Below are 144,179 nucleotides of genomic sequence, written 5' to 3'. Positions count from 1 at the left end.
AATTTTGAAGAAATTGCTCTGGTCGGCTGGAGACAGAGGGCTGGGCTGGCTGGAGGCTGCCCTTTTCATGGCTACGTTGGGTTTATGACAGTGCTCAGCACTTGAGAGAGAGGGAGGTAGAACACTTGGAATGTGTAACACTCTGGTAACACAGGACCGACTGAGGAAATCACTGAAGATCAAAGTACGTGTTTATTCAAGACAGCTGACCTGTCTGTAGGAGATTTTTGCTCCTCCAGTACCCTGAAGACAACAGCAAGTGTGAAACAAAATGGCATGGAAAAAGCGGTACCTGGAGCTCCACCTTGCTGCTTGAGACAGCTCTTTGCTGCTAATCAACAACTGAGATTTTTCTGCTCTGCTTAAAAGTAACATCCCAGTGCAGTGAGAACAGTCTTCAGGAGGTGGTGCAACCCTACACAAATCCTTGCAGGAGGGTTCAGAAAGATGGGTACAAAAAAGGAGCAAGTGCCACTGAATAACAACACAGCCCCATCTGATCACCCTCAGACTTCATCTTTCCACTGAGCTGGATATAACCATTGTTCATTTTATGCAGTTATATCACATAACAGTTTCTACATTTCCAGTGCATTTTCTTATACACAATGTCATTCTCTTAAAATGTGGATTGTGTGGGTTTATTGTTGTTACTGAAGCTGCTGCTGGTGGTTTTTTTTCTGGATAGTCCACCAGTCTGATCCAATGGCAGGGAATTCTGGCCAGTCTCTTGCAGTCTTAGTTTCAGAGTCGCCCCTTCACAAGGTTAAAAACTCTGAGGTTGTTTCTAGCGCTAGATCCACAAAGCAGGTGGTTGATAAGATTATTGGCTCAAGAAAATAGAAAATTTGTGGCTGGGCCCGCTATAAAAGGAAATTCTTTTCAATGATTTACAAATAAATGAACTTCACTGCAGGCATGATCAGACCCCAGTATATGAAGAGTCTTTTTACTGTATATGGAGACACTAGAGAGATCTTTTTTAAACAAGAAATAACTTGAAATAGAACGAGAAATTGAGAGAAAGAGGGGGAAAAAGGCGAATTAACCCTTTTTTGACTTCTGGCACTTAACCTCAAGTAGCTTTTTAGTACAACCCTGGGGGAGTTTGTCTGTAAAATGCTACAATTTACAAGTGGATTTAACTACAAGATGTTGCTTTTCAACCACAGAGAGACAGGAAAAGATCCAATTGACACCTGCTTCAGACAACAAATGGGACACAAAAGATGAAACTCATTTCAAAGGGTCTATTTGTTTGTCTCTTGTCATGGATTAAACCAGGGGGCCACTAATTCAGGATGGATTCTGCTCCCATTCCAGTCAATGGAAAAAAAGTCTATTTGTGTGAATAATGAAGAACTGGCCCTTGGTGAGGAAACAAGTTGGTTGTCGCTGAAGTTTTACTGACAATTCTGCAGTAAGTGAGGATATAGTTCTTCTGAAATGCTTGATTTGCAAGCCAGATGTTTGAAATATGAATATTCACACTTGCAGAACTTTAAACAGACCGATGAAAGTTTACTGAAAAACAATTGGGAATACAAGAATTTTTTTAAGAATGCAAAGTACCACAGTACTTTTTAAAAATAGGTTTTCATTTATTTGATTCAAGTCTAACTCAATTTAGAAAATTCTTCCTGTCTAAAACAATTTCTGTGTGTGTGTGTAAGAACAGAGAAAAATTGCTGAAATTATGCTTTTCAGAAATTCAAACCAAACGAAAAAAAATTCCTACCTCATTGCCAGTAGTTTCATTAAAGGACATAATGAGATGTTGAAGCCAACACTCCAAATCATCGATATGCTTAAACAACCCCCCTGCATACAAACTGTGACAGGGCTCCCCAAAACATGTGCATGCCTAATAAACTCTTTCTGTTTTCTGTTTTGGGGCCCAGCAGCCGTGCTCCCTGGGTGCGGGTGAGGCCGTGAGCAGCTCGGCTGCAACCCAGCTTTGCCTGCCCAAAGGACAAGGGAAAAAAAAAAGAAAAAAAAAAGCCCGACACGAACATTTTGGCAGCTCTTTGTTTCCAAGAGAACAGAACTTTGTCTACTGCTTGCCGTCCTTTGATTTTTCATGGATGTGGTGGAGGATGGGGTTTCCAAATCCCTTTTCCTGCCAAACAGCAAGCCAGATTTTGTCCTCAGATACCTGCCTCTAATTCCCCGGAGCTGCACTGAGTTTGGTCCACACAAAAGCTTGTGTATTTAATCCCTGGGGCTGGGGTGTGACAGTTAGAGCCTGGACTGATATCCACTCTTCTGCTCTCATGATTAACCTCACAGTCTTTTTTTTTTATTTTCTTCTTAAAGCCTTCAGACTTCAAGCTACAGAGCACATTAAATTAGTGGGATTTTTTTTAAAACTCGCATTTCTAACGCTGACAAATATAAAGGAAATAATGAAGCCAAAGAGGCTCCAAAGCAGAAGACAAACCCCAGTACCCCAGTAGCTGCAGACGTGAACTCCCAGCTCCTTAGCTCGGGGCACTTGCAGCCAGCAGTGCTGGTGAGTCTGCCTTGAAGAGGCCAAAAACCTCCACTGGAGAGTCTTACCCACGCTGGGGTTTGTGGCTGCAGAGAGGCCATACCATGGAGGCCACTATCGCCAGATGAGGCTGCAGAAACCAGGCTGTGTAGACAACCAAGGAGCAGGCAAAGCTCCCAAGGTGCTGCGTGTTACAGAGCACCAGTTCCATCGCACACGAGCACGAAAGGTGATGGTGCACAGAGGACTGCTAACTCTGAATATTCTGCCTTTTGTAACGAGGACCTCTACCAATGTTAAAATTTCATTAACAACTAATTTTGTGCTAGTTAACAAATAATTTAAATGCTAGTTTTTAGCATGCATTTACTGAAATGCTTTAAATCTGATTTCTGCCCTTTTAAGTCCCGATGGTTCCTCGAGGCTAAAGGACACAGGGTTTGTGTATCAGCTTAACTCTTCTAATATGAAACTGGGATACTTAAATGCAGTGGTACAACTGCCCACTCTCTGCAGGTAGAGATGATGCAAACATAAAGTGCATTCCAATCTGCAGGAATAAGCTATACCAGTATAAAGCAATTTTTGCTGTTAATCTTACCTTCATTGGGGCTTTCACTAATTTAACAGACTCAATTAAAAAAAATCATACCCCTAAGTGAAACAGATAGACAAATCTATGTGTAAAACAGGTATAGACATAAAAGGGCTGGAAGGTGTGGTTATTCCTAGCTAATAATACAATTTGAGGTATTAGATTTTAAATAGATCCATTGGATGCGTGTGGAACTAAAAGCTGCTGGTTGTTGGTGCATTAGATGACAGGAAAGTTAGCAGTGGTTAAGCCTGAACCCCTCCAGGAATCCCAAACTTATATTATTGCCTGATAAACTAATTTAAACTGGACAAGATATAGCATCTTGGGGGAAAACGAATGTGTAAATGTTTAAATTGCTCTGTTTTGTCTCCCTCTTGTGATCATCAAGGCTGCAAAATCTTTTCAAATGAGTTAAGTGTGGCAGCTATGACTCTATCTTTTTAAATGAGTTAAGTGTGGTAGCTTTAATTCTGTCTCTAGAAAACACATGGCAATTCTCTTGGAAGCAGTTAGACTACAAACAGTTCTGGTTCATGTAGCACAGTGGTTTTATCTATAATGGCATCTACTTACTATAGACATCAGTACCAAGTAAAATAGTCGATAAGATCATTAAAGAAATAGAGGACTTGCAAGCATAACATGAAAAGGTACTTCTCCAGTCCACTAGCATTCTTTGACTGCTTCAGCAAAATAACAGACAAAGCTTACTTGGCCTCACAGAAAGACTCCTGCTAGAGATTATTAAATGAACCGAACAATCATGGTTGAAAGGGCAAAATTCTACCACTAACTGAAAATTATTTAAATAGTGAAAATAAAATAAAATAAAAATTACACACACATATGTGTGTGCGTAGATATTAATATAATGTAATGTAATATATAATATTAATTAGTCTTCAGTTTGGAGCAAGGCTCTGGATAGCCATACCTATTTACAAATTGGGGAAGAAACTGAGAAATGATGTGCTAACTTGACAGATAACACAAAACTGATAAATCTAAACAAAGCTGAAGGAAAATAGAAACAAACTCCAAACAAATTCCAAATAGACTATGGAACAATGAAGAAATTCAGTGTAGAAAAATGCAGCAGAAATTATGTTGCAAAAATACTCCCATGCATTGCTTGATGCCCAGAGAACCCTAATAACCTGGGTACCAAAGTGAATGATTGACAGTTGCTTGGGGAGAAGTGCTCAGAAGAAAAAGCTGTGAAGGATGGGGAGAAAATAATGCTGAAAATATTCTCTCACTGTCATTTCAGTCAGTGTTTAAGTGATAACTCTATATCAAAACTAGAAACCAGTAGATGAAAAGTTCCATGTGAGAACCAAGGCCAAGGGAACTTTCCCATGTGAGAAGTGACCTAGAAGGACCTATAAGGAAGGAAGGGAGCAGACAGACCAGTGGACAGAATAATGTCTAGTTAAAATAGCAACTAGCTTATACAAAGGGAAACAACCTCTTCCGTGCTACTGGACAGAGAGAATGCAACATCATTAAATGGCGTGACTTCTGAAAGCAAAAAGGAATATGGTTTTTAATAAATAATGTCTAGCACTGTAGAAGTGAGTAGTGGGATTCAGCAGAAAAGCATTGAAATCAGAACAAAGAACTTCTCCACAAATCTAAGCATTTTTATGAGACCAAAATTCCTTCCACAGATAGCATAACAATAGCAAAATCACTGGTCTTCCATCTAGTTTTTCATGTGGACTGCTGCATTTTTTTCAGTAGACATATGGATCTCTGTGCAGTTCCTGAGCTGACTGACCATACATTTCCTTTTCTTAGCTGCTTGTTGCTGCCTCACAGATTCATAAGCTACAGGCTGAAAATCTCTTTTCTAAAGGATTTCAACCCTTGGAGCTCAGGACACAGTCATCTCAAGACCAATTAAAAAAACCAACTAGTGATGGGAATGGAAAGATTGTCCATTGGACTTAATTATCTAGGGCAAGGAGAAAACATCCCTTTCATCCAGGGATTGCATAATTGTCTATTATGGGCTACAGTCTTGGCTTTAAAATGAGTGACAAAACTCATACTGAATTAAACGGAAGAAGGATTTGACCCATGAGGGTTCAGACATTTTGAAGCATCTGACCTGCCACTCACTGACAAAAAGAACCTGGGACAAATAGTTCAGTACTCAGACTATATACTTGCAATGTCTGATAAGCTTCTCTCTCTCAAAAAAACCCCACCCCAAACCACACCAGAAACCTGGGCTGATTCTGCCTGTCTCCACAGTGTATAAATACATTTATGAGAGAAAGGAAGTTTGCCTCTTGCCCATGTGGAAGTCCAGGCCATACAGAGGAAACAAATTTTGTATGTAATTTGGGGGCTTCCTTAGGGTCAGAAATGTGTGTGTGTGTATATATATATATATGTATTATTAAATAAAAGTAGAGTACAGGGAATCCAGAAATAATCAGCACTCAAAAGACTAGTCAAGGCTATCACTACAAATAAAGAAACCAGGCTAAGAAACCAGTTATAGTCTTTGTTAGGCTGGCAAACTGGATTTTAAATTAAGTTTTAGCTGGAATGAGTTTCTAAAGTTATTTTTAGCCTCAACCATGTGAGAAGCACATGGCTCCATAAATACATTCCCCACAAGAATAAGTTAATGAGGGTGGGGTACGTGGAAGGAAACAACCTAAATGATTCATTTAAAGTTAATAATTGAGTTACAAATTTTATAGCTTTGTTTTTGAAACATTTGTCATTAAAGCATGATTCACTTTTGCAGTAACATGCATGCATATACCAACAGCACACGGGACAGTAAACTGATAGATTCAAATGAGCTTCTATTAGCCTATAGCATCCCTGCATCCCCCCGGTGCCAAGTGAGAGGGGAATTGTTCACAAGAGCATTTTGGTGCAGCTGTGGTAGGATCTGTCTCTGAAACACCCCACAAAGGAACCTGCCTCTGGGCTTTGGGAGAGCCAGCCTGTGCAAAACCCTCCACGAATCATTCCGGACAGCTGTGCACAAGAAAAAAAGTAAAGAAAAGAACAGTCATGCAATAATGCTCATACATTTTCACCACATATAAGGGGAGGGACCCACTAAATGCACTGAACATGTTTGGTCTTCTGGTGGAAGAGGGACCTTAGAAAGGGCTTGTGCAGCAGACATTTTGTCTGTTTTTCCAGCAACATCAGCAGATCTTACAAAAAGACAATACTTCTCCTACAGACCTCCTCTCTGCTCCGGGTAGAGATAAAGATGACAAAGGGCTTGTGCAATTAAACAGTATCATTATGTCTCAGTCTGCAAGCATTTTGTTAGGAGATGCTCCTTAGCTTTAGGGAAAAAGAAAAAAAAAAGGAGATAAATGGGGCTACGGGGCTTGTTTATTCTGGTTCACTCCCTGACCCAAGAGGTCACAGTCCAGTCGCTTGGGTGCTACAGCTCCCTAGGTCTGCAGGTTGATGAGCAAATTCAATCCTGGTAGGAGAGCAGACACACAGGACTTTGCTGCTTCTGCAAGACAGAAGCATTTTGGTCATTTTGTTAAGTAAACAAAGGCTCCAAGTTGCTGTTGCAATGGTGAATTTGGCTCCCAGTGGGAATGGGGCACTCTGAGGGATCTCCAGGACCATCCATGGCCAACAGGGCCATGGAGCAAGGACAGATGAACCTCCAATGCTGATAAAGAGCCTGGAGGACTTAGCTGGCCCTTGTAGTTTGGGAGCATTATTATTTATTTTTATTATGCTGGATGGGACGTGTAAAGATTTTTCCCTCATTTTACACAACTGCTTTGTTACATTGGATTTCCTCTAGTAAATGATCCACATAAAGGTTAAAACAAATGCAGTCACTTTGAAATCCAGAAAAGGGACTTCATTAGCTGAAATGGCAATGAACTGTATTTTTTGGCATGCTGGAGTCTGGGTTTCACCTCCCCACTGTATATGTCCATGTGTGTATCTCTGACTATGGACTTGATTTTTTTAAACTCTACAGAGAAGTTTATCTTTGGTTACTTCTACTGCGGACTACTGGCTTTGCCTCTTTTCAACCTACAGATCAAAGCCATTATGTAAAAACAGTGCAATTATGACTAAAATAAACACTTTAAAATCTGTTACTGTGATTTCATCCAGATTTTTTTTCTAGGTTTGCATTAACACTCATGTGACTCAATCGGCATTGGTAGCAATAAAATACACGTGATAATCCCCTGCTGATCCATCATTTGTACCCAGAAGACTTAAGTGGTGCAGCTTGTATTTTATTTCCTATTTCTAGCCTCTGTCAAAAGTACATGCCCTTATGAAATGCACACGTGATACTTAGAAATCAAAAGAACAGCTAATTAATTACATCCCACCTCCTCATATGGAAAAGGGATCTAAACTAGCATCTAAAACACAATGTGTTTGCTTTAAATAGCCAAACGCGGAGGGACCAGAGAGATCTGTGGGGAATTTTTGGCACCATATGAAGATTCTTTCAGCCCTCGAATCCCCCACCCTTGAATTCTGTGGTGGGTTAGTAGGGAAAGGATATAAAATTGTGGAATTTTTTTTAAAGGCTTTTCTCTTTGTTTTCTATTCTCCTTGGCTGCGCTCTTATATTTTAATACCGTATAATAGTAAGGAACAAGGAGGGTCATTCAAAAATATTTTTTAATCTTTATTAAAACCAGAACTGCCTTTTGCTGCTGCCGGACCACATTTACCTACAAAGTTCTAAAATGGCTGAAAGGACTGCAACCATAGCTTCTACTTAGGGGTTTTGAGGGGTGCCCACACAAGTCTGAAAGACTGCTGGCAGCGGAGAATACCAGTCTCTCGCTAAGTTTTTACGTGGTGCTGACCACTTCAGTATCAAGGCATTTCCCAGGGGTCCAAAATTAGATACCAGCATTGCTCTTTTGCTTCTGAACAAAAAAGATGCTTTGCTTAGGCCTTTTTCCACTTAGCCCCCCTTTCATTAAGGCATATTTAACTTCAATTCACCATGATGGGACAGTAGGATGAATGTAAGGGTTTTGGAGAATGAGGAGGGGATTGCTCATGTATTAATAGCTATGAAGTGCCACAACAGCAAGAGACAGAGTGAATGCTTGTCTCGGCTGTGATCCCATTTAGTTCTTTTGCTTTCAAGGGTACATTTACATTTGAGCTTTTTATATGGCCATATATATACTTGCACTTTTGGACTTAATTTTACTGTCTACACCAGAAAAAGGAACTCCAAGGGCCTGAAGGAGGTTTCTGGAAGGAATAAGAAGGGTATAGGGAATATACCTTCTGTTTAGAACAGAAGGTTTAGTAATTCAGCAGTACTAAGGCTGGTTCACCTTATTCCAGTATGGAAAATGAAGTGCCTATATTTGCTTTTCCTTCCTTCTGCATACTGTACAATCCCAACAGCTATTGCCATTTGTACAGATCAGCAATAAAGCCTCAAATCACCGGAATGAATGGATTTCTTCCACCTGCGGGGATTTCTAGTTCTTGCCCAGTTTGTAAAGGATAGCATGGTCCCCCCAGCCTCCATGCAATGGGCAAGACCTCAAACTTCTACCTAAAGGAAGCAAAACTCACTGCTAATACTTACAGAGACTAATCAGATAATCCAAGTGCCTTGCCTAATCACACAGGCACAGCTACTGGGAACTGGGGAACTGAATTGCTGACATGATCTCAAATAGTACATGGAATGTAACACTTCCTAATAGTTAGGAATTAGGAGTCATACTTAAAAACAAGTAAACAAGACTTAAACAAACATAAGTGTTAGAAACAGGTGATTTTAAAAGGAGAATTTACGTTTGTTTACACACAAAAAGAAGAGCAATGTAAGAAGAATGGCAATTTGGCTTGTATAATGCATGAACACATCTTCTCTATTATTACCTTTGATCTTGGAAATAAAAAAGTCTCAGAAGATTAGAGAAAACAATCATTATAAAGAGTAAAATGCCATGTTAAAAATCACATGAATCATCCTCACTAGAGCGTGCACACCCTACCTCACACTCTTCCATGTAGTTACAACGGAATATTTTTTTTTTCTCAGAAAGAATGGGGGAAATACAACTTCAGTAAATCCTGTGTAAGCCACCAAAATAAATGGACTAACAGCATCTCATCCTGAATTATCTTGGTAAAAGCATCCAGCAGAAATTACAACAACATCACAGATATGCAGACCAAATATCTTAGACCAGTCAAAGTATCTATTATTGCTTGTTTTTATCTTTCTCTAAAGGGAAGCTATGTTTGACCTCTAAGGAAGGTCAACAACTTAATTATTGTACTCAAGACAAAGCTACTCTGTGCACAGGAAATGAAAGCTAAAGAGAAGCACTTTGAAAAGAAAGACGTTTCACTCTCTTAAATAAATGAGACCTGCAAAATTCAGTATTGTTTTCATCCCGATCAAGTCTTCTGGCTGGATGCTAAGCGATGTTCATCAGGTAAAGACAGGAAGCCCAGGAGCCTTCCTGCCTTTGCAACACAAGAGTTGTAGCAGGGCAAAGCAGATCGGGAGACAGTAAAAGAAAAAAAGTCTCTACAGGGAGGGCTTTCACAGCCATACTTTGTTAGAAAGCCAAATCCATTTGCTTGAGAAAACCAGCACCTTGAGACATTTTTATTAAAAAAACCCAATTGCTTCGTATGCTAGGACACTGGTAAGAAGAGGATGCCTCAGATCTTCTAGAAAGTTGCAATTTGAAGAGCAAGTAAGAGACAAGTGCAGCTAGGCTCTATGGCATGCCACCTTCTGAGACAACAGCTAACATTACAGTTTGTCTAAAATGTCCAAATCAGAACAAAGAAAAAAGCTTCTTTGCCAGCTTGTACCCCAGGTTTTACTTTACTGCCATACATAGGATCTATGAGAGGTTTAATTTCAGTAAAAATGCTGTTATTTGGGTTTGAGCTAACTGGTGCTAATCAGCAGGAAGGACACTTCTGTTGCTCACATTAAACAAGGAAGGCTACAGCAGGAATGTGAAGCATTGCAGTTATAGAGGGAATCCAGCTTCACCAAAAAGTGCAGAAAAGGGATGCTATTCACCAGTGTTGGAAAGGCATGAAACTTTAACTGGGGTGGTCTGGCAAAGGGTGTAAATTACCAGCCACAGGCCTTTTCCAGAGAGGAAAAAAAGCCACTTCCAGTGAATATGCAAAGGCTGCAGCCCTGTTCTGAGGGGTGTGTGTGAACACTTTACCATCAATCAGATGAATGGCCAGATGACATGAGCTTGGAGTGTTCCCAGTCAGATGAACACTGGCAAGTGTGTATGTGTGTGCTACCTCTTTCTAGAGCTTAACAATACATTTTTCCAGTATTTGTACCAAAGTTTGTGCCCATAGGTCACACGTTAGCACCCCTATAGAAATGGCCTGACTGTTTCCAGTGCAGGGTGTTGCAGCTTCTCCTACATTTAACAAGAACTGTCAGCAAAGGGCTCTGTAAGAGCCAGGCTGCTTTTGCTGAGATCTCTGCTTATGGACTGAAAACCAAACTTCCTGCTATCCATCATCATAGAGTAGCCAAGAAGCTCTGCTCACCATCACCGCTAGTCCTCTCTTTCCCCACTCCATCCTACTCACACTTTGCAATACCTCCCTGGTGTTATACGGAGGAGGGTGGGAAGCCCAAGACCCATTTTTGGCAGCTTACCTGCTCAATGATGACTCAATGGGATGATGTTTTCCAAGAGCACTGCAGTGATTTACAGTTCGTGTTACGTTTTCAGAAGTCAGACAGAGCTCAGGAGCCTGTATTAAAAATAATGCAAATGGCAAATCAATAATGTAGGGGACCTGTGGAAAAATCAATAGCAATCACACAATGAGAAGCTAATTTAATCCCTACCCACAAGGAAAATTACTTTGGTTTGCACAGGTAACCTTAATCCTGGCATTTCTTACCATCTGAATATCTGACAAATTCTTTCTTACGTAAAATGAAAAACAATCTGAAATGCTAAATCTTGATCTATTCATTAGCTCCAAGAACGCAGAGTGATCTTTCCAATCCAACATCACCATCTATCCAACAGATCTTTAGTGATATTTTGAGCTCTCTGATTTCCACAGGGCCTTGTGTTTTCACTTACAATTGGCAGAGCTGCCCTAAAACTAGACTCCTCTTCAGGTAATTGGTGTGATAACTGGAAATGTTCATAATTGCAGATATTCATAGCAGATGATAAGGCACTTCAGAAGGAGAAGAATCAACTAAGTTTCAAGTTCCTAATCAGGGAAAAATTGTCCCAACCATGCAGGCTTTCACCAAAGTCTGCACAGTGGCTGAGAACTGAATGGTGTGGCTAACAAGAATGACCGATTACGTAGATTTAACACAAATACATTTTAGAATGGTTGAGCTTGCGTTTAATCTGTCTGCATACATGTATTAAACAAAGCTCACAGCCTGTATCTGGGCCAAGGCTTTCACAGTCACTGCTTCCAGGACGCAGACTGTCATCTGTAGTCTTTGTTCTCAAATGTATGACCTTGCATTTTTCTGTTTTTAAACACATGTTCAGAGGAGTCTGCTTTACCAAGTGTTGCAGTTTGCCTTGCAGACTTGACCCGTCTTGTTTATTTACCACTATGGCATATCTGCAACTTTTCCAGCAGCTAATTCATTTATTTTTTCTTCCCAATCCTTGATAACAATAATGAATAGCCTGGGGGCAAGAACAAATCATTGCAGAACCTCAATAAAAATACCCTTCTGATACCCTTCAGTCCTGATCTATCAGTTTACTCATTTAATATTGCTACATTTTCGGTAGTAATGTTTTAATATTACAATGTACAGTCATTTTTCTTACCAAAACTATACTGAGTGGTGTCATTTATGTCACCGTCTCTTTAAGTAGATGTTGACTATTTTGCACATCTGATTTTCTTGCAGTTGTCTCAGAACTGACATCAGGTTAACTGGCCTATATTTACTTGGGGAGGCTGGGAGAAGGGGATCACCTCCTTCACACTTCTAAAATAATGAAACATTTGTTCACTTCTAGCTCTCTGGAATTCCCCTAGAGCCTTATGAAGTAAGGGGGTCCACAAGAGATGTTGATATAAAGTACAGACTGCTATAAGCAGGAGAAAAAAATATCGGCCTTGAGGCTTGGAAACAACTTTGTAACTCTTGGTTTCAACCAAATCAGTGTGGAAATAGATAGAATTTGTTTCTGTGGATTTGATTCTGATGTATTCAGCTCCCTTAGAAGTACACTCAGCTTCTGCAATTTACATCCACCTAAAATCTCCAATGTCAAATTACTGAACTGCACTGACTCCAGCAGGAGCGTGACGTGGCATTACCAAGCGCTGCCTAGTTCCCACCTGTTAAATTTCCTGCATTTGCACAGAACTGTGCCCTGGTTTACAAATAACAGCACAACTGGCCTCAGTGCAGGATGTTATTAAACCTCCTGAAGTAGGCAGTTTTACCTGGTTTTGAGTTTTACTAGGAAATCTTTGCTCCAGCTTCAACCATGTTTAAGGGTAACAGGGCATCACCACACCTGTTAAAAATGGAGACAACTATTCATCCTTCGGGACAACATCACTACACGAAGACATCACTAGGAGACTGTCTTTGAGAGCAGACATCTTTTAGTAATTTTTTTCTCAACCTAATTTAAAAGGCTTTTCCCTACCACAGTAAACGAATTATCTCCTCCTTCACACACCCGTATTTTAAGGCTGTGCACGCACATGGCCATTTTAATGAGACAGCAGAGTTGCACTGAAGTCACAGAGCGCTCTCTGAAGGCCTGACAGATAAACAGATGGCAAAGAAATGGAATTCGTGGACACCAAGGAGCAGCAGTCAGTAGATACAGCTCTGAGGAACAGCATGAAGTATGCCCTGACGTACACACAGCTAGGTCCAGTTGACATTTCTCCTATATGCACTGCAGAAGAATTTATTCTACTGAAAATTCTGCCTGTCTTTGACACTAAACCTACCTGGAGTCAGATCCTTAACTCTGGAGGAGAAAGGATACTTAAATATTGATATTGAATTAGGAGAAATTCAGCTAATGAGACCTCTTTGGTTAATGATCTGTCTTTAAGAGACTCCCCATAGATTTCCAGAAAACATATAGTAGATTCAGCTGTTTTCCCTCATTCTTGGGGTGGGGGATCGGGGGAGGAGGGGAAAGATACAACTAGAGTTAGAGATTCCTCTTGTCTTTTTTGTTAGGATACATCATATCTGTTTGCTTAGGACATTATTTTCCTTTCATCAAGAAGTATGGTTTTCACAGACACACTGTTTACATGGGCACAGGGTCAATCTTTCCATTTTCTTCCACCCCCTACTCACAACAGAAAGAAAAGAAAATTGCATAATAACAGAATAGCTTTCACCACTACTTTTAGGGCTGATCCAATATCAGCATTTCTCTTTCAAGAATAACTCCCACTCTCAACACCACAGAGGTAGAACTGGTCTTTATTCTTCATTAAACATCCAGAGGGCCAGATACCCTGCTGGAGTACATTAGGGTAGTGGCCACTGAGCTCAGATAGAAAGAAACCATTCTGCACCATGGTTTCTTTCGGTTCTTGTGGAGTCTTAAGGTTGGTTTCCCCAGATGAAGCTTCAAATGCACCTGCAGAGAGAGGTTCCTAAGTTTGAGAGGCAGTCCTGGCTCCATATCCTTCATTTTCACACCTACTACTTTAAGCATTTATTCAGAAGGTCAAAATCTTAAATTACTTGATGCCTTTCTGTAAATCAAGAGCACTCCTGTTCGGTGACTATTCCATGGCAATACAAAATTGAACAAAAGATTTGTTCAGCAAGAGTATGTCAGGAGTCCCAGTGGTTTAAGGAGGGATGCAGAGCTCCAGCTGTAGACTTTGTGCCTTAAGGTTTGCTATATTTATGCCCTGTGAAGTTCCTTCTACTCCTTATATGATGTTTCAGGACATGTCCTATATCCACTTAAGCTTTTTCATTGATGTTTTCGTGATGTTTTTCATTCTTCTTCCTCAAATTTGTAATGGAAAGACTGTGCTGAACAAAGACACAATAGTTCAACCAGATATTTCTGCAAAGACAACACAAATTTGGGAGCACTAGCTGTGACACACAGTGAGTATGATCCACCAGTGGCCAGTGGCTGGCAGGGACAGCCAGCCTCTCTTTCCAAAATGACAGCGGTGGAGTCCCAACTGCGCTTTCCCTCAGGTGTGTTATTCAGATCAGGAGGAGGAACCACCTGTAATAACTGCCTGGTTCAGCCAGTTTTACTGTAGTCACATCCCACATCTTCTCTGACCTAACTGGGTGCAAGCTGTCAGCAAAAATATATTGGGTCCCTCTTGTGGCATTAATTCTGCAAGCCTTACAGCTAGTATTTCCAAAAAAATGGAAACCTGTTAAAAAGAACACCTATTTTGTCTCCATCAATAACCAAGAGTGGAATTCAATGTTATCCTGATGCATTCGTTGCCAGAAGAGTCTCCTCCTGAAGTATAAAAAGCGACTGAAAATCAATGTGGTTTATTGATACAGCACTGATACTAGAGAACTTCAAAAGCCTTTGTTGTGCTGCTTCTTCTGTGGAGAAGGTGGCTAACTGTCTGCACACACACAGGCAAATGCATCAATTTCTGTCCATAGCTGTGTCTTGGGCTGCAGCAAACAAGCACTGCAATTTATACCAGACACTGGAGAATATGAATATTTTCTTTACTACTCAGCTCCAGGAAAGGATAATTACTATAAGCAAAACCAGATGAAAATCTGAGAATATTTTATGATCCACTTTCATTAAAAAAAATCTCTATTAGCCTTAGAACAATGGGGCCAAATTCACACTTGGGGTAACATCACTGACATCAGTAGAATAGTACAATTAATTTGGCCCATGGGATCTACTTGAAAATATAACATACTGTCACAAGGATGACAGCCAAATTCTGTGTAGAAAATCTCTCTATACCGACTAATTTGGCTTTAAAAAGACAGCACAGCTGTACAAGCAGTAATCCAATGGACTGGATCTTCAAGTGCAACATCTGTACAATAAAGCTCAGTAATAACTACCTGAGAATCTGGCAAAATGCCTTTTCCAGACCAAATGGGAAATCACAGCATAAATATTATTCAACATCAGAAACAATGCTTATGTGCCGTTCAGAAAAACAAAGAGAAAGATACGGGGAGATAGAATTTAAGAGCAACCAGGTAGCCAAAGATCTAAATGAAACACTGCTATCCGTTGTTAATCCTTTCTTATCCTGTCTCCTCTCTCTCCCACCAAGCAGTCTCCTGAACCATATTAAGCTGCAGGGAGAATCAACAAGAAAAGCAGAAGGCTCTTTGGCTGTTTCTGTCGTCATTTATTTATTTTCAAACAGAAAATTCTTGTCCATTTCAGTGATGACGTTTTAATGAATCCATCAATCACTGCAAACTCCAAACTAGAATCCTACATAAAAGAGACCTATTTGTAATACGTGACCTAAGCCCATACCTAACAAAATTAGTTCTCAGGGAGACAATGCAGGTCTTTCATTGCTGTCTCCATGGAATCGTAGATGATTAAGCTGGACAGGGTCTTGTGGGTCCTCAAATCCAATCCCCTACACCTAGCATCACTTTATCCCTGCGTTCTTCCCTTGACTGCGTTATCTAATCCTTTGCTGACTGATTGCGTCCCACCTTACAACTTCTTTTCCACGGGCAAGTTTTCATTGTGTGTTGCCTAAGCAAGCTTTTGATCACTCATATAGATCTTCAGTTCCCCTGTATCAATGATTTTTAGGGGGTTTGGATCCATGCTGTTTCCTTAACTATTTTAAGTCTTTCCAACATTGCCTTTTACTTTTCTTGATTCCTCCCTCATTTTCTCTGTACATCTCAGTGCTGCAGGTTCTATTTCAAGGGCAGCCCAGCCAATGCTGCATCACACCTCTGCCACCATGTTGGGGTCCTCCAGGCACATTCATAACCAAATCTTTGAGGTTTTTTGCCACTGACACATGCAGTAAATTCCCAAACTTCACTACATCATGGCTCAATTCTTTGCTTCTGTTTTTACGTCTAACAGACCTACTATGATTTGCTTTCATTCCCTTTGCACCATTTGTCTCAGGTTGACATTTCAGTTTCTCTGCTTCCTCACCACTGCATTGCTTTTCTTTGCCACTTTCCCTGTACCTAGAGGATCTGAGCTTATTTCTTATACTCAGATTGAGAAGATTACTTAACCAGTTGCATCAAGAGCTTTCTCCATACCATCTCATCTTCTCCAGGACTCCCCCCACTGAGATGCAAATCCCTAAAATGATTTCTAAAATCAGATTTGACTTAGAGAAGATCCTGACTCCGCATTCAAAACTTCCAAGCTCTCCACTCTTCCCTGACTGTTAGTTTGGCTGATGGTGATTTAAACTTATGTAGATGACTTAAATGCAATCAGTATGCTACATCCATGGATGATTCCATGGACAAACATCCCTGCTGGCTTCAGAAGTATCAAAGAAAGCAGCTGCTGCTCTCTCGTGGTCATCAGCATCATGCCTGTTGTGAAAGCTACCATCATCTAAGTTTTTCTTCTATTTATGATCTTCTATCTACTGTCTGTCTATAGAGCTGCTTTTATCTATGTCCTTGGTTAAGGTAAAGCAAATCAAGGTAATGAAGATTACTATTGTAATGGCTTAACTCAAACCATGTCTGCAGCCTCACGTGGTGACTCGACGAGAGTCAGGCCGGGAGACTGTTGCAAACAGCTCTTTCTAAAGCAACTGGGAAATCCTGAACTCAATGATTACTCTCCATCCTTTTCCACTTTCTTTTTTACAACTTGGTAAAGTGTTTTCGCTGAATACATCCCCTGTCAGTACTGTCTGGCACGACTACGAAGCCATTTTAAAACTTAGGTGGCCCCTTGATTTTCAAAGAACAGAAAGAGACCAGAACACTTATACTGTATACAATACAGAAATCAAAGCTTAGATGTTATCACACAGCTGACCTCCTTCTGTGCTCACCATGGATGGCATCGCACAGTAACTCTGCAATTATAAAGTGAATGGCAATTTCAATACCTTTTAGAAAAACATTTTCTTCTTATATAGGGACAAGCACAGAACGCTTTGCTGTTAGTGTGATTTTATTCTTTTGAGGTCCATTGTCCCTTACTATATTTGCTACAAAGGTATTTCTTTACCCGTCTGTTAAAACCCAGCATGAAAATCAGACAGGGCTCTTGTGCCCATTTCTCCCTGCTTTATACTTGAAAGCTGGCTTTACTCACAATTGCCAATTTTAGTCCTGGAAGGCCAGTATCGCAAGTGGCCAAATGGAGACCACCCTCAGAGAAGAATCTGCTTTAGCTGTTTGTCTCTCAGTGATCAAACACGCCCAAATTTCCTTCACAGAGCTAGGTCTGAGGAAATACATAACTTTTTATTACCTTATCATTTTCCATTTGGACTGGAAGAGTTCTGTGGAAAAATTACTGGAGCAGCTGTATCTTAAAGCATTGTTTAGAATTGTTCTTGACCTGTTTCCACAGTATCATTTGCCCTCAACAGAAAACAATCATTGTTTCCATCAGTTTTCCTTATTTTCTTTTCCACTGGTTCACATCTAACATTCCTAGTTATGGAAGAACAAAGCTTCTCTCTGCTTTTTGGCTCAACATTACTCCTCTTTTGTTCCAAACAATCAAAGGACCTATCTGCTGTCATAGACACCCATGTCATACTGGTGTGGTGGGATCTTCTCTTCTCTTCTCTTCTGCTTGTCTGAAAATCAGTCTGTCTCTTCTTTCCCCCTCATTCTCCCCTGTGGAGTCTCAATCCTGGCTGTCTCCACTGTCTTGTCATTTTGTCTTTGGGGGGTAGTTTCCCTTCCTTTCTTCTTTGCCTCCGAATTGTTTTCCTTTTCCAGTTGAACAAATTTGTCGTTCAGCTTCATCTCTACTGTGCTAGCTAATTTCATCCTCTGTCTTGCACTTGGGTAGGGTTCTCCCATGGATATCCCTTCCCACCTTTCCGTTCTCCAGGCCTTCCTCAGAAGGTGTTGTGCTCCAGTGTTGCTTCTGCTGTCTCCTCAGGATATTCCCCAATCACATTTTTAAATTCCTGTCTGAATTTTGAGTTACCTCCACTTGCCCCTTCAGTGCTTGCATTGTTTCCTCCATGACCATGATCAAATTACGTTTCGTGTTTATGTACCTTCCATCACGTGCCACACCACACTGATTTGCAACTGGGAGCTTCTGCAACCATCCATCATTGTGAACCCTCTGCTCTTTTGTCAATTTCAAACTGTGCTTCAGAAGAGCTTCACAGAGTTAGGTACCAAAATTCCACTGATACTTAGTAGGCGTTAGGTGCATTGGTTTAGAATACATGTTAGAGAAACAGGAGACTATCACAAGCTGTTAAGCAATAAAAATCCCTGCAACATGATCTGTTGTGGTTGGATATTTTATTGAAATCCTGGATAGTCATTTGCAAAAAAGCTGACATGCAGGGTTTGGATTTAATCTTCACATTTCCACTCAAACTGTGGCATTGTTTGAACACAACTGCTTTGGGATCCTGGCAAAAGAGTAAAACTGTCCGAGCTGTTCCACTCTGTTTTGAATTATCTCTCTTTTTATTTATTTATTTTTAGCTTTGAAGTCTGTGTACTTTAAAAATCAATGAACATCATATTAACAAGCAGACAGTAATTACATTTTAACAAACTGAAAAGTCTTGGCTAAAAATCTTTGAAAAGATAAATTCACATTTTAAAAAGCTTCCTAATCCAACTGGCATCGTTGTAGTAAGACACTGACAAAGCTTGCACAGAATGAAAATGTTAAAAGAATCTGTTTTCCAGAATTTTTGTCTATGATTTATAATTAGTCTTCATAATTGTACTCTCATACACTACGTCTGGTAAACAGAGTACTCATGGCTTTTACAGGATTAATGGAGAAGTTCTGAGATGTAGAAATTAAAAGATCACTGAGATAATAAGAACACTTAGCTCTTTTGTAGCTCTTCTCATCAACTTAGTGTTTTACAAATAAATCAGGATCACTACCACAGTTTTACAGAGGAATAAAAATGAGGTGAGGAACAGTAACGCGTCTCATCTGCAATTATTTAGCAGAGCAGAGACAGACCAGAACTGGGTCTCTTGCATCCAGCTTAGACTTCGGGTCCACAGGGTAGAGTGGTTTGCTGAGCAAACCACTGAGAAAATACGGGTATTGGGGTGTGCAGTGGGAGTCAGAGAGTTTGTATCAGGATGTTCTGCCCACTGGGAAATGCCAAAAGTGCAATAGATGGTCCAGGAACTATGAAAAATATCATGCCTTTTCTGACCACTCTGGCTGAGAGTAGCTGCATCCTTGGTGCTGGGGTTTTTTGAAAAGCAGCTCCCACATGAAAGTAGGATCCCCAGGAACGTGCAAAACAGTTTCTGTACAGTGCAGAGAGCCAAGTCATCACGAGGTTTGTGTGGTAACAACAAGGGGAGAGTAGGACACACAGAGGATACTTGTGTCAGAACAAGCTCCAGGAAACACACGGGGGAAGCTATGATTTTGAAATGTCCCCACCGATTTCATCACTTCTGTGCTATTCCAGAACAGCTGCTGGAGAGGTCAACAGATGAGGAACCCGCTTCAAACAAGAGGCTATCTGCAGCACAGCAAAACCCAGCTTGTGCCATGAAATCTTTACCCACTGCAGTGCCATGGACCATATAGGGTGGTACTGGGCCCCAAAAAGCTTAGCTGTCCACTTTATTCTGTGCTCTGAACTGGTAAGACAGACCTGCTGCTTACTGTGCTGGGAGCGGAAATGGAGATGCCAAAGATAATGGCAAGAAACATGACGGTATTTCACACTCATGAGAGATCAGTTCTGTGCTCCAGGAACTGGATGACACATTGGCCCTATACCTTCACAGGATACTAGAGTCAGCTCACGTTCATAGCAAATTCTTTGAGACAATTTCAATGGGGGTGATAGAAAAACAAGTTTCACCCACCACATCTGGCACCATTGCTTCACATTACACATATCAAAATTTCTCTGTTACTGCAAGTACTTGACTTACTTGTGAGAACTGCTTTTCTAGACTTCCTACAGTGTCCTAGTTTCATGGCTACATCTTCTGGTTGAGCTGACTTCCCAGAAACTCATCTGCTGGAGTGATCTACAGGCCATGTCCTTCTGTATCTGCAAAGAAGAGGACAGACCTGTCATGCCTGTCCTGGAGCCACAACAGTTACACCTGGCAGAGCCAGCACAGGCAGTTGTCACCGAATCACAGCCACTCCCAGTAGTGACATCCCAGCAGTGATGCCCAGTGAGGGTACCACAATCATCAGTGATGCCGTGCATAGCTGTCACTAGAATGATCTCTGAACAATTTTCAGTACCAGCACCACTCGCTATAGATGGTGTCTATGACTGCATTTGCATTACTGCAAACCTAGTTAGCCCTGCAGTACAAGCTGTGAACTTGGGTATATTGATAACAATTAACACTTGTGGGCCTTGGCACAGCATCTGGCAGAAGTGACTCTCCAAAAAGGATCTAGGAAATGTAAAGTATCGGGGACATCTTCTCTGGCACCCTATCTACCCTGCCTTCACCTCATAAACAAACTGGAGTAACGCACGGGGCACAGTATCTCTCTTTGCTTGCTTCACAGTCACTATTTTCACATTAAAGACCAAGTTTTTCACCAAGCTGGTTAAAAAGATCTAACAACTCCTGGAACACTTGCACTAAAAAATTTCTTTGTATACTACTGGATCTAGTCTATGTCTACAGACCCACCAATTCTCTCCAGATCCTGTGTCTCTACATTACCCTTTGCATTTGATTAGCATATGATATAAAGATATTTATCACTGCTCACTTATGTCACTTGTCAGTGACATACTACGTATGTGGAAAGAAACACATTCACCTCTTAGGTAACTCTTAGGTAACTGCTGAACAACCAGTCTTATTTGGACCCCAGAATCCTGTTCTGATGGTGCTGAATTATTATGTGGTCACTTAGGTGGTGGTTTTGGGACCATCCTGACAAGTCTAAACTCTGTCTTGCTAATGGATGAAGTGAGATTTTCATTATTCTGTGACTGGTTTGTAGTAAGCACAAATGCTACTGGATGTGTGAGTAAATAAGGGAAACACCTAGATACTTTTTTTGAAGGCACCTGGAGGCTCTAATGTTCAGCAGTCAATATTGGAATGACATCTGCCATTTCTCAGCTGGTGGTGTGGTTTCTTTCAAATTTAGTCCTGATCTGTGTTTTAATTTGAAGAACAATTAAACTTTACGCATAAATAAAATGCAGACCATATATTAGAGAATCTCTATTGGATTTCTAAGAAGGCTAGAAAGTATATAAACACCTTTCCTGTAGATCGCTTTTCTTACATCACTATTTTGTTCCCTGTCTCAGCAGAACAGGGAAATATGTGATGCACCTTCAACCACATTTTGGAAAAAAAAAAAAAGAAAAAAGAAAGAGACAATTGAAATCCTACCTTAAACAAATGCGCTCCCATACCTTGGTCCACTGTGAAGTGCAGAGGCTGTGGAATAGTCCAGGGACACCAGCATTCAGACCCCTCTGAAATAAATGCAGGCAGCTCACCTCACACTGACAGGTTGCTCTCATAGTTGCACTAGTTTTAAACCAACAGTATTGACTTCAAAGCAAGATTTAACCTGATCTACACTTGCATGAGTGATAGATCAACCCCATTCTTGGTTCAACAGCTTGGGCAGTTCAGCTTCAGTTGAGCTTCAAAATTTAGCACCATCAGTAGGAAATTTTATTTGAAAAGGAAAGATTAAAGTCTGCAGGAGCTGATGAGGATACCAGGAAAAGCAGGCAGTGAGGCAATGTCTAAAAAGCCAACTGTTACATGTCAAGTCCTCTGCAGCTGCCAGTGTGCTTTTCCCTAGACCCGGAGGACAGAAACCACGCAGAACAGAGAGAACAATGTAACGAGGCAGGAGAAGTGGGTGGAGGAACCACCTTGACAAGTTAGATAAGCTCAGGAAATGAAGGCTTTCTAAAAGATGAGGTGGGATAAAGGTACAGGAAAGGGCAAACAATTCAGATACTCTGTCAAACAGACAGCTCTTGAGTCTTCCCATAGCATGAGGGTCAATCAAGATCTTACACAAGATAACAAGATGCTAGAATTGCAGCTTGCCACCAAAAAGTTAGTGTATTCATACTTACATTTCCATTGGATTAAAATAAGACAACTTGAGCGATTTTTATTTATTGAAGGCAGTTCTTCTTCAAAACCTTCTAAAACAATTACAGAAAACTGTATCTCCCGAGAAAATGCATGCCTGAAGATGGAGTATATTCTAGGAAATACGTGATCCTTATGCTAGATGTGCTAATTCCCTAATAAGTCCTCCATCAGCTTTTTTCTTAAGCTAGCTGAAATAGAGTCTCCAAGTGCTGATCAACTCTAAATCTATTAAAATTGATGTAAATCTGGAAAAACTCCACTGAAATTGTGCTGAAGGAAAAGCCAATGCCAGACCATAACTATGCCTCATGGGGAAAATCTGAAAGTCTGAAGTTCCTGGGAGTTTTATTATTGCACCAGAGGGGCAGGGATTTCTCCCTAAATGTTCCCCAAGCCCAGGGATAGTCAGCCTGTACTTTCTCTAATGTGTAAGGGATGGAAGAAATCAGAAAAGAGCATATAATAAATCAACTGCCAGTCTCTGAAAAATAGCTGTCCTGTCTCCTTAATATGAGAGAGAGTAATGTTCTGAGGGCAGGAGGAATTCAGCTTCAGACAGAAAACATTCCCCTATAGGGGGACAAAAAGTGATCATTCTGTAGCTTAATCAATCTCAGGCCTCTCTTTGAGGGAAATAGTGTGTTGCCTGCAACAGCACATGTAATAATGTTTGCTGAAATATAAACTAGGGCCGTATACCCCAAGATGGAAGGTCAGAAGTCAACTGAGGATCTGGCCGCAGATGTTCGGCAATCGAGATCAAAACGCAATATATCAAATTCAGTACTTTTCCTCGAGGAACAGGTTGCAGAAATTTCTCAGCCCATCTCCTTCGCAGTAAATGTGCTCACCCTGCACGTAGCAAAGCTGTACACCACAAAGTGCCAGGTTACTCAAAGGCAAAGTTTGCATTTCCTAATTTCTCTGTCCTGTGCTCGAGTATTTTAATATTTATACAGTGAATTTGCTCTTATCCACAAACATAGCTTCCTTGAACCTCTGCAGTGTTTTTCAAGTCCGTCTACTACTGAAGTGAAGAATCATATGACACCACTTAGTCCTCCCCCAGCCCTTGATATACGTTTCCTCGAGCTGACATTTGATATTATGGAATGTGTTGTAATCAATTCTTAAAGTTATAGCACCACTGGATTTTTATTAACTTGCACAACAACAACAACAAAAATCCAACAAAAAATGGGCCCTCATAACCAATCAGCCTTGTTATATCCTGAAAGCTGCTTTAACAAGCAGGGAGTAATATAGTGTAATTGGTACTCCGCAATTTAATTGTTCTGTTCTTAAATCTAATATTGCAGCTGTGGGTTAAGTTTACACCACAGCTTTCAAGAGAACATGAAAGTGTGGTACATCTGTGCAACAGAAAGCTAAACATCTCTCATCTGATGTGTTTACAATGACATTTGATAGCGTGGAATGGTTTGGAGTTCATTCTTAAAGCTGCAGAACCACTTTTCAACGCTGCAAAAAAGGGAAAAAGCCTCCAGTCTCCGTCAAACAACTCAGCCCACATAAGCCTGACAATAATGCTGCTACAGGCATCACAGGGAAACTGCTGGTTGTAACAATTCTTTCAAGTATCTTTGAGCATTTGTCACTCGAGCAGTGGAAAAGGGGACAAGGGCGTCATCCCCCTCAGATGACCTAATCAATTATTTGAAAAACAAACTGTTCAAAAAAGTCTGCAACTAGACAAGTAAAACAACCCCTGACATGCATAAACCAGACAAGAATACTTCAAGAAGTGCTATTAAGTGGATGACTTTAGACATGGCGGAGTTTTCAATTTAACAGGTGGCAGAACTGCTTATGGTATCTTGAACTTCACATTCTGTATAACTAACAGCTTCAGCATTATGTACTTGTTAGTGAATTTATTAAGCCCATAAGTAGTTCAAGAAACTTAGGAATGGGCCTATAAATGTCATCTGCAGTTTGTGAACTGCAAGTATCTGACTGTTTTGATCAAGGTTTTTACGGGAAAGTTAAATGGTTATTAAAATTATTTACTACTGCTACATGAAAAGGGAGCAAGTCTGCTGAAGAACTTACATTGTGATAAGATGTGAAAGGCTGTAGGTCAAATGCGTTAGCAGAAAAGCATTTCTGTTTATGTCTAAGCCCAAATTTTTGTACATTATGAAGCTTATAGTGTACTTAAGTGGCTGACAAAGGATCTGTGGAGACGAGGAGGCATTTTCCCTTTCCCATAATCTGCTGTCAGAAATATATGATCCGACCAGGCTACTTTTCTTGTTCTCAGCATTAAGCGCCTTCTAACATTTTCTGTCCCTGGAGAAATGCACGATAGGGCAACTTAAAGAGGTTACTTTCTGTTCATTCCTCTGTAGCAGTCCATACCAATGCTCTTTAACAGATAAAAGTCAATCTTACTGATGAAGCTGAGCTATGTTACCATACTACAATGGAATACATTCAGTTTTTAAACTTTATTAATTCAGTCATAATTAAGACTATCTGATGCCTCTTCATAAAAAGGGGCCATAACAAAAGCTGTACATTAGCAACTTGATCAATGGATGCATTCATTCTGCACCAAAAATACCGTAAGAAGGACATATCTCCTGGGGAGGCAAATCTGTATCAATATTTCAGTCTCTTGAATACAGAAATTTGATACAACAAAATGCAACACCCGAACTTCCCCTCCTTTCAATTAACTGAGAAACAAAAATTGTCCTTAGAAGGGAAGAAATGCATTCTTATTTTTTAGTTTTCGGGTTTTCCCCCCTTTCATAGCATTATAATGTTCTCTTCATGTGTGGAAAACTTAGTCTTCAAGGTCAAGCCTAGTTTCTTCATACAGTTCAGGATGAGATGACTTGGAATACCGGGAATATTTCAGATGTAGAAAATCACCCAGTTCATCCAGAGCATTCAAAACCTGTAAGACCATTATACTGTGTCAATTTTCTTGGAAAAGAAATAAAATTGAATTAACCTCTACTTCACAGCAGAACAAGAAGATCACAAAAGCATCAATTAAAGAAAGTTCAAAGAGCAAATGGGCAAATTTTGCTTTCACTCTCCTGTAGTGAACGTCAATGCAGTTGTAGATGCATCTACAAGAATGGAATTGACTCCTTCAGTAGGTTATGGTTTATTAGTAAGTACATTAATTGAGCACAGATTAAAAAAAATGATCTTTGTCTAAAAGCACAGGGAGATAATAATCTAGATAAAAAGTTATCTTTGCTTGTGCAAAAGGGATGTGTAAGGCAATATTTCAATATTTCCCTATAGATCCCAAGGACTGGAGTTGCCATTGCATTTTTTTTAGATGGGACTCAGCCCACTGCGCTGACCAGAGTTGTCATACACAATCTGAACAATTGAAGATTTTTGCTGCATTCCATTATCGTCTTGTATTAATATCACAGGCATAACTAATAATGCATTAATATAGTGATGCGATTTACTGAGCTGTGTCCTCAGCTCTTGGTAGATGCAAAAAGTAGCCAGGGAACTCTATACTGTAGAAAAGCAGCTCAGTGTTTTGCAGCATCTGATCCACATTCAAAAGCAGCCAACCTTTTGGCATCAAAGAAGAAAGCAGCAATTTTCATTTTGAGCCTGTTTCTGTTAAGCCACTAAAATGAGCTCAAGAACAGAAAGGAGTAATTTAGTAATGGTTTATGCAGAGAGATAGCTTCAAGGTCATTAAGGAAGTTATTCTTGGGAGCTTGCCCCTTCATGGATCTTTCCTCTTTTTAGTTCCAGGCTGAGATTCAAAACAAATTTTGCCAAAGGGAGAAGTTTTCATTGTGCTTGTTACCTGTTGTTACCCTGGTTTTAGGCGTATTCACAAAGTGTTTGTCCTAAAAACTTTCCATCTGCAAGTAATTAAACTCAGGGCTTTTCCAATCCCTCATATTGTAAGGACATTTAAAGAATGCTGCAAGTACTACAGCAATGATCCCACTTTCAAAGGCAAAGATACAGCATGTTCCAGAATGATGACTGGGGAGCATTTCAGAGCCACACTTGTACAAGGAAGCACCAACATGCAAGCAGCAGAAAGTGAACATGCAACAATGGCCCAAAAATGTAATGGGCCTGACATCTGGGGATAGGGGGAGAAGAAGAAAATCAAAGCAGAAACTTCAAGGGATTAATCTTCAGATCAACTTCATCACCTATTACTAGTTACGTTGGCCAAAATCTATACAAACATCAAGCTGACAATGACCAACACAAGCACGTAGCTATGACCTGTTCTATGCAAAATTCTCTTTATGGTATTATGCCTTGTTAATAACTACTGCACCTTTAACAGCAGCAGGAATTTTAGGCTGCACACATGCAAGACAGATTTTTCAATCTCGTTTGAGAGGGGTCTACACTGGTGCGGGAGCTGGTTAGCCGTGCAGGGCTCCAGCCTCAAGCTCCACACGAATCTCAGGATGCAAATAGAGAGCAGGTGCGTGAAGGAGGGGCATCTTTAACTCAAATGCCCTCCATTTTTTTGCTTTGACCATCATACTTGTGCAAAGAGAAGAAAAAGAAAGCCTGATTTTTTCTTTTAAGCCTCCTTTAAGTCATCTTGTTCTGAGAATGAAGAACGTTTATTAAGCCAGACCAAAAACACCTTTGGCAAGAAAGGGAGATGGAAAATTTCAAAGAGTTTATTTTAAACACATTTCTGACTGCGTTGGAACGGATGTTTACGATGGAAATCTCAACATACTCTTAACAGTATTGCTGATATCATTGAAAGATACAGAACTGAAACAGGCCAGACAGCACCGATTAAACTTCATTAGGTTCAAACAGTTCCAAATACTGTTTGCAATTTTCACCTGTACCCCCAAGGCTGTCCCATATACTTCTGCAATTCAAGAAACACGTGGAAATATGGTATGAAAATAAGGCTAGGGAAAACTTGATTTTCAATTATTTCCATATCATTTCAGGTTTCCTACTCCGATAGTTGTGACCTAACTTTTAACTTCTGTCTTGCTGTGCTCCTCATGTAGATCTTTATTAGTGATGACAGATTTGGTCACTATTAGAAATAGAAGAACATAACAAGTTAACTCTCCCATAACTTATTTTAAAAAAATAAAATATATAAGGCTAAAATGCCTTTAAAGATCAAGTGACGAGGCCAGAAAAACAAATGTAAAAATGAATTATTGAGATTCAAAGTAACTGACACATAGCTTCTCCCAACCTCCTTTGCATCTGAAGTTAATTTCAGCAGGACATCTGCTGTGCTTACCGTGTCTAACATCTCCCGTGTATGTGCAGCTGACACACAAAACCGAGCCCTGGATTCTGTGATTGGAGTAGCTGGAAATCCAACCACAACGACCCCAATATTTTTTTCTAACATGCGTCTTGCAAAAGCCCTAAGGAGAGAAGAAGAAAAAAAACAAAAGTAAATTATCTCCAAATAAACTGACCACAGAGAGAAAACATTCAAGTATAATAAAACAATGGGTAAAACCCTGTCTTCAATTGAAGTGGATGGTAATACTCCCATTGAATTCAATAAGAGCCAGAATTTTACCAGTAGGACTGAGATTCTTTGCTGCTTAACAGCTCATGAAGCCAACTGGGTGTCAAATACTAGACGTGTGATGGCAGAGAGATCACTGTAGAATGGACATGATTTGTTTTTGTCAATGAAAGGCTTTTGAGTGCAAAACAAAATGTGTGGGCATTCACAGTCCCTAAGCATGGAAGAATTTGGGCTTCTGGAGGGTATGAGAGCTGGGTTACTGCACATCAACAGGAATAAAACAAGCAACGTGATGGTTTCTTTGCTCTCACAATTGCTCTGCCAGTTTAGGAACCTTTTGTGTGGTATGTACTAGACACCTGGAGCACACAGCCACCCTAAGCCACTTGCAAACACTCCCTACAGCTCAACACTTATATTATGCTACTACTGACTTCTGGTCTGCGTGTCCAAGTCAGTGCACAAGTTCTGCTTGATAGGTACTGAGTGGTAAAACATGCAAAGACCATTCAAAAATCAGATGGGGAAAAAAGAACATGCATCCAAAACAATTCATGCATCAAAGGCAATGTATGTCTTTTTATGATTACAAATAAAAAGACCCACATCCAAATTCAAAATGCTATCAAAAGTATTATTCCAGAGCAAATTAAAAAAGGATAAGAGAAATCTAAAAAAATCTGAATACTGGAACAGCTCAAAATTAAGTCTAGGGCCAAATTTAAAATAGAATATAACTAAATAATGAATTCGCCTAACAGTGTGTGTTTCTCTTGTGAAGCACCTACCAGACATAATTACATTTTTCACAGCATATAGTGAATAATCTATGAGTCTGAATAGCATTTGTTTTGCCAACAGGTTGTTTTGGGTTTTTTTCAGTACTTACCCTATCTTACCAGGCATATAAAGGAGTAAGGGGACAACAGGAGAATCATCATTGCCATAAATGATGAAGCCCATTTCATGCAGTCTTCGTCTGAAGTATCTTGTGTTTTTCCCCAGCTGGCGCACTCTTTGGAGCCCTGAAATGAGTCAGGAAAACAGTCAGTGCAAAGATAGTAACTGGAGTCTAGTAACAGGTAAGAAACAGGGCTGCGGGTAACAGTTCAAAAAAGTTTGGCTGAAATGTATATGTTGCTATTTGACTCAGAAGAAAAACATGGAATGAGCTAAATGCAACTACATTGATTATTATGGCATTGCAGGACAGATGGTTGATGTTCCTGTCTGTGCCTTCCCACCAGCAGAAACTGCAGGTCTTCTGAGCACAGATAGGTGAACAATTCCCTTTACTGTATTGTGCTGAATAAAGCCTACTGAATGACACACACCTACAGAGAGGTAGTTAAATCTCTCTGTGGGTACAGGACATGTAAATAGAGCACGTTCTTTCTCAAGATAATTCACTATAAAGGGAAATAACCAATGTCTACAGATGTTGATATACATGTCAGCATATGCATGTTTTTTATCATTAACAATATCCCACAGGGGTCCTCTTATATCTTAGCTAGTTCTGTGCATACATGTTTGTAGGGGTTTTTTATTCTGTAACTGTAATAAAGCTTAAAGTAGAAAATACTGCATTTTGAGTCAATTAAAACTGATACTTTCTTTTGCAACTTTTTAGACAGGAAAAGCATGCGATAAAGTTTGTTATTACACAAGTTTGTTACCAGCATTCAGCATAACTCCAGTTACTCTAATATGCATCTACACTAGTAATCCCTTGCTGAGTTCTGCTCCGTTTCTCTGTCCGCTTATCTTGCTGTTATAACCTCAGGATCATCATCTGACAGCAGATTTTAGTCATCCAAAACTTTTAGACACAAGTTTTGTTCTCACATTGTCCCTGGCCTCATTCAGTCATGAATCCACTGATGTGTCCCCCAGCAAAACTGACAGGAGAGTTGAAAACAATTATTTTTAATGAAGAAAAAAGACAAACAACACCAGAGAAAATATGTGCTTGAAAAGTCATCCTAGCCTTTTCTTCTGCAGTGTCACTAAGGAGGTGGTTTCTGACAAGTGCAGTTGCTTCCCCACCCATTGCATACAAAAAGGAAGAGCCACACTCAACATTACTGCAGGTAGGAGATGTAGTATGTCCTTTCCCAATCCACCTGCATTAAATTTCATCAGCAAGCTGATAGATGCACCTCTCTTCCAATGCTACAAGGTGCTGACAGGGATGATGCCACCTACCCTGTACCCACACATTGCTCTTTCCCACTGCCTACTCAGTACCAGTCCCGGGTTCACACAGCCACATGATGAATCAAGCCAGGTCCATCATCTGCCTGACCTCGCCAGAAAGAAAACCGCCAAATCAATGTCAAACAGATCGATTCTCTAAACCTAATTGCTGTGCAGCTGCTGTGCCTGCCCAGCTGAGGTGGTGGGAACATGTGGTAAGACTGGGAGTGAGCAGGACATATCTCAGCTACACTCTTAACTTTCATTTTCCTGCCATTCATCAGCCCATACTTTCAATATCACTTACATTATGTCACCAGACATGAACACTGAAGCCTTCAGTACAACTCATTTCCTCTTTTTCCCTTCGCTTTTAAGGTGCCTCTGCACAGATGTATTACGTTTTCATTCTCCATTTACTTTTTCATTTTATTTTACTTTACTTTTCGTTTGCTTCATTCTTCACCTACTACTTTCTGCTGTCGCCCTTCTCTGACTGGATGCCTGTTTCCTAATCTCCTATCTTCCTCCTTTTAACCACAGCGGCCAGTTAGGCATTTGTAGCTGCTACATACCATCTTCGGCAGATTGTCCTCAAACCACATTCTGCCCCACCTGCTATAGCTTTTCTTCCTATTCCCTCTTGGCTGAAGTGGGGATCACCACGCCTACATAAACCCCTTTTCCATTAATAACTTCTGAGCACACATAGGTTTGAACAAGATCTACTGCTTCATCTGTTCTGTATCTTCCCAAGTCAAGGTTCTGTCAATGCTCTGGCTGGGAAATTTATAGGGAAACTGGGACTTGCTTCACAGTGATCAGTGTTTTGCTGAACAAATTAAAAGATCTCATAAAACCAGTCCATTTGTAACTTTATGCACAAAACTGCCCACGCAGACAACCTGTTAGTTACAGTTTCAGTCATTCAGTTTAAAGCATTCGGTGGAAGAGCTCTGCTGGGTTAGAAAAGGCCACAAATAGTTTAACCATCTCTCTAATGCTGCTAAAACAAAAACAGCTGTGCCAGAGCAAGGAAAACAAATGAAACACAAAAGCATCCTACTACAAAGCTTTCCAGTCACTAATAAAAACAATAGTCTGTGGTATTTCCAAAAATATTTTTGGTGTAGTAGATCTCAAAGAACCAGGAGGAAATATTGAGGAGGAGGAGGAGAAATGGGGGCAAGGGAGATGGCAAGGAATGGGAGTTAGAGAAGAACCGCAGAATAATGTGTCTGAAGTCTAAAGAGAGAAAGTTTTCCCTTGTTAGAATTTGTAAAAATGTTATTATAGCACCTCCTGAATGCCCAGATTACAAGGAGGAGGATGGGGGAGTAACCTGAACTGGGGGCTCAGAACCACTCCTGCTTCTTGCTACCTTAGCAGCCCCTGAGCTAGTTTCAAATGCTCAGTCTACAGCATTTGAAACTACTAGATTTTTCAATTAGAGAAAGTTTTCAGAAATGCAGATGTTCTTGGCGAGTGCAGTTTATGACTTGCTGCCTTCTCCTTTCTATTCAGCTGTTTACCACAAAGCTGGAAACAAAGAGTCAGCCATGCAAAATTCCAGGCCCTTCAGTATTTATCAAACCATATGCGCATGGCCCGGAGTTGATCAGTTTGTCTCTACTTATTTTAGGTACCGGAAATTTAGACTCCAAAGCAAGAGGGGAAATCCAGCAAAGGAAACATTAGAGCTGAAAGAGGAGTTTCAGGCAACCCCCCAAAAGTCAAACACCTCTTCCTTTTCCAGTCTTCTCTTACTAAATCTATATCCTCAACCAGTTTGTGATGGGACAGATCCCCTTTTGAGACCCCCTATGGAACTCATTTCAAGCCAGCCAGTGCTGATGCAAAAGAGACTCTTTAATGTTTTAGCAGCATCCCAGAATAGTCATTTCAATTGCAGGGATGCATTAAAGAGCCAAATAAAAGATCAGAGCACTCACATATATCTGGAGGGAAAAAAAGCACATTGGGAGACGATTGCTACACACACTGTATTTGTGGGTGGGTGGCTGGGAGGAACCTATTTCTTTACCAAGTGTCAACACTTTCCTTTCTCATGTTAAGTTTTGTGGTCAAAGACCACATGCACACATCATATACACTGCCATCTTATATGCTGTCCCGATAAGAGCAGTAAAACCCCTCAAGTTTCTAACTGTATTTCAACGCCCTTTTTTGTTCCTTTATGGGACCCTCCAATGGCTGATAAGGAGGCTGATCCGAGCAAAATATTTATTTTGGTCTCATTGGCCCATTTTTTCCCCCATACTGCAGATTAGATCAGTGCAAGAGTGATGAATTCAGCTTAGAATCAGATCTTAGTCCAAATTCACTGTGGTATGTTTAACCAAAGACACCACATTTATTAAAAACTATTTTCTTTGATTTTTGAGGCTGTGATCTTGCATCCTTTATTATTTATTGAGTGAAAATCTGCAGAATCAGACCCTTGAGCTAAAACAATATAGCTGCTTCTATTTGAGTGTAAGAATTTACCAGTATGGCACTAATTAGAGAATCAGGTCCTTAGTAAATATATTTGTTCAAAAATTCTTAGTTTGCAAAATTGTTGAGGATTTACAGTCTATTCAAACAGCTTATAGCACAGGATGCAGATATCCAGATAATTATATTCCATAAAACATGTGAACCACAACACAGCATATGTTTGGAGAAAACTGCCTGGACAGGGAAAACCGACCCCTAGCTAATTAAAACTAAGCCCACTAATGCTCCAGAGTTTTCAGCTAAGGTTAAGCATGACCTTCTTAAGAGCTCTACATCTTTCTATTAGCTGAATTAAGACAGGACAGAAAGAGAGAAAACTGAATGATAAAGAATCCTTAAATTTCACAAGTTAGCTTCATGCTGCTTGGAACATACAGTGACACACAGCCATCTTACTGGGATTTTGTCAAAATACAGGATCAATTACCTGGATAGCACTACATCTGCATTTACTGCATCTGCAATCGACCTATTGCTGGGAAATTTAGAGTTTACATTTGTTCACTGTGTTAAAAATGTTTGGTTTACTGCAAAATTCTAAGGTGTTGGCAATTCTACGAAAAATGCTGGTTATATTTTTATTTGACACGCATTATTGCATCTTGCCAGTTCTAGCTCATTAATTTCTGAAGGACTTTAGAAGGCTTTAGAGCTCAAAATTAATATGGTTTAGTTTAAGCAAAAATACAAAGAGAATGCAAGAGAGTAATGATAAAAGATACTGGCTTCCTCGTAATTTCTTTGAAGTAACAATCTTTTTAAGAGAGCCACTTGGAGAAACAGACTTGGTAGATGCTTTGTCACAGGGCAGGCTATGGCTTCAGAGCTGCTTCTTGTGAGGAGCTGCTCTAGAGTCTGACAGCAGAAAGGCATCCTGACTCCATGTCCACGTCGGGGGCCTGATCTCAGGCGGGTGTTACCTGGCACAGCTCTGCTCACTGAATACAGCTTTGCTGCTTATGCCAGCTGAGGACCTTATCCTGGCAGCGAAAGAAGTAGTAAAATTATCAGCTCTCTGAAACAAAAGTTTGTTTTCCTCTTCCAGAGATGTCTGCTTTTCACTCCTGCAAGATTTTAATAAGCAGAGAAGCTGGCTACGTTCAGTTCCTGCACAAACATTCTACCTTTGAACTCTTCCTGTAGGTTTCTTCCCTTGGAAATTCTGACTTGGTATATTGAAAACAGGAATAAGTAACCTGTAGCCTTTCATATCAAGATCTCAGGTGTATTTTAATTGAAGGAGAGCTATTTTTCCTGAACCTGCTCCAGGAAAGATAATCCCACGCTGTACTTTTTTTTGGCATGCAGTGGACTCTTCAAGACACAAATTCACCTGCTTTAATCTTCTCCAGCTGTTGTTTCATAGGGTCTTTGTAGATAATTAGTTACACAATCAAACTTTTACATACCGGTGTCAGTGTGTCTCTTCAATCTGTGTTCCTTGGATAGAGAACTCTACTCCCTGCTCTCCTCTACTAACAACTAGATAGTAAAAAGCAAACTTTCATAGGCTGAAAAAAAAATTTGGAAAACAATAGCTCTTCCCCACTAAACTGTTGCAGATGGACAGATTTTCTTTTTTTCCTCTGGTTCCATTATAAGAGTAACACACATGTACCTCCATATGCATTAAATCACAAATAGAATGCTATAAAACCAGGGTGCCTAAAGGAAATATGTTCTTAGATAAAACGCCTTTATAAAAAATAACTTTGCTATGAATTGGGGAGAAGTGAAGACTATCTAATGCCAACTAAAAACCTAGTAATTTCAACTTAATTCAGCTGCTAAATAAGCCCTTAAGGACTTACTTAGTCAGTCCAATTTTAATTGTGAACTGCTGCAAAACACTTTCCAGAGCAGATTAAGGGAAGAAAAAGTGGCAATTTCAGCTGAAGCAGAAAGGAGAGAAATTGTACAAATTCTGTAATTTTTACCTTATTTCTTGAATGAGTCAGCTATGCCTACTCAGCACCATATCTATATTTAGATATATAATATAAGCTTTCAGTGTCCCACACAAAAGCAGGGACAGAGCAGCCAGCCTTGGCTGAGCCTTATTTACTCCCAGCACAGGTGATTAATCACAAAGCATGTCAGTCCCCCCGCTGAAAGGCAGCCAGTGCACAACACGCTCCATCTGTATCACATTAGGTGTTTCTGAAATGCCACTGATCTGAACGCGCTTAGAAAAGGCACTTCTCTCCTTTGTGCTCCTCAGGCTGATAACAGCATGGATTCCTTGGGCAACAGCAAGCAGCATCTGGAATGGCGGAGGCTTCCTCATGCTCTTTCCTGGCAGCAAAGACACCTTTAAATGGTGACCGTGTCATGGAGCTGCGTGTTTCTGTCCCTGGATAAAGAGCAACTTAACTTTCTTTGCTGGGGGACAGGCTACGAGTCACATCCAAGTCTGATCACATCCCTCCTCTGCCTCCAGTCAGTACTTATTTGTGAATACAGAGGACACCTTCTGCATGGGTAGGGTCTGCTGGAAGACTACAGCGGAGGTTTAACTTTGATTATGGAAAGGTGACTTCATACGAGGTAGGATTTGGTCAGCCCTCAGAAGTCTTGGAAATCACTGTGAACACTATTACTCCAAAGCCCCTGCTTGTTCACATCAACTGACCCTCCACGGATACATTTGCCTTCCTTTAGGAGGTGGCCCCCATGGCAGGTGGCTCCACTGAAACAGCCTGTCTCACTCATTTTGAGTAAAGATGGCAGAATTTAGCTCTGTTTCATCATCCACTGCTGGGGAAACGTTTGTGATGTTCAGCTCAGACAACTAATTGTGACAGCATATTATCATAATTAGCATCTTCACTGTCATAGTGACTGGGAGTTCTAGTCATGGAGCCAATGCTGTGCAAACAGGGAATAAATTCGCTTAAGTGTTTTAAACGCACATACATACTTCTTGGGAATATTAACTTACTTAAAAGTAAGCCAGGGTTCAAGCATTCTGCTTGATGAGGGCCTGAGAGAAGCAATCACCGTCTCAGAATGAAGCAGCAAAATGAGAATTTGAGAGGGAAGAGTAAAAAGCCATACTTCATTATGATTCCATAAACTGTTAGGAGCAGGTTCAAGGGTCTGTCACTAAGAAGCTTGCAGTATTAAAGCTTACAGCTACAGTTCCATGATCAGTTCAGTCCAGCACAGATTTATTTTGCTGCAAAAGGAATCGTTCCCCTCAGCTCCAGCTGCTCAAGTCCTGGCACTGGGATTCACGTAGTCACATGGTAGACTGGCTCAGGAAACGGGTCTGGCTGTAGGCTAACCATTTGTGGGAGGGTGGGGGGGTTATTTTTCAGCTAGACCAGTTGTCTGATCCAGTTCATTGCATGGTTGCACGAACACTAATGCTGGTGTAAGGAAAAGCGGCACGAATAAGGGGATAGGTGGGGGCTGGGGGGAGGCAAAAAGGAGGGCAAGATTTCCCTTCCCTCGCACCGGTGGTGGTTTATGCCAGGCTGAAGTGGAGGTAAAACTCAGGTTTTTGAATTTACAGAGGACCCTGACAGGCAAAACTAATGTTTTCAAAAGATTGCTGAGCACAGATAGCAGTGGAAAATATTGGAATTGGAGCATTTTAAGAAGCCGGTCCTCCAGTTATACAAAAATCTAAGGCAGACGGAAATGTTTTAAAAAGGAACCCTTTAAAAACAGATCTTTTTAATGCCAAGCCAAAACAGAAAGCAGCATTCTGCAGCTTCTCGCAATCTGAATGAGCTCAAATGCAAGAACTTAAAGTTTGCTAAAAACAAGAAAGAAAACTAGTCCTTGCGCAAAGATAAACCAATTGGCACAAATAGCAAAGTAAATTAACATTTTAAAGAAACATTTCCTAGCTAAACAACCTAAGGAACTATCTTTTAACATAATTCCTGAGGATAAGGTTTTCAATTTTTTAGCATCTCATAAAAACATATGGAAAAAGCCTATTGCTGTCAGTGAATTATTGCTTGCCTTGCATTAAACAGCAAAAATGATGCCTTTGCAAATGCTGCGATTTGCTTTTTACACCACTATAATCTATTATTAGTCACTAAGAAAATTGCTTTGGAATTTCTAGCACTCTTTATCTGCCTAGTGGTTCTACTTTTGCCTATCAAATTTAAGTGTAAAAATATGCTTTTGGTATTCTCAGGTAGAAAGGGGAAAAAAAGGGTCCGAGGTCACAGCTGGAGGGGCTGTGTTGCATGCAAGTAAGTGTACTTGAAAATTTGTGCAGGGTCCAAACACTCTGAGTCAACTACAGTCTCATCATGGGGATAAAACCACTAAGGCAGCTGCTGAGTTTCCTGAGGTATCTCCAGTGGTGTAATGAGAAGCCACGAGGAGAACACATCAAGAATATCTATATTATGAATTATAAAGAGTAAATGCCATGGGAACTTCTGCTTCCCATATCTTCTAATAAATGAGGAGAGATGTATTTGAGATGAAAAGGACACAAAGGCTTAAGAGGGATAAAATGAGGGGATTTTTTTATAGACTATATGAACTGAACTGTGCAACTTGCTGCTTTATGACATTGCTAAAGGAAATACAGCTGCCAGAAGTTCATACGCTTTTGAACAACTCTATTATAGGAACTATAGAATCTATGACATTATGTTACCAAGAATAAATGTGACTTGTTCTACAAGCCATCAATTTTCAGAGGCTCCTGTAAAACACAGCATTGAAAAAGGCCAGGACTTGTACTCTACTAAAAATATGATTTTACGTGAAAATGGGAATACATTTGCAATTTTTGTTGTCATTTTGACTCTTCTGATACAAGTCTTTCAGGAAAAAAAGGATTTGGTTATAGCAACCCCAGTTTACCCTTCTCTCTAAGGCAGGAACAACTATGCAAATCAGTTTTGAGGGAACTACTATATTCTCCTAATTCAGCATTTCTTGTGCTTCATTTTCTCAAGTCACAGCAGAAAACATGGCAAAACAAGGAAACTGTAACAGCTGGCTGTGGGCCCTGCAGTCTCCTCCCAGTCACATTATCATAACATAAATGTCTCACAACTATTACAAATATTGATATGGGACATACCCATACATTTTTAGATGGTTTCTGTGGGAGATACTGTGTCTTGTCTATATCTTTTTGCTTATGGCAGTGAAAGGCTTTTAAAATGAGAACTTCCCCATCCAAATTGGAGTCCTGCTGTAAAGGAAGGTAAACACATCTTGCTAGCACACTTCCACAGCAGTTTGCTGGCAGACAAGAACAAGCAGTGTCTGAGGTACCAGCACTGGTTTGGAGGGATGTGTTTGCTATAGTTTCTTGCAGACACATTTTTTCCTCTTCCTCTCCTTGCCCGTGTGGTGTGCAGGCCCTTTTTACTCACAACCTCTCCAGCCCATCTTCTCAGCATCTCATTTTCATCCTAGTCTCCATCCTTATCACCCACTTGTTTTCTATTCCCCATTGTGTCTCCTTTGCTTGTCAAAGTCTCCTCTCTTTAATCTTCCTGCTCCCCTCCTGGAGTGCCTGACTGTGCAGGGGGGACGCAGGTGCTCTAGGCCCCGGTCCTCTGACCAGGCCCCAGATGGCGGATGCTCTGTTCAGGCCCCACCTCCCTGAGCTGGAAGATTCTCCTTCATTCAGTGGATCTTGAGATTTGTTACTGTTCATTTCAAATACAGATTTTTTTAGAGACTTGCCACATCACAAGACTCAGATGGTATTTCACAGGCATGGCAAAAATTATAAGCTTGGTTATCACAATCGAAATCTTCATCCCAAAGCCTGGAGAAACTGAAGCTCTTCAAGGAAAAAAAGATTTTTAAAAAATTTTCCCCCCCTTTTTTTTTTTCCCCTTTGATTATCAAAACCCCATATGTATATCTAGCCTTCTTCTGAGGAAGGATTGAACCCTTTTTGTTGATATGAAAAAATTGAAGCCTGAAACCAACACCTGTTGTGGATAATCTCCAGCTAAACAGTTTAGGTTTCATAGAATTATTTTTAAAGTGCTACCCTGTTCCTTCCTTGTAATTAAGGTGTGCCTCCTGCATCCAAACACATTTATTTATATCCTGCAGTCATGTACCCAGTATACTGATGCTGTCCTGGAAGTGCACACCCTGGTTCCTTTCCCAAACAAGCATATTCTTACTAATTGAAAATAAAGGAAGAAAATATAGGAGGATCAATAATTCAGACCCACACTGGGATAAACACAAGCAGTATTCACTGCATTTCTGGCATTTCTGGTCTCTGGCACTACCCACTATATAATTCCACCTATGCTACACTTTTCTGGATCAGCTGCTTAACAAATGAGTGGAAAATAACTAGCAAGAAATTGAAAGAAATGCAAAAGCATGATACCTGGGAAAATACAGAAGACAATGGTGTGAAGTGCTAAAAAAATATAGAATATAGAAAAAAGAATTTTCAGAACAGCAATTTAAATGACCAACTCAGTCTTCCTTCCCCTAGGTCCCCTTAGTTCCTAGTTCCCTTCCCTTAGTCCTTCCGTCCCTACTGAGGAAGTCATGAAGTTCAGATGTAACAACAAGCTGGGTTTACACATTTGCCATCCCATTACTTCATCCTCTTTTCAAGAAGCACCCTCTAGTTAACATGGAACTTTTTAGCAAACTTTAATTTCATTCTTTTCTGAAACATTCCAGTATTTTTTGCAAGGCTCCCTCCCCTACAGAAATGCCCTCTGGAGGCCCAGCTATCAGCGGAGATCTCCTTACAAAGGATTCCCCAAATCACACTGTGGAAAGAGAATGCCGTTTGAAACAAATTGCAAAATAAACTCCTTCTACCGATTCAACAGGCTTCCAGAAAACAAAGAGTCTGTACCACCCTGTGGCAACTCTGGTTCACTTGAAACTTCTCTGCCAGGTGTCTCCACTGCATGGCTCATGCAGGATTCACCATTTTCTATGCAAGCAGACCAAAAGAACTCAGTTAAGGCCACTATTCTCCTTGGAAACAAAAATTTCTAAGAGACAGTGCTTTCTCCCTTCAGTTCCCCCCTCCTTTCTAAGCCACCATCTTCCTCTCTCTGATGCCAAAGCAGCATTGCAGTGTGGTCCAGCATAACATTTTTTCCTGTGTTTTGGGTTGTGGTGGGTTGTTTTTTTTTTTTTTGTAGTCCACAAGACAGCCTAACGAAGGGAGGCCCACATGAAAGAAAAACCAATAGACTAAAATAATGAGTCTGGCTCAGAAGGACAAGAGACATTTTTACACATCATAGCCAGTTTGCTAGCCTTTGTGCAATACTCTAAGTTGTGATATATAATTTATTAATTTGTTTTTCTATTCATTTGCATTTCATATTAAAAGAAAGTTTTTTAAAAAAGTGACAGAACACTAACTTATTTCATAAAAGACTTGCAGAAGACTTAATAAGAACTTATTTTGTGCAGAAATACAAATGTTGTGTCATCAAACAACACTGCTTCTGGAAGAGAAAACGCTGCCCTATAACAGCCAGACATGCACATCTTGAAAGCCTCCGTCTTGAACCAAGTTCTCGTATCAGCCTGCACTGAGCTGCACGCAGGATCACGCTAGCTGAAGATTATTTTTAAGAGGCTTTGAAGGTTTGGAAGTGCTCTGCATGTTTAATATTACTTTACAGGCGGCATCTGTGAGAGCCTCAAGCGTGTAACTCCTGGAAGGCTCAGTGTAAGACCGCCCTCTGATGGCAACCATTCCCACCGCCTGCGCAGCGGGACCGGCTGCGCGCCCAGTCTCCAAGGTAGAAAAACCATGACAGAGCTGAGCTTTATGTTCAACAGGATATAGGCATCAGCACACGCAAACTTGACCTTACAAATTTCAAGTTGGAAACAGTTGTTACGCTCTGACTTTTCTGCCAAGATGACCAAAGCATCATTTCCTCATTGTCTACACATCGCCCTGGAGTTTTGCTGCGCGCTGTTATTGCAGAGTCACTCAGCAGAATTTGGCACTGGGATTGGATTCTCTACCCCTCCTTTTGTACACTGGGGTCTTGTAAATTCTGCCCTCACTGAAGGGCTGTGATAAATGCCTTAATAGCCTCGTGTCTATCATGGTTTGAAACTGCCTCTAGGGCACTGGAATAGAACAGTGCAGAGCAGTATCTTACCTGCTCTCATATTCCCTCTTTCCTCTCCTTCCCACCTTACCCCAGTCATATCCACCAGGAAGGACTCAGACAGAATTGCTCCATTAGTCCTACACAGGTAATAGAAAATAGCACAGCACGGTGCTGCTGGACCAGCATAAAAGACAATGCAATTCAGAGCAGAGTCTGCATCTTCACCTGCATGTCGTAACATGCAATGCCATGCTTCTCAGGCATGTCAAAACAAAAACTATACAAATTCAAAACCCATCCCCTTTTCTCTGAGTTGTGATATAAGTCCTAGAACTCTGAATACTTATCAGTATCACTTTGAAACAAGCAGATAGAAAAATCACAAAGTTGTTTTGTCCCTTGCTGCATAGAAAGCACATTACACAGAGCATTGGACAATAGCTGCATCTGCAACTTCAGGAGAGAAATGTAAATAAATCTAGTTTTTCATAAGAACATCAAGTAGTCAATTCTTTTGGACAAAATGTACTTCAAAACTAGCTTCAGGACACCATAATTAATGCCTGAGTGAGGTAGGAATTACAATAATCACCTTCTCATACTATTATTTATGAACCCCTCCTACAAGGACAATTCATGTACTTCTATTTGTTGCTACAGAGAGCAACAAAGCAAAGAGCAAACAAAGTTGGCAACTATGGAGCAGAGCAGAATTCCGGAATATTTACCCCCCTGCTGCATGTGGATGAGTGTGGAAAAAGAAACTAAGTTGATAGTACTTAGAAGTATGATGATTTGCATATTAATTTTACAGTAAGAATTATTTCCTTTGCATTGCATTACCATACTGCTTTGCTGCTGGATGACATTTTGCGCGTGCCTATATACAGCACATGCTTTAGCAGTAAGTGAAGTAAATGAAGTTACAGAAGATGACTTACCTTGTGTTGTCCCGTCTAGTCCCATGAGACATTTCATTGCCCTGATGATTTGCTCTGCTACGGGTGGACACATAGATGTGGCGTAGACAGCACTGTGAGAATGAGTTCGTAAAAAGTCCACAAGGTCCTTACACAAGCAAAACAAAGCATGAATGAGCTTTGAGCTGGCCAAACAGCAGATCTCCCTCTTAACTACCGCAGGAGTGAGAACATGCAAAAGGAAGAGGATGTTTCACCAGTTATTGGTTTGCTTTCTTGGCTGCTACTGTTAATATATGGCCTGAAGAAACATCAGGCAGGTGCAAATACTTTACCATGTAAGCAGGGCAATTACAGCTAAAACAAAAGTCTGGAATAGAATAATATTTACTTCTGTGCTAAGACATATTATAAAGGAGCCCAAATCATTTAAAGACCAATGAACTGTTGCAGTTAAAATACTGCTCACTTCCTCTCTGGGAATGAAGCAAAGCCAACATGACATCGGTATAGTTCCTCTGCCACAAGACCCAAGCCAGGAAAAGCAACCTTACTGGGATCTATCTTTGGCTATCAGCTTATAAATTTCTTTCAATTGAAATTCTCCATCATTGTGGCAGGGACAATCATGTTAGAGTTGGTACAGTTGCTCTAACATTTCCTTGCATGACTTAGAGCACAATCTGTGCTCCTTGAAAAAGCCTTGACATACTGCAGGTATGTGTAAGGCACCAGTAACTCTCCTGAACCCAGGGACCCTGTAGGAATTGAGCACTTGATTAAGACCATCACTGTTACGGCAGCTTATACCTCCTAGTGCAAAACATCAATTAACTGTTACCACAGCAAAAGCTGAATTCATGTTAGTGAGAAAGGGATGAGGCCTGCTTGAAAAGTGCCTTTGATAAAATATATCACCAGAAAAAAAAACCCAAAGAGAGTACACAAATTAGTGCCAAAAAGGCTGTATGAGTCTATGTGGTAACTCCAATGAAGGATAAACATTTACCTAACCTTATACTGGTTATGCATTGCTATATGGCAATTGTAATCCTAAGGGTTTGATCAAATAGCTGAGCAGGCTTCTGTGCTCTAGCTGATGCAGAATAAACAGTCTCACAGGAAGTTTTTGGCTGCGGAAATGAGTGTTATTGTCCTAAGTGTGTTGATTGAGCAGCTGCCACCAAAGCCTGGAAGCCTGAGGCAAAGCTTAGTGACACACGCAGGCGTGAAAAAGCAACCCACTTTCATTTAAGAAAACTTCCAAGGTTTAGATGATGAATTCCTTTATACAGCTTTTCACATGTCCAGGCTTCTTGTAATTTCTAGGTACTTTGGCCACATTGTCTTTGGTAGAAGTTAAACCTTCAGATACAAATTCAGAAACCAAAGGAAACACAGAAAATTGATCCTTGATGTATTAAGACAGCCTGTTTTGAGATCTTTGGGGCAACTCCAAAAAACCCAGTAAGACATATAGACTTCATATCTTCTTATAGCCCTGTTGTTCTACTCAAGTGCTACTCTTATTAATGTTATCCTGACAACAACCATATGGGCTGTCTAAACAGGCTTCCTACTCATTCAGCAAACTACTTACGAAATACATTCAGCAGGGTATGGAAAGGGTAAATAATCAGCAACCACTTGATATCTCTGTCAAGCAACAAACCCGACGACATTTCACAATGGTGCTGGTTAAGCTTTCTCTTCTACACTTTCAGTTAAAGCAAGCTCAGCTCTACTTTTTGTTGACATCTGTTGTTGGCAAGCTGTTGTTTTGTTAATGTATGCAGAGCAATTGAGGACACGGATTTTACTATTGCAAAAGGCCCTCAGTAACCCTCTTTCTCCATCCTCCTAAAAAATGCAACTATGACAATCCACAACTGTGTAGGAATTTTATTATCAGTGGATGAAACTGTGGCTTTAATCTCTCAATATTGCTCCACACACTGTTTACAAATGTGAAACAAAGTAAGGAGCAATCTGCATGCAAATTCATGTAGTGAAGTATATTTAGCCAACCACAACGGGTCGAAACATTTCCAAGACAAATAACAATCATCAGGGTGGCAGAGAAATACCCAACCCAAGCAAATTACATAATATCAACATGAGAGAGAAATAAGAAAGCCTGACTGTTTGATGTGCATTTGGGATCCAGACAAAATGGTACTAACTTTAGAGCAGCATTCCTGCAAAGCAGTCCATACCAAAAGATAATGAAATATATCATACATAATAAGATAATACTTCCCCCACTTGATATTAAAATTTTTGTGTTTTCCTTTTACCTTTTTGCCAGCTATGTATCCTCCAGCTGCACCAAAGCTCTTTGTGAATGTTCCCATTAATACGTCAACATCATCAGGACTCATGCCGAAGTACTCCACAACTCCTCGGCCCGTTGCACCCACCGCACCGATGCTGTGAGCTTCATCCAAGTAGAGGTAGGCTTTGTATTTCTTCTTCAAGGAGACTATCTCTGGCAAGCGCACGATGGACCCTTCCATGCTGCAGATGGAGAGAATCGTGGATGAAATGTACTCTCATGGATGAACAAAAAATCCTGTACTCTTTCTCTTAAAGATAGTGCCAGAAAATAAAGGCATTAATTGCCTTACTCCATGAAGATCTTCTGGAACCTCAATTTGCATTTACAGTTCCAACAAAAACTGCAACCCTTTCACATCTGTAGGTGACTATAAAACAGTCAAGCAGTTTTAGAATTCAGTCAAAACCAGTCAAAAAGTTTTTGAACGAGTCTTTGCAAAATTTCAACATGCCAAAAAGAAGGAAAAGTATAAAGCGAGGGAGAGATACTCAGCCAAAGCAGCATGTTACAACTCATTACAAAACAAATATCATAATGAATTATAGTGAGCTGCTGTAATTCAGTCTGATCTTTGCTTACTTCATCGTCAGCTACCGTGGCAGTATTTGGGGGTAGCAGCTCCAGAGCAAATTACCCTAGTGCAAAGCAGTTGGGTCTAACATACACAGGAGATGGGCCACCTGAAACGCACACATGGTTCTGTAACTCAGCCCTAGTCTCCAGAGCAGACAGAATCAGGGATTAGAAAAGGGAGCTCAAACCCTCTTTTGCCAATTGTTTCTCCCAATATGCACCTTTTAGTAAATGTAACCCATTTCCTAGTACTCAAAAGGAAAAAAAAGTTTCCATTCTTTTTCTTTTTACTTTCTTACAGCCATGCAGGAAAAGGAAATATTTGGAACTTGCACTAATGGTGTATTGAGATTTGTAGAGATTCTTTTGTATTGTTGGTAATCACATCAGTAAGTTAGAAGGCGCAGAGGAGCTGTACAGCAAAACGAAAGCCCATGAAGACAAATATGAAATACACTCTAATCCCATAAAGATTAAGTATCAATAGTATTGCTGTAAAGATTATTACAACCTGAAAACATTTGTGAGATGACTACAGCTATGCTTGGATATGCTCTGATGCACTCAGTATTCATTTCATAATGAGTTAAACATGTTCTCTTACACTAGCTCCAGTGAGCAGGTCTTTAAATGCTAAATGCTTCCTATGAAAACCAAAGTGAGTGTGCTGTGTGCCAGGAAAACCAGTGCTCTGTGGCTAAGGCCTGCAGCTAAGGTGTATCTGATTGCAAATGCTACAAGAGTTTTAGGTAAGCAGAAACATTGAGTTTGTCCCCAAATAGCACGTACAAAAGAGCAATGCAATCAACGCAACTTCTTGACAATTTCTAGATCCTGTGGATTTCACAGGGGCAGGATGTGCAGGATGTGAAATTTCTGACAATTTTAGTCCCTCTTCATCCTTTGGTCTCCTTAGTGAGCTTGGAAACAGCTTGGTCCCCAGTTTTGAAGAACACCTACCCACAAGCACATCTCCATTAGTTTGAAAGAACAGCACAGGGGAGCACCAAGAGCAAAGGCTGCCTGCTCTGTTCATATGGGAAGGTTCGGAGAGTCTGGCTGTGTGCACCTGGGGCCTATTTTTGGCTGTCAGGTGGCTGCTGGCAAATCTTGCCTTCTGTCTTGCCCAGCAACAGAAGAGACAGCTGTGGGGCTGTACACTGGCACCACGGTCTCTTGCAGCAAAGAAGAGTGGGCTTGTACTGCAAGCTCCTGAAGGCTGGGCTTTCTCACTTTTCCCAAATTGCACTTGGCAGCTGGGGGAGAAGCAACTTGAACCACCACAGTTATTTTCCTAATGAATACAAGGGCAGAGCCCATAGCTCTCACATAGCCCAGAGTCAAAGAATTAGTCAGCTAAAAATTTTAGCGAGCCACTGGGTGTCCTTGGGCATCCGTACGTACTGGGGATGGCAGCTTTCACCTGTGTCTGGTCCATCTGCAGGTTGGCTAGATGGTCAGAGAGCAAGTGTGGTGCCAAGAAGCACCTCTGCAGAGGGAAGGAATGAGACATCCCACCCTCCACCTTCCAGCAATACTTGGGCAGTCCAGCTAGGTAGAGAAGGACAATAACAGTTTTCCCACATTTACATGGACATCATTAGGCTTAGTGGCTCATGGAGATTCAGATGGGAGAGACAGCATTTATCTTCAAAAAGACAAGAATAAAAATGGTACATTAAAAATACAGAAGTTGAACTGCTGCATATTTGTGGAATGAAAGCAAAGTCGTTGCTGGATCCCAATATAGGGCTGGTACATGGCTGTTGCAAAATTTAACTATTAAGAGAATTTAATGAAAACTTCTCTTACTAGTATGAGTAGGAGATTTATCGTCGAACTCCAAGCTCTTTAGCAAAACAAAGCACTTATTTTCAGTTTCAGTGTTGATTTACTGCTCTTGAAAGATGCTTGCTGACATAAATTTACAATAGTTGACAGAGATAATAACATGGCCTTGAAACGTCCATGGAGTAGACAAAGTGCTTCTGGTTTTGTGTACATTTTCTGTGCTGCCATTCAAAGAGGCCTCAGCCTCTTGATGGCAGAGATGAGAACTGCTTTGTTGCCAACTCTGTTCTTGGTCTCTCTTGCGACCCTGGGAGATGGTTTGTGATACGAACACCACTCTGTTTAGAATTGCTCCAAGGTAAAACTCACTTCACATAACTCCTTGGGTAGTCCAAATGGAAAGTTTACTGAATCCTTCAGTAAATATTGATGTCGACTGAGTTTAAACCAGAGAGCCAGAAGTGAACTGTAATCATTCTGTCTCAGTCTGGTTGTGTCACTTTTACAAAGCTATCGATCTGTTTCCAGATCTACTCAAGCACACAGGGCACATCAAAAAGCTGGATACAGACAAACATAAGATGGCTCTGCCCAGGCCAGATGTTCTCATTATGTGGTATCACATCCTGCCTTGTAGCAAAAACTATTAGCTTGGTGGCAGGGATGTAAAGCTTCTAGGTTGCAGCTGACCCCCATCTCCCTTGTTTGGTGGGTGGGCAAAAAAGCTTGCTTCAGTACACACTCAGTTTGAATCTACTTCCAGATGTGAAGAGTTAATCCAAAATTTTGGGATCACTGAATTTTGAAGCTGGATTAAATCCCTATCAAACCACTGAAATCCTTCCTGGTGCAGCTGATGAATTGTGAAGCCAGGTGCTTTGAGAGACAGGAGATGTGCACTGGTTACTTCGCTTGGAACATGGGCTTGCTCTTGACAAAGTACTGACAGTTTTTGACCAGTTTATTTTGAAACTTCTCAGGAGAAGAGTTTTCTTGCACCCTACTATGGTACCACAGTTTCATATTATTTTTTTCTGTCAGGAAAACTAATTTACTGCTATTCAAGCTATAATTGCATCATTCGATGTCTCTAAACGTGCCATACAGTACCTCTATCCTTTCAACATTTGAAAGCTTTATCTGTTCCCCTTTCAGGCTAGTTTGTAATTGGGAAAATCCCTCCTTTCCTGACCTGTTACTCCCAAGATGTATGCATTCCATTTTAATGTTTACTTTAGGTATTGTTTTCTTACATAAAACTTGCACATTCATGCAACAATATCTGTTTTGTAGTTTAGAGCAATATTTTTATGGAAATCTCCCAACCCTGTCCTCAGATACGACCCCATACACTGAAACGTTAGAAATGTTAACCTTTAGTACTGGTCCCTGGCCAAAGACATTAAATGTTAGCCCATTCTTTTCTGGAAGTCCAGTCACCTAATCCCAGGAAATAAAAAATAACCTGATAAATTTCCTATGGTATTGGCATTGAATCCCAAGGAGCTTCGAATGCACATGAAAAGGCAGTGGACAATATCTAACTGATCAGAGAGCTATTTTCTGAGCTGGAAGGGAAAATATCCACATCAAATTAAAAGCAGGGAAAAAGCAAATGAAAAACAATCTGTTTTGATCAGGTTCTGGTGCTCCATAACTCCTGCCCCAGGTCTTGGCCTATCTGACTCGTAGGTAAATATGTGTGCAAGAGAGCAGAAGCCTACCACAAACCATGTAAGAACACAATAACTGATTAATCCTGAACTGGAAATAGCAGAAGCCAAAGAAAACATTAGCTGGAATTTAAATAATAGAAATATGATTTAGCAAGTCAGTTTAACTTGCGCCCTGGACACTGCCAAAACTTGTACATGCTTTTTGTACTGAAGATTGATGGCGATACGGTCTCTCTCAGTTTGGAATGCAAATGGAATATATTTGCTCCTAAACTAGTCCAAGTTAAGAACCAGCTTTGATTAGCAGTTAGATTTACTTCTGATGATTTTTTTTTTCTTTTTAAGATAACAGAGACATAAAAAAGCAAACAAACATATACTTATTGCAATTTATTTGACAGGTATCTTGAATGCCTTCCAACTTGAAGGGCCAATTCTGCCTCCAGTTGTAACCAAACAAAATCTGCAGCTTATGGTTTCAAACACAAGTCTGATTTCCAGAAATGCTCATGTTGGCTAACAATGACCCTTTTCAAAATTTCCCAGCTGGTAAGTCCAGGCTTAAGCACAGTGTAAACACTTTAACATACTCCTAATGGAAAAAGAAGGCAAATATTTTTTCCATACCATCAACTTCATCATACCAAGACTATGGTGTCCCATATAACAATATTTTTTTAAAGGAGGAAAGTTTAGTTTCTTTTGCATCTCTGGAAAAAGCATTGCTGTAAAAATTTGCCAAGCCAAACTTGCAAGTCAAGATATTTTAACTTGGAGAATGGCTCTGACCAAGTTATTTAAATTCTGTATTAGTTGTCCCTGAAGTATAACTTAAGTCTTTTGGTGGTGGTGGGGAAAGAAGCATTAACTATTGTAAGAAGAATACATTAACAACACTCTACCTCCTCTTAAAGCCTCTAGTTGAATGTTAATTTGGCATCTGGCAAATCTTCAAGAAAACTAACATTAGCCATTATAGGGTTGGAAAATTTTAGTCTCTTTCAAAAATCATGGGCCAAGAAAGAAAAAGAACATGCACACAAAAAAAGTAAGAGTATTTCTAATATGTCTTCTTCCCGCTTTTTTTTTTTTGCATATGAAATGTTATTAGCTACTTACTGGACTAGACTGCGTGGCCTGTGAGTCTGTTCCCAGCAGTGCTGCAAGGACAGATCAGCTGCGTGCATCTGGGGTTGGCAGTGATGGCAGGGATACAGCACGGTGGGGTGTGGTGGCATTCTCCCTCAAGTCAGAGCAGACTTGCTTTGCAACCAAACCACAATCTTCGATTTCTGATCTCCTTAGACTATGAAAACAACTAAGCAACCAACCTAGTTACTGCTAGGGCTAGTTTCCAATGAGAGACTATTAAGGAGCTGAGCTCTGTATTTCTTTTACTTTATGCTTTTCACTAGCAGAGACACTCAGGGCATGAGAGTGGTCCTAACATTATTTAGCCCTTATGGGGCTAGCCCTTTCTGGTTCCTTTTTAGTGAGATTCTCTGAGTTATAACATGTTTTTATTTTGCATTCCAATAGAAGGTTCTTTTGAGAATGGAATCTCCTTTGAAAATGAACTGCAAAACTAGAGAACTCTACATCAAATACACATCTGGAAATGTAGTCATTATACTTGCAAATATCTGACAGTGGGTTTGTCCCACTGCTTCGACTGATCTATGCTTCTGTACCACCAATCTACCTTCTTGCTCCCTAGTGGTCAATATCTAGGGTAAAGGATTTAAAAGTGAACAAAGCTCAGCAGCTGGAGCATTTTCTGCAGGCCATGTGACCTATGGGAATATTTGTCAGTAAAATGTTGGTGGTCCACTTAAGTTCTGCATGATCAAAGTCCTTAAGTCTGAGCTTTCTTTTAGTAGTGCCAAGCTATGTTTATTTGCAGTTTTGCTCTGTTTATTCTGGTTGAAAGGAGACGTTCAGCCTGCTTTGGATCAGCTGATCTGCTGCCAACCTGTTTCAGCTCTGAGTGACAGGTGTTTAGATAAGGACCGATTTGTTCTATTCGCAGATGGAAAATGTTAGGTAAAAAGCAAGCACTGACAACTATGAAGTTGTGATGACATGAGATTGTAAAAGATTCCCCCTGAAAAAAGCTAATCAGTTCAGATGTGCTAGCATTTCTCAATAAAATGGCATAAATGACTGCCCGTCCAGGCTGGCTGTATTTCAGCAACACATGATATGATCCCTACACATAAAGTTTAATTTTGCTTTCATAAATCATGTGATGTCCTATGAATAAGTGGTCCTGGTTCCCTTCTCTCTGGTGTGGGTGTCACTACTCCCAGAATTATCCATTGAAAATTCTCCCCCCCCGCCCCTTGTCATCCTCATAGAAGCCTCGCCTAGATATCTGCAAACCCTCTAACTGTCCCTGCTTCTTCAGTCTGTCCCTCCTCTTCATGATCTCCACCTCTCCTTGCTCCAGCTCCTTGCCATCCACCTGCCCCATGGCTGCCTCCCCAGCAACCTTCTCCTGACTTGAGCGGTTGCCAGGATGAAGCCTGGGATGGTGAGTCTGGCTGGTGTGTCTGCTTTGCTCTCAGCTCTAGTGATAGTTTGTCCTTCTGGTTGGGTGTAAGATGCACCAGGCTACTGAACCAGAGCTATCTGACAAGGATGCTCTGTAATTACATGGTAATATTGATGCTGATATTATCTACTAGATTCTCAAAGGCACTCCTCTCATTCAAATTCCTCCAGGGACTGGGGCTACATGAAATACCACTATACAATTCTTTGAAAGACAGTCTTTTAATTGTTTTTCCTGTTGAAGTGGGAGGCTATTAGATCCAGCACTAATTGCTAGAAAACTGCTGATATCACTTGGGCTATATTTAGCTTGAGTTTTAGATTCCAACAGCTGGGTAAGAACTGGGCATGCAGAACTTAATTAGTTCTGAGTAGTTGTCTTTTGATCTGCCTGTGCATAACAAACAACTCCAGAAAATTCAGCTTACTCATTTAGCAAAACTCCTCACATACTATAGCTCCATGAATTTTATCACATCTATGACAACACACACCAGCTGACAGTCTTGCTCTCACTGGACATCTCCCACCTCACTGTGATTTGCTAAATCAACATTCAGAACAATGCACAGGATCTGACTGGAGCAAGTTACACCAGGGCTCAGACTGATGTAATGGAAATCAACATATTTATAAGATCACAGAATATCGTTGTAACCTCTACTCTCATTAAGATTTCTCTTAGATACCTAGAGTCAATGTTTGCTTCGCTCAATATATCATTCTGTTTTCAGAAATGATAAAGTGCACTCACATTTCTAAAGCACAAACATACCTGTAAATGCCCTCCACAAGGATGATAATTTTTCTCCATGCTCTGCGGCTTCGAGGCTGTCCATATATTATTGCATCCCTCAACAAAGTCTCGAGGCTCTGCATATCTTTATTTAAAAAAAAAAAAGAAAAAAGAAAAAGGACTTAGGAAAATATTAACAAAGATTTTTCTGAAGAACTTTTGATTTTCTACTGGGGCATTATTTTCTCCTATATGGAAAAAGACAACATTAAAAACATGTGTCCTGAAGATAAGCTTCCTTTATTAGTAGGCAAGACCCAATGATTGATTTATTTTGCCTGAATGCAATCTAGTGACAGGGAGAGTTACAAAAAGATTCCACTTATGCACCTTATCTGGGAAACTTCTAGAAATTCTTGGCATACATTTTTATATAAAGGCAAGAGGTAACTACTTTGCTTAAGTACTGAGGCTACTTGCCAGCAGTTCTCTGTATGGGTTGTTGATATTCATAATGTCTCAAGGCTTCCAAATAGTGAGTTTTTGGTTGCTTTCCAACATCACCACAAGCTCATGAACGTGCATTGCTTCAGCAAAGGTCTGGATCAGGCTGTGTGAAGCACATTGGGATGGCAGCAAGAGAAATCTTGTCATTCTCCAGAAGGAAAGTGAGTGAAAGATTGTTGATGAGAGAGGGAGAGACAAGTGGATACAAGCACACACGGCATGGACACGCTAATTTGATGCCAAAACGCCTGGCACTGGCAGGACTTCAATACAAGGAGGCCTGGAACAATGTTAGAAACTTAGCTGCATTCTCAAGAGCTGAGTGTGGGTAATCTAACAAAATTCTCGAAGGAAAGCCACTAAAGTTTTGAAAAACACGGAAGATCCCAGCAATAAGGATCAGACCAAATCCGATTCTCAAAGCAGAGTTGAATAGAATTCTAGTGTCTTCACATGAATAAACACTCTCCAAAACGAATTATCCTGCTACTTTTCAGGAATCTGGATTGACGCTTCAAAATGTTTTCGAATAACATCTTACAGACACTGGTAATACCTCAAGGAATGCTACAGATCAGCTCAAATTGTAGGTTGAGAAAATGGCATTTTTTCATTATATAACCCCACTGTTCCAGGAACACATCTTAATGCAGTTATCATAACCTTCTGAAATAGTACAAGGCTAATCTGTAAAATACAATTGTCCACAGTGAAGAAAATGCACCTCAGATGTATTAATACTGACCTATAGTATGGTTTCCACCTGACTGGAACTGTGCCATTTGCACAGTAACTGTCCATCGTGAATAACCCATGACCTGAGAGAAGGCCAGGTTATGACCTGAACCCTTCCACCCTGACACCTCACCCCTTGCTAGTACCATTTACTGGTGTCAGTGAAAGAGAAGTTTCTCAGAAACACCTGTGCCAGTCTGCACGTTACCATGTAATCTCTTGACCTAGGCAACACCTTGCTATGATTTACAAAGCACAAAACATGCACGATAAGTTGCTCCTCATTTCAATAGTGCAATTATCTGCACAGCTCAATGAACTCCAAGACAGAAATGCCATTATGAATAACGCAATGCAGACAGCACAGTTTCCACTAGATGGCAATAAAGGAAATAAAAGTTCCTTGGTGCTTTAAGAGGGGAATTTATAACCCAGCTGAGCATTTGCAGCACGTGCACATTGCAGAAAAAAGAGCTGCTCACCTTCTGAGTAGGTAATATTAAGAAATTATTTTGAGTTCTGAGCATTAATGGACTCCCCAGGATAACAGAAAGCTCACTTAGTCAAAGTAAAATTCAGGTGCCCCCTTTTCTCCACTGAATTATTTCTTTACTGATGTCACTGTCATCTAAATCCTTCTGGGACTTTTTAAACCCTCCTCTACATCACACAGGGTTTTTCTATTCAGTATTCTATGTGTCAGTCCAGATTGGTTCTAGACTTCAGGAAAGTCAGTTTGCCCAGCCCTCTGAGCTAAAAGCATGGCTTGAAGATTCAGTTGTTTTCACACTGAAAGAGGAAAAAGGAGAGGATAAGGAGAAGTTAAATACATATAACTCTGTTTAGTAGAGCTAATAGAGCTGTTTAAAAAATGCATGGATGCAAATAGCTCCTCTGTCCAGTGTGGAACATGAGATTGCAGATAGGGAAGAACCTCTCCGAGGGATGAGCTTGCCTGACTTCACACTGACATAGTCCTGCTCGTTTGCAGGATCAGGGCTATCTCGCTTTCATTTTGATGTCTCATTCTGAAGAACACGTATGTGTTAGGTCTGTAACAGTTAACACATAACTTGTTTAGGTGCAAATAAATTTTACTGACCTTTCTACTCTGTGCATGTAGTGCCTCATTTAGAAAGGAGAAATCAGGAGGAAGAGAAAATGTTACCTTTAATCTTCCCCCCCTAAAGGCCGTTTATGTTACTCAAAGCGAAGATGCAGCGCTCTCTATGTGCTTGTGCTTGAACTTTCTACAAAGTGAGATACACTGAATGGCAGGAAAACAATGCATTCCAGGTGACTTCTGGATACCAAATTATTTGCCCATTAAATATAGTTAGACTGTGAAACACCGGGACATTGAGAGGATGAGTTGCACAAGTCCATCTTGAAGAACCAGTTATGGGGAAAATAACTGTCCTTCCTCGTTTGACCATCACCAGCCCAGGCTTTTTAGTGGTAATGGCTAACAACTGGTCACAAGCCCAGGAGTTGGTGTTAAGAATTTCACTATATGAATTAGTCGAAGCACAACCAAATCTATCCTTGTCTCAGTTTCCACCTTCTCCCAATGGCATGTTGTCTAGATATGGAGGATAAAGTTTCCTAAGCGGGGACAGTGGATCTCTTAGGTTTTCCAGAATTTAATATAGACTTGCATAATCCTTGTTTGGGATCCTTCAGAGTTACTTCAACAGAAATACTAACAACACAAACTGCCAGTGGGTCGAAGCGAGCCTGGACCTGGGCAGGCAGCTGTGTGTCATGCTGCCTCCAGTGCAGGTGGGACTCCAGGCTCCTGGAGGGGCCCCTGCCCTCTCCCAGGCACACTCAGTACCTCCTGGCAGGAAGACACGGTGTCTCCACCCCTCATCCTTACATTGCAACGCTGGGGATGTCATCACCATTCCTCTGCGTGGGCTGAAAATCTCCTGCGTGATGTCAGCTGAATCCTTTTTAATTAAAATATACAGGCTATTACTGCTCTTACATCCTTCTTTCCTTCGCCTTGTGTTTGCCACTCTGGTTTGCAGCTTCTCCCATTTTGCACTCTCATGCAAGTTCACGCAGACTCTGTGGCTGCCTGTCCCTCCTCAGCCTCCCATGCAACCACCTTGACCCGGCTGCAGCATTTCCCTTGTCCTCTCTTGCTCTCCCCTCACTGGTACCTTTCCTGGTTACTGTCCTGTCGTGGGTGACTCGAGTGGCTGGCTCCAATGCTGTCCCTCCTTGCAGATTCCTAAAGCAACAAAGGGAAACCACTGCAAGGGTTTTGTTGATCTAAATAGTAACTGAAAGACTGTAGAAGGTGGTTTTCATTCTAGTGAAAACTAGTCTTTGAAAAGTCCCTGGCTGATGGCACAGCTCTGAACAGCACAAGCATCTTTAGAGTCATTTCCCTGAAAAGGCAGCTTTGAGTATCTTTGTTTGGAATGGGGTGGTGGGAGTGGTGATTACTGCAGCCACAGTAGCAGTCTGAGACTCCCCTCCCTGCCCCTTGATAAATATAAATGTCTGTGAAAGTAAAGAGCACTTGCCCAGGAAAGCTTCCTATTCACACTTGGCAAGTCCGACATGGCTTTCTCAAATCAGAGAGGCCAAATGCAGACACAGCATGCGAGGAGCAGGATATTCCAGTCTCCTCTCTGTGGCAGCGTCTGTGTGTGTCACAGGGAAATACACGCCAAACTGGATTAGGCTGTGGTCCACCTATCTGGTGCAATAATCTTGTCTCTGATAGTGGCCAGAGGCTTCAAGGAGGACAAAACTTTAGTGGGTAATGTACCTTTCATCCTGGTCGGTAATACCTATAAAACTGCCCTCCCTTCTTAAATTCACAGGCCACTTACACCTTTGGAAAAAAATAAATAAAGGAACCTTGTTGTAGTAAGCCACTGCAAACTCTTTGGTTTTTGCAATGAAAGAGATTTTTTGTTAATTTTTACCTATTCATTTATCTCTTTTGTTTCCCCTTATTCACTTGCTGGCTTAAAGGCATGTGCTAATGCTTTTCCACTACTTTTTTCTCTTCTTTCCTTCCTTTTTACTAGAGAATATATTTGCACTGAAACTTGAGAGCCTTCTGCTGCCTAAAAGTTCTTTCGGTGTTAACTACAACTTCTCTAGGTAGCTGTGTTTCCTCTTCAAAGTGTCTTCATGGCACACAAATCTGAGCTCCAAAGCATTAATTTGACTGAGTAGACTGAGCAATGCCAGAGTTGGATTAACACAAATTTACAACTGTTGTCCAAGCAGGAAACTACATTTTGTATGGAAACCTGAAGAGCGCACACCTGCATGACACACTTCTGTCATCACTCACCTGATTTGTGAGAACCCACAAAACCCCTTACTACTTTCACAACACTCCAAAAAGGCGCGTAAGGAGGAGTGAGGAATGTACTACTGTGATCCCTGTTTCAGATGTGGGTTCAAGCACCAGATTAGAGGCCAGATTTTCATCTAACCAACCTCTTCATAGTATCACTTTTTCTGACTGCGTGTTGAAGTGCCCTTGCAATGAATAGAACTGGAAATTTTTCTTCCACATGCCCTATTCCTGTGCACAGTCACAACATTCCCACAGACTGCTCATGCAATTGCAAATCTACACCTAAAACCATGACTGCTATTGAGTTGCTTGATGCTATGAGGGAAAAATGTGGTAGAACTAGAAAGAATAAGCAACTCCTAAGCCTTGTTCAACACCTTACACAGGCTGATATGAACAGAACTCACTTGGATGTAGTTAGTCATTAACACACCCATCTGTCCACTGAATAAACAAAGATAGACTCCTCTGATACCAGCATAAGACCCAAAACTGCACCTGATACCAATATAAGACTCAGAATTGGTGTGACAGAAAACCCTTGATAAAATCACAAGCTGTTTAATGGTTAGCTATTTGGTTTTGCTTTTCAAGTTTTATTGGAAGGGTCAGGGGATTTCGGCTAATATTTAACCAAGATAAAGGTCAGAGGTTCTGAAAAAGTGCTTTAAAATATATGATATTAATAAAGATTGTCTTAGAAATAAAAAAGAGCAGGTGATAGATCAGTCTCTCCCTGGGCCAGGAAATAAAAACATCTAAGACTGTAGCCCCCACACAGCTGAAGGACCCCCATGACGGTCACTTGGGGAGGGTGGTAGAGGAACCCAGGCCTGGTAAAGGGTAACATCAGACACGGTCTGGCACAAAACTAGCAAAGGCCAGGCCACTACTGACACAGAGGCTGGGAGATGCTTTAGCCTCACACCTTCCTCCCACTGCACACCAGTTGTTGGGCCGTGCTGCTGGCTGCACACCCATTCCTCAGAGCAGGGGCTCCAGGGAGCTGAGCTTTGCTGCTAGCATCCACAAAAACTCACAAGTCTCTCTAAGAGAAAAAGTCCCTTAAAGGCCAAATACCTTGTGGCATACCAGTGTGACCTGGGCAGGGTGAAGAACAGCAATAGTGCTAATGAGAGCCCACAGAAAGGTAATTCAGTAGTTTTAAGTTATAGTGCTGAAATGGAGTATTCTCCTCAATTTTTCTCACATGGATCACCTGTAGGTGTGTGCCCGTGCACTTCTCCCAGCCCAGGCCTGTAAATTCCTGTCTGTTTACAAGAAAGGGGCTGTTTACTGGCAGGTAGGATGCAGGGCACATTCCTATGTCCAAATAAAAATGGACTTATAGGTTGACAGCACGTTTTTGTTCTATTATTCACCTTAAGGCTTGAAAACCTTCTCATACACCTGTGCACTGTTTTTGTCAAAAAGGAGAAACATCCAGACGCCTTTTATTCTATTTTATTCTATAAAGGTGTAATAATTTAATCTATTATAGAAAAACTATTCAGATTTTTTTTTGTGAAAAGTGAAATGCCTAGGACAGCTACCCATTTATTGAAATAGAATTTCATGAACTTTTTAAAGAATAAGAATTATATTATACATAATTAAGGTAATAGGTAGTGATTACTTCTTGGCTTACTAATGAAGTAAGCATAATTGTTTACTTTTGTGTAATGACAAATAAATTCTGTATCACAGATTATATGCTTTGAAAAACACAGTTTCACAGAAATAACTACAGCATAGCCTTTGAAAGATGAATGTACTTCAGTAGCAAGTTTAAAATAGCAAGTTTTACTCTCTTTTCTGTGAAATATTTTTATCACAGAATAATGTTTCCTGTAATTTTTCTTTTAAAAATAGTTTTTCCATAACAGGGGGAAAAAAGGGAGGGGAAAGATATTTACAATGCCAAGCTTGTTAGAAAGAGAGGTTACTCATAAATATTGTGCATATTTTTTGTATAATATTCAGGAAGTAGCTAGTTGAGAAAATGCACCATTACTTCACTAAATTGCTATATAATTATTTCTCTTCCTTTTGATAACCACTTATAGTAACTGCAACAAACATTCACACCTCACCCTTCTCCCAGTGTCTCCTCTACACATGTGCAACCAAGGAAGTCAGAGCCAAAGTAAACACATTCTAGGCAGTTTTATCAAGGGTATTACACAGCATTTCAAAAGAGGCTGATGTAAGCAACAAGGAGCATGGAAAGAAGTCTCCTTTCTCAAGCTGCATTCTAATAGCAAAAAGGTAACTTCAAAATTTACTGCTTGACTGGAATTTATTTATGATTGTCCTGCACAGAAAGCATGTCTCAGGCACTAGTGGTGGTAGCACTTGGCAGCTCTTTTATTGTCTTTAGTGCAGGGCAACAGTGGGTCAAACAGTGTGTCTGTGTGTAACTGGGCACAGCTCCAAAGGAGATGAGCCAGCTCCTGCCAACACACAACTTGGCTCCGTGAGTACAAGTAAGAATGAAATGCACATTAAGCCCTAATCCTCTTTGGGATAGGACCCAGATTTATTCTTTGTTTCTGCACCTTGCTGGAGAATTGTTCCAACTGCTCATCAAAAGGCCCTAGCCAAGCCTTTGACACAGTAACATCCTCTGGTTGATGCCCAGGGCCAAGCTCTTTAAAGGATCGGTCATTTCCTTATATGAAATGATATATATCAATCCCCTGAACTTGGAAAGAAGACGTGGATGGTATTGCCTTTTTCAACTAGAATACAGAGGAGGATTTTAAAAAGTAAGACAAAACACACTACTACCTGATGCTGAAATTAATGCTTATTAAAGATCTTCACGTGGTAACTCAAGATGCAAAGTTTTCTATCCAGCCACAGGCCTATACAGCACACGGAACCTTTCTTTTGCATCAAGCAGAATGACATGGATAATGGCTTAATTCCCCTGTTCACAGGCACGACAATGACAGCACTAACATACTCTGACAATTTGGGCATGCGTGTGCATGCCTATATATATGCCATATACCCACACATTAGCAAGAAGGATAATCTGGGAGCCTAAGCAACACAGTCCTGATCTAAAAAACACCTGCCTAACTGAAAAGAACCCTCCCAACACAAGTTGGAAGTTTTGGTAATGTGTGTCCATAATTAATTTGCTGTACTGACTTGTATTACACTACTCCTTGACAGATCCACATAGAACATGGCTGTCTACTTCATTCTGGGTGAAACTGTGCTTCCTACAAAGGCAGCTCTGCAGGATTATGCTTTCCACTGCTATTCTCCCCCAGTACGCATCCTATTTTCTCCAAAGCATAAGGCACATACATAAGTTTCTGTACAAGTGATTTTAAAAGCTGTTGGTGATGTCCCATCCCCACGTATGAGTAATCGTACTCATTGGTACAATTACGGAAATATTCAAAAGAAAGAACTTTCTAACCATGGAGCTAACATACCAAGAGACTCCCACTGGGCCGAGAGGGACAGCATGAATGTGTGAAGCTTCTTCACATGAGGTGCTCTATCAAGCAAACTCAGGTTAAGACTCAAGGCCTACAAAACTGTGATGACAAAAGCTGACACTCAAATTCCAAACACTATTTGCATAAGTTTCCACAGTTCCATTTTGAAAACAAGTTAAGGTGATGTCTCAGAAATGCCATACAAGACTGACTGACTTTGGCAAATCAGATTGCTGATCTAGAAAGCAATGAGTTTTTCCAAAACAACCTGGATGGGCTTCCACTGATGTTTGCTGAGACCCTCAAAGTGACTGTCTACATTTTCCAGTGCTGGATTAGTGCTTTTTGGACAGGTCATTATTATTTTTAGATTCATACATTATTCAAAAGTACATCCTCTTTAATTTATCATAAGCAAAAGCAGAGGCTGGTTAGGTACAAGGTCCTTGGGAGCAGAATGAAATATTGGGGGAAAGTTAGAAACCAAACTCCTTAAAGTGATAATGACAGCTCCAAGTGAGGTCTTCACTGCTTCCCCAGCAGTTGACAGTAATTCACTCCTCAAACTGGAATGTTCTTTGAAATTCTGTGGGAGGCGACACAGGCCAGCTGAGCTGCACGCAGCATAGAAGGGTGGAGAGGCTGAGAACATTTGGGTTTGGGTAGTGAGAGGTCATGCCACAAGATGTGATACAAACCTAAGTCTGAGTGGGATAAGGCACGGAACAAAGTAAAGAGGAGTTGAGAAAAGGCTGGTATGGCAGCCATGCCTAGCACATCCGGATTTGTGGAAGTCAACCAAGCTGGGGTATGCTACAGGCTGATCTATGAATAATCACTTCTGTAAAAACATTTGGCTTCACATGATCTTTAATTCTTGAATGATCTTCAGAAATTGCTTCTTGCCCAAATTGTGAATAGATATTAATTATAACAACACTTTATATAATAATTATTGTGTGCTTTTCATTCCAACAGATCCTTAGGCCTTTTGATGCATATGCATAATTCATTTTTTCTCACCTCAGGGCTAAACACAACACTTAATAAAGAGAAGGGACTGTATGAGCTATTAACAAAGGTGAACAGACCTCTTTTCTCATTCCTCACCATTTCTCTACCTTCTTAACCTCTGTTGCAATCACTGCCTGGTGGCAACAATAGGCATGGAAAGGGGAGTTAGAATGGGGAATAAGGGAAAAGAACAAGCTCCTGTCATCAAAGTCAGTCACAATTTCTCTGACAATAACCACAGCAGCATTAACTAAATAGAAGTATAAAAACAGGAGTATTTTAGAAGATAATTATATGACTGCAAAGTTAATGTGTGATTTATGTATTAAAATTATACTTCAAAGAATATTTGGGTTGATGCTTTTAATATAACCATTTGCATCTTTGGTATACCGTAGGAATTCAGGGTAATTGTTTCAAAGTAATGCCACGCTAATATACCACTGGTTGCACTGAACCTGCTAGAAACAGAGGCAGGAAATACGGAGTATGTTTTTGTAAGTATGTTTGTGCTATTTTGGCTATAGTGACAATAACAATGAAACCTCTATGACAGCACACAGTCATTAGCCATGTCAAAAAGAGAGCAAAGAAATTAAGACTCTGGATTTTGAAATTAAAGTCCAACTTGATGACCCAAATTACGCACAACAGCAATTATAGTATTACACTATTAATTCTTCCTCATGAGAAATCACTCATAGTATTGAACAGTTAATCCTTCTGTCTGTACAAAGGTATTATCTGGGAACTGACAGAAATGCAAGCATTGAAAGGAAGCATTCTTGCCTTTGAGGTGTGAACAACTATGTCTCTAAATATTTCCAACTTCAATACTCACTATTATGCTTGAAGATTCTAATAGTAGCACCTGAAAGCCTCGCACCGAGAACGAGAGAAGTGTGGTTCAACTCATCACTTAAAATGAGGCAGCCCTGTGGAGAAGGAGTACAATAAGCATCTGCATGAACTGGGAGGCTGTTGACCTGTGTGCATGTGTGTGTCAGCATACACGTGTGTCTATGACACAGCATTGCATCAATTAAGCCATAAGTATTAAACATGAACTGGATTATCTACCACTTTTCTGAAGGTGCCAGGACGCGCTGCAGAGGCAGGCACATACTGTGGGATGAAATTCTCAGGCATTCCCAGGTGGTGCAAAGGGGTCAAATATTTCCTCTAACTGGAAAGTAGTAAATAACCATAGTAGAGATTGACTGCTTTATAGCGAAATCAGGTGATGTTGCTTTCTCTATCACCTGTCTACAATCTACTTCGTGTTGCAAAGAAAATACAGTCACCACCCCGTATATAAAGAATCCATGACAGTAATGTAAGGAGGAGTAATACTGAGGCTGGACTAACATCAGCACTTCGGGCTGCAGAAATGAGATCAGGACAGATCGATGCCTCCTAAATCCCACTTCCATGAAGATGTGACTGGAGCCTAGGCACCGGGAAGAGTCTTTCTCTGGTAAATGCATATACAACTGACCTGTAGTATATTTTTAAGTAACTCAGTTGGAAACTCATTTTATTTTTAGAAACTAAAATAGAAATGCAGGAGAAATAACTTTGTATATTATATTAACAGGAGCCAGGATTCACAGTTGAAATTCAAACTGGAACCCTAATTTAGCCCTGCTTTCTATTATACATCTTATCTTATGCTGTGGTTTCATTACCCAAAAGGCAATTCAGCATTAAGTAAATACTTATTTTGGAAACACAGATTATGCCTAGGTTGAGAGATACTCTAACAAATCTGCCTAAAGACTGTTACGCAGAACTGACAGTTAAGACTGCATGCAACTTGACAAGAAAATGTAGCTGCTAGGCTTAATTACAGAGAAAAATTTAGGAATAAATCTCCCCAACATAGAACAATTACATATTATCTGCAATATATAATATTACAATACTCCATAATATTAATATATACTAAACTGTTATAGTTATTTTCTATGTAATATAGATAGTAATATCTTTATTTGTGCCACTTATATCTAAATATCCCACCTCAGACAGAGGCCTGAGTCTTCACATGAGACCAGCTGAGGGAAAATTCCTAAGCAACAGACAAGTATCTTATGCTGTTATGTATGTCTGCAATTTCATCCATTTACCTTTATTAATTCCCTGTGTCTGTTCCCTTAGAAATTTCCGGGCAACTTCTCCAGCATTGTTGCAGATTAAAGTTCATGTTCTGGGCAGCTGAAGCAATTGTCCCTGCCCAGCCCTTGTATACATGCACTTCAGAAATCTCTTGCAAAAGATGGATTTATCTTCAATAGTGAGTGAAGAAGTGACTTCACCTCTACACTGGTGCTCCAGAAGAAATCTTGATCAGACACCACACAGTGTGTTAATTCCATCTCCACCAAGAGGGAAATACTGTTTCACACTTGCATGAACTAAAGAGGAGCTACCCAGTTTCTCAGCCAACAGCACAGTGTATCTGCTTGTTACGTCAGGAGTTGTGATTGACAGGATGATGGATTTTTCCATGCCTTTGTGACAGGTACCCCAAATTGGAGATGAAGTCTCTTCAACACCAAATAAGAACCCAACCCAAAAAAGAACCCAAATAAGAATCAACACCAAATAAGAACCCGACCCAGCTTTCTTTGCAGGGCTGGGTGGAGATCTGTTCATCATGAATGCTAAACACTGTGCTTTCTCTCTTCTGAGTGTGCTGTAAAAAATATCCTAATCATCATCTTTCACCGCAGGCAGCCAGGCAATATCTCTGCAAGTAGCCCAAATACTTCATCCCAACACACCTGAGTAATGTGATGCAACGTTTGCTAACTTTTTAGGGAGAAGTAACTTCATTAAGAGAAGCTAAACAACCTTATCACTCATCCTTAAATAGATGTTAGATGTGTGATAGCAACACCCAGAGCTATAGAAAAATGATGAAGGAGCATATTTAAGGTCACAAGGTCATCAGCCTTATGACTCATGCATTCCTGATATCAAGCTTTGTTCCTCAATCAAGCCTTTCCACTTAATAGAATACTGCAACAGTTGTTAAAACAATTAATAAATAATTGTTCTATGTATTCCTTAAGGAAGTACTCACCTTTCCAACAAGGGCTGGAATATTCATGGAGTTAGTTGCAAAGCCCATGCCAAACACCATAGCATCTTCCACACCAAGGAACCTGGCCACAAGTTTCTCTAGTTCTACATGTTTGTCCAGGGTGCCTGCAGAAACAAGCACAGGGAATCTTAAATCTCATTAAACTGTGAAAGTTATTAATTCTAAGGATGTGAAACATAAAAAAGAACAAGGTAGAAGTGTGTCATTAGGCTATATGATGTTAAGTCTTCTATTTGTATCGTGTGCGTGTGGGATAAAGCAAGAAAAAGCAAGCATGTTAATGCTAACAAATACTGTTGCTGTTAAGGTAGCAAAGCAGTTACTTTGGCAAAAAGGTTTCCTTTTTCTATAAGAACAATTTGTGACATAGTTTATTTTGAAGAGTAATTTTGTGCCTTCTTCTCCCTCCTGCAGTGAGGACAAAAAACCCTCCTTTTTATAGGAAATGTGGGACAAACATCTTAGGCGTTCTTGAATTCCCTCTGGAAGTGAAAGCAAAAACTGCTGACAACAAAACTATTTCATTTTTTCTTTTTACGTGTACAAAATCCTTATTTAGGATTTTATATGTATCAACAAACAAAAGCGTTCTCCATCTTTTTCTGCTTTGGAAGGTAAAGCTATGCCACTCTCCACAACTGATTATAACTCTCCTCTTTCCTCACTCTCAGAAGTCAGACATCAGTGACAAGGCAACCCTAGAGAGCCTTCTTTATGGCACGTTATTTATCTAATATTAGTGCCTGGAGTCTCCAAACAAGTAAGGTGCTCCAACTATCCAACAAAAGCAGTATCTTTCCCACCCAACTCACAATGGAGGATAACAAAATACAAAAGGCAACAAATGAAAGAGTGGTGTTAAGAGACTGAGATAACAAATAACTTTGAACAGTAACGAATTATCTCAACTTGCCAGCTCTCTAGTCTTTGGTTGCCTGGCTGTGCATTGCAGGTACCAAGGCAGAAGGAACTCTTACAGGATGATCTGTGGGGAAGAAAAGAGAGTGGCCTGTGGATTCTGACAGAGCATTTCCCCTATTAATAAGGTTGTAAGCAGTGGGCAGAAGGAAAAAATTAGGGAAACGAATATCTCACCTCGCTTACACTGCACAAATTGATGTCACAATAATATAGACAAAGTGAATTACAATTGATGGGAACAAGAAATCTGTGTTCACTGTGATGGACAAAGGGCAGATAAATGGAGCAAAGCAGAAGCTTGGCTACAGTGTCTTAACAAGTACGAGTCAGGAAGATGATCTTACTTTCATCATGGAGGAAAGCTCATTAAAAAAATAAAATAAAAATGGCAGCAATACAGCTTCACCTACAGCACTAACTCAGCTGGTTACAGTGAGGTAGTGTTTTGATTATTTTTTCTTGTTGCATATTCAAAGTAAGAATGGCATTCACTTGGCAACAAAATGTGAAAAACATCTTGCAGGCAGGTAAATCTCCAATAGCCAGAGAGGCAAGGAGCAAGGATCATGGGGTTTCTGGAAAAAACTGGATTACACGGACAGTAAAGAACAGCAGTGCTGTGATTTTGCACAGATCCTGTGTGGGTTCTGCTAGACTTGAGCTGACTCCAGGAGAGCTTGAAGAGAGTCTCCACTCATTTTATCGCACTGGATGTACATTGAGCTGGGTTGTCTGTAGCTCTGTGCTAAGTCAGGTAACGCAATGCAGAAAATTTGGCTCTGGAGAACCCCCAGTAGATGTGAGCTGACTCTGCATGAAGCCCTTTGATTGGCTACGTTTTGCATTTGTAGATCCCGAGATACACACGGATATGTGATGGCTCTGCACACAGCCACCACCTTGTAGCCAAGGTCCATGAAATACAAAACCACATAGTGTTTCAGAATTGAGCTGCTCACTGAAGATGTGTTTGAGAATCTATGTCTTAAGTTGTAAGCCCAGTACATCTCCGGGTGTTTTTCTATGGTTAGTTCTGTATTTTTTGCATTTTGAGCCCAGTCTTCAACCGGGCTACAGCACTCATTGATAACTGAGGGTTCCAGCAGCGTCAGCTGCCCTTGTGTTCCCTGCAGATGTTATTTTGTCACTTGAGGGCTATCAGCACACAGAAGTCTGAAATGGCAGCTTGAAGCCAGCCACACTATGGTCGCAGCTTGAATCAGAAAGAGGTTTGTGAGAGATGAGAAACATGCAGAGCCTGCTTTGCAAGACAAGCACTTTAAGGCATGAGAAAATTGTCGCTGACTCTTCCAGGGGTAAATCTGACAATACTGGGGTGGAGTTACATTGCTTTTTGGGGTTGCATCATATGTTTTCTGTTTTTACAAACATGAAAAGCCTGACTCACTACAGATTATTCTGTTCAAGCATCTATTAGATGAACCAGAAAGGAGCAGCACATTTTTGGCTTTTTTTTTTTGTTGTTGTTTTGATATTGTGATGGTGAAGAATAAGACACTCTGAAAATTCCTACTTATTATTTACTTATCTTAAGAGCTAATGCAGATGATCTCATGTATCGCTATTGCCTACAAATCCTGGAATATAAATTGGAATCACTGGTGGTTCGGTTTGCAAAACAAAAACCTGAATGACAAGGATTTGCAAAATGAGCCCTAATTATAATGACAATATTGTAGGTGGTAGGTGAGGTGTTGCAGAAGCAATACAATACACATAGTACTGACAGTGGGAGGTTTGTGACAGCGATACACATCAAGCAGAGCTGATAAAGCACATCAGCTTGCATTTTCCCAGGTTTAAAGTAAAAGGGGTATTTATTTAATAAATTATGCAATTATTTAATCATATCAGAAGATTTCTCCAGTATGGGTCAGTGCTTGGACACCATATAAACTGCACAAATTATACCACTTCACTGGAGAAAACAGGGGGTCAGATATGCTTTGCTGGAATGAGGCTTGTGTTCTCAGCTGGTCATAGCAACCCCCTCCACAGGCACAAACAGCACTATCAGACACATGCAAATTAGATCCAGAGGAAATTCCACTGACACAAGCTGCTACATCTCAAGCCACATAAGAAGGGCAGTAATTACACTGGTCTTCATTAAATCAACCTTAGCAGTGTCAAGTCAGGTTATCATGGCCTTTAAAATGTATTGTGCTGGATTCAGATCAGCCTCATGATCTGGTGAATCAAAACTGATATAGTATATATATTTTTATTAATACACTGTATACACAGATACGTTCTATACTTGTCCTATACACAGACACTAGAATTTTTCCCCATACTCTACCTACTCTGATTTTTATGCTGACTACAGCTTGGTTTGACCTGAGAAACGAGCACACAGCTAAAGAATGTATTTAATGTTACTGGGGAAGATTTAAGACAAAAAGGAAGAGAGAAATCTACCTGCATCCTTATGAAACAAAATGGAATACTTTCTTTGAAAAGTTATTCCTCCCTGCTGAACAGTTGTATCCAACAGAGTACAAGTGGTACTCTGTTTCAAGTTTATATAGGTATTACAGAAAGTGAAGTTGAAGCTCTTACAACAAGTGGACTTTCACAATGATAGCCACCTCCACATATCCCCACACTTTTCAAAGCAAATTCCCTCCTTTTCAAAATCTGATGACTCAGTTTCCTCTATCAACAAGCCACTGCACTATGGGGACAGGGGACATTAAGTATAGTGTGCTTTGGCTGGCTTTTGTAAGCTTACCCCTGCTCTTGGGTTGAAAGTCACTGTCAGTCTAACAGACAGATAAAGCTTGAAGATGCACTTCTCATGATTCACACAGTTCATTATTTAGCTTTGATGCTTTCAGCTTGAACACGGTGGTTTATGTCACTGGTTAGTCTGTCAATACAGTCTTGCAGGTGCTAATGACATGCACTGGTTAATCTGCCAACACTGGCAGGAGTACCCTCTAATTGAATTTTTTATTTGGAATTTTGAGACCCAAAGAAGACAGGAAAACACCTGCTTGCTTCAAGTTAAACAAAAGCTGGAGGATTTAACTCATATACGCAACAAGTCATTGAGAGAAAAAGAACAGATTCCCATAAAAGCCGTTTCCACATCCGAACAGCAACTAGGGATTCTATGGATCACTGGGGTGACTCACCAAGGTGGATATGAACCATTACTCTATGAAAATGACAGTTTAACAAAGGCATCCTTAGGAGGGTGGGGAACAGAACAAAACACCTAAACTTCCCTGCCACATTTGAAACTTAAGCTCACAAACTCACTCCAGTAAGATATTTGTCAGAGATGAAAAAATATTACTGAAACAAATATACACCTTTACAAAAGCAAGATTGGATGAGTTATTACTAGAAGAATGAAGAAGCAAAAGACGTACAAAGATTATTATTTATTTACATATTCTACAAGAGTGGACGATGCAGATGATATCACTGTCCTACAGAGCCCACAAGAGCAAAGCCTAAAACTACAGAATGATACATATTGGCAGAGAGGAAGAGAAATGCACGGTAATGTTATGTAGTTGCTTCATTTAGCAATGCATGCACATAAAAGAGCCTTAAAAGAAGTGGGTATTGAAGAAGCATTTGAAAGAAAGGAAACTCAAGCATTCCTAATGTTGCTACCAGCTGATAGAGCTTTCATACCACAAAGATGCTGTGGGTGTCACAGATACAACAGTGTACCCGTGTAATGTATTGATTCTCAGAAAAGAGTAGATTAAATCCAGTTTCATTTAGATCTTCCAGTTTTGTTTGCTTTTCTCTTTTGCAAAAACACAAGGCTGCAATTCACAGCTGAAGTCCAGCCTCTTCACGCCAAAGCCTGAATGGCAGTATCTTAGGTGTCTAAATATTTGCACATACTTAGATAACATTATAAATTGGAGATATGGAGATATTTAAGGTTTTTAACGGTCAACAACCCTTAGTTATTCCTGATGCCTTCAGTTTCACCTGCCAGAAGACAGACTGTCCAGACCTTAATGATGCTTTGCAAAGCATACTTTTGCAATTGTGAAATACCAGGAACAAACTTGAACTTTTGATCATAAGTTGGATCAGGTATTTATGAGAGAGTAGGCACAAAAAGGAAAATGATGTTAGTAGGAGATGACAAAGGAGGAGAACTCCTCTCTGGAACTGTTTTGTAATTTTGTAACATACACTATCAGAAAGTAGCCAAGGTTATGATATATTTATTTCTGTATTTGTACAGCACTGAGTTTAAGATGAGCCTGGGCCCTAATCAAAGCTTTGAAATAGTATAAAAGAAAGAACAGCCAAATAACTATTTTTACCCTCTTGAAACGCTGCCAGGAACTCATATTAGGCCTTAAAACCTAACAGAAGGAAGTGAAGGGGATGGAACTACTTCTGTAGTTAAAACGCTGGTATTAAGTTTTCAGATCTGCTTTTCAGAAACCAGATCACAATCAAATATAAAAAAATCCCCAAACAAACAAAAAGCCCCACAACTGAGTGCAAGCGAGGCGTAAAAACGTAATCTCCTAACCATGCCCTCCAGAGTGAATCACCCTGCAAGTGTTCTGTGCAGGCTCCAGCTTGTCTTTTGGTCCAAGGCATAATCACAGGAGAAGGATTTCAAAAGGCAGGAATCCTGCCTGGCTGCTTAAGTAGCACTAATGATACATTTGCTCCTGTTACTCATGTGTAACTCCATAAGGAAAAATGGCGAGTTAGATAAATAGAGCATTGGAACTACCAGCTGCTCATGGGACAGCCCTGTCACCGCCCCGGTGCTAAGCCTAGGAGCGTTCAGGGCATGATAATCTGCCTTATCTTAAAAAAAATTGTACCACTGATCTTATTATCATCTGCAATCAGCAAGCAAGAAACAGTATTAAATAATTATTTGCATATTTCTTCCTTAATAATTCGAAGTTACGTTGCTCAGAAAAGGCTGACTATAAACATAAGAATGAGAGGAGGGGCTCAGACAAAAGGTTTGTGAGCCTGCCTCCAACAGCAACCAACTCCAGCTCCAGGTATTAAAATACGTTGATTTGCATGGGAAAAAAAAGGACTTTGCATTGAAGTTGTCATTCTTTTCACTATATAGAGGGAACACACGCTATTTCAAATTTAGTTAGATTTCAATTTGTTAGCATTTTTATTAAGCTAAAAAATAACACTTTTGAGATAAAGATTAAAATAAATAAAACACAGCATAGAGTTTTTCTGGGGGGGAGAAATACCCTAATATTTGAAATACTTGAATTACTTGAATAGCTGGTTTCCAGTTACTTGAATCCTTCAACATTTAAGAATTATTGTCTCAGACTCAACGTTTATTCCTAGAAAACAAAACTTGCAGCTTTTTCATGTCCCAAATAGTTTCTTGACTTATAATGAACTAGCCAAAGAAATTAAAAGATTGACTTTTTCTGCACCTGCAGGAAAGAGTGCTGCTGACAAAAGCTGTTCTAATTTAACTTACACCCATGGTCAGTTTTGTCTAATAAGGTAGCTGTAGGTCTCTCTGTGTCCTCACTTAACACCTCACACAGTTAATGCAGCATCTTTTCCTCTGGCTTCAGTAAATTTAATGTTGCCATTCTCATATGCACTTAGAATGCTCTTGCCATTCTATGTAAATGGTCCTATTGCCCCTCCCAACCTGTCCCTCTGACCAAGAGGGTCCTCATTCTACATCTCCAGCTGCTCCAAAATTTTTTGAAGGATCTTACTTATGCTTATATTTTTACTGCCAAGATCCTTGAAGAACTACTTCTGTCCCATGTCCCACAGAGAACTGAAAAGTCTTCCACCTCTAAGCAGACCATGATATTGGCATTTTCTGCCTTCTGCCTACTGTCTGCAAGCAACCATTTTCACACATTCACCCAAGCTACTGCTCCTAGAATACATTCCCCAAGCATATGTGGAACTCTTTCTTATGGATCTCTTTTAAGTATCTTCTTTTAATGTCCTCTTATATTCAGTGTCCTCAGAAACACTGAAAACAGCCAGGTTACTGTTTCGTTAATTCCTTAATATGCTGCCTCTATTGTAAATACTGCCCAACTTTAGAAAACTACAAGTCTGTGTATGTTCCTGATTTAAGCCCAATTTGTATGATAATTTGCTAGTCCATAGGTCCAGTGTTAATGATTGTAATTGCCATAGGTAGATTATTGTAATGGCCATAGGTAGATAAACAATAATACAAATATTAAACAACTAATTACATAAAATGAAGCTAAAAAAAAAATAGTATTGGATGCACTGCGCCACCCAAAAGGTCCCTTTTTCCCCATAATCCTTCACCTGACAGTGGTCTTGTATTGATGTCTGGGGTAGAATGAAAGCAGGACAAACACACACATAGTAGTATCCCAGATTCCAACTAATTTCAGCATAATGACATCCTAAATCACATAATAGTTTTGGTAACTATCAATGATCTCTCCTCTGTATGTGGCCAGTATCCCCTAAATTGCAAGAGAGTGTAAAGTTTAAGCATCTGCAGCCTTCTTTGCAATGAGTTCCTCGGGTCTGCCAGCTCTGAGTGTGAAGAGTCACCTCCTGTATTTAGATGGGAACCTTCTACCAACTTCATACAATGCACTGTAGATCTTGTAATGGAAGAGTCAATGAACAGCCAACCCTGACCACTCTCCCACGCCACACATAATTGTGAAGATTTCTGTACAGCCTTTAGGGTCTTTCCTAGCCAGATGACAGGCATTTCTGACAGCTGAAGACAGCTAGCTCAACAGTTCTCCACCCAAAAGCTGCTTGAGGCCTTTGATGATCCTTGTTGCCCTTCTCTGACACTTTCCAGTTCTGCTAAATGTTTTTGACCAGAACTGCACAGAGTATTGAAGATGACAGCAAATCACCGCTTTATGGAGTAGCCAACTGAGGCTCTATGGTTGGCTTTCTGTTCACTTCCTAATAATTTCTAGTATTTGCTCTGCTTTCTGACCACTGAGCAATAAGCTAATGCTTTCATGGAACTACCACTTATAACCCCAAGATCTTGCTCCTAAGGGATAATAGCTAGCTTGGGCTTAAAAAAAGGAAAATGTTTTTCTTGCAGATTGAAAGCCCCACAAAAGCCTCAGGAATGTCGTAAATGGCACTGTTATGCTAAGAAATTGATTTGTTATTATTATAATTTAAAAAGAGCATGGAATTAAAAATGGAGTTAAAAGCCTTGTATCTTTTTATGGAGGGCAAATCTAGGAAAACCAGATACTGTTTTTATTGGTTTTGTATGCTTTTGTACTTAAGCAGGAGTGTACTTTAGGTACTGGAAGGGGCTATAAGGTCTCCCCGGAGAGGGCCTCCTCTTCTCCAGGCTGAACAACCCCAACTCTCTCAGCCTGTCTTCATAGGAAAAGTGCTCCATGCCTCTGATCATCTTTGTGGCCCTCCACTGGATGCAGTCCAACAGGTCCATGCCCTTCTTATGTTGGAGGCTCCAGAGCTGGATGCAGTACTCCAGGTGGGGTCTCACCAGAGTGGAGCAGAGGGGAAGAATCACCTTCCTTGACCTGCTAGCCATGTTTCTTTTGATGCAGCCCAGGATGCGGTTGGTTTTCTGGGCTGTCAGCACACATTGCTGGGTCATGTTGAGCTTCTCCTCAGGGCTGCTCTCAATCTGATCTCTGCCCAGCCTGTATTTGAGCTTGGGATTGCATTGACCCACATGCAGTACCTTGCACCTGGCCTTGTTGAACTTCATGAGGTTTGCAGCTTGGTGTTGTCAACAAACTTGCTGAGGGTGTACTCAATCCCACTGTCCATGTTACTGACAATGAACAGCACCAGTTAAATAGCAGCAGTCCCAGTCCTGACCCCTGAGGAACACCACTTGTCACTGGTTGCCACTTGGACATTGAGCCATTGGCCACAACTCTTTGAATGTGGCCATCCATCCAGTTCCTTATCCACCATGGTCCATTCATCAAAACCATTTCTCTTCAATTTAGAGACAAGGATGTTGTGTGGGACAGTGTCAAACGCTTTGCACAAGTTCTTTGCACCTCCTTTTTGAATTTGAGTTTCTCCAGGAGCTTCTTTTTCATCCATGCAGGCCTCCTGGTGGTTTTGCCCAACTTCCTCTTTATCGGGATGCATCCTTCCTGAGCTTGGAGGAGGTGATCCTTGAAAATTAACCAGCTTTCTTGGGCCCCTCTTCTCTCCAGGGCTTTATCCCATGGTAGTCTTCCAAGCAGATCCCTGAAGCAGCCAGTCTTCTCTCCTGAAGTCCAGGGTAGTGAGCTTGCCGTGTGCCTTCATCGCTGCCCTAAGGATCCTGAACTCCACCATCACATGGTCACTGCAGTCAAGGCTGCCCTTGAGCTTCACGTGGCCCACCAGCCCCTCCTTCTTGGTGGTAGTAAGGTCCAGCATGGCACCTCTCCTTGTTGTTCAAGTGCTCTCTTGGATTAGGACCCCACAGGCAATTTGTAGCCTTGGCTCCTACAGCTCACTGCATTTTTACCTCCAACCACTTTAGCTCAGCCACATAATAACAACAAAAGTTTTTAAACATTTTCTGCCCAGAACAAAACCATTCTGTCCTGTTTTTTTTAAGATGAAGATGGAAAATAATAATTTAAAAAGGTAACACCTTTCCTACAGACCCTTCCCTACGTCTCTCTTGAAAGTATACATGTATATATATTAAACTTGGATAGATTTTTTCAAATCTGTTCAACCAGGAACCAGAATAGAACTGAAGCAGCACAAAAGGGTAAAGGAAAAAGAAACGAGGGAAACACTACGAATAAGAAGCTATTTTCCTTAGGTTGTTGATACAGTTCTCGGCGGTAGAGAGGTTCCAACAGAGCCAGGGCCAATGAAATAAGCATTGCTCAGAATTGAGCAACCTTTCTTTCCACTGACTACGTAAATACAGGCTCTCCACTAGCTACCTAGGACAAAATGCTATGACTACTCAATTACACTATCTAAACCTGGTCTTAACACCTTGCTTTTCTATTAATAACTCTTCATATTCAAGCTTCTCTTTGAAATTCGCTCCCTAAAGGACTGATACCAACGAGACTTGTACAATGTTCTTTATTTGGAGCCCATTCTTGCACTTGCATTCTCACAGAATAGTCTGAATGAAATTCATGGGACTATTTGTTGTGGAAGCAATTAGAATGAATCTAAAACTTCACTCAGTCTGTCAAAATAACTTCTGTCAAGATAACTTCAAACACTGAGCAAAAGTTCAGATGAAGAGAAAGTCCTAGAAATCTGTATACATCAGCTCTCTAGACTAAGTTAACTAATAAGATTTTAATATCTGAAGACGTAATCCTTTCATAAAGTATTGGGTTTTTTTGACAGTAAGTCAGAGTTGTGCAAGTGTTCCATTTAAAAAATTATGTGACAGAAAGAATGAGGAATACCAGGCATATTCTTTGACCTACTGAAACCAACATGAAAAGTTTGCAGGCAAAATAGAATCCAAGACACAGAAAAATGCTCCTTCAATACCTTAGATGACTAGTAATGGTGACCACTCTCAAGCATACAATTAAGGTCAAACAATACATTGCAGTCACCGTACGGGTCACCTGTAAGGACCCATATGGTGACCCTATAAGGAAAGGAGGGTCAATCTGTAAACCCTCTCTGAGTGGTTTATTTATTTATTATTGCCAATATTTATTATTGGCAAGTTAAACTATGATGATAAGGTAAGTAGCAGATGACAAGGTTTGCATTATTTTTTGTCTGGAAATGAGACTTTAAATAAAAACCCAAATGAAATAAATTTTTTTCGCAAGGTTTATGGAGGAAAAGAGTTTTCTTTGACAGATACAAAAAGAAAATTTTTCAGGCTGCTGGACTGGGTGGGGGTTGGGGGGAAAGTCTACAGAAGACTTCTCCATGCTACCTTTTTCAATTTTGATAGCTCCCAAGAAAGATAAAGCCTGAAGAGAAACTCCCCTTTGCGTTCTATGGCTCGATTTATTTATTTTTTTCTGAAACCCAGGCTGATGACACCATTAGGAAAGCAAGGCTTTGTGTAAAAATATACAATCGAAGATAAGACTACACGCAGTCTACAAACTGAAAAAGTACACAAATCACACAGCACATATAAACCAAAAAAATCAGACGGAGCCTTCCTGAATTCATTCCTTAGAAGCACACTGGAAATTTCTATGTTGTGCCCCACTAATGTCTCATGAAACATTACAATATATTCTTAGAATGTGGGATTAAAAAAAAAAATTATGTAAAAGCTCAGTATGTGGTAACTGATATAAATCTATGATGCAATTAAATTTGCCCTAGAACTATTCCTGAAGTCTCAATGTTTATTTTACTTCTTTTAAAAATAAGCCTGTTACTTCCATCATTAAAAATCCCAGGCTACTAGATGACACGTTTGGATGTGCTTTTCCAAAAATCAATAATGTTTTTCCTTTTAAAAAAATCCCCATGTGATACTGAATAAAAACACCGCATCACTTTTAATAGTGAAACAAGTAATTGTTAATGTGACTAAAATTCTCTAAGTATCCAATTCCTTCAAGATATCTGTAAAGAAAAGCATATAGTTACAGAAACTTTGGTGGTCGTCCAGCTGTTTACTTACCCATTTCCTGTCTGGTACTGCAGATTCCGGTCCCATATTTTTGTAACTCTATGGTCACAGTTTTCAAAGCATTAACATCCGTTTCTGCAAAGCCGAGGTAGTTATAAGAACCCATATTGATTACATTCTTGATAATCCTTCCTGTAAACCTATAATTAAAGCAAATTTTAAAGAATAGTGCTACTTGTCCTCCAATCCCAAACAAAAAGAACAGAAAAATCCCAAAAGTTTTCCCACCAAATTTTGTTCCACTGTCAAATTCCCATTTGGGAATTTACAATCCTCATACTTTAACATCCTAAAAGTTTTTCCAACCTTTCTATTTTCCTGACTAAATGCTACATCCTGCTCAGAATGTTTTCCAGATTCCAAGCTGTAGATGGCAATTTACTGGTATTAGGTGAAATGGTGCTTTTATGGATGCAAATAAACAAGCAAACAAAGCCAGGACTTTATATAGGGAACAACTTATAGACACTATTTTTTTTTAGTGAATTGTCAACAGCTTCCAGAAGGTCCTGAGTGCTCAGACACCCACAGAGAAATTACATCAGGAAAATGCTGTGGGAAACACTATGATACATCTTCAATAAGCTCAAAAATGGTCAACCTACACATTGTCTATATGGTGAGTTTCCATACCTATTTAACTCAGTAACAGTTGCGATACACTGAAACCCTCAAGGTGTAAACTGCTTAAAACCTACTGCCAAAGACTCGCTGTGTAAGGAAGAAGGAACATTTATGCAATGCAAGAAATTCTGATTTAAATCCTAACCAAGGGATACAACAAATTTCACTGTAATATTTTGACTTAAGGTTTATTATTATAAACGAAGCGTAAGAAGTCTTACTTGTGCTGACACAGCCAAACAAACCCCATTTGTGATAGAGTTCAGTCCCTTCCATACTGCATTTCCAAACAGCGCTCAGAAGAAAGGGGACAGATTATCAGCACGGTACTGATTTCAGAGAAAAATGTGCTGATGCATATTAGTTCAGGATTAAAGTATGAGGGGCTAGATGCAGCTTTCTGTGCTTTGCAGATGTATCAGGAGTTACAAAAAGCTGACAGCTACAGACTATAAGCTGACTCACCTAAATGTCCAGTTGTAATCATCTGTAACACGTTCCATGAGGTCAAACTGTGGCCCTGGGACGCTGCAAATTGGACGATTCCAGTTATCCCTTATTCTCATATAGAGGTTTCTGGTGTAAAAGTTCTCAAAATCTTGATAAAGTGGCACAAAATCCTGGTTTGAAAACATGCACAGGGTTATGTAGCTAGGAAAATGTCTGCTTCTGTACCCAAGCCATTCCCATTAAAAACTGATTCATTAGTAAACAGAGTTACAACAGCCACATGTCCCTATGTCACAAACAACTCCAGTCAGGAAATACCTTACTTAAATTCACTTGAAATACAGTGCATTTTTTAGGGGGTGGGTTTTTCTGTTGTTTGGTTGTTTGTTGTTGGTTGGTTTGTTTTTTTTTTTAATTGTCAACAAATTGGACTAATTTTCTAGTCCAACATTTGGAAAGTTTGAAACTCATGATTCTTTCACTTGGAGAAAACAAATGCCTCAAATTGAGCATTTTTCAATGTGTGGAGCAGACTGCAAAGATAAACAACTCATCATATTTCATGAAATGCTGGATACGTTAGATTAAAGATAGTCCGGTGTAATTGATCTGGGAATTACTGGTCTAAACTGGACATGCAAACAGACAGTTAAAACAACTAGTTTGGTTGACAATTAATTTCTATCTACAGATTTACTTGGAAATTAAATTAAAATAAAAGTATGGAATCTAAACAAAGTTTTATATGAAACCGCAATACAGCTATATTAGACACTGGATACAATAAATTGTTAAAATAACGTGTCATGTAGTTACGTTTGTGGGGGACTAGAGAATTAAATGAACGTGTAATCCATGGTGGATGGCAAAAAGATTTAACTGACATGTCTGGAACCAAAATAGCTCAACAAATGGCCAAATCATGAAGTGAATTGAAAGGATATTCCATGAGAATACTGATAAAAAGACTGCACCCATGATATTTCATTAAGTAGTGGAAGAATTTCATTAAGCGTAGGAAAAGCCAAAACAGGAAACAGTTTTGGGAATTTTATTTGCAAGAGGCACAGTAACACTATTTGCATATTTCCTCTATTATGCCTGGTATTATTGTAAATGATGGCTCAAACTACACAGAGAAGGAGGAGCAACAAAAAAATCTAAACAAAGTTAGAAGGCAACTGAGCTTCCTGAGGTGCAAGTTTCACTTAAAACTATGCAGGACAAACAAATTTCTAAGTCAGGACTCACAAGAATTCAGGCTACGTTCACTTTGTGCTGGGACAATGATTCCCGAGTGCTGTGACCAGCAGTTCAGCAAACCAGCAACTACAAAGACGTTAGCACTGCCTGTCACTATGAAGGACAAAGTAAAACAGCCAGATGGGACAAATTAAAATTGGGATTTAAGAGATGTGGAGAGATGATATATTTAACAATAAGACTTCTCTGAGTTTTCCCTTTCTGTGGATTTACCTTATACACTATAAACAGGATTTTTCTGAGACTACTCTGACACTCCTAGAACAAGGTGAACATCTCTCTGGGTGAAAATTATGATTTTACATATATATATATTCATACACAGGTGTTTGTTCTGCACTGCATGCCATTCCTCTCATCCCTATGCAATGTTCCTCTCTAAGATGAAAGTTGTCTGCCTTACTTTGGTAAGTCATTGGGCATAACTCACAAGCAGGTGAAAACTCAGCTTTGGATACATGTCTTTTTCATACATACTTTTTGTTGTTCTCTCTCTGCAGCAATGTTGCGTTTTTCTAGTCCCCAGGCTCTCATAAAATCTCGCAGGTAGCCAAATATCGTTCCCACTCCGAAACCCAGGAAAGTAAGAACAGCAACATACATTGGTGCCTGTTCAAAGTGCTCAACAAATTTTTTTTTGTAGACAGTTCCATTTGATATGCCATTCTTCTGAAAATATAGAACAGAAACTTGTGATTAATACATTTCATCTCATCAAAGCATCAAACTTTAGGCCTCAAGGCAAATCTTTTTCTCTAATACACCACAAATTAGGAGAGACATTGAGACCTCACACTGCATCAGCTGATGCAACCTGTACCTGAAGAGGAGGACCTTTAACACTGCAGTTGTTACTGACCACTACAGGTATCTTCTATTTTCTCTCCTCTCCACCAATGCCCTCAGTTGCAGGTGTCTTCAACACCACTCCCTTGTCTATTTTGAAACATGTGAAACTTATGAAAGATTGGCCACATATTATTGTGTAATTGGGCAATTATTTCAAAGGTGATTAAATGGAAACCACGATACTCTGTTCTTGCAAGACAGAGCTATAAAAAGGGAAGGGCAGTATTAAAAACTCACCTACACTGCACCCATGCTTCTGCAAGTCTTGTGTAACCCATTGCAACAACTAACCTATATACAACAAATCCTGTCTAAAATAGGGCACCTTTCCCATGATGTTCTTCAGAGCTGAGGAAGTATCCAAAACAGCTATGATCCCAGACCTCTCTATTCTGATTTCATAAATGCTTCTAATCATACTTTAGTGACCTCTTCCATACTTCTAAGGCCACTTAAAAAAAAAGAAAAAAAAAGAAAAAAGAAGACACACACAAGTCACCCTGCTTGTTGGAATTAGTGGCGCTATTGTGAGCAACTTCTAGAAATTTACAACCATGTGTGGACAAAATATTTTGTCTTGAAAATATTCTAAAATTTCCATTTTCAAATTAAAGAAGCTAAGTTTTTTCATTGCAATCTTCTCAAACCAACTTCTATTCAGTAGGCTTATTAGATTATTCTTTGGAAGAGAGCCAATTCCCTTATTTCAGCAAAATATCATGGCATTTGCAGTTACTATCTAAGTAATAGCCAACCTGCCAAGCACACCGAGAGGAAAAAAAGACACAAACACACATTTTTGAGCATATTATAAAGCTGCCTGTGGGATGGACGAACTGAAAAAAGTAGACTATCTATTTATGTAATGCAGCAAGCTGAAATAGGATAATCATATTAGGAACAAATACAAATTCATAGTACTTGTCAGACCTAGAATATTATTGATATTCATACTGCATTAAAATGCCTTTAACCTCAAAAGATTTTCATTTCAGTTGTAACTTTCTGTCAAGCCCTGGATTCACAAGGTTTTCTTGGGGGGGAGGGAAGAAAAAAAAAGAAAAAGAAAAAAGGTGTAGAAAGGTGGAAAGGTGTTGGGCGCAAGATAGAATATAAAGACTTTGAAGGAAACCCAAAAAAGGGAAACGTTGCTGGTCAGACTGAACAGAAAACACATTTAGACTTTGGAAAGACTTCTTGGTCTGTGAGGGAGAAGGAATGCAGGGCTGGCTCCCAACGTGTGATGGCAGACCTTTGAAGCAACGCTACACGTGCACTCCTACCTCAAGCTAATTGCTCTTTTAGGACAATATACTTACCGTGAAAAAGGTCTTACGAGGATGCATTAAATACATGGTTAAGTTGTATTTCACATGAGCGACAACAGCTGTGTGCACACAGCGACAAGATAAAGTAACTATTTCATCAAGGATTAAGCTCAGTTGTATTACCTTACATTTGCTATGGGCTAAGAGCATACTTATGGTTCTATCTGGCAATTCAATTGACACTGTAGCTTGTCAAGCTGTGATGATGTGATAACGCACCTGAGCCTGGAGGAAAGAACTGGCATGATGATTCTGTTTATCAATTTTTATTAAGAAACACTTTGTTGTTATATATCTTATTGTTAAAGGAACAGGGAAGCTCCTATAAGACTCCTGAGTTGCAAAACTCTTCTTCCACAATAGAACCTCTGTAGTGGAACTCTCATTTCAGCTGCTCCTGTTTTATGCAGTCAGCATGACATACGTATTTAAACATGTAACCCACCATCACCTACTGTCCTTAATACAAACAGCTAGTAGTAAATGGCATCAACAGTAGTGAAGTACTAAGAATGTGCAGTCAGACTGTGACCCATATTCTCCAGTCTATGAATGATGAAAATCAAAAGTCTTCAAATACTCCAAGGTTAGTAGAAGGCTGGGAAAACAAATTCAGAAAAATACAGTGACATCTTGCCTAAAAACTAAAGTGAGGACAACAAAGAGCATTTCATCCATCCCTAAAGCCCCCCCCAAAAAAAAAGTGGAGAAAGACTCTTAGGATTGGAATAACCCAAACAAGCGGATTTGCTGCTTCCGGAGAGTGGGAATATGGACGCTTTTGTTCAGCACTTCAAATCCAAGCACTGGGGTATGGGTGACTGACTGAAAATCATGAGGAAGTTCAACAGTTTCAGTCAACCTAAATGGTCCGTGGATGAACAATTAATTGTCATTTTGCATTACACTACTCTTGACTTTTTACATGGCATCATATAGTTTTACTTTAGAAAAAAAGAGGTGGAATTGGAGACCGTGCCTTTTGACCAACTAGACAGTGAAGACAGATGTAGTTAAGCTGTTGCTGGCAGCAAAATCTAATACAGCAGATCTCCTACAAATGCCTGAAATGATTTAGAGATCACTAGTTATAGTAGTTATACAGTTGGTGCCCTGCTGACTTGTACACTCACAAGTATATTATTATCTGTAATAGCACCTGTAATAGACAGTACAATTTCTAGCTCCGTGCCTCAACTGTAGCAATCCTAAACAGCAGATGATTTGGCAAAGATTCTAAAAACAATAACAGAGAATGAATGATACTTTCCTCAGTATATTCTCCCAACTTCCAGCAACTGGTGGCTTTGAGATTTCACAAGATTGAGATTGTGATCACATTTTGTGGTCGTGTTATCACATCTGGTAGTCTTCAATAGACAGCTATGAATTTGTTTATCATTTTTGAACCCACAAATGCTGTGGAAGTGAATTGTGACTTTTGAGAAATAATTTGTTAAAAAGGTATTTTCTTTTTTTATTGTCAAATTGCCTGATAATTTCATGTGACAATTTACTTTGATCATTGTGTTCAGCTTTTCTACCCAACCAATTATACAACTGATAATTTTCTGAAATTACTTCTGCCTCTCCACTTTTCTCTTTTCAAGCTGAAGAATCTTAATCTATTTAATTCTAGTCTAGTGTCCTGGTCCTTACATAGATTTTAAAATTTTTAAAAAGAATAATATATTTTAATGATTAACCTTCTCTTCACTCTGCAAAGTTCAATAATACCTTTTTGAGGTGCAAAGGGAATTAGTATTGCATACAACACTTGAGGGCACAGTATGGATTTACACATCTGCAGATGATGCTTTGTCTTGTTTTCTGTTGCTTTTTAAAAGATTGTTAACATTCTATTTGTCGTCTTGCCACAGTTCACATTTTCAGAAATAATCTCTTATGATTACAATATATCCTTCCTCGGTTGCAATAAATACCTAATTTAGAGCATTCTGCTATTTGTGCACTCTTGGATCATTTCCCTCTCTGATTCATTCATTGTTTTTTATTTAGTGACCTGCAATTTTGTCTACTGTTTTATTAGCATTACACACTACCAGTAAGAACTTTCTGCAATGCTTGTTGTCCAGAGCTAACTTGTCACTGCCCTGAAGAATTCACTATTGTCAATGCATATTGTCACCTACTTCTCTTCACCCCTTTGGGCAGGGGTGAGAGAACACAGGTCCAATAAGAGATTCCTGGTGGACTCCATTCCCTGCATCTCCCTAATTAGCTTTTAAAAAATGGTATCTTATTTGTAACCCCCAATTTCTCTGGCAAAAAGACTCAAGCAACAGTCCAGAGTTACTCAGCAACCTAAAAATCTTGAGTAAATACCCTTTGTGACACACTAATCCATGGTTTATTGGCTTGCTTTAAAAATTCTGCTGGCATTCCAAATCAAAATAGTTTCTCAGTAGTCTGCCACAGAGTATGTATACTTTCCAGGCACAAATACAGGGAAATTACTAATTGCCCAAGGCAGAAAGGCTATAGATGAAATTCAAAATGGATGTTTTGCCATGGAGGTTGACAAATCTAAGCTTTCACTGACTTCTCAGAAGCCAAAGCACCATCAGGATATGCAACTCCTGTGTGTTCAGTCTCTGCTTCCCTTATTAGATCCTGTTGTCTTGTACTCTTGATACTAAAGACCACACTGGCAGCTCAGCCTCATAACTGTAGCACATAGTTAGAGAGAACCCATGTCAACAGATCTGGCAGCAGCCTTATGCCACAGCTGCAAGTGGGTTTCCAATGGGATGCTCACAGCAAGTGAATTCCTGGGCAAGATTTTGATGCCAAGGAAGTCAACAGGAGTGATGTCAATGTAGTGAAGTCAGCTTTAAGTGCAATACCTCTTAGATCCCCATATTCTGTAGTTATGCAAAGTATTTTGAAACTCTCCCCTAATGAAGAATCCCCTCCTAAACGTCTTCGCTTTTTAAAATTGAGAAATTATCACTAACAACAGTTCTAACAGTGCTACTAGAATGGGCATCAGTATAAAATACTGACTACAATGGACATACAATCTTTATCAAAATAGCTTGCTTTTATAATAATGTAAACTAATCTTGAAGTCTATTAAGCCCACTCCTGCCAAGACTTTTATAAGGAATAGTTACAAAACATGATATTTGCAGTAGAAAGAAAAATAAAAGATAACAATGCAAGAGCACAAATAATATTTAAATATTTGTTCAATACTGCCCTTAAAGCAAGGAGAAAATATTTTGTTCCAATTAGGTCCTGCTGCCTCTGGAATAGCACTAGTTGGCATGAAGGGGACAGCTAGGAACTGGCCAGCATGGACAGAGGGTCCTGGTACTAAACCTGTGTGCTGGCCCCTTTTAATTCACTAGCAAAGAGTTAACCACTGGCGTAAGTTAGGAGTAAACCTGTGCCAGTGGAGTTGCATCAAGGAAACTGAAACCTAAGAACTCATGTTTTCATGCAAGTCTGTTTTGTAAAGACAACATAAACTCTAAAGAAATCCAGAAATTCCAATCTACTTTTTGAAACCTCTCCTTAATTAAATTTTTTTGAGCTATTATGGCCACTTCCAATACAGCAGCAGTAGGTGCAGACAGCTACATCCCTGAAATAAAACTACTGGGACAATACTAATGTCTTTAAATGTAAGTTCCCTTCTAGGAATAAAATCTGACCCAGAAGCAGACAAAACTTTAGTTTTACTCTCCCTCATTTTAAGAAGAAAGTTTCTTCTGTTTCTGGATCAAATTTTATCCTGTTGTTGCATAAAACCTATTAACAAAGCAATGAAGGCTGATTGATCTACATAAAGCTTCCAAGACAGATATGTATATGAATAGATAGGTGTTGAAAACTGAACCAAGTGATAGCCATGTTTGCTCAATATCTGCCAGATTTCAAGACGACACTGAAATCTTGAGCAAATTAGGACAGTGCATTGCTACAGCTGACAACTGACAGTAGAACTGACTGATAATCGCTGATGCAACATCTGATTGCTTGCAGATGGTTTGGTTCTACACAGATGTTTCCTCACTAACATTGGAAGAAAAGCATCTGGGACAAAGCCCTAAATGTAGGCAATTTTAGATGTCCTAGGATGTTAGACAGCCACATGCGGATGACAGGACCTATAGAGGCTCATATCCCTCTGGAACAGAAGCTGAAGATGGGGTACTACAGGATCCCATTTTAGCTGTGAGAAGGGCATGGTCCAGCTGAATCCCACTCAGAGCTTGCCACTGGACAGTCACAGTTTGAAGTGGCTTGTGTGCAATTCTGTCCCTTACGGACCACTGTCACCAGAAGGCTGGGTCTCAAAGAATGAAACTGTTAGGTTCTATGTGAGCCCACCAGGTTGACTCCCATAATTATTATGCTTTCCCCAAATCACCATACTTAGGCATCCAGTAGACACTGAGGCTTTCTTAATGATTGTATGCAGTCCCAAGGAGAAGAAAAAGGAAACTGAATTAGAATATTCCTATAATGAGTATACTATTGACACAATCTCTTCCAGTTACTGGTAACAATATCCTTTAAATACGTGGTTTCTTTTCTGTTACAACACATTTCAGACCTTACAGGCTTAAGTTTCTAAAATGGCTACATGGGGAAATTCATAGCTTACTGAGCCATACAGACAAGACTTAAATTAAAAATAGTTGAGAAACTTATGTGTGTAGAACGTGCTTAATAAAGGTCGCAGTCTCTTGTAATGTGATAAAGCCATAAGAAAGTATAATTTTCATATAACACAAACTATAAATAACAACCAATGCAAAAAACCACTTTAGTCCTTATTACTGCGTGTCTGCAGAATCCTTATTTAAACGGATAATTGATTTCTGCTGAACTGTCAAGAAAAGATATATACCTAGCAGTAAGGCAATCAATAAGGACTAAGGGTAAAATTTCCAAGACTGTGCAGAAGGTTTAGAAAATATAAGACACCTTCAGAACAACCTAGGAATCCATGTGCTATTGAACGGTCCAGAGATTTAGAATTTAACAACTCAGGAACTCTGAAAAATTTGCCCCCTGTGAACAGTATTAACTGCTACTTGTTCTGTTCTGGTACTTGGAAGTTTGTATGAAGACTGGGTGCTTTCACTATACTTTTCACAAGCACCAGGAAAATGATTTTGATTCGTTACTCAGCTGTCATCTAATTACTGATTAAAAACTTGCAGCTTCTCTGTACAAATTCATGACAGCATACTACTGGCAAATACCAACAAAGATATGGAAAGACAGGATCTTCACCTTCCCGACTTGAATCATTTTTTCAATTGGGCACAAGTGAAACTGTAACACATTCATCTCATAATAAATTCAGCACCTAGAAATCATCTCCTGCAATGCCATGACACTAATGCTATGAAAATACAGATGTGAATGACAAGCACATTAGAAATATACTGTTAAATATAAAATCATTGTTACATAATTAGGAAAACAATACCCTTGCTATATAATTTTCAGACTAACCCTTTACTCTGCTGCTGAAATGATACTTTTGAGTACAACATAGGAGGTTGGAAGGATGCAGAAGCCTTACTCATAAATAACATTCAGGAAGAGAAGAAGTTGACAAAAGCCTAGAGACAGCAGTGGCGAGAGGTCCAAACTAGAATAAACATAAACTTGGAAGGTGCACATTTCATTGTCTTAGTTTTGTAATTTTTTTATGCAGATATTTGTATTAATTCAAGAAGTTTTTTAGGCTGGTATGACAGGATGTGAATTTCTAACCCTGCATACACTACAAGTAATGTGCATTCTGGCATCAATGAATGTTTATTTCCAACTGTTAAGTAAACTGTCTACTGTATGCAATTTTCACAAAACCTATAGATCAGCACATGTTTTCATCTGGTATGAATTTAGTCCCACAAGTAGAAGTGCGCTTTGTGGAATGGTCATAGTACAGTGTTTGTCAAAAGAAAAGCCACATACATCTCCTCACAGCACAGAAGCTTAGAGTCATGTACTCAGACTCAGGACAAATGCCTGTAGTGAACCATGAAAATGCAATATGATGACAGAGACAAAAATCTAAGAAAACACTACTTTGAGCCGTAAGTTTCAGAAATTGCAATATAAACCCTAACAGATACTATCCAATACCAACTAAGGCACTTACATCAAACAAGTGCACAGGAGATAAAAACCCCTGCATAGTAACTCTTCTCCCAATGGCTTTACAACTGTACATTGCAAACAATAGCAAGAAACACTAAAAGGAAAAAGGAATATGTATGCCTGATCCAGCTATTACTCTGTTTGCCATCACCCCCAGAAAATACAAACGGGACTCAACACAACATAAATAGGGAGGCACAAGGGGAAAGACGGAGCTTAATAATTTCAAATTGTTAGAGACAAAACAATGAAGTTCACTATCCAGACAAATAGGTACAAACACCAGAAGGTATTTCCTAACCTTACAGCAATTACAGAGTAGAAAGCCAGGCATGTTGAATCAGACAAAAGAGCTGGATGAAACGCCTGGGTTACAGCAATCCTGACACAGTTCATGGCATCAAGATGCAGCAAGTGTTTGCTATTCTTTCTGAAGCTTAGAGTAAGCTACAAGATCCGCACTGCCCGGCCACACCATACTACCTCCTGAGCATTCAAATTCCATGGCTTTGGCTTCAAGAACAAGCAAACAAACAAAAAAGATGATGATGAAGTGGTATCACTTCAAAGGCTGTCAGTTTCCACACATCACTGGTGATGATCTATTCACACGGGAAATTTCTTACAGAAGTGATTTAACATTTAGAAATTCATTCTATGGATCTTATATATACATTTTTGATAAGAAACTGATATTTGTTTGGATCAAGACTGTAACTGAATGGAGAGATACTGGAAATGATCTAACCAGACTGCTAGTGATTTTGTGGAGTGTGGATTCCGAGCTAAAATCTGAATGAAGCAATCCACCAACTCAATTTCCCACATAGTGACTTTGCAAAGAAAATGTTTTAACTAGCATCAGATTGCTCTCCCTGCAAAATTCCTTTGTGAAGGAAATGCTGTAGGTGACTAGACAGATCTTATGCTTTAACTTGCATAACTGAATCACCATTGGATCCCAGAGCTCTTTCCATTATATAGTACAACAGCCTCAAACAGGGCCAGGATTTTACATATGGTGAACAAATGCGAACAGTTTAATAATGAGACATATATTCCCTATCACAATGGATGTGTCCCTGGACTTTCCTGGATCACACCAAATGTATCAGAAGCTTCAATCTTAATTTGTTAAAATTTCAGAAACAGTCTCATTGGTTTCCTGAGATGACAGCACTGGTTTTGATGAAGACTTCTGGTAGACAAAATATATCAGGTCTCTTGTTAAAGGATCACAAATATAATTTAGAGCATTCATATTTCCTACCTGAAAGTTGTGCATTATTCTAATTATTCTGAGAGTTCCACAGGTTAAGTTGAAACAGTGTGCCCTCAAAGATATTCCTATTATTGCAAGAAATAGCATATCGTATTTCAAGAAAGGTGATGACAGAAAAATAATTACCAATTTTGTTAATGCAATCAGAGTCTTAGCTGGATTTATGCTACCTCTAGTAAAAGCAGTAATGAACTACATTTAGATTACACTTAAATACAGATCTCTTGGCATTCCACAGATGAAGAGGAAAGAGAGAGGTATGAAATACCACAATCGAAAGATTTAATGATGGGAAAAAACAATTTAATGATGGGAAAAGCAGAATTTCTCCAGAACAGCTGGGAAAGAGGAAATCGGGATTTGTGTTGCTAGTTTTACAGAGAGGGGAATTATAAACTCAGTAGGAAGACAACTATCTGGGTAGAAAAGGACTTCCTCTGAGCTAGGATTGGACTTAAGCATCAAAAAAGAGCCCTAGGGAAAGAAACCCACAACATTCAGAATAAACTCACTTATTGTAGAGCACATGGGTTTTTAGGACAGAAGAATTCAAGGATGATGAGGGAGACAGGCATCCTATAAACGTGCCAATAGTCTCACAGCACATCACAGTGGGAATAAAGTTGAGAAAATGAATAGTTTGACACCTTCAAACACAAGAGAAGCTGTCTTAAGCAAGAAGACAGGAATTCATTTAAATAATAGTTAGGCAACTTGGCAGCAGTGCCCATGGCATAATTAGTCAGATGGACTATACCAAAGCCCGCATCAGAACCAGCAGACGTGATCAAATCAGTGTACCACTTAATTTAACAACATGACACGGGCTGCAACCCACCTACCCTCAAATTACCTTGTGACAGCCTCAGAAAGTTTACAGAGTAACCTAAGACTCATCAACTTGTGCACTAATACAGAAAGGTTATATATTTTAACAGATGATACCCATTTAATTACTTCATATTCCCCCCCTAAAATACTATAGGAAAAGTAACATCCTTCTCTAGTGATATTTTCTTTGGAAAATATCAAGAAAAGGTGTTTTCAGTCTGTTATGATCAAGTAATGTCCACCTCTGTACCTATAAGGAACTCACAGGTGGACTCCTCCAGGATCCCAGAAGTGGTACAACAGTTCTGCAAGAGGTGGTCCCTTCCCACTCAATTCAATTTCTGCCTGCACAACTGAAAAAGATGATCTGGGCCTTGATGGCTTCTTAATATCTATTTAGTTGCAATGATATTAATGAACGATTATTAAATTGGCTAATTCAATTTTAGAGTTAATAACAAAATAATTGAATTCTACTTCAATTGCTGGAAGATTAATAAAAAAGAATGTAGAAATAAATTGTTACACGATTATTTTTTTACTACATCATACATTAAAATACTCTTTTTAAGTTGTTCCAGTAATTACGTAAGTCATAACATGAAAATGGCTGCCTTTCTCTCCTCTGAACTTTCTGTAACTACCAGGTTTTCTGAAATCACCCTTAAATAAATGCTTTCCTCAGGTTTCATAGCAGTCTAGACACAGACAAAAGCAAAGTCCTCACCCCACCATGTACCATGTCAATCAGTAGATCCATATCTACCAAGATCCAAACATGTGCAGGCTGTGGTTCTTGGCTGAAAAGACAAGGATTAGGAAAAAGCAGCACACCATAAATCTGAGAGACAGTAGTCAGGTGCAAGAACACGGAGAGAAAGGTGTGACTGAAGCACGTTTTGTTGGTTCAGCAAAGGAAGGCATCTTTTCAAATGAATAGCAAGAAGCAAAAAGTCAGTTGAATTAGCCTTTGGATTTGAACAATTTTAACATGTTTTCTAAGAAAGCAATGACTTATGCCCTCATGCTATCCCTCTGTCTGCAAGTACCTTCTAGTAGCTTTTGAGCTCATAGACCGATTTCAAACACATCTGATGGAAGAACAGAGGTCTTCAAGATAAAAGCTTTCCTGAAAGCTTCAAGACAATCTGATCTTGATAGAGCAAAGAGATCCAAATCCATGTGCTGAAAGGAAAGGCAGCAATAATTTGGCTCTTTAGCCATTCTTAGAGTGAATTACTCAAGTGTAACTGTAACGACCCACGAGCCAGCACCTACATAGCTCTGAACAAGGTTCAGCACATTCAGTCTCTTGCCCATCTGGAAAGTGAGAATGTGGTAGGCAAGCTTGGGGTGGTGGAAGATGCTGGACACAAAACAAGATGAGATCAGGCTTCATTAGACCCATTGCTAATGGGAAAAACAGCTGTAGACATTTCACAAGCTTTTATCTTACCTCCAATATTATTTCTTTCCATATTGTCGTGGGGTAAATTAAAAACCAATACTCAAAACATTGCTGCACCTTGGATGTAGTTAAGTAGACATTAGGGTATCTTAACTTAAAGTTTTCATTTATACTGATCATAAAATGGTTGAAATCAAGGGACTTAGGAAAAGCAGGAAATGGAACAGCAGAATAACAGATTTCAGGAGAGCACAACTGTACTCAGAAATAGCAGGCAACTCTATAGGAAGCAATATTAAAGCCAAAAGGAGCTAGCAGAAAACCCAGCCTTTCTTAAGAAAACTTAAGAAAATAATGTTAAGGGCAAAAGGACAAACCACTCCAGCACTACCAAGCAGTATGCAGGTCTCAGCTGAAGTACTCCATCCAGCTTTGGGCAGTGCGTTTTAGAAAGAAGAGGTGAACCAAACACAGAGAGCTGAGAAGAGAAGCATAAGGTCTGGTCAAGTAAGTTATGAGGAAAGAATGAAAGAATCTGAATTATTTAGTCTAAAGAGAAGAGAAAACCCTAATGACTGGCAGCCTAAGAAGCTTCAAACATGTGAAAGGTAACTGCAAGAGGTAGAGAACCCTCTATGCTCTGGAAAGCACCAACATGCATAAATCATAGCCAAAGTGATCTAAATCAGACATTAGAAAGAATTTTCTGCTGGTAAAAGCAGTTAAACATGAAGCTAGAGCAATGGTGGTATTTAAGATGGGTGTAAACAAACCTATGTCAGGAACATCTTATGTATAGTCTAAGCTAATATTGTCAAGCAAAAGGTATCAGAAAGCAGTGCTGTCTCTTAACAAAATCCCAAAACACAGTGGCACAGCTTATGGGCTAAGAGGCTCCAGAACAGCCTACAAGATACTCTAGCATACAACTGGATCCAGATAAAACTGGGTCTGCTTTGTTGTAGAGAAACAGACTAGATAAGGCTTTTAAGCCTTATTACCTAATTTTCCCATTTACCTTACGTCCTGAAACCTCACCATGACATGAAACATGGAACAGAAAAGACCGAGCACTCTGAAAATAGCTGATAAACATTTTGCACAGAACAAAATTCAAGGATGGTTTAGAGAACCTCTAAAGTGGAAGAAGAGAGTAGATAGATTGAGTTTCTGTTGACAATAAAATTAACATGACACCAGCTTTTGGCAACTGTCTGTATTTGGAGAACTTAAATCTGTTCTCCTTACACCTTACAAATCACTGAACAAAGTTCTGGCTAATAAAGACTGTCTAGACTTTTTCTTTTTTGTAGTTCTTTTGTGGCCACACAAGACCCCTGTTACCTCTATCTCATTAACATCTTTACGCCACATCATTCTAGTATAGCAATCCTCCAGGAGATCTGATAGTGTTTCTCTGACTTTTCCATTAGGATAATACTTCTGTCCTTGTGCTCCTAAACTGGGGAAGTACCGAGACCAACAGCAGGTGGCAAAGTAAAGACTGGGCAGGATCATCTAGAGGGATGTGCTGAAGCTCTGATCAACCATACACACTCCTGAGCTACCTGATACATTTCGGGAGTGACAGAAGATAGCTATCTACTAATCTTACTTCTCAAACATGACCATTGTGAAAAAAAAAAAAAAAGTAGTTTTAAAGCCCATAAAAATGCAAAGATTTTAAAGTACTAGTAAAACAAATAGTCTCATATTTATGAAAAAAACAGTTGTTGTTTAAAGTTACATGTGATAAGCATGTCACAGTAAAACTTCATGTAGAAGATAAATAAACCTTTTTCAGAAGACCTCATGTTTCACCTCTACCCTTCCATATCTGCAAAAAAAAGGAAAAAATTACAAACCTGAACTTAAGATTAATGTCGTGCCTGTCTATCATGGCTGCTACAAATACATATATGCAATGAGGCAAATACTAAGCAATGACAAAAGGTGCCAGTGTCTCACTCAGCTGCAGTGAAGAGAGGTCTCAGATTTGTTCTGACAACTTCAGTTCAACCAACTACATCCTCTACATCCTTACATCCTAGCATTTAGCAGAGAAAAATATAATTTACTTCTCAGCAATGTCCACATGTGCAAAGTAATATGATCTCACTAGCATGTCTCATGGTACAAATCAATTGATAAAGAATTAATACAGCTCAGTTACTCTGGGGGAAAAAAAGTACCCAGTACCTGAGGTCTCATGCACATAAACTCCTCACAAAACCTATCCAGGGAGACACTCCTGTAGGTAAATATTCAGATGTTTCAGACATAATGCTTCCCAGAAAATTCTGAAACAATACTATTATACTCTGATAACTCCTTGTTTTACATTCCTTTCCACTCCACAGGGAATGAAGCTCTGTGCTCCCCTCATTCTTATATAGAAAATTAATTACCTAAACTGAATTTAGAAATCTTCTGTGTCCATCCTGACAGCTCCCTTATGGACTAATGGAATAACTTCAGCCTGTGTAAAAAAATCAGTTGATACAAAACGAAGAATGACAAGAGGGACATGCAGAACAACCACCATAATTCAAGAATATCTCCCTTTGTGGACCAATTTCATACCCCCCCCCCCCACCTTTTTTCTTCATTTTCATGGATCAAAACTAATCTCTTAGAGCACAGTAGCTGTTGGAAGATAAAAAGTATAGTAAAACACCAATTTCAGTTCCTGCATCTCACTTTTTTTTTTTTTTCTGCATTCTGCTCAGGAGGAAGGAAGTGGAAGCTCCTAGAACAGAACTGACATATAGTTGCCCGGCAGCAGGGACTCATGAGGCAGAATCCAGGGTCTGTCAGTGGGGGAATACAGCTAAGGCACCGTGAGATCCAAAGAAAGCACAACTCAATACTTGGGAAACGCAGCTGTGGGCACCAGCACACAGCCCTGGAGAAACCTCTAAAAATGATGAATCTTGCTTCCAGAAAACAGAACTGTCAGCTGTAAAGGCTAAGCTATGTGATTAGCTTGAGTTACCTGTTCAAATAATTCCTTGAATTATGGGAGGACCTCATGTTTCAAACGATGTCTCACTCTTCTCTTTAACCAGCAGTGCTTCCACTCCAGGCTGGCAGGAGATCGCACATAATGCCCTCTGCTGCCAAGCTACACTCCTTATTCTGCACCAAGTCAGTCCATGTGGCAGGTGATTTCTGCAAGGCCCAAAGGCAAGGTCTTGCCTCAGTGACACGCAGGGGCTCCCGGCTCACAGCTCGTACAGGAGCCACCACCTGCTTCCTGACGCTGAGTTTTACGAAAGCAAGACACCTTTGCAGAACCTTCCCTCTGCAGGAGGTAGTGGCTCTGGAACAGGACTCAGCTCAATCAGAGGTCTGGCCTGAGTCTTGCCTACATCCACCCAGAAGGAGATGGCAGACCATATCCCCATCCAGTTGTAGACTCTAATCCCCAAAGTGTACTATAAGCTCTAGCTTTAAGTCAAGTTAAAAGAAAAATAAATGAAAGTTTCTCCTTTTGGACGAAAGGAGGGTTAAGGCAGTTCAGGGCTAAGTGCTCAGTGCAGCCATGTCCATCGCAGCTGTTGTGTGGAAATGACACAGAAACGTACAGTGAAAGGCACCAGCTTCCTTGAGGGACTTTGAAATGTACCAACAAAAAGTTATGCCCATTTCAAAAGAGACAGAGAAAAGCATGCAGAGAGGTTATGTCACTTCATGTCAAGTACTCTAATACATAACTTCTGTATTCATGTAGTTTACTTACAGGTTTGCCTAATCAAATGCATTGCTCACAGAATCACTATAAGCCAAAGCACAGGGGTAAACCCCAGTATCCTCTGTCATTTGTTAATGAACAAAACAGATTACAAGTTTTTTTGGAAAGGTAAACCCTGAACAATGGAAGAGTATCCAAACTGGGATTCTACCAAACTATTGCTCAAAAAGGTAGGCTTGGCTAGATCTGTCCACTGTATGCCAAAATTGCTGGATGACAGCCACGTAATAAGACTGTATAGGTCCTACACCACACTTAGACAACTGAAAACGCAACTGTCAGAGCAGTGGTAAGTGAAGATACACAGGAAGGACAGAAAATAAGAATATAGTTATGCTTAAAGTTCAGATTATCATTTATGTCTCGACTGCAATGGAATGTCAAATCTCTAAAGTACCCTCACTCAGGTGCATCACACCATGTAGATTATTTGCATTAAAACAGAACATAACCTCTGGGGGAGTAAACTCATGCCAAGAATGGAAAATATGTGACACGGGCATTCCTGTGCTGTCAGGAGAAAGGATCACAGACCACAGAATTATGAAAGATTTTTATTTTATGTGGCAGCCATTCAAAAAATCTGACCACTTAGTTTGCAAAGCAGAGCTGAGTTATTTTGAAATTCCATATATGTCCCTGTGTCTCTGCAGTGAACAAGAGCTACGCATTACCAACTTTTTCCTGTGTTACAAACCTCAGTAGAATAACGTTGAAGGCTTGCATTCCTACACAAAAAAACTGCAACTCTATCCTGATTTCCTATGATCTGTCTCGGTCCCACACAGCCCTCAAATCTGCTTCTGGTATCTTAAGAGACATAGTGCAGAAGAGACCACATTTCCCCAGAAATACTACGGCCCAATTATGGATATGGAAAGAAAATTGTTAAATTTAAATATATTCTTAAAGAATGTATGACAAAATGGATTAAGGCACTCTCACTACCCCAGATGAACAGAACAAGTGCATTGCAAACAGTTACAAAAAAAGGTTATGCTAGAATTCTCCTAATGGGAATATGGTAAAAAGCTGGTGGCAGCAGCCACGGCAAGCACTGCTGCTTTTAACTAAACATTCAGTCAACATCGAAGTATTTCATTTCAGAGTATTACGTGTTAGTCAATACACATTCTGGCTATGAAATGATTCATGCTTCTGTGGCTACCCGCTTGCCAGTTCTATTTCTTTGCTATTTGCAAAAAAAAAGGAAGGAAAAGAAAACCCACCCAAACCCCAACTCCCTTCCTCTGAGATTGCAGCTGCTTACAGATCCACATCTTCCCCTCCTTGCGCCATTCCTTCTCTTTAGTTGCTTGTCTTCACCCTGGCTGAAATCACCTGCCACAGACTCAACCCATCCACCTTTCACCTCCTCTTGGCTTTCTCTCTCTACCCCGCGGCTACGCCGGCACCCCCAGCGCGTTGGGCACTCCCCTGACCTAGTTCTCACAGTGCAATTTGCTCCCTGGGGCGGCTCCACCTCACTCCACCCCAGCGCTGCCTCTGCTGAACGCAGCTCGCTCCTCAGGACAACCCAGCCAGCCAGACTCTCCAGTTCAACCACTGCTTTATCTCACCCCCCTCTTTTCCACCTGACTGGCCAATTGTCACTTGGGAGAGAGCTTTGTCCCTTCCGTTGACTAATACCGATTTTACTGACCTTGACTTGAAAGTGAGGAATTACAGAAGTTCAGCTGTGATTCCTTGTGCCTGCTATTGCCACTTGAATAATTAGGAATTGTGCCAGGCAGGTATGTCTTATTCACAAGTATGTTTTTCTCATAACAGATGTGAAAGTGGGATCTAAACCAAACTGTTTATAATTGTAACCTGCTTGGCTTATGACATACATGGTTTTGTATCTAGCTGATGAGTAATTTGAATACCTGAAACAAAGCAATATTAGATAAATTAGATATTATGTAGCTCAAGAATTAATTTTCCTACTTCAAAAGTGACCAGTATCCATATATAAAGACCTGTTTCCGGCAGCTTTAGGGATATCCTTCCCTTGCAATGTCTTGCATACGTGTGCAGTTTTAAGTTATGTTTTTCCAATTTAATTCTCTTTTCAAAACACAGATAGTTTCAAAGTCCTGACAATGTTCTTACCTACTCAATTGTTAAAAGAGTGTTGTTTATGAGTCCTGCTAAATCTTACATGTAGAACAATATTGGCTGAAAAAACACCCCAAATCACAAACTCCTGTTCAGTTTTGCAATGATCAGCCAGAACATGAGAACAGATAAAGCACAGGTGTGTTTTCTTGTTTTAACCACGGCTAAATGAGGTTAATAAAAAAACAGCAGTTATTTCAAGTTAAGAATTTTTTTTTGTCAAATAGCATAGAAAGTAACACCGGTTTCCATTTGCCTCTACCACAAGTTTCAAGAAATTGTGCCAGAAGACTTATCATCAGACTTGCTAACTCTGTTTATCAACATGATCTCATATGTAAAGCTGTCTCCTATTCCAAAAAGGTATAGTTGGCAAATATGATTGCATTACACATGATCGATGCCCACCTCTCATATCTCTGCTGAAACATTGCATTGCAAACCCTGTGTAAGTCCTGTGGCAAATGGCTGGGGTTTTTGGCCACACAGACAAATGGGCATGTAGCACAACCAAAAATGCAACATACTGTGCAACAGTGACTAAACGTAGCCTTGAAATGTTAGCCCTAAGCCAGGAAGACGTACAGTGCTGGAAAAAAGAAAGATAGGAATGAGCAGTGAACAGTGAAGTCTGCAAACAAATTATTGTCAGTCAACCATAGTGGTTATTTACTGAGAAGTGTCAGGGTGCAGAGATATTTCATCAGCTTCCCCAGCAAAACATCACTCAAAATAACAAGAAAACTAAAGAACCCTCAAACCATCTTCTGCCAGTCTTTTACACCACATTCTTTAGGCAAAAGCCCTTCTTGGATACCCAGTCAAAAGCTCTTTAATAGGCTTTCCACACTATTCAAGTTATTCTATGGTAGCTCTGAAAAACAAAATATTTGAATTATGATTGCCTAAATCTCAAGGCAGAAGCAGTCAGAGTTCTCTAAAATGCCTAACCATCAATCTTCAGCCCGAGCTTACAGAAAGTACCTGTCACCAAGTGACAGGTTTGCATCCATTCCATTCTGCCCTTATGCTTTTGTCCCGAAATACAGCTCCCAATAAAATGCCATTGCAGAGTAGGTGAGATGCTTGATCAACAGGAGGTGAACTGAAATCATGAAGTCTTTGCGAAATGGGAAAACACCAGCCAGATGACAGTGATGAGTTTGAATCTGCTCACCTTTGGACCAGTCTCCTCTAAAGATGAAGAGCTGAAGCATGACTGAAGTAGAGCTGAATTACTGCAAATGAATAGCCTTTAACTTGAACTCAAGTTTCATGTGTAGACAGGCTGGTAGAGGAGAAATGTCCCGTGAGAAATGAGATCAAGATACATTTTTCTATCCTGACTTACTAGTGGCAACAAGAATGGGAGACGGGTAAACTGCTTTACAAAATAATGAAAACAAATCACTGGTATTTCAAAAAGTGGGAAGACTCTGATGAAAACCCCTGCGAATGAAGAAGGTTCTGCTCCTATGTGTACCAAGTATTTTACAAGAAAAGGATAGAAAATAAAGTCTTTATCTCAGAAAGTTTACAGACTAAATAAATTCCAGAGAACTGCAATGATAAGATATGCACCACGCAGAAACGAGTTAGAGCAGAAGTAAACAGAGCACCATGAACTCTGGGAATGATAAATTCTGGGTTTCTACGTGTGTCTCATGTTGACTAACTTTGGTGTCAAATAAAGCAACACATTAACAGAAACTTCTTTTTTATTTGGGATGTAGATAAAATCTCCTTTCTACTGCAGATTGTCCAGGGTACAGGGGGAATGAGTTCACACAGCAGCTTCTCTTTCAACAGGGAACGTGCAGGGCCTTTCTTCTGTGCCCAGCTGCCTACTTTAAGAAAAGAGTGGATTATATGCCTTTGCCAAATCTGACTGAAAATGGCCAACTAGTTCACAAGTTGTTAGGGAGTTGACAGACAGAACCACTAAATGCGCCTCATTTCTATAGGGAATGAGGCCAAAACCAACCGAGATTGTATAATGCTACCAAGCTGAAAGAACAAACTGTGTAGGTGGGTTTTCTTCCTCTCATAAAACACTCCCCTTCCCCAACCACATACATTTTTGACACCTATAGTGTTCGGCAGGGAATAAAAATAAGCATGCCTACCTGATGCTTTAAGAATTTGCATAACTTGTCATTGCATGAAATCTTGTTTCCTGTAAATGTTAACATTTTTATAACAAAATCACAGGATTACAACACTCTGTTTCTCATTAGACACATACTGAAACAGTCAAAAAACCCAAAGTCTCTGATAATACTACTGACAAAATCAAATAAAACCAGGTTTCACTTCACTTACATAAACCCATGTAATTCTCAGCCCACACACAAGAACTTTTCAAAAGGTTTCCACTTATATACTGAATCACAGATATAAAAAACTACTAATAGTACCTTACCTCTGCAAATTTTAAAATATTTTCCACCTATTGATGGGTAAAGCTGATTTTTACCTTCTGATTTGCTTGATTTAATTCTGCTGTGCTGAAAGCCATGCCAACATTTTCAAAAGCATCAATTAATTGATAATTTGCGTTGGGGGTGAGGTAGAAGCTGACAGCTCCATTTTTCATCTGTCATGCTTGGTAATGCTGTCTTGCTCATTACTAGCGGGGAGTCTGCTGACTTTCACTCTTGCGTAACCTCCAGAGATGGACACCTCTAATGCAAAAGCCGCAGTGATTTCTTTACCAAATCAAAGAGGCGATTACACGACTTCCCATACATAGTTAAGACAATAAAGATAAGAGATTTGTCTTCTCACAACAGAAATTTCAGAAGACCCAGGATGCTAATGAAGTGCAGAGAAAAACTTGTTGGAAATGGGACAGGTGAACCTGTATACTTCAGAAGACACTGTATATGGAGGGAGATGGAAGGATCTTGTAGACGTTACTTTAATGCTGAAAACTACTGCTGTAACAAGTCCTCTGCTAGATTTCTACACTGAGCACCAATGCCCAAGGGTCAGGTCTTTGGGGCCAGCCTGCTCAGCTCTCCATCCTTACAACAGACAAACAAAAAGAGGACAGCCTCCTTGCAGCCCTTCTTGATCTTGTATATCTCTGGTTAAAGACCCTAACCTTTTGCAGAATTTTATTTCTTTAGCTTTCACTGGTGAGCAAGAGATATGAGGAAGCCAATTAATTCCTTTACAGGGATACAATGAATTACACCTCTCCTGGGACAAAAGGTTTAACCCAAGGTGAAACTGAATTGTATTAAAGCTGCTACTCAGTTCTCAAAGCACACGTCTCCTGTCCCAGGACACAAACTTACTCATAATTACTTTGCCAAGTGTTACTAATGCACACAGCATATCTAGTATTTCACACTACTGCAAGTCAACATACTTGTTCCATTAATATACATCTGGAAATAAAGGCAGATTACAGAATTGATAAGCTTTCTATCCCTTGAAAACATCTAGATTTTAAGAACAAGCAGGTATTCTTAGCATATATCAACAGCATACTTGTCACAGAACGAAACCCCAAAATGTTAACTTTTTTCTTTAAAAGGTGTTGATTTTGCAAATGCTCATTTTTGTTTCGGAATCTGTACTTGTTCCTCCTTAGTTATTAGATTTTAGAAACAAAGATTCTGAGTTCAACTTGAACAGAAACTATTAAGAAATGTATTGAAATCCAAAAGTTACTAACAGACAAGTTCCACCCATATGGGATTCTTCCTAGATTATTTCACAGAATCACAGAATGGTAGGGGTTGGAAGGGACCTCTGGAGATCCTTTAGTCCAACCCCCCTGCTAAAGCAGGTTGACACAGAGCAGGTTGGACAGGATCTCATCCAGTCAGGTTTTGAATGTCTCCAGAGAAGGATATTGATTAAGTGATTTCATATTTCTTAACCTGGGATGAAACTGGGCTTTACATACACAGAAAGTAGAACCTACTTTGTAACACCCCTCCACCCCACTCACCCACAGATGCACCAGTCCAATACTCAAAGGCTTATTAAAAATAACCTAAATCAAGTGAAAAGAAACCGAGGAGGATGGCCCATGGGTGAGGAATGACTGGGATTAAAAAGAAAGGAAAAGGGGTGGAGATTACATCAAAACAGTTTGAACAGGGTTTGTTTCCTTTGTGATCAAAACAAAGCAACAAAACCTCAAGAAGATTTCCCCCTTCAGGATTAACACATCCTGGTACCTGCTAGAACCTCCCAAACAATCTTAACACCCACATATGCAAACAAAAAAGCTGTTTATATAACAATGATGCAAGGAAAAAATTGCACAGGAGAGCAATGCCTAATATAAAGGAGATACGACATCAAGAGACATGCAGAAACTTTTCTGTGCCAGAGACAAAGTAAAACGTTCCCTTTGAGCATGTCTGATGTCAAGAGATTGCTGGAAGTTCAAAAGCTCAAACCCATGAACTTACATGATCTTAAAAAGGTGGGAAAATATATTGATTTTTCAAATGCTTTCTTGGACCATGAAATGCTTTCAACAAAAGCTCATTCACTTTGCATTGTTTCACTGTTTGGTGTTGGTATCTGTGTAACACCTGAAACTTTGAGGCTGATCAGCAAGTGGCCCAAGTAGGAGACATATTTGATCAGATCACAGGGCTGGGATTCTTTCAGGGAACAGCTGACAATAAGGTACAATGTGACAAGCATGAGTGGTCTTAAATTTACTTCTCAGGTTATATTCTCTGGCCTCCAAGGTTCCCATCTAAGTCACTACAGTCACTGACACACGGCTGCCAGGACTGGGCGGAAACATCCCTATCCTGCCCTCTTTGGGCAGTGCCTTGGGATCTTTACAGATCTGCCCCATAAGAGTGTGTGCAAATGCCTGACTGCAGTTAACTTTATCTTCATGAAGTGCAACCACAAAAGGAGAAATGTTTCTTTCAGAAGACAAACACAGAGTTTTGCGAAGACACAAGGAACATACAGGAAACTGAAATACAGGGACAGACTGAGGATTTCTCTTGCAGAAGAGCCCTAAGAAGCTCAAGAACATACAAACAGCCGCTGTGATTCCATGTGTAGGCTGACAGTTTTGCAACGATGAGAAGATTAGCCAGTTTGAAGTCTCAGATAGCTACGTGTGAATCACAGAGAGGGATGTATGGCAGCTCTTCAGACCACATGAATCAGCAGCAGCGACAGGGACGCAGGAACTCAAATGGAAGTTCCCGGAGGAAGCAGAGCGCAGCATGATATCAGCTGAAATGGCTATGAGTCTCAGCTCCTCACCACAAATGTGTCTTTCCATATTCCTGTTGCTAAGTGAGTAAATCCTCGCTTCTTGGTAGGCTGAGGGGAAACACCGGATTTTTTGGAAGAGGGGGAAATTACAGAGCACGCGCTAAAGCCTGCGCTTGGCCACATGAACAAAGGAAAGGATACAGCTGAATAATTTCCAAAAAGGCTGAGATGATCAGAGAACACACAAGGCTTTGCTGTGTTACATTTACACTGAATGTTCTCTCAGAAATTCAAAATACTTTGGGAGGGAGAAAGTCACCTGGCCGGAATAGGTTAAATACCACTTTGTGCTGAACACATGTACGTGTTCACATCTGTGCTGCACATAGATGGCATCTGCCCTCGAAATTCATCTCTTCACCTTGCAGTTTTGCACTAAAGGTATCTTGCTGCACGCTCTAGCTATCTCACTGAATTAATAGATCCTAAAGTTCAAAATGCTCCAGCTCCTCTTCAGTCCGGTACACAAAACTACTGGTTCCCGCTGCCTGCTCCTCTCCTTAAATAACGTTTTTCTTCCCAATTCAACATCCATCCCACAATGACAACTCTCTCAGACAATAGTCTCACAAAACTTCTGGCTTGGTTACTTTCTAAAAGTCTTCTCTGTGGAAAAATCTGCTGCCAGGAATGGCAGGAATTCTCTGGCTGAGGCACTGGTCATTGTAAGGAAATTTAATTTCCTGTTTTGCTGGTTAATGCCACAGTTCTAGCCACAACAAAAGTTAATTCTCTTTTAAAAGAAATTAAAAAATAATAATCCATGAGAGAGTTCATATATCTGCTGGCAGCAGAAACAAACCTGCATATCATGATAAATTAAGGGCTCTTTATGGTTGTCTGGTACCCTGTGAAACAGGATTTGACTCACCACTGCACACTTGCAAACAGCAAGCTGTAAGAGGCAGCATGATGTTAACCATTTTTCTGGCAAAAAATCAGGTTTTATAGAGACTGTGGAAAAATTAACAGAAGATTGGCAAAGAGGCTCAAAGTGACCTGAAGCTGAGGTGTAGAAAAACACAGACATCGTACTAATTGTTGTGTATTGGACAAGGAAAACTTCTGTGTTTCAATAACACAGGTCTCTGATAGACTTAGAGGCACCCTATTGAACATGCTTGAGATCCCTGCCCTGCTGTGGGAAAGATCAAAGCACGATGGTAAACTACGCTTGTGCAAATCCCTGAAATACAGGCAAAAAATGCAGGTTTGGTGATCCTCTAATATGGATGAAGCCCCATGGTGCCTGCACCCCTGCTTGTGTGCCTCTGCCCGGGTGCTGCTTTGGGGATCTGCTGGTAGATGAGGTAATGACAAAAAATTACTCTTTGCATTTCATCTGTGGTTTTGCTGGTCCTGTGTCCTCAAACTGTGTCACAGAGTGACCCGGACAGTCCCTAAGCCATTATCTTATCATTCTGCCCATTATATTAATGAACTTGCTTCTGCAGTGGAACGCAGCCAGCTACATCCCTTGATGACATAGCAGATAGAAAACACATATTACTGTATTTGTTTCTGAAAGCTAGACTGCCACTTACGGCTTGCAAAGGTAACTAAGTCTCATGCTGAAGGAACTTTAGTACACAAGCAGTAGGACTAGCCACTTTATGTCTTTTCTTTACTAATTACCTGTACTGAGGAAGAATAAGCTACTTGCGAGGTAATTACCCACAGAAGCCCCACTGGGGTTCTGCATCAGTTCTGTCCATTTTCAGATCACTGTGGCTGACTCTCACCAGAGAAATTCTGCTTCCTTAAACTAAAGGGTCACAGAGTCTCGTAGACTGGACAGGCCCTCAGCTGGTCTCTGGTTCATTTTCATGTTCTAAGTCGGATCAACAGCAAATTCCCAGCAGCGTGGTTGGGGTTTTGTCCAGCTGGGTCCCAAAAGTCTCCATGATGGAGGCTCCAGAGTAACATATCCCCATGCTGTTATCTGCATCTTGGTTTTGTTGGGATTTTTTCCCTATATATGAAACCTCTCCAGCCTCCAGGCAAAGTATGAACCATTAATCACTACCCTTTGAGCCAGTTATTAACCCATACAGTAGTCTACCCATCGAGACCGTAATGTCCCAAGTAGCCTATGAGGACGGTACTGCTAAAGTCAAGACAGATGACATCCATCACTCTCTCCTCATTCACAAATATAGTCATTTCATCACAGAAGAAAATTAGTCAAACATCATTTATCTTTGGTACACTAATGCTTGCTATTCCCAGTCACCTTCCTCTCTACGCTTCCAAAAACAGCCTTTGCTAGAAATCATCTATCTTTTGATGACAGGTGGAACCATTTGCCTTTCTTACGTTACCAGGGATCTTCTTTGATATCTATGACCTTTCAAAGATGATAGCGTGTGATATCACTATGACACCAGCCAGCACACTTGGATGCTTCCCTTCTCGTCCTATGTACTTGTATGGGTTGAGATTTCTCAAGAGATCCATGACTCAAACTTCTTCCATTACTGGTAGTTTGATGACATGGAGGCTTGGAAGACTTTGTTGTTGAAAACTGAGGCAAAGACACCATGGAGTACCTCAGCTTTACCTGCGTCTGCAGTCACTAAATGACCCACTCCACTCAGCAACGGGTCACATTTTCAGTGTTTATTCATTTACTACTAATGTAGCAGTAAAAGCTCTACTTGCTTCCCTTGATGTCACTTGCAAACATCGACTGCAGTTGAGCTTTGGCTTTCCTAACACCATCCCTACATGCCCCTGCAATGTTTCAAAATTCCTCTTTTGTAGCCCATTCCTGTTTCTACCTCTTGTATATTGCTTTTTTACCCCTGGAGCTCAGTCATGGGTTATTTGATTAGCTAAACTAGTCTCCTGATGCGTTTAGTTGTTTTCACAAGTACAAGGATGAGCTGTTTTTGTGTTAGGAGGAGGCTGTCCTTAAAAGACCTGACATGCTAGGTCTTTCAAGCCAAAGCAAATCAATACATGCTATTTTTGTCAGTAATATTATAAATTGTAATTCCAAAATTTAATTACCTGAATTTAGAGATTTCCAAGTGTTAACAGGGTAGTGATTCCAGTTACTGGAAATTTAGAGCACTATGTGAAAAATCTGTAGTCTTGCATTCAAAGCCTCATGCACCACACTTAAAGCACTGCTATAAGTGTTGACTGTTACATGTACCTACACAATGGTCACATCTCAGTTTGCAGAGAGATGTCTTCAACATTTCCTGCTTCCAATGCATTGAGCTCATCACATAGCACGGTAGATGACAGAAACAAGGGTGTGGATCGGAGACCTGTGATTATTAGCTGAGAGTGCTGGTGCAAAGCAATGAATTTCTGGGGCTCGAAACCAAGCAGAAGAGAAGACAGGAAATGAGGAGATCATGCCTGTGGTGCAGCTGAAGCAACAGGTGTAGTAATTGGTAGAGAACTCTGTCTGGAAATCTATTGTCAGTATCTTCCTGTTGTCACTACAGCTATGAAACCCAGAGGGATTGTGGGGATTGCACTTTCCACTAATACATGCACAATGAAACAGGTCCAAAAGGTTTAGGTGCTGCAGGTGAAACAGGCTGGGGATAATAAAGTGCCCTTTGAGTTTGCTTTTACCCAAAGCAACACCAAAAAATGAAGACATTTCAGAAAAAAATTGATTCTGTTGGTAGATCATTATGGTTGCACAGCTGAGGCTGCAAGCATTTGGAAAGGCTATAGTCTGACCAGCCTTAACCCTTCCCTCCTTTCTCTTCTCTTATTAATAAACCTTATCGCATGACTCTAATTGTGGGGATTAGCATATTTTTCCCCCAGGAGTCATTAACATTTATATTGAGTTTGCATCCAAAATGCCCCAGTTACACTAACTACTGCAAAAGCACATGAAGTAAGCGCTATCTATATATGTGAGAGGACAGAACACACAGAAATTACAGCAGGCATTTACAACATACAAGAAAATTATTCTTATGAGAACAGTTGCACAGCATATTCCTTTCATAAAATCCTTTTAAAATACTTTCTTTAAGATCTTCACTGGGGAATAAGTGACACTGTAGTGCATAAAGGAGAGGAAGAAAAGCAGGGGAGCCAAAATCATGGAAGGCACTGAAACAGGCTGCTGGAGTATTGAATCAATTGTGGAGGAGAACAGTTAGGAGAAGGTCCATGATAGACCATATATATAACCAGCTTCCTAATTTTAGAGCCCCCATATGCCAGAGGCTATCACATCTTCAGGCTATCAAATAAGTGGGGCAGATGTTACTAGGTTTGATCTCATCGCAGGCTCTTTTTTGCTTTAAGAAAGGAGCTTGAAAGCTGCAGAAAGGGCTGCAGTCTCGTTCACCGGAAGTTTCTTCCAAGCTACTGCCATGCTCAGTACAGAACAGAAAAAAATAAATTTGCAAATAGCTTTATACTGCCTTGGAAGCTCTCTAAGGCACCCAAGGAAATAATTTATCAAAGAAATAGAATTGTTGCATGTGCACTAAAGGGAAAAAATGTTTCCACTGGACAAACATATTAATTATTTTAAAAATCCAACATCCCCTACAATTGACAACCAATCAACAGCAATATAACAGCAAAAGAAACCATCACTTGGTATACACTTTCTCCTGGCAACTAGAGTTACATAAATAAATAGCTTAGCTATTGAATTGTGCTTTGGATAAAGACAGGTCCAGGTTACAGGTTCTGGAAGAATATAAAACATCTGCTTGTGTTATAAGCACTAATGAAGTGGAAGACATGGCTCATGACCCACTCTCCCAAAGCTGAGAGCTTACTGTGTGTGGCCCAACTTCCAATGAATGCAAGGATGCAACATGGTTAGTCCTGGTGTCCATTACGACACGGAAATCCATGCTATCAGCTACAATTGAGTGAGTCAGACTTAAAATAATCACGGGAGCTATTCAAACAAGCAGTCCCACCCCAAAGTGGCCTATCTCTTCCCCAAAAGCAACAGCTTCTCTTCTGGTAGGATGCTTCACTGCTGCTTTATCACTCAGCTACCTTCTTTCCTGTCCTTGGTATGCCACAGATCGCTTAGAGGCAAAGAGAGCCTCCCTACTCCCCCACATTTGATCATCCCTAATTACCTTCCCAAACCCATTAAACAAAACCCTTTCTTTGGAGACCTGGGGGTTTTGCTGTATCAGAATTGCTATTTCTGCCATGCACACACCGACACCTAAAATGTTCTTACATCATTAAGATGCAAAACACATTATTCCTGAGCCAGAGTTTTCAAAACCAGTGTTTCCAAAGCCAGCACTTCCTGAAGCCAGCATTTCCTGTGGGATCCCTGGAAAAAAAAGGGTTTATGGAGCTGATTTCTGCAAAGCCTGAAGTTCCAGTCAGTCAATTGTGTGCAACTATTGCTACATATTCCTGGCTTAATAGCCTTCACACTGTGCCAATGCCCTTGCTGGCATCATCTGCACCACCAGTTGCCTCTCTCAAACCAGAACACATCTCCCTCCTCCCCTTGCAAAGCAACACAGCTGTAACTAATCCCAAGAGTTTCAGAACTGCCACAAGTTTCAAGTGGCAGCATTATCAGTCACATCCCCTGAATATCCTAGCACTATATTTCCCCTCCTATGTAAGATGTTTAATGGTGAATTAATTTACTGAACAGATAGTAAAGCACATATACCTCTCTGTGTGTGTCAGAGCACTAAGGGAAATCAGGGCAAGGTGGAAAAGAGCACAAGAAGAGGAAGGGAGAAGGATGACTGGAATTATGACAAGCCTGAGTCTGGTTTCCTCGTGCACCCAGCTGCCATATTCCCTGCTCCTCAGATCCCAGCTATAGAGTGAGATGCACACCTCAGTGAGGTGAGGTGCTGCGAATACAAACACACTGAAAGACTGTGTGAAGTTGCACACCTACAGCAGCAGACCATGTAAACAGATCAGGTAGGAAGGAACAGTACCTGTTCCTGTAAAATAGGATAAAGCATAAGTACTGAACAGGGTGAGGCAGCTGGGGCGGGGAAACAGACCAGACAGGAATGGGGAGATTCCTACCAGGAATGAGATTCCTGGTTCGTACAGGACTCTTGTCTCTTATTGTTTCCGTCTCTCCCAATCTGTGTTTGAAGCAGGAAGAGAGGGGAAATGGAATGTAATTCAGAACAAGGTGCTAGACCCACACTTACCAAATCTGCCTTCGACAAGCCTTCTGAACTTTCTAAGGCTTCACTTCCTCACCACTTCCTCGGCTGTGGATGCTATTGGTTCAGAGCTTCTTTCACTTGTCACACAGCAGGGTAAAACCCTTTCTCCTCCAACCATACAGTGCTGGAAAGACTTCACTGATCCAGCAGGTACACCTAATAACATTTCCTTCATTTCTTTGCCACACCTTTCAGGACAATTTTTACTTCCTTTTTGCTCGCCCTCTGTAAAATCTACTTTATCTAGCCATGTCTTTCCTATTAAGGAGAAAATTCTAATCAATCCCCTCTTGGGAGTCTACTGCTTTCAGACCTGCTTATTTGCAGCAAGTTAACAATAACTGAATGGCAAGGCTTAGTCCTTGAAATTTGCCACTCAAACTGAAAGCAAAGATTTCAGACGTCATTGTGGCAAATAGTTAATATATAAAATTATGAGATATATGATAATGATGAAAATAATGAAATATGTGATATATAAAAGGATGCTACGGTAGGTTTCTGGAAGCAAATCCCAAGAAAAGCCTTTTCAATCATTGCACAAGCTTTTTCGCTTTCTTCATCCTACACAAGCCAATGATTGGGAAACACCCATACCAAGGGAGACACCTAAAGCCAGACAATCATTAAGCATGACACTGGGCGTGCCTCCATTAGAGTGCTAGGTGCATGACAGCCCCATTTAGACAAAGATAAAAGATAGCAGTTTATTTGTAAAACAGCGGAGCCCGCCACAGTTCTTGGCCAAAGCTTTCAACAGGCATGGTCAGGTGAGCGCTCAGGTTCCAAAGGAGACTTTCTCCATTCCCCTGTCCCCATCACACTGTGCTGTAAAGCCAGCCTTTTGCTAGTCACTACAAGATTTTCTACTAATGATCACATCAAGATCCAGAATTAGGACGCTTCAAGACAGACAATACGTTCCCACTCAGAGCAGGTATCACAGGCAATCAACATTTAAGATTTGGGGGCTTTTTTGGCAAAAGTATACCTTTTGGTTTGTGGTCCATTCTTTAGGACGCTACATGGCAACCGTTCTACAGAATGTTCACATAGGTGAGAGCGCTGGTTTCAAAGAAAGCAGCTTGAGAAAACAGTACATAAACTGACTTGGATTTTAAGCAGTGCAAGGTTGGAGAGCAGTCATCAGTAAAGTGCAGGCATCAGTTACACCAACCTTGCAGTAATGTAAACATCAAGAAAAGTCAGCTTCCCCTGTGCACATCTTTTTGTTGTTATACTTCTACAACAATAAATCACACTTTAAAAACCACTGAACACACACTTTAAGTTGATAAAACAGCTTTCTGCTAGCGATTAATATATCACAAAGTCAACTTCACCATCAGGTAAGCTTTAGAAGGAAACTACTACATTTAAGCGTGCATGTGTTTGATACAAACTAGAGGCCACTTAATCCACGGGACCAACACTATGTTGCATGAGCATTCACAACTCTCACTGCAGTTTAGGATGATAGAAAAAAAAGCAGCTTCGGGTCTCAAGATTATAAAACTTAACACACAGCCTAATCCATAGAACATACAACCTGCTCAATGGAGATTAAGACCGCCATAAAACTAGCTTAATAAGTAATGTTGCAACTACCTATTTGTTTTCAATATTGAGGTAATTAGGGTAAACAAATAAACCTTACCTTCGCTCCTTTAGTAATTCCATTTTTCTTATAGATTCCACTTTTTAAGAGGTTATTCTGTTTCTGATGATGATGATGTAGATGTCCATTGCAGACAGCACTGGGATTAGCCATCTGTTTAAATTAGTCAGATTCTCAGTTCTTAAGGGTGTCTCAGGTCTTTCTACTTTAAAAAAGACAGTAGGACGAGCAGATAAAGTCCTTGGTTAAGGCCTGAAAGGTATCCAACTGGTCTGTCAGGATTTTCCGGGATGAGAGGAGGAACTATCTTTTGCAATATCTTAGAAACTTAAAACTGTTTCTTTCATACACCTTCAGTCCCAGCAAGCTAGAACGCGAAATACATAGCAGGAGGTGTGCTCTTAAAATCTCCGAAAAATACTGCTCATTGCTGTCTATTGCATGAACACAGCTTCTATGAGTCAACAAGACTGCTGCAGCTATCAAGAAGTGGGTGGATTCAGAGGCGGAGACACTTAAAGATATATTACCTCTTAAATATCTCCCAGGGAGGAGCATGACATTTTTTTTCTCCTGATTACACTCAACGTAGAGCTACGTTACTCTATTTAGAGTAACAAAATGTTTTGAAAATTTAAACAGAGTAATCTTTAAAATTACATGGGTCACCCTTCTAGGAGTATAGTGACTGAAAAAAAAGAAAAAAGCATTTTACCGAGTAGAACAGAACAACTTTTTTTCTTTTTTTTTTTTTATCTCTTCTCATATAGGTAGCACAATAGACACAACATTAACCCTGAAGGAAACAGAAAGCATTTTAGTATTAAAATGAAATTTTATCTAGAGCTAGAAACAATACATTTGGCCCTATCCTACAGATGTGTGCAAATGTGTTTACTAGAGTGAACTGTTCCTTTAAACTCAGTTTGGCCCGTAATGGCATGCTGTTATAATTAATGGACTTTTATAAAGTTGATTAATTTAGTTTTAAAACAAGTCAGGCTTTAAACACATGTAAAACTACTAAGCAGGGCTAACATACATCCTTAAGACAAGAGTTTATTGATTGCGGAAATATATATATCGTCTTTGCTGAACCAAATTCTCACATTTCACATTTTAGTGGCAAAACATAAAAGTATAAGCATTCCTGGCAGCATTTGATAGAGTCTCTTCTTCCCCAAATAATTAAAATTCATGTGGAGACAGATTAAAGGAAAGCTGTATTATAATATCCATTTTGGAAAACAGTAAGGATGAAAGGCTGGTAGAATAAAAATACTCGGAGTGTTCTAATTCGAAAAAATTACTGTCATCTTGGCAATGAAATGTGATACACAGAAAAAGCAGCCTACAACTTGAGTATTTTGAATGCGAGAGACTAAATGTTAAATGAACCACTGTGAAAATATACAGGGAAACACGTTGCATTGGTTTTGAAAAATTGTCTTGCTAAAATGTATTTTCTCCTTTGAAGTGATATGCCAAGTGGGATCTCTTCAATATGCTGCAAAACTTTTCATCCCTACCTAAGAAAAACCTGAACTGAACTATGTTAAAAAGAAATATCTGGGCATCTATCCTTCCTCATTTCACCTAGTTTCATACCACCCACTGGTCTGCAGAGACTTCCATTAAGATCTGTAGAAAACCTCCATGATGCACCATACAGTAGAACAACTGAAAAAGCAGTCCATCTCTAACTAAGTTTGATTTTTATATCACTGGAAAGTAGCCTTTTACTTACATATAGCAATTAATAAGACAGTAGCAGTTTTGGTTAAGAAAATATCCCCTTAACTGACTAAAATGACACAGAAACAGTAAAAGACCTAAATGTTTTGCTCAACAATTCCACCAGATCTCAAATTTTTTTGAGAGTTTTTTGAAAGTTTTATCTTTCTGATGTTTTTCCTAGGCAAGGTAACTCAATTATAGATTAATTGTGAATATGCAGTGGTAAGATAAACTGTCGGTCATGATAAGTGGCTAGAGTGTTTATGTTTGCAAGGAAAAGACTGAGATGAGGACAAGCCAGAAGCAGGTGGAAAGAACAGTCAGTAATGCTTCCCTCAATATCTCTCAGCTAAGGAACAAGATACTGTCCAGTGTGCTCTCTGCACCTGGCAACCCCCTACCACCAAGCAATATTCTTCATCTGGGAATTATTTCCTTGATTGTCACAGTAAATCAAAGATCTGTAAAACATGCCATCTGCTCAGTCAATTACTGATCATCTTGACCTTGTTGTGATAAAGATAAGACAAGAAAACTTATCAGAGTAGCATTTGTCTCCTTAACAGCTTGCAGTGTCTCAGTTACGACTGCAGGTACGCTCCCCAAGAGACTCAGCACCTTTCAGGGCACAAAGTGATACAATTAACATCTCATGTCCGTCTTATTCTTTTTTTTTCCATGAGGTTTATGAGGGAGTGGAATCTCTGATTAAAGAACAGTTCAGAAGATGCAAAAGTGCCAGGCTGTAAAAGTCTACACTTGTTCTCTATTTCAAGGCCCATAAAACACCAGTGTCCTTATATGAATAAAACAGAGAATTAAATATATCATATTAATTTTAATTTTCATTGTCTCTAACATTTAAGATCACAAACAGGCAGCACTTAAAAAAAGAGACTACATTAAGTCTAGATTTAAATGAGCAATTAAAAAAACCTCAGAGAACAGCTGTCCTTTTGGATTTATTTTAACCATGTTCTAAATGCTAGAGCTCACAAAACAAATACCACTAGGGGCTGAGTAAAATTCCTGCTCTGATTCCATTCAGAGAAAATGATTTATAGAAGGGATGAGTCTGGCAAAATACACACAGATGATCTGTGATATTTCTCCTGCAGAAAAAATGATGTTGAATTGTGCCCTTCAGAACTTCATCTTACTCAAAGCCATCTGTTACTCAGGCTTCTGTATCCATATCTATGATGCTGTCGATTAGTTGCATCTAAATCTATTACTCAAAAATAAAAGAGTCTACGCTGCCTGGACACTGGAGGAATGATTCAATAATTGTGTACATTTCAACACCAAAACCATTGCCAGCTGCCTCTTGTTATCATTCTGGGAAGCGGGAGGAAAAAAATTATTATGCTGACTGTACAGGAACTGTGTGTATTTAACTGGAGGGGACCCCCATCCTACTAAGATCATATGCAGGCCTCACTTCAGTGGCTTGGGTGCTGGTTACCCTAACAAAGTTACCCTTCACACATTGGCAAGAAGATGGTGAATTCCTAAGGTTACTAGGAGGCCACAAAGCACATTCTACATAGATGCTAGTAAAGTCTGTAAGACATAGCTACTATTACTATAAATCTGTAGGAAAACCACCAATGAATTCCCAGGATCTAGGTTTTATTTCTTGCTTTATCATTATGATGTTAATGCTAAGCAGTCCCTCAGTATCTGAAGGAAATCACTTTTCTGCCATGCACTGCCATTCTTACACAGGACAGGTTAAAAGGTTGACCTCTGCTGATGCACTCAAGAAATGGGGACAAAACCATCTAATCTTCCATTAGATTTTGGCCCAGTCAGAACATTTCATGTCATTAGAGTGGCAAGGTCCCCATTTATAATAGCGCTACTGCATTCCCTACTGATAAAAAAAGTACATGTTGCAATAAAGCATGAGAGCTGATCCCCAGAAACCTGTCATGTCATAAGCCAGAAGGATTTCCACAGGATTCCTTCTCATCCCAGAGAACAGTTAGTTACGGCATAGTTGTGAAATGGTCTTGCAATCCAGTTGCAAGATCTTGGCAATTTCAGTTCATGACAGATGCAAATTTACATGCCACATGAAACAATAAGGATCTAAGCAAAGACACCTACTGGCTTCACGCTTATTTTCACTGGACAGACATCAGTGTCAAACCAGAGCTGAAAAAAAATGAGCGCCTAACTCTACTCCTTTGTTAAAAGTTATGGTTCTAATAATATTTTAATTAGCTGCAGAGCATGTCGCAGTAGTGGAGTACAGCTAAAAAGCCCTCTTCTTCTCTTAATCACTTCTCTTACCACAGAAGTCAACCCTCATAAATTCTGTATACCGTTGGTAATTTATTCTCTGATTAGGATCCCAGTACGCCTGGTATCTATGGTGGACACATGGATATTGGACACAATTCCCGCCTTGGATGTGTAAATGACTTATGATATAGCAACATGAACAAATAGGGAGATACTGTAACAAAACAACATAAATATCAGCCAGGTATCAGCTGGCCGATCATCTCCCTGGATGGCTTTGCAGATTCATCCAGATTCCACCAGCACTTGCTATAGGCTAAAGTTCCTAAATGTTCACATGGAAAAACCCCTAAATCCATGTTTGCTGTTCTAAACTCCATCTAGCCAATATGTATGTGGGAAAGAGTAGGGATATCACCCTATACCTGACGCAAAACTGCACACCAACAGGGATGGATCCCCCCCAAGTGCCCTTACACAACTTCCCCTTGAAGGATATACAAAATGCTTTGAAATTGGTCAGGAAATAATCCTAGAGCATCTCAGAACCAAGACCTGTGGCACAGGCAGATGCATGCAACCAGCATTGCAACAGAGAGGACATGGTACAACAGGCAGGACTCCTCCAGCTCTGGCAGGTCCATGCACCACATGCAGAGCCTGGGGCTGGGACAGCTGCCTTTTGTCACCTCTGCAGTCTGGGAGCTGCAGGGGAGAGAAGGGCACAAATGGGTGCCCAGGGGTGAGGCAGAGGGGTCTATATGCTCTACTTCAGTTACATCACGTATCAGTGGCTGGGAAGCTCAACCACATGGAAAATTCGCACATTTTACAGTTGTATGAAATTCTAGAAGAGAGGCTGCAAGATGTCCACAACAGGAAGGTCATGCCGACAAGGTGGTCTTGCATCACTTAAAAAATAAATTTCCTTGAATTTTCTGCAAAATGTTCACACCCTGGCAGGAAAAGCCTAGCCAGAGATGGGGGCACAGGTGCAAGAAGCCACGTCCAGCTACAAAAGCTGAGGTAGCCCTAGGAACCAAGAGCCAGGAGAGCAGGCAAGGACTCAGATGGTGCAGTCTGACATGCTTACAGCTGCTGCACCGTAGCCTCTTGTTGGATCCAAATGTTGAACACACAGATTAGACTTACAGAGTCATTTGATTGCTTGTTATAAAAACCTTTCTAGGTGAAGCAAGAATACCAGTTTAGCAATTTTATCCTGTCAGCATGTACAAATGACTACTGCGTGTTAGGAAGCAACTTTTTTTCCCCTACTTATGTAAACTCCTTTAAGTTTTGCTCTACAAGTATAGATCACCTTGAGTTTTCCTCAACATTGCTCCTGTTCTAAGGGACATGGAGGTTGCCATTCTGCTGGCAGAGGTCCCTCCTCCACACCTCAGTCTGCAACTAAATCTTAGAAAGGATGGAGCCCTCTTTAAGGGCTAGTGGATGGAGAAGTCTCACTTTATAGCTTGAAACCTGATTCCAGGCTTCTCAACTGCATTGTTTTTCCCTAAGAGCCATTTTTAGAAAATTCACTGTGACTTGTGAACTACGTAAGAACTTCTTGGGGATCACGGATATAGGTAACTAAGGAAAGAAATCCTACTGTGCAAACTTGCAGTCTTTACACAGGATTCACAGTTGAGGGGTCTAAAAGAAATTGAAAATTTCATTTGGTGCATTATGAAGCTACAGTATTCGATACAACTGTCTTGCATTGAAAAAACTTTAACTGATTTTTTTTTTTCCTAATGGGCCTTGAAAATTTGTTATTATTATAGCAACAGCCCAGATGGATTTGTTGATTTTTAATCACAGAGGAGGGACATTACTAGCCTACTTTCAGGCTTCAAGAAGTAGCACAACAGTATGTTTGTGTGAGAAGTCACATTCACATAGGTGCACGAAGAGAGCACTTCCACAAAGAAAATAGGAAATTCTACATTTTTCAAGCAGTTGGCAGTTTCTGCCCCCTCCCCGCCACGTGATGTCCCCGCCTCTAAAAAGAAAAAAACAACACCTAGTCTATAAGCCCCCCAAAATCCACCTCTGGGCAGCCCAGAACAGGTGTCACCTTTGAAACCTGACACACCTCATTAATTCTCTCCAGTTCTTTCTTTGATGGGTGGCCCAAGGGAAGCTCTTGGGAAACAGCATGAAGCAGGCAGAGACTTGATCTTTTACATTTTCCATCTGAATTTCATCTGTATTGCTTTATCATCGCAATTGATTTGTTTCTCTCTTTCTTTCCTTTCAACAGATTTTTGTGGATAGGCCCTCATTAATACACAAAGAGCTTTTGGCCTTCACCCATTCTGCTTGCCCACAAAATTGTCAGTGGGCTCAGAATAAAACAACAAACCACCACCAACACACACAAAGTAGCCACTGAAAATTTTGAGAATTCATATTGGATGGCACTGATAAAAAACGTTTGCATGGGTATAAGGAAGGGAAGGGATTTCCAGTTACGATCACAGGCTGGCAGCAAAGTAATGATATATATATATATGAGTATTTATTGGGAATCAAAGGTTTACTTTGATGTTGAGTAAAGTCACTGAACTGGTCAGAGGATGAAATCTACAGAACACAAGCGTAAATCAATACACTCATTGAAAAGATGTGGAGAACTAGGTGCCCTGTATGAACACTTGTTAGACCACCCAGGCTGGCAGTCCCATACACTTTCAAAAACTTTTCTTTGGGCTTTTAACTCCTGTGAAAACAGAGGTGAATTCAGTTTAACAACTTGATTACACTAACTATGGTCATGAAGGGATCAGAAAACTTTTCAAGAACAAATGACCCTCCTTATCTCAGAACCTGTTGGCTTAAGGGACTGAAAAGAAGTGCCAGTGAAAGAAAAGATTTTTTGAAAATATCGCTGCTGAGAGAAGGATGAAGTGCTAGTAATTTAAATGAAGATACGTTCTACTAATGGTTCGTTTTGAGGAGAAAGTTTCCTCACACCTACATGAAAATATGTGATTTCAAAGGGAAGCTCAAACATCGCTGATGAGGACAGATGCTCTACTTATGCTGCTTGCACACCCCTGGCACAGATCATGTTCTGAATTTGGCTTCCCACCAGCTCTATGTCTTTCATTTCAAAGTTGTTGTAGGCTCTTCAGAACAAAGCTCTCATTTTACATATTGAACTTAATGGAGCTCCGATCACACCTCCAAGTGTTTATATAATACTGGAAATAAATTTTCTTGAAAAGCAGAATAAACTACAGCAGAGAATTTCCAAACTTTCATATTTGAGGGACTATTTAAATCCTTAGCACAAGAATTACAAGTTTACATTTTTCCACTCACAGTACAAAGGCTTCAGGCAGATAACCTCAAAGCTGCTGGAGCAGACAAGAGTGAAAGAGATAAACAGTTCATCACTTGTACAAGGGGTGATCGGAGTTTACCCACATCTCACTTTCCAATCTGAATAAAACAGTCAATTTTATTCACTATTTATTAAGCAAGTAATTTTACTTATTTTAGAGGCTTTTGTTTGTTTGTTGGGGGTTTTGTTGTTTGTCTGGTTGTTTGTTTTCTCGTTGTTTTGTTTTTTCAAGTCCAGTATTGTGAATACTACTATTCCTTCCTAACTATATGTACACCTCTGACAAAAAAAAAAAAAAGGTGTTAACCAGGTCACAGAATAAATTTCATAAAGATTCACACCAATAAATATGAATCTTTATATACCAAAAAGCTTATATTTTGTGTTCTAAAACAACCTTTACCACAGGCCCTACTAAAAAAGCTCAAAAAATTTCCTTTTTTGTGGAACAACAAAATCTGCATCTCCTTGTTCTTTCATGATATACAATAAGATGACAGAAAAACAGCTGCAAGCTGTAAACATATAATATACTGTCCCCCTGCTTTCTTAAACAATATTATCAGAACTTGTTCTCTGTGTGTACCCAGATGCCAATCAGCTGCAAGTACTCACAACATTAGGAATTTGTTGGGATTTTTGATATATGGTACACACATCTGCTTAGGAATCTGTACACACCCCCGGGACATTTGTGGCACCTGACACTTGAATCTCCTTGCAAGGATTAAGACTTTATAAATTGCTCAGCTGATACAGTTTGTCCTTATGATACAAAACCAAAAAATATCTGACTGGAATGTCCTTGCCAGACAAAACCAACAGTAATACAGAAAACTGGATCTAGACAAAAAGAATAACAGTACAGTAACTAAGAGTATGCTGCAAAAATACAGCAGTAAACACCAGTCTAGTTATCCCTTTTGCTCTAGCTTGTTCCACTTACTATATTCTTACCTAGCATTCGATCATAAAGTCAAATCTGCAATTCTCACTCCTTAAATGAAAAACTTCTTCATGTAGCTAGAAGTCAATAGAACTACTCATCCAAGCCAAAGGCTGGAAGAAATTTGCAAGCACCAGGTAGAAACAAAACCACTTTCTTGGGACATTTTTCTACTGACCTCTTTCACCAGCAACGTGATCCGTAGCCGTGTAACCTCTGTAGCTGACCAAGGCAGATTTCAGCCTATTTTTCCAAGACCTCCTGCCAGTCAGGCTAATTTGTTTGCTGGGCTCCATAATTTGGAATGAGCCAGTGTGGTATTGTCATTGTTTCCAGTCATTGACGTGATGAATGGAGCAGGGACAGCTCTGTGCCATCTGTTGCTTCTCTGTGTCATCACCACATCAATTCAGACAAGTCCTTCTGAGCTACAAACATCTGGAACATTAAGACAACTGATACTTAACTGGGAAGACAAATTTCATTATTATTATTAATAATACTGAACTAAAAGACATAGCTTTAACCTATGTTTAATGATGAAATGTCAGTCTCTGAACAGGAAACTAAGAAGTGATTTCACGCAAAGCTGAAAGGTTATTCCTCATTGTTCTTGTAACATAATTGATGTTTCTGAAGCGTGAGACTTATACAGACCCAGATGAGAACTAGTAATGCTACCCAGTTTAAAAAAAAAAAAAAAAAAAAAGTAGCATTGCAAAATGTCCAAAATACATTTTTTAATCTAACAATCAGTGGCTACGTTTTGTAATTCTTACTCATTCAAAAAGCACTTCATGTGATTAGCCACAGTGAGGTCAACAGCCCTAACTCATCCAAGTAGTAGTTATGCTTCAACGTATTTTTATTAGCATTACTAAATTTGGTGACATGATATAGTAGATTATTTGCCTTCCCCATTACCAATGAACTAATGATTTCAAGACGTGAGACACAATATGATTACTGTGTGTTATCCATAGTCTCATTTCCTGTTTTCATTGTTTATAGCTTTGTTATTCATCAGTTCTATCCATCCTATCTCTTAGGGAAACACAGGTTGAGAGAGAAAAGAAAATAATTCTGTGTTTATTACCAGCTCTTACGATAAAAGAGCTGGTACTAAGTTGCCTTACAAAACCTAAAAATTTTTCATTCAAATGCCTCATGATACTTTACTATGGTTGACATTAGTTATTCTTACAACAACAGTTTCAGCCACAAGATTTTCATTAAACACACTCATATTCTTACAGGAAGCTAGTTTATGATTGGAGTCTTTTACCTGTCATGCCAAGACACCAGAAAACCAAAGTTTCTTTCCTATGATGTTTAGTCATTTTCAGATTTCATGAAATCTCTAATTTTAATATTAAGCAAAGTAGGTTTGAGAGACCTCAGTAAGGAACTGGCATCAAGGGTTGCTTTTTTCCCGCCTCTACCGTCCTCTTTCGCGACAAATCCCTATGTCAAACCAAGTAGCATATTTTATCTCACTGGAGAAGGCTGGGCAAGTTGGGCCCTAGAATACTTGTAGCCAGGCTTCACTCCACTCCCCAGCTGGTTGCATTCATCCTGTAGCATGGGAGGTGACTACATCTATGTTTAGCAGCCTACTGCTTGCAGATTTCAAAGCAACCTTTCCTATACGTGAGACTGTAACCCAGGACAGAGTTCTTGTGCTGCTTTTTCCAATGCTGCTAAAATTTCAAGCTTTTAAGCAATCAGCTACAACTTGCTCTTGTGCACCATATGGAGTTAATTAGTAGAACAACAAAACAATCAATTAGTTTCTTAATTAGTTTTACTAAGAAATGATAACAAACACAAACAATTTATTCAAACAAATGCCTGGACCACAATGATAGTTTAATGGCCCCTGTGAAACTGGCTCCACGCTGAGCCCCTTAGTGTTACTTTGATTGATTTTGAAGATATTAAGGGCAAATGTTAGCTTTGGTCCAGCCAAAATGTTTTATCAGTATGATCAATTATTTACAGTATTAAAACACAGAGAGAGAAATAGTAATGCTTCCCAATTTAAAAAAAAAAAAAAAAAAAAAGTAGCATTGCAAAATGTCCAAAATACATTTTTTAATCTAACAATCAGTGGCTACGTTTTGTAATTCTTACTCATTCAAAAAGCACTTCATGTGATTAGCCACAGTGAGGTCAACAGCCCTAACTCATCCAAGTAGTAGTTATGCTTCAACGTATTTTTATTAGCATTACTAAATTTGGTGACATGATATAGTAGATTATTTGCCTTCCCCATTACCAATGAACTAATGATTTCAAGACGTGAGACACAATATGATTACTGTGTGTTATCCATAGTCTCATTTCCTGTTTTCATTGTTTATAGCTTTGTTATTCATCAGTTCTATCCATCCTATCTCTTAGGGAAACACAGGTTGAGAGAGAAAAGAAAATAATTCTGTGTTTATTACCAGCTCTTACGATAAAAGAGCTGGTACTAAGTTGCCTTACAAAACCTAAAAATTTTTCATTCAAATGCCTCATGATACTTTACTATGGTTGACATTAGTTATTCTTACAACAACAGTTTCAGCCACAAGATTTTCATTAAACACACTCATATTCTTACAGGAAGCTAGTTTATGATTGGAGTCTTTTACCTGTCATGCCAAGACACCAGAAAACCAAAGTTTCTTTCCTATGATGTTTAGTCATTTTCAGATTTCATGAAATCTCTAATTTTAATATTAAGCAAAGTAGGTTTGAGAGACCTCAGTAAGGAACTGGCATCAAGGGTTGCTTTTTTCCCGCCTCTACCGTCCTCTTTCGCGACAAATCCCTATGTCAAACCAAGTAGCATATTTTATCTCACTGGAGAAGGCTGGGCAAGTTGGGCCCTAGAATACTTGTAGCCAGGCTTCACTCCACTCCCCAGCTGGTTGCATTCATCCTGTAGCATGGGAGGTGACTACATCTATGTTTAGCAGCCTACTGCTTGCAGATTTCAAAGCAACCTTTCCTATACGTGAGACTGTAACCCAGGACAGAGTTCTTGTGCTGCTTTTTCCAATGCTGCTAAAATTTCAAGCTTTTAAGCAATCAGCTACAACTTGCTCGGAGACTAGTGATGTCCTTCAGTTCCAGTGCTTTCCCTGTAGCTAACAGACATCTAAAACAGTCTTTTACCTTAAGTATTTCTTTTCCTTACCTGCTATTCACTATGCTGGCAAACAGCAGCTGGTGTCATAGCTTCACTGCAACACTAATGTAGTTTCTTCACGTAAGGTTTCCTTATCTTCCTTTTCTTTGCTGGAGGAAACCATGCTAAAAATAGAACAGAGGTGACTCAAAATTCTGACCGGGATAGGAAAAAATGGAATACTCAGCAGGGAAGGAGAGAACTGAGGGAAGGGGGAAGTTTAATAGACTCTGTTTTCATTGAAAACAGGTGTATAGAGGAAATGGATAGAGCAGGGACTGAGAATTGTCAGGAGAAATTCTGGAGATCGAGGTTTACTATCATACTTCTGTGAAAGAAATATGAGGAAAAAGGCCTTTCCTTCTCACAGCAACTGCCATGCTTCGAACTCCAACCTTTCCCTTGACAGGTCCAGCAGCTGATTTAGCTCTTAAGATTTCTAGTCCTGGTAATGGAGACAGCTAAGCCATGGCCATTTTACTGCCCCAGCTGCTGCAGACTGCCTCTTTTACATGATATTTAAGGCAGTCATTAAGCAGATCTGTCAGAAGCACTTGGTTTTGGAGACTAGTTTCTATAGTCCTATGAACTTACATCAATAGAATTATTAGAGTATGGGCTACTTCTTGTCACATAAGAACTTCAGAATTCTGATACTGTTTTTAAGCCTTTTAAAGCAGTGTGAAGATTACATCTTTATCCCTAGATTTCCAAGGCCAGGAGATATCACTAATCTTGAATCACTAGATTCAAGATTAGTACAATCTCACTCAGTTTGGTGCCTTCCTAGTTCATAGTCTGATGCTCTGGTAATGATCTGGGTTTGACTAAAGGATCTCTCAAGAAAATTCTCTGATTTAACCTGAATTCCTCAACAATGGAAAATGTAATACTTTAGCAGTATGTTCAGCATTTTCCAAGTCCAGATTTTGATGTTTAAAATAAAGACACAAACACATACACAAAACTAGTAGTTTAATGTAAAAACAAAATCTAGAAAGAAAAAAACCAAATCCTGTGATAACTCAACAATGAGTCATGGCCCTCTCCCTAAAAAGATACATGTGTCTCTACAGAACTCTGTTGATTCCAGGCATGATGTCCAGGTTCAGATTTATACCCAGATAGACCAATTGCTTGTATTCTTACTAGCTTGATTCATCGTGTCCTAGTTAAACTTGTCAAGAAAGTTAGCTATCCACCCTGACATCAAGCATGAAAAGTTTCTAACAAAACCCACCTTCAACATGATGCTTACGGCAATACTTTAACTTCAAGAAGCAATATAATTACAAATAAATCCCAGATTTCATATAGAACAGAACAGCAAACAAATAACACACATACTTCCTCTTTTCCATACATGCTTATTAGAATTGTCAGTGGACTTTACAAGAACTCAAAAAGTTCACTATCATGACCTTTTGATAGCACAGAACACTTTTTAATTAAGTTTTTTTATCTAACTAGTCACTCCCAGAATACCAGACAAAGCTTTTCTTGCAAACATCCCTGCCCTCATACGGTTACATACATACTTTAAGTATTTCCGATCAAATCAATGCAGCTGCTCACAGTGTAAAGGTGAGGCTGAGAATAATTGTTTATAAGATATGGAAAAATTCCTTACCATTCTTATAACATTTCTCATATCATGATTATTAAATGTGGTTACAGTTTGGATTCTAGTGAGTCATCTTTAAAGGGTTGCCATGGCCTTCCTAAGGCCACACAGCGTCCCCATCAGCAGCATCATCAATAAAATTCACGTTGTTTCGCTATCTTGTAATGGTAGGACATAGGTAATTATTACTGAGTTAACACCAGTAAAAAGCAAAGACTCTTGGGTTAACGCTAGCTGATGTGGCAACAGAAGCCAGGTTACTGCCTTGTTCAGTCTTTGATCAGACCCTCAGGGCATATGTGATGATGTTTGACCCTGATGGGAGTGTGTATTTTATCAAATACTGGGATTTCCCAAATCATTCGCAAGGACTATGAAGGTTTACTAATCAGTTCAAAGCTGCTTCTCTTAATATGTGTTTACTGGACTGACATTCGAGCTAGACACTGAGAGGATTCTCTTCCCACACTCAGCATTGCCAACTGGCACAGTTTTATCAATAGTCTAATGACATTTAATGTTTTCTCCTGTAGCTCTAGCTCCTGGAGCAATGGGATTTTGTGAGATTAGCTTTATACTTTTGTTTGTATGTTTGTTTGTTTGTTTGTTTAATGACTGTAGAGGAACACTTGAGTCAGTGCTTTTTGTGTTTTCATGTGTTCCTCTACAGGCACAAAGGCAACAACTTGGTGTCTTAATGAAAGCTGAGATTTTCAAATGACAAATGGCTGTGGGAACCAGGCTTCAAGATAAACAACCAATAGAGTGAGATCCATGTTGAACCTGAAGCCTTGGCAATTCTGGTTGTGCAGCATTTTGTAATATTTATTATCCTCTGGGACTGAGTTTCAGTGTTTCTTCCAATAAAATCAAGTTAATAAATTGCATTTTAAATTTTGAACTGACCTTCTACACTTCAATTTTATTTTCATAGCTTCGTTGCAGATAAGAAGCATTTCACATTACTATTTCTGCTGTCCAGGGAACTAAAATTGTATTTCATATAATGTTTCTATGTTTCAATATTTCTCTTGGGTCAAAGCCAAAACAGTTTAGAAGAGTTTTTTTCCTATTTAAACCCATTCTAGTTACCCTTTTTTTTTGTTTACCTTTTGAGTTTGTCTCTAGAGGGAGATGATCCCATAACCAACAGACCATTTTTGTAGTGGGAGACAGAAGTTCAAATTCTTTCACTGCTGGATTCAGAACAGAGATTCTCACCCCTTTTCTGTAGCAGGGACTTAAACCACTAGATTCACTGTCTTTCTTTCACTCTCCCACATTACAGCCAAATAAAATTTTGTTCATGTTCCCCTTAGGAATATTTTTCAGTGAAGCAGATGCAGAGGGATACAGAAGTAAGTATTGGTTTGGGAAAATACATTTAGAACTTCCCGAACCTTCTATTCCTTAGAGTTTTGTTGTACTTTCCATTTTTAGCAGTTTATAGCATATTTTAAAAAATAAACATAGTGTATTGTAAAATCAGTTATAAATCCACAGAATGTAGCATTCAAAAGTTCACTCCCTTTAATTGAAGATTATTTCAAATTTTTTTTGGAGGGCACTTTGCTGTGGCCCATTAGCATTGGGCTCAAAGGAGCCACTGAAATAACACATTGCAAGGTGTAGGCTCTTTGCTGTAGCTGTCCTGGTGCTCACTCTTAGCAGCCAAAGCTTCATAACCAGTAGGATTAATGTCACACAGATCTCAACATGGCACAAGCATTAACCAAAATCTGGAAGAGCACTTGTTATAGTCCTTTGGCATGAGTTATACTCCCAGAACTAGAACAAACATGAAGTGGAGGTTTTCCTGGCACACTATATGGCATCAAGATATTAGTGTAAGCAAATATACTGTGTTCATCAGCTTTTTACAGTTCCCAAGAACTTATCTAGTAAGATGTCACAGACATTAAGGCTCATTTTAATCTCTATCAAAAACTTGTTGTGTAGAACTGGAGGAATAAACTGCTCAGATGAATAAGCTTGTACTGACCTCTGATGGTTGTGAATGTGTATGAAACACGGTACTGGATTATTTGTGCTCCCTTAGGAGCTCCAGTGCTCTAATTAAAATAATGTTGACAAGACAAGAAAAAGGTCTTTTGAGATGGAAACAAAATGATTTATGAGGGAGTTGTGGGATTATTTTTGCTTTGCATCATCATTTTCTTTTGAAAGCATGGCGAAAATGTATACAATCCAAGTGTTTGCAAAAAAGTTATTTCCAACGGAAAGTCTGATTTTCTATCTTTCAGCTGTTTGGAAATGTCAAAATAAGGTTTTATTAAAACACCAATCCACCTTATTACTTCTTTATAAATGAGTTCATCTCATAGGGCAGAAAACATACGAAGCATGGAAAAACTACTGTCAAAATTTTCATGGCTGCTGAGTTCACAGTACATGATATTTCCAGATTCCTAGCAGACCTGACTCCTAGCACTGCTAAGCTGGGAGAAGCATGTGAACTTAAATCACTGTCAGGATGCTAGAAACTGTCCTGTGATCTTTGGAATGGACCCACCTGGGACACCAAAAAGGTTGACTGGGGCAGGGGAATAAGCTGCCTTCATTCTGGCAAGATTTTTCTCCTGAGGGTTTGTCCCTGTGGCAAAGTCTGATAATTTCTAAAACTTCATCCAGATATCTTATTAGCAGCAACTTTCAGCCTCTTTAGTGGAACTATCACCCTTTATTTAAAAAAAAGGAAAAAAGGAAGAAAAAAAAAAAAAAGGCAAATCCCCAACATATGGGTCTTGCGAAGACAGCCTAAACATGCCCCAAAAGCCAGCTAGAAGAGCTTTGGGAATGAAAGAGCCACGTGCCTAGGTTTCCTGTGTGGAGGAAGAAGCTGCAAACCAAATATCTACTTGACTATCTACCAAAGACTGTAGGAAAGAAACCACCTACATTTTGAGTCAGTCCAAACCAACCACATCTCACAAAAGCACAACGGCAGAAGTGCAACACAGTGTGTGTTATCAAAAAGTCTTTTGCCCATTTCAACAATATACCACTAATTTTTCAAGAAAATAACTTGGTTACCAGAATACGGTTCCTTTCTTAAAAAGTGGTATCTGCTCCCTCTACATGTTCAGAGTCACATTTGCTGACTTGGGTGACATGAGATATAAATTAAAAAGTGAGGATTGATTCTCTGCTTAGCTTAAATGGTTGAGGAGTGAGAGACTTTATTTCCTCTTGGTTCACCATGCTGCACAGAGCAAGGCAGAGCTGAGGAAACAGAAGGCCCTCCATTACAGCACAGGATGGGGCATATGGATGGTGATGAAATAAACACTTTGTATATGATAATTTCTTATCACTTCTACTTGTGTTACCTTGAATAGGCAGAGAGGTTCATGCAAGTCTAATAGAGGAGGTGATTTGGCCTCTTGTCCTGAAGTACTTCTGGTGGCATCAAGAGCTTGTTAGAGTGCTCCAAATCAACCGTGAACCACTCAAAGTAGAGGACTTGAATATTGACATCTGACCCAGTGTCGACTCTGTGCTCCATCTCAACTCCACATTCAGTACCCCAATACATACTGGCTGCCCCAGGAAATCTGTTCCAAAAAAAAAAAAAAAAAAAAAGCAATCTATATCAAAATCTTCAATATTTATAAAACATTGTTCCTGAACATTCAACATTACAGTGTTTGCAGAGATCCAGTACTACGGCATTGGAGTCAAGTAATGGTTCATAACTGATCCCACTAAACTGACACTCTGGCAGAGTTGGGATTCAGTGTAGAAACTGGGAGCCCTCTCACTTTCTCATGTTGAGTTAAATGTGGATGTTCAGCAAAGTCCTGCCAGTTGGGTTTTCATAGTAGATAGCACCAGGAATATTTAAAATTAAAAGAAAAAGAAAAAAAAAATGTCTTGGCCTCCATAATCAGTTTGTAAATTCTTTGGTCTGAAAGTTGAGCCCAAAGTCATTAAATTTGAGAGGAAGATTCCTGTTTGTTTTGGTGGCACACAATCAAGTCCCTGGAGCTCAAAAGCACAGTTGGGAATATGAAACCCGCTAAAGAATTGTTGGATAGTCTGACTTTTCAAAATTTTATTTTGTTCTAACTTTGGAGAAAAATTCATAATCTTGAAATACTAAACAGACTGGCAATTCTGAAATGCCTTTAATAATTTTATATTCAACCTCAAAACATAGCATAATATTCTGTCAAAAGAAAAGGAAATGATAAAGTGAAAACTAAATCAGAAAATGCAAACAAATCAATTCATTGATTTTTTTGAAACATTTACAAATGCATCTGTCAACGGTACAGTTGGGATGGAAATAATCCTGCAAAGAATTATTATTTTGATGAAATTACATTTTTCCAAAGGAAATATGAAGGCGGCGGTCTTGGCACAGCAATCCTGATACCCTAGACATTGCCAAAAGCCTTTCCTGAATTACAGAGGTTCAGTTCCTCTGCAGGGAAAGGGCAAGGAGAGTTTTATGCCAACTTCTTCCTGTTGATAAAGCAACAATTTTCAACAATTAAGAGACTGTTTCAGTGTTTGGTTTAAATTAGAGGAGCCTCATTACCGCACATGAAGACAGGACTTTAAAGGCTGAACTTGCCAGACTGGATCTGAAACCTTTTTAAAAGCTCTTGCTAATCACAGCTAGCTGGAACCTGATACTGAACAAATCGTTTTTATTCAAGAGCACCTAAAGTGGTCATTGACAAAACAAAAAAACCAAAAAAACAACAAAAACCTTTGGAGGAAAAACTCCCAGCATCCTCTCTGCACCTATTTCCACCTTCTTCAAGGCTTTTTAAGCTGCCAGAGAAGCAGGCTTTGGCAAAAATCAAGAACCTTCCTTGTCTGGTGTTTCAGAGACTTTTGTAGCTTACTGAAATATCACTACTTGTGAGCTTTAAACACAAGCAGGTGTGATTCCATGTAAGAAAGGATAGAGTAAAGTGGTCATAAAAGAACATGCTCTTACCTTACGCTATTTAGATTTTTGACAGGCAGGTCATATTATGTGCTATAAATTGAGTGAGAAAATACAGCTGGCTTAGCACAGCACAGTCCTTGGGTGAAGTCTAAAATCAACAGGAAAAGTACTCATTTGCAGATGAAGAAATAGAATATTGTGGGTGACTCAAGTCACAATTCCTTTTGCCAGAGAACTGTTGAAAAGTGCATAGACAGCAAGCACTGGTGGCTACCAAGCCTTTGAACTATAGCCTCCTCTCACATAGATACAGTGCAACATTCAAAAACCATTTAATTGCTTACTTTAGTAATAAAGGCATGTTAAGAGTGTCCTGAGAACACAGTGGATATATCTACATACTTTAAAATAAAAGACAGCATATATACACACACATATAAGTATACATCACCTGTGTTGGTTTTAATTTCTGCCATGGCTTGGATTATGCCAGGTGGACAGTGGATTAATGTGGAGCATCGTGATTCAGGACCAGAAATTCAAATGTACGTCTTCAATCACTGGAATGTCCTTAATACTGAAAATTATTTGAACAACCTAAAAAATTAATAAACATCTTGTGTAAATTAAGTGCCTGTTTAAATGACTTTTACAGTGAAGTACTACAAATGTATTACAGAACCTATAATTCACAGTTCATTATCTGGGATAATCATACAATTAGCAGGAAAATTGGCCAATGTATCAAAAATTTGATTATGTTTGTAAGCATTACATTAAATCCAACTTCTACGCACTTGAACTTCAGCTTCTGAACTGCCACTGTTAGCCCAGATCAATGCCATTGCAAGAGTGCCTATGATCAAACCTATACCTAAAACTTCTTCAAAGAAGATGAAAAATTTTCTTTTACCATTAAGCAGGGAAAATAAAACTAAATTCACAGTTAACGGAAGACTTTTCAGACTGGTGAGGCAGTAGGCTTTTCTAATCTATATTGGAAAGGATTGGACACTCATCAAGTTCTTCACCCTCTTTAGTAGAAATAAAAATCTTGCTAGTAATGTATTTTCTAGAGTATTTGAGCTGAAATACCTCAGGCACTTTGTTAACCTCAAAATTATGGTCAACCTTTGTGCTAAGTGACACTATGTGCTAGAAAGTTCTTTATTATACTATGGATCTCTTCAGGGCATTTGATGCAACTTAACTGGAATGTGGTTATTGGGTGATATTTCAAGAAAGGAATGGGTAGACAGATGAACTTTTAAGAAAACTGGTAAGAGATGTTTCCAAATTAGGGAAGCACAATACAGTAGGATATATCAATCAGTGTTAGTACCTAAAATAACCCAATATAACTTCTTCAATAGTATAATCAGGAAATTCTGGGTGCAGTGGGAATACAAAGCAATTTTTTTTTTTTATTTAGAGTGTTATACAGATTTTTGCCATTATGCAATGAAATAAGAAGTTGAGTGGCACCGGAATAGGGTCAGGATCCTAATCTATTAATTCACATTTGACAGAGAATAGAAACAATTAAATAAGAATCATGAGAAATTGAGTTTGTCTATATTAAGTGCAGGAGAGTAAGAAAATCTCAGGCTGCTGCTCAGGGGTGGAAGGATAAATTGTGCAGAGATATCAAATACTGTTCCTATATTACACCTGCTCCAGTAGACAGCAGCACAGGAAGCCCACAGCTGGATAAGCACTTTAGAAGTAGCTAAATCTGAGCAGGTACATCTGCTAAGGAAAACAGCAGAATGCCAAACCAGTGAATCAAATTGAAATACACAATTGAGTGATGAACCAGGAGAAGGAGAAAGCTTGCTTGCCTATGGGAAAAGATAAATTACTTCCAAGATAAGTATTGTACCATCTGTATTGTGATCTTCACACTAGCCTAACCTAGGAATGCTGCAGCTAAAACGATTCATTCATTGCTAAAGATGTGCTGTGTTTTAACTGGGGCGATTGGCACACACAAGGTTGTGTGAGGTTTAAAAAAAAAAAAAAAAAAAAAAAAAAAAAAAAAAAAAAAAAAAAATGTAGAATAAGGTGTGTCTCTACACTGCTAAAGAGCAAGGAAATACTTGTTTCTTCTAACTCTCCTGTTTTATGTAGGCAACTTGCAGCTGTTATACGGGTGCTTAAACAGAACTTGTGAAGAAGGTGAATTTCTGAGGCAGGAAATGCTTAGCTGTCTTGGGATTCCTTTTCTGAAGGTATGAATGTCATCATTTCCTCTTTTCTTTGGAGGATGTTAAAAAAAAAAAAAAAAAAAAAAAAGACAAAAAAAGGATAGCAATGTCAGAGTACTTCAGTTTTACTGCGAGATAAATTTAGCTAAGTCAACCTTGGGCAGATATATAGCACAGATCTTGTAAACTGAAGTGTCTCGCCTTCACTATGTTGTACCTCAGGAAAGCTAAGGTGTATTAGATACCCTAAGGTTAAAAGGAAAAAAAACCAAACCAAACAAGCTGCTTCAGCCATAGTAAAGACAAGTAGTCAGTTTAATTTATTGTAAGGTAAGCAGAAAGGCTGTGCCTAGATAAGAATATAGCACTGGCCTTACATTCTTGGCTAGAGGCCACTACCTGAAGTGTCACCTTCCCATTCAGTATTCGTAGTGACATAATCCACATTTGTTATCTTGCTCAAACTCATCTGTCTTGAGCAACGAAGGCAAAGCCTTCTTCTATTTTGGTTTTGAGGTCAAAGGCAAAGCTTGGAGAAGGTTATTAAAGAAAATATATTCAAAATTGCTGGGAAACCCTTCTGCTCTATTAAAAAAACTGGTTTCTTCTTGCTCCCATATTTCTGGGTTTTTTAATTTTGCTTTCAGTAATCATAATGTAGCTCTTACTTTGTTCAAGCTGTTTTACTTTTCCCTTGCCTTCAACACAAACTGATACATCAATTCCCATTTATGTATCCCACTCCAGATTGCCTCTGAGAATGAAGTTACTTATGCAGGATAGAACTTGTACCTTCCTCTGAGGTTAGGGATCAGTCCCTCTTCCCCAGGAGCTTCTGGAAGTGAATGCCCCCAAACAGCAGCAGTCAGCAATTTCAAAAATGGGTCATTTAAATTAAAGGGAAAAATCCAGGCTTTATAGATTAAAATGGAGGCAGAGTCATGAAATTCATATTAAATATAACATAAAATCAGAACCAGACTAGACCTTTTCTGTTATAATTTACTGACTAAGCAAGAATAAAACCTTACATAGCAGAAAGGCCAGCTTCTCTTAAAAGCAGTGCACAATCTGTCAGGCATCTTCCCTGAATCTGAATAACATTTTCTCCTATCCTTTTAAGGGCCTTGTGTTCAGGTAAGACTCTTTATTAGCAAATGGAAAATAAGGATTACTCCTATTCTAATAGTTTAGACTGGAATGCCTTCCTAACTGAATTGTTCATTGAGTTTGGACCGATAGCACGAGATTCATTCCTACACATACTGCAAACATTCTTGCATATCAAGGACACATGGTCATATCAAAGAGTAATTTTGATCCTCTGCTAGGAGCTATAGAATTTGTATTTATTAAATCCTTCCTGTGTAATTTTAAAACTCTCAGAAAGTTACAACCTGAATGGCAGCCATTCAGCTCACAGTAAGATCTGTAGGGATGTTAACAAGCTGGCCTACCCCAGCTGGTACCCTTGTCCTTCCAGCTGTATCAGTTCGATATCAGTTGAAACTTATTTAGAACATAATAATCTGCTGATGATAACATATGGGATAAACAGATCACAATCAGAAGCTGTCACAGTCTAAGCCAAATTACAGAGGAAAAAAAAACCAGCACAGGATTTCAGAATATGAGACTTATGATTATCATATGGAATGCAGTGGTCAAATCCTCAGCGTTTGCAAACAATTTGAATATTTTCACCAAAGCAAACACGCATGTCAAATATTGACAATGGATGTCTGCCACAGAATGCGGCAAACAAATCACATCAGCGCAGATAACCAGTATAGCCTTCTGCTCCGTTATTTAGCACAGCTACTTATTTAGATACCCTTCTTATGGTTCAGACACCCCCACCCCTCTCCCCTTTACTTTTTACAACCACTGGCTGTTATCCAGTGCTGAGATTTCACTGACCTACAAAAGAACATGTGACAGAACTTGAAGACAGAGAAAGAAACAAAATTAATTTAAATTTCATTAGAATGAGAAAGTGACCTTTTACTTTGCTCTAATTTTTAATTGAAATTCAATCCATTTGTACTCAAAGGAACATGTAGGGTGTGATTTTCAGCACTGGATCAATTTTTGCTGGCTTTAAGCGTAATTGGGCTCAGCAGGGATAGAAAAAAAAGGCAAGCCAGGGATCTCTCAAAAATTACACAGTTTGTGCCAGATAAAAACACTGATAATATTTCTATTCAATTCACTGTGGTTCGGAGCTTAGTCCTGAGTACCAGCATGCAGCTGTAAGGGCTAATGACAGCAGCAATATGTGAAAGGCTTACAAAATCCCTGCCCAAACACCCAGAGCCATGGTCCCCTATCAAGAGTTCTCCTTTGTGTTACTGTTACCTGGAAGAGATACCCTGTGTGCTCAAGCATTACATGGAAGACTGTGGTAAGAGGGGGAGCCAGCATTTCCACCATTTTGTCTCTGTTGCTAAAAGGATCGGGAGACAGGCAGCAGATTGCAGTTACCTCCTTTGTACTGGGAACGAAGCCCATCTAAATGGCCCCAGATCTAAGAAAGGCACAAAATCAGTTCAGAAGAGAAGTCTGGCAGATTACCTCAGATGGGATAGATGCACTGGCTCAGACCCTCATAATGAATGGCAATGACATTCAATTTATCAAATCGTAAATCTGGATCAGTACATCTGGGACAACAAAAGACACAATTATTGTGTCAGTTAATGATCAGTGTGATGTAAAATGTTTTTAATAAGAGCCAGTAATATACAAAATATAAGCATCCAAGATATCTAATCCAAGCCTTACACTAAACCCAACCTTTTAAAGATAAATCTGACTATGATCTTCACTAGTATGTCCTTTACAACGTATACATGATGGTGCCATACAAGTCCAGGGACAAGCTAGTCTTCTGTTCTACACTGACATACGTGTGGAGATCAGCTGCGCATTTGCTCTCCCCAGGCAGAGGGTCAGTGCTGAATCCATCATTTTTGATGGCAGCTGGCAACATTGTCCTTCACTACAGAATTGTTACTTGTGAAAAGACACAGAAAACCTCTGTACAAGCAGTAACATGCTGATGATAAACCCTTGCCTGCATCCCAGATGTCTGCAGCACTCCTAAAACCCATTTTCACATGCGGACATTTCCTTCATAGTGGACCTATGCTCAGCCTGAATTTAAACTGTCCACAATCACCATCTGCCCTTGCAATGAGCACTGTACTTGTTCCTTTCTGGGCTACTGGCAGCCCACACTGAAACCTGGAAACCAAGCATGTTGCTGCGCAATCCAACAGATGGCTGTCTTGCATTTCTTTCCATTAACAATCACATTTGCTATGGAGAAACAACTGTCACTGTTCTCTGGAACCTATTTCCCATTATGACTCTAGACAATTTTGCAAAAAGGAATAAGAAATTCCCTGAACCCTTCCACCTTGTATATGGAAGAATTTTAACTATGACATGACTGCTGCACTGTTTAAATATGAGACTGCTATACTAAACATTCATTTTTTCTCATTAGGTCTCATCAATTACTGTACCAGATTTTTTTTCTATTTTTATTTAAGCCTTTTCAGTCTATCTACACTCAGTAGAATTAAAACAATAAATGCACACAGATATAGTCATCATCCAGCATAACCAGATAAGATTACCTGGTCTAAACCACCTACAAAATCAGAAAAATAATCCAACAGTTCCACCTGGTCTTCAGAATCTTAAAGTCAGCAATTATTTATAGATCCTAAGCAGACTTGCCTAAATACCACAAAAAATAGTGAATAACTTTGTTAGAAGCACTGTCAGCTCATTCAGTTATTATTTGTGGCTTATTATTATTAACTGCATGTGCATATCTGCATGACAAATGTTTTTAGTCCTGAAGATGTTTATGAATCCTAAATACTTCACAAATAGGCAGTGAATAATTATCCATGCTGAAAAGTAATATTGCAAGTCATTATGGGTTAGATGTTTTTTGTTATTTTCTCATTTTAACAGACTAAATTATCTAACCATAGCGTAGAAACAGAAGACTTGCCTAAGCAGACAAATCAAATGCCTGAAAAAATATCGGATTTTTAAAGAAATAGTAGCAGGGGATAGTTCATTAAAAAACTTTGGGTTTTCTTTTTATTGGACAGAGTTAGAAGAGGTTTTGAGCAATTAACACATTCATAGAAAAACCAATCAGTTCAGGAACAGGATAAAAGGAAAAAGAGATTAATCATTTCAATAGTTCATCAAGAATAATTTTGAACACTTCCAGCCCATAATGGATTTTAAGATTTACAATTAATCACCATTGTCAAAGGAAAATCCCCTCTATTCTTTAGGATTTAAAATAAATTAGACTGTATTCTGGACAACTCCATCGCTCAACAGACATAATAAACACAACTTGGAAGAGTATTTTGTTCCGATTAGTGGACAGAGGAACTAAAGACAAGCTGAAACATACCACTTACAGATATTTGCATGGATACCAGTTTTAATTCTGGTTTGCCTGTATTCACATTTGCGGTTGGCATTCCACAGAGAACATGCACATCAAACACATACCAGCAAATATTTCTGTAGTGGTCACTTGAAAACATAACATTTCTTCTTCATCACCCTCTGCCCACAGAAAACTTTGTGGAAGAACACTTCCTGCTCCATTCTAAATGCTTTAGCCAAAAACAATAATATTTTGGATTTGAAACACATTCTTGGAACTTCATGGAATTTACAGTCCTTTACATGCTGGTGTCAAAAAATAGCACACTTTCTCCTCTTAGGAAATACACATAATGCAATATGAAATATAGACTTTAGGAACAGAACCCAGAGACAAAAATAAGGACATAGGACAATATGACAGCATTTTGTCATTAAAATGCTTATAGTTCTGGCGAGATTATTTGGCCAAAGCTGAAAACCAGTTAGGGATTATAATTGCATTTTCAGTTATTTGTGTTTTTGTAAAAAAACTTACTCTCAGAAAGTAAACCACCTAGATTAAAAATCTTTTTATACTTCTGGTGGAAAACAACACAACCAATCCACATAGAAAATTAGTGACAAATTCACTATTCTAGGATAAGAACTGATTAAAATCTCATGGCTCAGCCATTAAGAGAACAGAAACACTATCACATGACTGACATGTCAAATCAAATAAACTATTACGTGCTAGTTTCAAACCAGAATGGAAAAATAAAATTTATCAAATAGAATTTCTGCTGTTACTTACCATAACACACCATTCTTCGGTATGCAGTTGCTGGGCTTACAAAACTGTGCTATCAGAGGAAAGAGAATGATGATGATAAAGCAATACATAAAAAGGTTGATTTTTTTCTGTCATAATGGAAAAAAATATCTACAGTTACTTACTCTGGGGAGAGTTCACATGGTATCAATTTCTCATCTTGCCTTTTCCTTCTATTTTGGTGTCTTTTTTGACACCGTAGAGGCTAAACATGAACATAAGGCCAGTGGATGAGGTGAGAATCAGAGAGGAAGAGGCAGGTGACAATTCTGTGCAATGTCTTTGCCTGGGGTGTTTCACCAGAGTCCAAAGTTGCCAAAGGAAGATGATGAAGTGCATAGACCTCAACAGCCCACCAGGATGGTCAGTCACTCAGAGAAAGTCTGAAACAACACCCGGAAACAGGAGGGTGAACAACGAGCCCCTGGGTTGAAGCAGCACAGCTATTTTTATCATCTTACACCCCCCTAAATGGAACTCACATTTCTTCTGCAAATGGAAAGAAGACAGTCTTGCCTTTATGGTGATGCCTGTGTGTATTTTTTGAAAGCATATACTGCACAGCAGGTTTTTCATCTGCAATAACCAACGGCCAAATATTTTTGTGCAGCACTAAAAAGAAATCAATGGCCAAGTTCTTACTGGAAAAATACCTAGCCCACATTTCTATGACAGCAGAATATATTAAAAGACAGTGTATTTGTGAAGGGAAACAACCACAGGTAAATTGTTCCTGGTTCAGTAGTTGACACAGCTTGTAGTTTAAGTGGAAGTTTTATGGTTTACGTGAGTCCTTGCACAGTGGGGACTCACAAAGCAAATACCAACACAATCTTTGCTGAGAACCAATCTCTTTTCAGATTCTCAGCAATTCTTAAAATCCATGGTCTCATTATCTCACATAAAGCAGACTTCTTTCCTGTATGACTTTTTTTTATTTATTTACTTTTCCAGTTTTTAAACAGAAGGCTGTTTTCTAGTGCCAAGATACTGGAAATTGTCCAGACTGCTGGATTTCACTGAAGCTGCATGACCTCTTCACAGACAAACATCTCCATATCTGGCTGATACAGCGATGGATAGTCAGTTTCTCACCACGAGCAGGCCATCACCCACAGACCAATGATCACAGCCAGGTCTCCTTAACGTACTCCAAGGTTACATTGGCATTTAGATGAAACTCAAAATCCCTAGCAGTCAAAAATAACTTCTGGCATTGACTATGAGGAAGAGTGACATTCTGCCACTCTTTCCTGTGAGTGCACTGAAGAAAGCACTATGGAGAGGGGCACTGTGAGATGTTGCCAGGACCCCTATCTTTTGTGGCCAATAAAAGGAATCAATATGAGTACTTATTCATTCCAGTCTTGGTGGATACTATCAATAGCTCCTTCTAAGCAGGCTGCATATCATATTTACAGCTAGTGCATTCATAATGGAGCTATCAAACCTTTTACTGTTACTTTAATTTGCTTTCACATCAGTTTGGCTAAAACTTAGGATTCTTCCCTGCAGTCTCCCTCCTTTCTTTTACCAAATTCCCTCCTGCTTCAGAATACTCTAGCTTTTTACGTTTCTGAGTTGAAGCCAGTGAGACCTGATGATCTGGCAAGCAAAGAGACTAGCACTGCATTTTTAGAAATGGACAGATATCTCATGCTATGGTAAAGTCTTCAAGAGAGTGCTCCTCACTCCTGGAGCTCTTGAGTTTCTGCAGTCACTTAGAGGCCTGCTCAGGAACTAGCCTTCCTATTAGGAAATTCTTCAGTTTTTGATACTGGGGATGATATGCAGACTGCATTCCTTGACCTCCTTGGCATGATGCAGCAGCTGCAGCAGACCATTGTCACTGGAGCTGATTTAAAATATACAAGAGAGGCAGATATGATTTGCCTACATGTCTGCACACTTATCTCTATGCTCGTCTTAAGAGTATAGATAATATTAGGTTTCTATGAATAGATTTTTCTCTACTTTACACACACTTAACACTTGGCTATTTCAGATGAACTGACAAACCACAGGAATCCCATTCCTCGGCACAATATGGTCTTGGAAGACTTTCATGGTGCCCACAACCCAGTAGGTCTTCAGCAATACCTAAATGGGTGAAGACTGGATGCGTTATTTCAGAAATTGGGTAGCAAAGACAGTCTCTGCGAAAGAGATGTCTTCTAGTGACTGTTGTCACAGTAAAGAAGTAGTTTGTATGTAGTTTATCTCCCTGTAAAGGTGCAGGAAGATCACACAGGTTATGCCCAGTTAGGTTAGCTTTATAAAACCCTTATCTTTCTTTAAACAGAAGAAAAATTCTGGATCTCTGCTGCCATAGTCTCCTGGAGAAGAAAAGATTTACCCTAGAGGAACCACTGCACAACAGAAGTAACAACTGTAAATACAGCTGGAGAAAAATTCCTGTTTTCTAGCTGGAGTATGCTCAAAAAAATATCTTTAAGCAAGTCACACTTTATAAAATGATGTCGATACAAAAACCTAACTTTCACACACTGAGAACAAAAATAAGGGAGAAAAACAGTATGGAAAAAAATCACACACACAACAAAAAATTCTACTATTTTGTTGAGGTCAGTAGCAATAATCATTGTCATAATTTCCTCTTTCCTTTGCATTGATATTTGTCTTTTTGACTGTCATGTCCTGATGTGAACAGCACATACAACAAGCATGTGGGCCATCCTCTTTGAGGATTGTCTCCTAAAGCACTGTTCATATTAAATGAACTTGCTGAGGTAAAAAAAGTTTCCAGGAGGAATAAATGCCATGCTCCTTATCACAACGGGCATCCTTTAATCCCTTTTAGAAGAGATCTGACTAAAATTAAATGTAGAGATAAGCCTAGCTAGAAGCTGGCACACACTGCTGAAGAAGCTGATTCTCTAGATCAATATAAAATTAGCAGTTTATTTGCTTCCAGTGGTTGAGTGTGTATTCTGCTGCTTCTAAAGTCAGTGATAAAGTACATATTGACTACAATGGAGCAAACCTAACTGGACTGCAGTGCTGCTCTTTACAAATACCACTCATTTATAATAAAACATAGGATAGATTTACAGCTTAGTCCTAGGATTGGGACACCGAGGATCTAGATTCATCTCCTAGCTCTACCGTAAAGTTCCTGTGTGACTGAAAAAAAAGTCATGTCATCCCTGTGTATCAGAGTTGCCAGATCAAAACCAGAGCAAAGAAGCTTTCCATCCCTTGACTTCTTTTCTTGGTCTAAATGGTATAAAGAAGATTTACCCCATATCCTACCTTCCTGAACACCATATTTGTAGGAACAGAGTGGAATCATGAAGTGCTCTTGTATGCATTGAACCCCATGGGCAGAAGTCTCAAACTGAGACCAATACCAAGTAAAGGGCTGTTGGAGCTCACGCTAACAGGGCTGCTATCAGACATACTTCTCTAGGAGCTATCTCATTCCTTAAAGTTGCATAGAAACCCCTGATTTAAACACCTATGAAGCAGAAGCAGCTGAGCTGTGACAGCAGAAAACTTTGAACACACTGATGCAGTTTTCCAAAGAAAACAACGCTGGTATCTCCCCTCTATGCCGCAGCACTGACATATCCTTTGTTAAACACAGGACATGGTTCATCTCTCTTTGAGTACAAATGTCTTACAAGTCAATTTTGTGGTTAATACAAGCTGACAAAAGGAGGTTTATATACTGTGCAGCAATACCCACTGCCACTCACTTGGGAGTGAAGTTACTTCAAGGGCAGCCCGCTCCTGTGTGAGACAACAATTGTCTTTCCATAGAGAACAGATGACTTGCAGTGGTGACACTGTTCCTGCTTTAAGTTCCTCAGCTAGAGCTTTAACTTCTATCTTGTGGCGCATTTGAAGATTAATCAGTACCTCAGCCTGCAGTGGTCCAGCTAATTTAAACAAAAACACACTCTATGGAGAACAGAGAGCCTGAAGGAGGTAGGAGGGGAGAGCTGGTGGGCTTTGAAGGAATTGCAGCCTGCCAGTATCCGCAAAAACTGAACAAGAAATAGATGAAACTAAATTAGAGCTCTATTAAAAATAAATTAATGGCATCTGAAAATGAAATTAAATCTAAGATAATCACTCTAATAGCAGTGTCTCTGGTGACCATTAATGCTTAATTTTTTCTTATATTTGACGAAGGCATTTATTAATTAAAAATATTTATACAAGGTAGAGGCTTGACAGGAATACTCTGTACAACCGTTCTTAAGGGAGCTGCTTCTGTTAATCAGTTATTTTAGAAGAAAATGCCTCTAATCTATACAATGAAGGCAGGCCTGTACTTCAATAAATCTTATTTAAGGCCTGTGCTTTTTAAATATCCTCTGTGGCTAGAATTGGACTGAGTAGGCTGCTTTCTACAGATGATATAATACACTTTCCTTCCCATTGTTTAGTTTTCTGGTACTGAAAATAAACCTTCATCTTATCCTCCCTCTCCCTTTGACTTCCCTTTTATTGTTAACCTTTTATTGAATTGTTAAACATCCAAGTACAAAAGCAGATGATCTGATAAGTATGAGTGTATTGTACAAATGAGGAGGACAAAACTAAACACATAGTCAATAGTGGGTATTAAAATGTTACCGGGCTTTCAAGCAGGGACAAACCAAGACCATGTGTCATTAATGAGACTATTCAAAGTAATTTTGATGAAGTTATGATACTATTGTCCTCCAGCACTGAGAAGGAAAAGCTTAGCATGTGTAAAAAGATTTGTTAATTATGCAGCTCTCTGGGGCACTAACTTTTTTAGGATTTTCCTCTGTGTTTCACCACCACCTTTTGTCCTTTATTTTTTTCCTCTCATCTTTTCAACACAAGCAGTGCTGTGAAAAAAGAAAGGATTAGAAGTTGTCCCTGACATAATTCATTGTAAGGTTGTTGGTTTTGTCTTTCTGCATTTATTAGTTTGAATTCTCTATGAGGCACCTGTTGGCTGTTGAGAATAAATCAACAGGAAGGTCACAAACGGCTTTGTATTGTATGCTTGCCTCTTTAAGCCTGTTGGGAACTCACTGCTTTGCTATAGAGGAATAAACGCTGGAAAGGCAACCAACCATGCTGTTTAACACTTTTTCATTATGTGAATTGTGTGTGGATTGTGTAGGCTTCTCAAACATAAATTAATCTTAAAGTCCTGTTGCTAATATTGTCATAATTAACTCAGGCTAATGACGGCAGGAGTCTCAGTTCGTGATACCACTTAAGTAAGCTATAGTTAAACTTATTTACCGCAGCTATTGCTATGCTGTATGAAGAGAAACAAGCACTCTGAAAGGGCACTCAGAGAAATAAACAGGGAAGGTGATATATGGCTGTAGCTTTCTGAAAGCTCTGATAAAAAGGCCTGGCTGTGCAGTCCATCATGCTTGGTAAATTGAGGATGGGTGGCATAAAAGCAAGTAATGAATGTGCTAAACTGCTAAAAAGTGCAACAGGAGGAGTGCATAGGAAAAGTAACTTTGACCTAATGATTTCTTTTGGTTATGCTACTGGTATGCTATAACACCGTGACGGGCCATATGGGAACAACAGCATAAATGCTGTGAGCCCCCCTCCCTTTTTAAATCCAGCTGCAATACAGCCAAAGGAGGGGGCAGAGTTGAGGTGAACTCTAGAGTAAGAAAAAATTGTTTTAAGAAAGGGGAATAAAATAAAATGCATTTTAACATGGCTTGATATACATTATGGCTGATGAGAATGTCTAGTTTCCTGTACCCTTTAAAAACTACAGCTAGCCTTTACAATGAGATCTGTTTCTCAGCAACATTGCTTATTTCTTTAACATTGCAGTATATACATAAGACTACGGCACTTGCCTGAGGAATGGAACACAAACTCAATGACCTCCTTGGAATAGGGAGGGAGAGGGATACAACTCTCCCAAACCCAAAAGCCTTTCTCACCTGGCAGTTGGCTCCACAGGCACTCACGGCCCCTTCCCAAGAACTTGTACCACTCCTGTGAAAGAAGAATTCAGCACTGATGAGGCCAGAAAGAGGGAGCAAGGGATACCGTGCTCCAATCCCTGTCCTAAGTCTTGCTTATGCATTTTGATTGAATGTAGCTAAGTATCTAGGACTTTCCTCACCTTCTGAATTGCCCAGACAAAAATATTCCTTTTTCCATTCTTCTGTATGACCCCCTAGAATCTTGAATTTTTTAAATTTTTCTTATTTTATTTTTAAAGATACACACCATGGATATTTTCACAACACTTCAGGTCTGTGACCAGTTATATCTACTTTTCTTTTCATTAGTAAAAGATAAATTTACAGTTAGCTCTGTATTGTTTTCATCCAATTGGGTGTTCAATTAAATATTTCTTTTCATCATATTTGTTTCAACCATCCCTGCAACTTGGAACTGCAGCCAATACCAAAGTCAAAACACAGCCAGAACACCCTTTCTTGAGCAAAGTGATGGCATTAAGAGTTGTGAGTTAAATTCATTCCATAGTGAAGCTCATGGCAAAGCTTCCACTGGTTTCAGTAAACGTAAGATTTTTCCCAGTTATTTCAATATATGAAGGGACAAATGCTACCATTCAATCTACCTTAATCTTACTTAAGGAACATTCAAATTACAGGTAATTATAGATGTCAGGCAAAACACCCCCAGTTTTTCACCCAGAAGGATGGTTTCAAATGTCGGTCAATCAGGTTCTTTTTTCCATAAAGACAGTGACTTTCCAATTCCAATTTTACAGATGCTGCATGTACTGGTACAGAAGGAATACGTATTTTGCAGCTTCAAGTCATTATTCCAGTAATAATCAACTAAAAACTCCTAAACTTGTAGCACTTACCCATCATCAGACACTTCATTCAACAATAAATTCTGATGATACCTACATATTGAGCATCAAAGCAGAATAGACAATAGAAAAAAAATGAGCTATCAATCTGTCTCCAGGCCACAAAAGTGTTAGTGGCCTGGCATTATTAATGGTTTTTTGAGTTCCATGTTACTCGCAGCATGCTGCAAGTAACACGCAGTGCCAGCTCACCAGCTCATGTAATTTATCATTTTTCTGATGAAGTTAATGGATCTATGTAAGTTTTCCCCCCAGGTGAGAATCTGACCCAACATTTCAACACGACATTGCAAGCTTATCAAAGCAATATAAAGAGGATGGTGGTACGACAGGCAAAAGCCTCCTTGTGAAGGCAGAAGCAGAGACAACTGCAGTCTGTCAGCACAGGTGAAAGACGAGGGGATGAAGAACAGAATAATAGTGATAACTACCAGAATTTTATTTCAATAGCCAGAGAAGACTGAATTTTTTTGCTGGCCATTTTACAATTCTCTCACTTGACTTGTTTACTGATCGAAATGCTTGCCAAGGAACTTTGGAAAAATAGTGACATATGAACAATCTGTTGCGGCATATTGTAGTGGTGTTGTTTGTGCTGCTATAGATACTAAGCTTTTAGCATTTTCATAATTTGTCTTGAAAAAGCTGGAACTTGGCATGAAATTTTTGGGTGCCTCTATCTTCAAGTCAGATGGTTTTCATATTTTTTGTTACATTTATGTAGATATTCTTTTTCTATGTGAAGAAAAGCCTGAAGATATGCTGTGTCAAGGAAAAGGAAAAAAAGCATACTCAGTTGAAGACAGAAGCAGAAGGTGGGAAAAAACCCAAATGTATAGCAAAATGAGGAGAAACAGGTGCAAACTTCTTTTCAAGGTGGGAAGAGTGTTTACAGGATGCTCACAGGTCTTATGTAACTGCAAAATTAATCAGGCTATGCAAAAAAGGCCTTGGGATGTTTACCTTCTTTTTGGTTTCAGATCTTACAACAATGACTTACTTGAATGCTAGTCTTTTGTACAGGACAGTAGCTTGACTCAGATCCCTGGGTTTCAGTGTGGTCATTCAATGGACTCCATAAAGGTGAAATCAGCACACTGAGGGAAGTACAAGCATTTGTGTGTTTTAACTGTGGACACAAAATGGGTACACATGAGAAAGTGCAGGGGCGAAGAGCTGTACAAGCAAGTTAAGAAAGAATGAACTGCGCCATCAACACCACCACCAAAAAAGACTGAACAAAGAAAAACACACCTCCTACTTTGAGCAGGGTGCCTTAGCTCTGCTGGCCTAACATTGACCTGTAAGATACATTTCCATTGCATAATAAGCCTAGATCAGAACCTCCTGTTCATGTACTTGAACTGCCACGTGGCTCTGCTACAGTGGGACAGAGAACTACCTACCAGAAACGTGGAATGTACAAGAACTGCAGACGTATGTTGGAAAGAAGCCTAGAGAGGAACTAAAGAACTACCTGAAAGGAGGGTGTAGAGAGGTGGGGGTCGGTCTCTTTTCTCAAGTCACAGGCGACAGGACAAGAGGAAATGGCCTCAAGTTGCGCCAGGGTAGGTTCAGGCTGGATATTAGGAAAAATTTTTTCACTGAAAGGGTTATCAGACATTGGAATGGGCTGCCCAGGGAGGTGGTTGAGGCACCATCCCTGGAGGTGTTCAAAAGACGGGTTGATGTAGTGCTGGGAGGTATGGTTTAGTGATGATGCTCCTTGTTTGTTGTGTGGGTGTCTATTTTTGTCAGTTAGGTTGACGGTTGGACAAGAAGATCTTTAAGGTCCCTTCCAACCTAGAAGATTCTGTGATTCTGTGAAAGAGAAAAGGGGAACAGGCCCAAACAAAATTATTGACGAGTAATCCAACAATAAGAAGAAAACATCATATAAAAATTGGCCGTGAGAGAAGCTGGGAAGAGATAAGTGTGGCCACAAATACTGGTGTATGTTATTCCATTTGGGAGTCTTTCTCATCACTCACTAGGGCTCTACATGTGGGTAGTTCCCATTACTGCTAAATACATACAAAATATTAAGTTTCAGTCAGAAGAGTAAGACTCTGTCCTCCTCTCCCTGAACCACAGCCCACACAGAACATCCTACGCTCCTGCCAGGCGTCATTCTAAACACACAGAAAATCTCATCTGACACATGTAAGATTAATAAGGCATTTAGCTAGTGTTATGGAAGTCTTCGCTGCTCGAATGTCACGTCTTATCATAATTCTGCAACAATTTTCTTGACACTTTGAACTTTCCATAGGTCTTTTTGAGGCAGAAGGAGGCTGAAAGAAGAGTATTACAGTGCTGCTGATGAAGTTGGTAACAATAATGTTTGTTCTGTGCAACTTGGGAAAGAAAATACTTAGATAATTCTGTTTGCTTTTAACATTTTTACTTTCATAGTAGTTTAACAGGTGGATGCATAGAGAATTTCTATATAGCAGCTTTAAAATTAGTCAAAAAGAACAACTGAAAAATTATAAAGTGTATGTTTACCTAAGACAACTGATTAATTCAAGATAACGTAGCTAGAGATTTGGTGAGATCAAGTGGGATTAGACACGTATATGTAACATGAGGTACAACCCATCAACGTTTGTATGGAAAGAGTAATATCCTTTATTATTTTACCTGTCGTGGCTTGTGCTGATTTGGCCAACAATAAGATGACAGATGCTCTCCCCCACTTCTTGCTCAAAGGAGAGGAAGAAGAAAGATAAAGAGGTTTATGAGTGTTTTCTAAACTAAACTATTTTAATGAAATATTAATAATAAAATAAAAATGAAATAATTAGATAGATACAATATATAAATATATATATACAAAACCATATAGCAAAAGCTATATACAAAAGCTCCCAGGGAGATGTCACTGGCAGGCACCAGGAAAGTTCCAGAGTGGTCTCAGTGACAAAAGGGAACTGGATTCTAGAACACACTGAGGGGACTGAAGGCAGACAAACTCACAGGGTCCTCCTCAGGCATCAGAGAGCCACCAAAGAAGCACTCATTCGGGAAGAATCCACTGAAGTAGAGCCAACCTCATGCCTTTGCTCCCTCACCTTTTATACTGAGCATGGCAGATGGGATGGAACATTGGTCAGTCTGGGTCACCTGACCTGTCCCCGCCTCCCCACAGCTGTACCCCCTCCATGTAAACAAGCAGGTCAGCTGACCCCGGTTGCCACAGCAATGAGTGTAAGCAAGAGCCTCTCACCAAGCAGAAGGTTGGCTCTGCTCCACCCCAAACCATGACAAACATACATCCAGATCTACATATAGATTATAAGGAGATAATGATGCTTGCATTAGAAACAATTAGGAACCCAAAGAACAATGACTAGCCCAGACCTCACTGATGGTCATTAGAAAGAAAATTGCCCCTCTGGGAATTTTATTCCACAATTTATCTTCTAATTTACTCCTTAGGAGCTCACATCAGCCACTATTGCATGCTGGTACCTACTTACAGGCTCTAGTACTATCCTGCAACACGACTTCTATGTTCTGATGTTCCTCCCATCTCTCCCTGTCCTGCTGTCTCATACCATGAAACACAAATTACCCGTAAAAATGATAATTCTCTTATTAGTTTTAAAGGTCAAATCAAATGATGTGGAAAATAAGCAGTGGTGTGACATATAATTTGCATAATTGCCACAAAACCACTGTACTAAAGCTGTGTGAAAAAAAATAAATAAAAATCAAGCTGCAGTCTGAAGAAAAGCCAATCAGCCAGATTTGCAGTGAGAGTAAAGTGGAGCTGCACCACCGACATAGGAACAGCACTAGCATCCTGATG

General features: G+C 39.7%; 1 protein-coding gene across 3 annotated transcripts; it reads right to left on the bottom strand.

Moving 5' to 3' along the window:
* Positions 1 to 23,510: 23,510 nt before the first annotated feature.
* SPTLC3 (serine palmitoyltransferase, long chain base subunit 3) lies at positions 23,511 to 116,605 on the bottom strand. Of its 3 annotated transcripts, none has more exons than XM_014966340.1 (12): positions 116,531 to 116,605; positions 77,760 to 77,951; positions 76,035 to 76,189; positions 74,937 to 75,085; positions 63,377 to 63,501; positions 61,130 to 61,223; positions 51,283 to 51,388; positions 43,874 to 44,093; positions 41,598 to 41,724; positions 28,764 to 28,899; positions 27,632 to 27,761; positions 23,511 to 25,294 (listed from the first exon to the last, which is right to left on the bottom strand). In XM_014966340.1, the coding sequence occupies exons 2-12, from the start codon at positions 77,883 to 77,885 to the stop codon at positions 25,181 to 25,183; spliced, it is 1,482 nt and encodes a 493-aa protein (XP_014821826.1). In that variant the 5' UTR covers positions 77,886 to 77,951; positions 116,531 to 116,605; the 3' UTR covers positions 23,511 to 25,180. The 3 variants fall into 3 exon arrangements, with proteins under 3 accessions (XP_014821826.1, XP_014821824.1, XP_014821825.1); XM_014966338.1 differs by lacking the exon at positions 116,531 to 116,605 and adding an exon at positions 108,104 to 108,541; XM_014966339.1 differs by lacking the exon at positions 116,531 to 116,605 and adding an exon at positions 94,114 to 94,241.
* Between the last annotated feature and the right edge of the window lie 27,574 nt (positions 116,606 to 144,179).

The sequence above is a fragment of the Calidris pugnax genome, unplaced genomic scaffold (assembly GCF_001431845.1).
Source record: "Calidris pugnax isolate Ruff unplaced genomic scaffold, ASM143184v1 scaffold31, whole genome shotgun sequence".
NCBI classification, from domain to species: domain Eukaryota; kingdom Metazoa; phylum Chordata; class Aves; order Charadriiformes; family Scolopacidae; genus Calidris; species Calidris pugnax.
Note: the sequence above shows the minus strand (reverse complement) of the source record. Positions and strands in the feature narration are given on the sequence as shown.

Coding starts and splice junctions, on each gene's coding strand:
- SPTLC3 (XM_014966338.1), bottom strand. CDS start 108,217: ATGGCTAATCCCAGTGCTGTCTGCAATGGACATCTACATCATCATCAT. Junction 63,502..74,936: donor CAGTACCAGACAGGAAATGG/GTAAGTAAACAG, acceptor TTGTTTCTGCAG/GCACCCTGGACAAACATGTA. Junction 44,094..51,282: donor CTTGTGGAGGGCATTTACAG/GTATGTTTGTGC, acceptor CTCCATCTGCAG/CATGGAAGGGTCCATCGTGC.